Here is a 144,179-nt window from a genome sequence, read left to right as displayed (position 1 = left end):
GAAGGCACATAAAACATCCCCCTTTGTACCTGTATCGGCCTTTGAGGCTCCTGTCTAATCAAACTTTGCATAGGACTCTTATCCACCTCAACCAAATTTACCTGCTTATTGCAGACACAACACCTTCATACAGATAAATACCCATCTCCATCGGCTTCAAAACCTTGCCTTCCTTTTCCCTAGCAACCCTAACTGCATCATCAAATGACTTGCGATTCTTCAACTCAACCCTGACCCTCAAATGGGGTGACAAACCATCAATAAACAAGCACTTCTTCAAAAACATAGGAGGAACTTCCTGCTTCAATGTCATACACCACTTACTACACAAACATGTAAATACCTTCACAAAATCATCCAGTGATTGCCCATGTACCTGCTTCAAGATTCTTAACTCCTGCCAAAGCACACTAGAATCCTCCGCTTGCTGAAAATGCTCCAAAATGCCTTCTTTCAACTTGTCTAAGGTCAAAACACCATGTAGCTCACATGCCGCATCCTGTACTTCAAAATCCTTAAGCCAGCTTCGGGCATCTCCCTTCAAGAAAATCTTTATTAACCTCAAAACCTGCTCTTCATCTGTAACATGGTTGCTAATGCATGCCAACTCCATTTGCTCCAAAAAGTCACACATACTCATTCTTCCTGCCGTGAAATTCCGAATAAGACCACATCATGAAAACCTGTAACAACACCTGAGCTCTCCTCAGTGGAACATACGCCCTTCTAGGCAAAGAACAACACCAGAGTTATCCTCTGTGGAGGCACCAGAAGAATGCGAGGTGAAAAAAAGAAGAAAAGACCACTGCATCTATAGCCCTTCACCTCCCAAACTTGGAAAACACTAACACAACGGAGGCACCACCAGCCACCTGCTGGAACGCTTCTCACAATTCACCACACCACCCACGCCAGAAAGACAGCACAAAACAGGGGCACCATAGACAAAGCAAACACCCAGCAAATATATTTCCAGTCAAAACATTTCATACAAGCTTCTCCCGACACAAAAGCTTTACTCACACAACTTACAAACACTCAGGCTTGGATTTACTGCCAAGGGAATTCCACCACGGCCACACCACCTCAGGAATTGCAACCTTGCGTTTGACGACCAAGCCCTTGCAACCACAAACACATCAACACTTTGACTTGTCACTGCTGCCGAGGATACACCACATCCTCAATCACCGCGAACCTCTCGCTTGCTTGCTGTACCAACCACACCAGAAAGAACCCGGCCACTTTCTCTCTTCAGAGGGCGCCCCACCAGCTAACCCTCAACTCCTCTGCGACCCATCACTTCTGTGTGTATCGCCAACAGGCAGCTACCCAAACACCTCTCTCTCACTCTCTCTCTCTGTGCTGATCCTCTGCCAGCTACTTCCTCACTTCCTCGGGCAGCTTATCTGCAGTGCTACCGGCCCCACCAGCCAAGCAGCAACACCGTCCTTCTCTTCTCTGCCACTTCCTCTGCCACCACAGGCAGCTTCTCTGCAATGCTACCGGCCCCACCAGCCAAGCAGCCACACTGTCCTTCTCTTCTCTTCACTCGGCACCCGCTCACACTGTCCACTGTCGGCTTCACCTATGCGGCCCACACCAGCCCATGCTTTGCAAACCTGTCACCTTCCTTTGCTTCCATCCAGCTGCACCTGCAACTTGTCCACACCTCAAAGGTGGCCTCCCAACAGCTCTGCGCCAGCGTGTCCCCTTGCTCCAGTCATTGCCCTTCAGCACGCTTCCCTCTGCTCACACCTGCTCTCTGCCTAGCCACGCTAGCCTTTTGACTCCACACCACCTCAAAGGCGGCAACTCCCTTCTTCGTGGAAGAAAAGACCACTGCCTGTATAGCCCTTCACCTCCCAAACTTGGAAACACACACACGAACGGGGGCACCACCAGCCACCGGCTGGAACACTTCTCTCAGTTCACCACACCACCCACGCCAGAAAGACAGCACAAAACAGGGGCACCATAAACAAAGCAAACACCCAGCAATATATTTCCAGAAAACACTCCATACAAGCTTCTACCAACACAGATTCCTTACTCACACAACTTACAAACACTCAGGCCCGGATTTACTGCCAAGGGAATTCCACCACCACGGCCACACCACCTCAGGAATTACGACCTTGCGTCTGACGACCAAGCCTCCAGCCACAAACACATCAACACTCTGACCTGTCATCACTGCCGAGGATACACCACATCCTCAATCACCGCGAACCTCTCGCCTGCACACGCTATGCCAATCACACAAGAAAGAACCCGGCCACTTCTCTCTTCAGAGGGCGCCCCACCAGCTAACCCTTAACTCTCTCTACAACCCATCACTTCTGTGTGTGTCGTCAGCAGAGTAGCTACCCAAACATCTCTCTCTCTCTCTCTCTCTCTCTCTCTCTCTCTCTCTCTCTCTCTGTGTTGATCCTCTGCTAGCCACTTCCTCACTTCCTCTGCAATGCTACTGGCCCCACCAGCCCTCACAGCAACATCTGTCTCTCTCTCTGCTTCACTCGACACCCGCTCACGCTGTCCACTGTCGGCTTCAGCTTCCGGTCTTCAGCATTTGCCCTTGCTTTCACATTTGGCTTCACCTAGCGGCCCACACCAGCCACATTCTTTGTGCCATCTAAGCGGCTCCCCAACAGCTTTGCGCCAGCATCTCCTTTGCATCCTCTGCTCACACCTACTCTCTGCCTAGCCACGCTAGCCTTTTGACTCCACACCACCTCAAAGGCGGCAGCTCCCTTCTTCGTGTGCCTTCGCAGGTAGCTGAATAACCCGAGCCCCACCTGTGGCCTCACCTTGCGCCAGTCAGCTGCGCACCTGCATGCCCAAAACCAAGGCGGCTTCCTCTCTAGCCGCCACCTTGACTGCCAAAACAAAAACAACATGGCCCAACTCTGAGGCCAGTCCGTCTCGCGAGCTCTCTCTCCAGGGCGCTTCTCTCCTCTAGTGGTCTTCTCTGCGCTGCACGCCAGCAGCACCTTCAACGCCGTCTTCACTGCTCTTCACAAGGGAGGCCCCCAGCCTCTAGTTGCAGCCCGACAACTCCTCCACGCCATTCTTCTCTACAAATCAATCAGAGCCCCCACCTTCTACAAGGCGGCACACCTTTTCTTCTTCAGTTGTGCATCACCCGCCAACTTCTTCTTTGCCAACCTTCTGGAGCTCCTCGCTGGCAGCTACATAAATAGCCATGTGGCCTTTGCTTTAGTTGGCCATGTTTATATGTATTATTTTTTATTTTGTTTAAAGCCCAATGTGATGGCTACCATCACTCTTTCCACACCAATGCTCAAGGCAACACCGGCCCCTTTATCTTTAATTGCCCATGCCTCGAGATGCAACCTTCCAGTGCCCATTCATACTTGGGGACGCGTACACACATTTCAAGCTACCAAGTGGCTGATGTCATCTCTAGCAGACCTCCAGTAGACCACGCTTCGAACACAATCTGTACAAGCCCAAAACAAATCCATCCACCCTGTACACCTGCCAAGGCATTCCAAACAAAGCTCTTCACACACGCCATGCATCCATATATACACAGGCCCAAAACATCTTTCAAAAAAACGCCTGACAGTACTCATCCTATTATTCATGAATTGTAACATTAGTGGATGATATGCAAATGTTTATCATATATTGTAAGTGTCTAAAGATTGAAGGTTTACTTTTGGAATACTATTTGGGAAATTTTAAAAGCTCACAATTATACCAAGAGGGGTGGCCCTTTTTTTGTGTCAAGGCATGCTTGTCCATCCATGCCTTGTTCATCTCTCTAGTGTGTTTCATAATTGCCCACTTTATTCATCCTATGGTAACAAAATTTAAGATTATGCTGAAAGATTGAAGCATAGTATGCCAAATATTCCTAATTCAAAGAGTCCTAAAATATATATTCTCTTACCTATTTGAGCAATCACTGTGAGAACCTCCCCCTCTGTTATGTGCACATTATATGTGCATATACTAGGCATGTGAACATGGGAGCATGGGAACATGCTCTAGTGGGGCAAAGGTTAGGTCTAACCTTGGGTTGAGGTTAGGGTCAGGCAACTAAGGGTCACACATGGAAATGGAGAGTCAAGAGTCACTTGAAGGCCCTCCTATATAATAGGGGCATGGGATAGGGGCATGGGGCACACTCAAGGGATTCTCTCTTGTGTAGAGCATTGTGTCTACTCTCTTGCCATTTTTCAAGTTAGAGCTAAGTGCTGCTGGAGTGAAGTCATATCTCTTGGTGGTATGGGACACTAAGGTAAGATATGTGATACTTCATTGTATTTATGTGTGCACCTTTGGGCTCTGTGGTGGTTGGGTGGATGAGTATATGCCTGGTTCATGCATGGTTATTAGCTAGAGAGATCTTTAGGGTTTTAACAGTGGTATCAGAGCGGTCTCTAGTTAATTTTTGATGTTTTTCTCCTTTTATTTTTCTCTCATTATTTCAAATTTTTTTAAGCATTTTTAAAGTAAATTTTAAATATTTACTAAGAAAAAAATATTATTTTTTGGTTTATTTGGTGGTCTATGTGTTGGGAACGTCAATATGGTGGTTGGAACGCGGTGCTTCTTGACTTGGATGACGTATCGACGTTGTGGGGAAATTTCGTGAGTGGAAATGCTATTTTTTTAAAATTTTTATGGGTTAAATAAGCATTTATGATTTTTTTTACCAAAGTAGCACATATGATAATGTGGATATTTTCTAAAAAAGGATTCCTCTACATCTTAAATAAATTTAGGAAATTGTTTCTAATTTTTAGGACATTGTTTGAGCATTTTATGGTTAAAAAAAGAATTTTTATTGCATTTTTTAAGGGCCATGCTATAAAATATCTGCCGATTATCTAGTAAAATGCAATAGGGGGCAACATGTCAATGTATCAGGTTCTCTCCCGTGTGCGTGGCATTTTTCCATCTATCAAATCCGAGTTTTCCTTCATGTTCTTCTCCCTCGTGTGAACACCTCTTAGGTGGAGTAGATTTGATTAATATTAATCATAACTAGTATTAATAATGATTAGTTAAAAAATAGAATTAAGGCTTTACTCACATAGAGTGGAGAAGAAACATTGAAGGAATAGAGAGTGGAGATGGAGGAGTAGGGGAGTGAGCTCTATGCTCCTCTCCCCTCTCTCTCTCTCTCTCTCAATCGTGCGCACTAGGGGGGGGGGCTTTTTTCTGCAAGTTGCCAGCGCACAGGCCCCCTGGTTTCCTTCAAAAAAAAATTGAATTAAGCTTTAAAAAAAATCTTAGTTAAAAGATTTATTAGTTTTTAATTAAAGGTTAATTAAACTTTAATTAAAGCTTTAAAAAAGAGAAAAAAAGTCTTCTTATTCGTGATTTAAAAAAATCATGTTGAGCCTATTGACCTTTGGGATCTTTTATAAAAAAAACCTTTCATATACCGAAGTTTTTTGTCTTTTCATTTTCCCGTGACCCTTGACTTTCTGTATTCCAGGATGACCTTTCGGGTTTCAAATTGTTCGACTGTTCATATTCTAATGCGGTTCGGGGTGCATTAAAAATTTTTAAAAATTCATGGAAAATTAGACAAAGGTTATTTTAAATTTTTGGAATATCCGAGTTTGGTGACTGGGATGTGGTGTGTCCATTTGGGTGCCCATGACTGTTTAAATTCCTTAAAAAATCTTTTTTTTTGCATAGAAAATTAGTAAATTCATTAAAATTACAAATTTTAATTGGATTTGAGAATTGTTAGGTGGAATTGAAAAATTTGTGTTTGATGGGATGCTCGGGGTAATTTTTTTAATAATTACCAAAATTTAGAAAAATTCTAGAAATTATTTTACAAATCCTAAAAATTGGTATTTTTAAAATATCAATTATATTTTGGAAAATCTTAGAAATTTAAATTTTTGAAATATCAATTATGTTTTGGCAAATTGTATTGCTAAAAGTTTCTAGAAGAATTTAGATTTGGAGTGCCATAAGATAGAATTTGGTGGATTTCAAAATTAGTAAATTTTGAGGCCCTAGAAAAATAGAGAAAATTAGGAAAAAATCATGATAATTCTTTTTTCTCGAGAATTTAATATTTTTGGGGGCTATCTAGTGTTGAAGTATGTTTCTTATGTGCTGACATTAGGTAGATGTGGATTATTTATGTATAATTAATGCAAGTGTGCCTCATATTTGTAGTTATTTCCGTTTGGTTAATTCTAGATGGTGTTTTCATGATTTTTTACTGTTGTTTAGCCACCAAATGCTGATTAAAGCATTTTTTCTTATGTGCAGTCAGTTCTAGCAAATTGATTGGCTATATCATTTTGGTTGAAAGAGGGCAAGTGAAGTTGAATTCGATTGAATCGTGATTTTTTGAAGAACTTTATTACCATGGCTCATATTGACTTCTCAATCAATGATAATGTCGATGAGATGAGTGATCATCCTAACTTGGGTAGGGAAGATCTAAAATTTCAAGCTGAAGAAGAGGAGGTTGTTGGAAAGAGTGATTTTTTGGAAGTGACAGAGCATCTTGAGGCAATTATTGCCAAATGTCATGATGAGATGTGAGTCAAATTAGACCAAGTAAGTCTCCTTGGGGTGCACCAGTTCTCCTGGTTAAGAAAAAAGATCAAGGTACGTGGCGGATGTGTATTGATTACAAATGTCTTAACAAAGTTACAATTAAAAACAAATACCCATTGCTTAAACCAAACAATCTTATTGATAGGTTGCAAGGAGTTAAGTATTTCACAAAGCTTGATTTGTGAATCGGTTATCATTAGATCTGTATTGCAAAGGAAGATGTTCCTAAAACTGCTTTTAGGACACGTTATGGCCATTATGAATTTTTAGTGTTACCCTTTGGTCTCACTAATGTACCAGCAACTTTCCAACAGATGATGAATGATATATTTTAGGATCTGTTAGGAAAATACGTGGTGGTTCTCTTAGATAATATTTTATTATACAATAAAACTTTGGATGAGCATGAGAATTATCTTAAAGAGGTTCTAGGAAGGCTCAGGAAGGAGAAACTGTATTGTAGATTATCTAAGTGTGAATTCTTCAAGAAGGAATTGTTATACTTAGGTCATAAGATCTTTTGAGATGGCTTAAGTATAGATTTGGATCAAATCCAAAAGGTTTTGGAATGGCTAATTCCGCATATGGCCAAGTAGTTAAGATCTTTCTTAGGTTTCGTGGTATTTCTTTGAAAATCTATCAAGGATTATTTGAAGTTGACAGTGCCTTTTACCAACCCTCTTAAGGGTAAAAATAAGAAGTCCAATTCTCCGATTGAGTGGAATGAGAAGCTACAAGGAACTTTTGATACTTTGAAAAATAAAGTTCGAGATGCTCTTGTGTTAGCCTTGCCAGATTCTAGAAAGCCTTACATCGTTGAGATTGATGCTAGTGATTTTGTGGTAGGCATAGCTTTGTTCCAGTGTGGGAAGCTTGTGGCCTTCGAGAGTAAGAAATTGAACGATGCACAGACAAGATACCTAGTTCAGGAGAAAGAGTTGTATGCAATTATTTATGTTTTAAAGGCATGAAGATAGTATCTCTACGGGTCTCAATTTATGGTCTTGATTGATCATTAGTCTTTGTAGTTCATTTGTGATCAACCAGATGTGAAAGGTAGAAAGGCTAGATGGGTTGAATTAATGCAAGACTTTGATTTTAGATTAAATATAAAAAAACTAGCTTTCTTGAATAGCATTGCTGATATGTTGAGTTGAATTGGTAAAGTTAATGAACTTAGCTTCACGAAAATTACTTCTAACTTGTACGATTCACTCAAGGGAAAATGCAGCACATATATTTTCTTTGGAAAATATTAGAATTTGGTAAAATCGAGATCCAACTCTGAGGCAGATCAAAACCTAGTGAATCAAGGAAAAGCCAACCAATTTTCTATTGGGAATGGTCTTTTATTTTGAAATGATAAGGTTTGCATATCGGATGTGCCAAAAATTAAACTGAGGATCCTATTTGAGTGTCATGATGCACCATCGGCAGGACATTCGGGCATACAACGTACCTTGGCTTTGGTTAGAAGGACTTTTTATTTGCAAAAAATGAAGGATTTTGTTCACAATTATGTGGTCAAATGTCATCAGTGTCAGATTAGTAAGGCAGAGCATCTTAAATCTGCTAGGTTATTATATCCCTGGATATTCCATCTCGAAAGTGAAAAATTATTTCCATGGATTTCATTACGGGACTTCCACGTACCAGCAGGGGTCACGATGCCATTTGGGTAGTCATGGGATAGATTGACAAAGATGGCTAGGTTTTTACAGTTAAAGCTTCGGAATTGGCTTAGCAATTTGTTCAAAAACTATTTAGATTGTATGGTCTACCTTCTGATATTGTGAGCGATCAGAACTCTAAGTTCACAACTCATTTTTGGTAGAAAGTTTTCAAGAAATTGGAAACTACTTTGAGTATAAGTTTCTCTGATCACCCATAGTCCGATGGGCAAATAGAGTGTGTGAATCAGATTGTAGAGGATAGGCTTCGTGCATATGTATCTGGAAAACCATCGAGTTGGGAAAAATATATTCCAATGATGAAATTTGCCTATAACAGTTCTAAGTGCACTCGACTACTAGTTATAGTCCGTTCATGCTTATGTATGGGTATCAACCCAGGGCACCTGTTGATGTTGGTCTTAAGGACGTTGAGCTTGATGCATGGCAGGATTTCTTATGTGCCATATGGAGGAAATGTTGACCGAAGCTCAGGATTCTATCAAGAGTGCTCAAGATAGAGCATGGTTTTATGCTGATACGGGACGCTCACCTCAGTCTTTTGAGCCAGAAGCATTGGTTTATTTGAAAGTTCCTAAATATTCTCAGACTTTGTCAACATGTGTAAGATTCCTCCCTCCAGCTTTTGAGGTGTGGAGGTGTAAGAACCTCCCCTTCTGATCTTATAATTATTCCCCTCTGAAATAAAAGAAAGATCCTATTTTACCCTGTTTTGGCTTGGAGAGAAAATGTCTAGAGGGAGGTAATTCAAAATTGAGATATTTTTAGATATAAAAATCCTCCTAGTGTCAAAAATGGTTTCCCCTGAAATAGAAATTCAAAAAGAACTTTCCAATGTGCAATTGGAATTAATTAAAAATAGGTAAAAAGGACCTTAACCTAAGGATCCAGATTAGAAATTTTTGAATTATGGTCTAATTAAGGTTCCTATGGACCAATAAGATTAATCCAAACGTAGGGAGGAGATAAATTGAAGAATAAAAGAAAAACCCCCCAAAAATGAGTAAATGCTCACATAAGATGAAGAGTTGACTGAGTACAAGGTTTATTAGTTAAAAATTAAGAGATATTTAGAGGAAATGATGAATTTTTGACATCTCAATGTGGGGATCTCCCCTCATGAAGGAGGCACCTATTTCACATGTGTGGAGGAGTTTCAAACTAAAAAATAATGAGATAATTTCATCTCTCCTCTCTCCTGTTTTAACTAGATCCAAAAAATAAAGCTAATCTTACCTAAAAATGATCAAAAATTGACCAAACTGATATGAAAAATTATAGAATCAGTTTGCTTGGTTAGAGGCTCACTTTTTCCTATAAATAGAAGCCTCCCCCTTTGTAAAAGCTTAATGGTGTTTATGGATTATTACTCTACTCCTACCCAAAGCCATTTACATTGAATTTTCTTGATAATTCAATTGTTTTTGGCTTAATCCTCTCCAAAGTAATTGGTGGCCACTCTTGCTTCAAACAAGAGTAGAACCCTCAATCCCTCAAGCCAAAGGAAAGCTTACAACTCCATGTAAGCTAAATTTTCTTACTTTTTAATTTTAAATCTATGGTTTTCTTGATTTTCTTGTTTTATAGTTGATTGAAGTAAATTCTAATGCTATGCCTTGATAAAAAGGGCACCCCCTTCTCTTCTTTACAATTCAGCCCTTCTTTATCCTAGAATGATTAACAAAAAGATTAATTAAACTTTTCTTATTGTTTACTCTCTTGGAAATTAAAAATTGTGTAGATTAGAGTCCTTTACATCTAATTGGGGTTACTTTAAGTTGAAAATAGAATAATAAAAATGAGAAATGGTCAGCCATACAAAGGAGGTTATGGCAAAATTCTCTAGAATTTTGTGGAAAAGAAAGTTTATTTTTATGTTATTCCAAAAGAGTAATTCCCATAGTTTGTGCATTCTAAAAGAAATAATCTAATTTACTCCATGTACATATTCACCTATGAATATGCATGGATATCACTGATATTAATTATTAAAATTAATATCAGTGATATCCATGCACATATTCACCTATGAATATGCATGGATATCACTGATATTAATTATTAAAATTAATTTCTATGCATAGGAAGATGCATAATGGAAATTATTTATTATAAAAGTGTTATTTTTATTGAATTTAATTTTATGCATAGAAAGATGCATAAATGATTTATTTTTATTTCAAAAGTGTTATTCTCATTAAAATTGATTTTTTGCATAAAAAGATGCATAAAGGATTTATTTTTATTTCAAAAGTGTTATCCTCATTAAAATTGATTTTTTTGCATAAAAAGATGCATAAAGGATTTATTTTTATTTCAAAAGTGTTATTCTCATTAAAATTAATTTTATGCATAGAAAGATGCATAAAGGATTTATTTTTATTTCAAAAGTGTTATTCTCATTAATATTTATTTTATGCATAGAACGATGTATAAAGGATTTATTTTTATTTCAAAAGTGTTATTCTCTCACATATACATTCACATCCATTCTTCACATACATAACCACATCCATTCTTCACTTATACATTCACATCCATTTTCATCACATATCATCCACTCATATCCCATATCATTCATTTACATCTTAATTTACATGACATCACATCTCATCCATTCATTCACATCTATCTGATTCACATCACATCTCGTCACATCTATTCACCTCACATCTTATCACCTCTATTCACATCACATCCATCCATTCATTCACATCTATCGGATTCTCATCACATCTCATTATATCTATTCACCTCACATCTCATCACCTCTATTCACATCACATCCATCCATTCATTCACACTTATTTGATTCTCATCACATCTCATTACATCTATTCACCTCACATCTCATCACCTCTATTCGCATCATATCCATCCATCCATTCACATCTATCTGATTCTCATCACATCTCATTACATCTATTCACCTCACATCTCATCACCTTTATTCGCATCATATCCATCCATCCATTCATTCACACCTATCTGATTCTCATCACATCTCATTACATCTATTCACCTCACATCTCATCACCTCTATTCACATCACATCCATCCATCCATTCATTCACACCTATCTGATTCTCATCACATCTCATTACATCTATTCATAGAATTTAAACAAAGAATTTAAGAGAATTTTAATTTTGATATAAAGATTCTTTACGCATCTATTTATGCATAAAAATCAACTTCAGTGGGAATAACACTTTTATAAAAATCATTTTATGCATCTATTTATGCATAAAAATCAACTTCAGTGGGAATAACAGTTTTATAAAAATCCTTTTATGCATCTATTTATGCATAAAAATCAACTTTAGAATGGATGCGAATGTGTATGTGAAAGAATGGATGTGGATATGTATGTGAAGAATGGATGTGGATGTATGTGAAAGAATGGATGTGGATATGTATGTGAAGAATGGATGTGGATGTATGAATGGATGTGGATGTGGATGTGAAAGAATGTGATGTGATGTGACATGAATATATGTGGATGTGAAGTGATAGATATAAATGTATGAATAGATGTGGGTAATCATACATGTGAACGATTGGATGGATGTGGATGAATGAGATGAGATGTGTATGAATGAGATATGATGTGAATGATGGATGTGGATATGTATGTGAAGAATGGATGTGGATGTATGTGAAAGAATGGATGTGGATATGTATGTGAAGAATGGATGTGGATGTATGAATGGATGTGGATGTGTATGTGAAAGAATGTGATGTGGATGTGTATGTGAAAGAATGTGATGTGATGTGACATGAATATATGTGGATGTGAAGTGATAGATATGAATGTATGAATAGATGTGGGTAATCATACATGTGAACGATTGGATGGATGCGGATGAATGAGATATGATGTGAATGAATGAGATATGATTGGACGGATGTGAATGAATGAGATGAGATGTGTATGAATGAGATATGATGTGGATAGATGTGATGTTATGTTATGTATGTGATGGGATGGTGATGAGAATGAATATGATGGATATGAGTGAATGTGATGTGAATCAGGATGTGAATAAATGAGATGTGATGTCATGTGAATCGGGATAGATGTGAATTATTAAGATGTGAGGTAAAATGGATGTGATGTGATGTGATGTGGATCGGGGTAGTTATGAATGGAGAGCTTCCGGTATGGTGGATAAGGGACCAAGGAAGCGGCCTATGAGTGAAGCGCTAGGTGACCTGTGAAGGATCCTGGAGGGTACTGACCATACAGTGCTCGGGCTCTGGGTCGCCGAAGATACCCACACGTGTATCGTGGAAGATACTGGAACAAGGAGTAAGAGTTGTTTTCTGAATTCGGGCATGGATCTCGTTGATTGACCCTGCTGGTCCTCAACGGATGAGTCCATAGCTCTTTTATATGGATCCGTTGGTTGATCTTGCTGATCTTCAACGGAGATTCCATTTTGATTTTTATAAGTGAAAATATTTCTGGTTACTTTGAGCTAGGAACTATCAAAAAGGCCCATGAGTGGACAGGTGGTGAGCGTTCTGGTTGCCAATGATGCCATAGGTACACCGATGAAGGAATGATCGGAAATTAGGACTCAACCGGAGATTTTGAGGATTATGATCAGTGACACTATGATTTCATTAAATGATTGTTTTAAAGACATCTGAATCTATGAAAAAGGCAATTTCATATTGGGTGTGTAAGTGGTGTGACTAGTTTTAAGTTTGCATGAATATCTGGCTAGGGGGCCTCGAAACTCTTTTCCCTGGTACTCGGGACAAAACCTAACCAAATTCTTAATCGAATCCCATCTCTAAAGTGGTTGGGCGGGGGTTTGATTTTTTTGCGAGCTTTATTTGGCGAGCTTTTTGGAGATAAGAGAGTTTTATGCGAGCTTGTAAGAAAAATGATACATTTTGGTGAGCTTTTATATAGTAAAGTATTTATGAAAGAGAAACAAATACATTCACATACATACATACATATATACATGCATATTCTCAAACACACCTACCTACCTACCTACCTACCTTCCTACATATATACATACATATATACATACATACATATACATTATGTTTGGATCTACATGCCATGTGTGTGAAACATCTGAAGGACAAAACCACATCATCTGAGCCTTTGGCCCTCCCGAACCAGGATGTCGTCGCCCGCTCTGAGTAGAAGCTAGGGGCAACAACTCCAATAGAGCTTCCCTGTATGTATTAGTTGCACTTAAGTCTTCCATCAATATTTGACTTTTGAGTTTAATGGGGTTCGTCTAATGGCCCACATTGTACATCCAACGGCCTCTTTCTTTACATGCATTTGTCCTTCGCTCATTGTGCCATAATGTTGTTTAGGCTCCTCATGTCCAACATCTTTGTTTCCTCCAGTCATTGGACTTTTTGGTCCTCCCCTTGAAGCGTGACTTGCTGCACTGTTTGTTCTAGATCTATCTCCAAAACTTACTCTTCTTGCTGTTCCTCAATTTTGACGATGTCTGCTCTGCATGACATAACCTGGACGATGTGAGCATTGGTCTACTTCCATTGTCCTCACCCTCTTCCATTGAATAGTCTCCTTATCTCCATGTAGAGGCCTTGATTCCTCATACATAGGAGTATTAGCCACTGTTTCATGGACCATGCGAGCCACTTGTGGTGGTGTCGGTCTTGACCTTGCTGCCACCCTGTCCAGCAACTTGCTCAAGCTTGGTCCCTCACCTTTGTGCTTCCCCATCTGATATGCATATTGCTTTGCACTTTGTAAAGCGTTTGCCATATCTGAAATGCACGCATCATACGAGCTAACCTTTTCCTTGTATCCTTCACCAGCAAGCCAACTCCCATGTACACTTTTAGATAAGTTTGTTCGAGGGGTTTGTGCTAAATCCACCGAGCTTAAGACCACCTGCACACAAGAGGTTTCATACATGAATTCACAAAATTGACTCCAATGCAAATACATCCATACAACATATCATTTCTCCATAAAATTTCTCACCCTTGACATGAGGTTGCCCCAATGTGCTATTCGTACTTCCCACCAACTCATCCACGTATCTATTAATGATAGTTTTTCCTCATGAACATATCCATTTCCCCACCACTCACGAATCTCTTTACTTTTTAAGAAAGTTGACTCCTTATTGGTTGCCAATCTCCATTCTTCACACAAGTCAATATGGTGTTGTCGACTTTCTGCCTTCACGCATTGTTTAGCATGCTTCATCAAACTTTGTTTCCAATGGAATAAGCACGTTCGCTCCCTGTCCTCCATAATGTTGTGCGGACCCCCATTGAAAACGGTCCTAACTGCACACCAACTTGACCCTGCTTCTTCAGCCATAAACCCATAGAAGTGTGCGGGTGCATAACCGCATTGCTCCATTGTGCTATTCAGCATTTCCCAAAATAGCACTCAATGGATTTTTGTATCCTCCTCCTTCATTTCGCATGTGGCAATTGTCAACACCTATTGAACACTATAGGATTTTGGAGAGAATTTTTTTCAATCAACTATCATTTCAAGGTAAATGAAAGAAAGGAAAAAATTGAAGTACGTAGTCTCACCTTGGGTTGTAAACATGACAAGCCATTGTTGACCAACCAGAAACTCGATGAGTGTGATCAAACAAAACCTAGGACTTTGACAAGTCACCTCCACTATCACACCGCATGCGATTCACCAAGTCCACGCTTGATGCTGGTCCTCGCAAAGATATCTTAAAGACATAACATTTGTCATCAAGGCCACCTTGTCCTGGGAAACGGCTACCTTGTATAAATGAATAGCGAGATCTTCTCTGTATAAGAAGGATGCTATCAAAGCCCTCTCCTGCCGGCATCAATTTTATTTTCTCCTGGGATACAATGCGTCCAAACCTAAAAAACATAATTTCACAATAAAGAGAGGACCGAATGTAGAAAAATGCATCCAAATATAATTAAGTTACAGAATGAATACTCACCTCTGGTTTTCCACAAGAGAACTCAACTCCTCCAAAAATTTGCAGAGCTCATGATCCCCAATACTTGTATAGGTAGCTCATCATTTTGATTCATCATGGAGGAAAATAGCATATCCTTCACAATATCCATATGTATTTTTCGAGGACTTGCACTTCTCTGGGCTTTCAACACTTGAGAAACAAACATTTTCACGTGCTCCAACATTGACCTTGAAGTTCCTGGCTGAACTGGATGTTCATGCAGCCCAGTGTGGAGCATCATTCTTGTAATAGTTGTGATACGAGGCATTACGTAATACACAACACATCTACACACTTGCACACAGTGTGCAGTTTTGCGACAAAAGTGGCAAACTATTTTAGTTTTCTCATCCTCTGTCAGAAGTCCAACTGCAATCTTTTTTGTCAGATGTCCATGAAAGAAGGTGTTTTTCTTGAGTTCTTTGTCTGGTTGTCCGTATCTATGAGAAATCTGTATCTAGTTACTCATCAGTAGCAAAGATTTCATTCTTCATGCGAAGGATATGTGGAAGCACCACCCTGCCACAAACAATCTCAAAAGGTGCTTTCCCAATGGTGGTGTGCACCATATTGTTATAAGCAAGCTCCACAAGAGACAAGTACTTCTCCCAATCTAATTTCCACTTAGCTGCATAGCATTTGAGCAAATCAAGTACAATTGCATTTGCAATTTCACTTTGCCCATCTGTCTAAGGATGACAAGCTGATGAAAAATTCAGCTTTGTGCCCATATTATCAAATAAAGCCCGCCAAAACAAACTTGTGGTTCTCGGATTCTGATCACCCACAATAGTCTTGGATATACCATGATGCTTGAAAATATGGGCCAAGAATATTCTCACCACGTGCTCAGGCTTAATATTCTTTCGCACAGGAATGAAATGAGCCTGCTTCCTAAACCTGTCAATGATAGTCCATACGGCATCATTCCCCTCTCGCGTTTTAGGCAAATCCATGGTAAAATCCATGGCCATGGACTCCCTGATCCGGAATAGGCAATGGTTGAAACAAACCAGGTGCCTTATGCTTGTTACGTGTATTCATCACATGCTCATCATCACTCACATGTTCAGCCATGATTGCAAACCACAAATTTATGCCAACACAACAATTCATGCGCTCGGAACGTTCTATCTACTACCCCCCAAAAAGAGGATTTACCATAGACTAGAGAACCGATGCTCCAATACCATTGTCACAATCTGAAAACCTATGCATAGAAAATCTTAATCCATGCATAACATAATGGCATAATACATAGGCATCTGGCAATACATAAACCTGGTTTGAAAACCACTGAAACACTAATATGAAAGCTTGCACAAGACACAACACTAGGGGCTGAAGTTAGCCTAGCACCCTCCGCCCCCCCCCCCCTCCCCCCCGTGAGGTATCTTTATTACCACAACAGAGTGTTCCAGTACAAGAGAACAAATGGCAGTGAGTAAGCACTCTACAGGGGCTGGCACCAGATACATGCAGAATATGATGAAAACAAGAAAAATAATTTGCCTAAGGCCTTGATCACAACCATACTCTAGTACGTGATCACACCCTCTAGCAATAGTGCTGTCCCAAATAACCAGCCATGAAAACCTTAGCTCTAGCCACTCAAAGGTTCCACCCTAGAGCCACAAGCCTCACGCAGGTTTAAATAATGTTTGCCTTCAATTTTGTCATGAAGAACCTTGCTGAATTTGACTCAACAGTGCTGTTTTATTGGCATATATGCTATGAGTTATGCCACATATGCTATGAGTAATGCCACATGTGAACATGGGTTAACCAAGGGCACTTTTATCCCTTTGGGTTTTTCCCCTTGGATATTACGTGTGAAAGGACACCACACTTATTTTGATTGTATTATGATATTGTGGAGTCAACTCCCTTGCTCCACACATCTTTGTACCTCATCTACTTTGAGTAGCAATATTCATCTCTCACTCTCTTGAGAGCTTGTTGCTATGTACCATCTTTGTGTGTGTGTGTCTTTGTTTCTCTGAAACCCTAACCCCCAACAATGGTATCAGAGCCTGCCTCTGCAGGTCCCTAGCCGTGGAGTACCCGACCCCCTCTTCCCTGCACGTTTCCATATGTCGAAACCAATACAATCCGTCCATTGCCTGGCGCTCTTGCTGCCCGTTTCAGCCTCCAAGAGGGGTGGAGTTAGCGGGGAGGGCTCCACCACCGCCTTGCCAGTCGACGGAGCTCGCAGCTCGCGAGGAGCCCCACGCAGAGAGCTTAGCCCCCCTTTTGGGCTCACGTGGCATAGGCCACAGATTTCAAAAATTTGGGTCCAACATCCATCGCTGTTAGCAGCTCCGACCGACATCCGTGCCAAGTGTCATTGCCAAAATTTGGATCCAATGTCCATCCTTGTAGTAGCAGCTGCGATCGGCATCGGTGCCAGGTGTCATCATCGTCCAGACGTCTACGCACCCGCCTGGCCTGCCACGTTGCCATCCAGCTGTCTTCGTGTGCCCCAAACTGCCATGTCACCATCTTCGCACCCTCGCTGGCCTGCCTCATCACCCAATTCCACCGCTCTGCTCGTCGTCGTCGCGTGCACAACCGGCTGCTCTGGTCAGCGAGTCTGCCTGCTCTAGTTCTAGTGCTCACCACACGTGGAGCCGTCGCGTGCACACCTGGCTGCTCTGGTCAGCGAGTCTGCCTGCTCTAGTTCTAGTGCTCACCACACGTGGAGCTTGCCTGCTCCGATTCTAGCTAGCTCCTGCACGTCACCTCCCCGCCTACTCCAGTCTACTCGCCATCAGCTGGCCACCTGTCATGTCAACAGTAGCAGAATGCTAGTCACCTAAACTGGCCAGCGACTCCCGCGCTAGTTGCCCCCCTTGCTTTCCACCACTCCAGGCTCCCGGCAGAGCCATCCCCAGGCTCTGTCGGGAGCCTGGAGTGGCTGGAGCAAGCAATGTATGTCACATTACAACATTTTTGGCTAGCAACAATTAGTGCATGGCCATGGATTATTTCATAAAATGTATGGACCTCTACTTCCTAAACATTCAGTTGCAAATCCTCATGTAGACCATGTTATGCCACTCCAGGCTCTCGACAGAGCCTGGGGATGGTCTGCCCCAGGCTCTGCCGGGAGCTTGGAGTGGCTGGAGCAAGCAATGTATGTTACATTACAACATTTTTGGCCAGCAACAATTAGTGCATGGCCATGGAGTATTTCATAAAATGTATGGACCTCTACTTCCTAAACATTCAGTTGCAAATCCTCATATAGACCATGTTATGCCACTCTAGGCTCTCGGCAGAGCCTGGGGATGGTCTGCGCTAGCGCAGAGCATCCCCAGGCTCTGCCGAGAGCTTGGAGTGGCCGGAGCAAGGGGGACGTAAGGAATTTCTAGGGCCAACATTTTTGTATATAGCCCAACATTTTCCTTTGAATTTCTAGGGCATACTATCATTATGGAAGCTTTTGGGTAACCTATTTTTTTGAAATATTTTTTCTGCTGTAGTCTACGAAGAAGGTCACGTGAAAACTAAATACCCAAACATAACCCAAGGAGAACCAAAAGTGCCCATGAACAAGCCGGGCCACTATTTTGGAAGCATATTTTGTGGGATTCAGGGTTAACAAAATCAAACAATTAGGACTAAATGAAATTCTTGAAAACTAAGCATATTCCCTAGTGGATAAAGGCTCTTAGTAGAAATCTAAGTGCATATCTAGCTATACCCTTTTTCTCTATAATCTAAATAAAATTTCACATAATATCCACGCAAGGCCTAAGTGTTTAGGGGAGATAAGAGAGTAAGCAAAAATAATACGAGGAATACAATTTTCATTAAAACTAAAGTAGCTTATCTTTTAGTGCAACCAAACTCAAATTATTTGCTTTACTAGAATTACCATGCATAGCTATTTATTATCAACATGGAAAGATTCACCACTAACATGATGTTGTCCATTCAAAATTAAGTACAATAGTCATAACCACCAGAGAGCATTAAAAAGACCCTATACAAAGATAAATATAAACTTGTCTGTAAATCTCGTCTCCTAGTAGCTAGTTTGTTTTACATTCAATTCATGATGATGCAAATTCATATTTGTGAAAAAAAACTTATGTGTGAACTTGTAAAATTTACTGCTTACACTCAATACATAATTGAAGACAAATTAGATGTGTTTGCATGCCATGTAGACCTTCAATTGACCAAAAAGGGCTATATGTGAGTAAGTGTCCCCTTTGTTCTCATGCCCCCCTCATGAGGAGTCACATCCTCATGCAAAACAAACCCCAAAATTCGCTCTCTAATTATGTAGATCTTAACTTCTTTATGATATTCTAAAAGCAACAAGATTCATTCCCAAAGTTGAATGGTCCAAAATCCAAAATCCAAGTGTGACAAAATAAGCTATTACGTAAAGTCCTCTAGCATGCCTTGTGCTGCCTTTTTTCCAAGTACTATTATTGAAGTTCCATAAGGAGCATTGGCTTGAGCCAAGTAACTTAGTTACGTAATCATTTTATTGGACTCTAGCCTTCTTATAGCCTAATTAGAATCATTTTCTCCTATCATTCATACATGCCACATTTGTGAATGCCTTTTTATCTTATTGAAGAGAGATTGAAGAAAGTTTCCTTTTATCGAATGGCCCCCTTTTTTGTCTCTATTTTAATACTTCATGTAAACTTCTTCAATCATCACCATGTGTGTCAAGTCTACCAAATTCATGTTGGACATAGAAATTATCTCTATCGACATAAAATGCTCTCAAAGTTTCTCTAAGATTGGGTTTATCAACCAAGTGCATACATGTCAAATAGGAATCTCAATATGAACTTGGCATCTGACCATTCCTAGATCCACTGAAGCTTCATATATAAGCATACGTGCGTTCCAAATTATGAGTATACTCTATGATACTTTGTCTGTCACATTATCAGTTAGTGGCAAATGCTTCATTCTCAAATGCCTAACTATGAGGACCATCCTTTACAATGCAAAGAGCTCTACATCTTAGTGTGCACTATTACTACTCTTCAAAGAGGGTAAACTTGCCATCCCTCAATCACATGAGTGGTGTTTCACCACTTACATATAGGATATTTGTAAATGTCACATCAATTTAATGGTGTAAATTTCTACTTGTAACGCACGACTTTGTGATCTTATATAGACGTACCTTCTTATTACATATATATTTGCATGATCCCTCTTGAACAAATGAGGATTCTTAGCACCCTATAATAAATAATACTCTCTATAAAAATGGGACATCTACATGTTATCTCAAAGTCTATTATCCTTTTTTTGAAAGGAATGTAATGTTCTCCAAGCTTTCTTCAAGAGAGTAATGGTGGAGCTTAACATCTTTTGTTTTGAAAGGGATGTAATGGTATCCAAGCTTTCATTGACCTCTACTAAAGAGTAATGGTGGAACTTGGCATCTTTTTTTTTTTGTTGAAAGGGAGGTAATGGTCTCCAAGATTTCTTGGAGGTATGTTTATTTAAGCTTTTTTACTTTAGTCCCATGTTTTTTAATCATGTGAGTGATAATGAGTTCTTTTCGTTATACATAGACATCGTTTGAAAATGCGGTGAAGCAAGCTATATCATGCGTTGATAGACATGCCATGGGGTTGCAAGAATATGAGACAAAATGTGAGAAACCTGGACGTGGTGTAGAGCAAATATTTCGAGATAGAGCGTACAAGATGCTCATAATTGCAAACCCATCCACCAATGGTGATGTATTCTTTCAACTCGTATATAACTATGATCTATTTCTTGAAGAATTTAAGAATTACCAATCTGAGCTTGAAAGAGAGCCCCCAACTCAAGAAGACTCTAGAATACCTTCCTCACAGCCAACAAACTTGACCCAGTCTCCAGTAGTTGGATCCTCACACGTGGCCCCAAAACCATCCACACCACTGTCACGAGTGCCACAATCACACTAAGAGCATACATCTACATCGTCTCAAGTGCAACGTGAGAGGCGAACAAAGAGACGTCTTGACATTATGCATGATGTTCAAGAGGGAGACCCCACAAATGAAGATCAAGAGAGAGACCCTCCAGAGCATCTTCAAGAGGGGGAGGTGTCAGGAAAATGTGACATCATGGACATGACTAGTAAGAGTACTTTCCAGCGCAAATTTATTTTGAGAAGTGTGTGCTTTCAAAATGCATCTCATTTTTTGTCTTGTTTACAGGTGAGAGATGTTCTTCACACATATTGTTGCTGGTAGACGTCCACACTCTTTCCGAGGACTCAGATAGGTAAAAAGAATAATTTCACCATATAATTAGTTTTCCAAGTTATACTTACCAAAACCAAACATCATAAATCTTTTTTGTAGTGTGGAAGAATTCTTGATGAAGATTCCCAAGGCTCTATCTCATAGAGGTGCTCCCTCAGATATAGTGGCTCGCCTCGTATGGGGGCTAACTTTCCTACAGGTTTACAGGTTGTTGATGTAGATACAGATGGGTGTCCCTCATGGAATCAAGTTTCTTCATCATTGATACATGCCACACTCAGTTTTGTTGGTTTGTTTGTGGGGTGGCTGATGAGGGTTGGTCTGTGTGTTTGAGTCTAATATATCAACTTCCTAAAATATATTCCATGGGAAAGAAAATTGGATTGGTCATGCGTCGAACAATGTCTGTTCATGTGGAATCAAGTTATTTGTATGAGAATGGAGAACGGGTAAGTCATAATCTCTCAAATATTTCCCTTTATGTATACATGTTATGTGGTATGGATATCCAAACATAATGTTTTCTCGTTATGGTAGGTGGATACATTGGCGCTTAGTATGTTCTATCGAGTAAATTGCCATGTCCCTATTATTGATCGTGAGGCTGGGCAAAATGTTTCGAAGAAGTTATTCAACACTCTATGAAATTTCATTTTTGAGAAGAATAAGAAGCATCCATTCCAACGCACAATGGTCTTGGAGCGCTACATTCGAGGTGGAGCGCTACATTCGAGGTGGTGCAGAAAGATCTCCTATGTTCTTTAGGTGAGACAATTTTCATAGCTACTTTTTCAAAATACTTAGATGCACGTTTATGATTGCATTTCATTGTAGGTGGCTAGTGGAGACCTTCTCAAGTGAAGGAGATGGTGTCTTGGATGTTTTTGCGGGATATGGAGGCTTGGGACGTGCATGCCAAGAGTTAAAAAGACACTATATGGGGATAGAGAATGACATGGAGGTAGCCAAAGCATGTTTGGAAGATTTCTCATTAGGTCGGGATGACACGTAGAAGAATGCTATAATTTGTGGATCAAAAGACTTTGTAATCAAGGTTGTCATGGTTTGGAAGTTTAAAGATCGATATATACATTTTTGATCTTTAAAAGATTGTGTTATATATTTAAGTAAGTAAGAAAGTATGTATATATGTTAGTGCTGCGTAGGTAGCTCTTGTATGTATGTATGTATATGTATATGTATGAGGTGTATGAATTTAGGTAGATATATGTATATATATAATTATATCAATACGTATGATGTGGATCAAAAGACTTTGTAATCGAGATTTTCATCGTTTAAAGGATTGTTTTTTATATTTAAGTAAGAAAGTATGTATGTATGTATGTATGTATATATGTTAGTATGTAGGTAGCTCTTGCATGTATGTATGTATATGTATATTTTGTATGTGTATATGTATGAGGTGCATGAATTTAGATAGGTATATGTATATGTATATTTTGTATGTTGATCTTTCAAAGCTTGTTATTTATATGTAAGTAAGTTCTTGGTCCTTTACAAAGCTCATAGTAAGTTCATGGTCCTTTGCAAAGCTCGGACTCCTTGTTCATTGCTTCAAAAATCTCGGCAAAAAAAGCTCGCAAAAAAAAATCCCCCGTTGGGCGGTTGGCTTGGGCAGTTGGCTAACCCACGGGACTGGATGGAGTTAGGCTGGACACTGGTGGATCCCTAAAATGAGACTCAATTCTGTTATGGTACAATAGATGAAGTAAATCCCGGGGATAAAAATTGTTCTATGGAAAAGAATCAACGGTTGTGCCTCTCAATGAGGAAAAAAGAGTTGGTCTCTATGATCCAAGTGCAATCTTTCCTTGATCTGACTATGGGACTTACAGGTTTGGTCAGATCAGCTCAGTTAGATATAAATAGAGGTGATATAAATACAGAAAAAAGATCAAATTAAAAAAATTAGGGTTTTGAAAGAAGAGAAAGAAGGAACAAACAAAGAAGAAGAGAAGAAATAATGAAAAAAAAAGAGGAGAGGAAAAGGTATAGAGAGAGGAAAAAAGAACGTGAAGAAAGAGTTAGTGGGAGAGATAAAGAGAGAGAGCTATCTTTTTAGGATTTAGAGAGGTAGAGAATATCTGAGAGAGAGAGAGAGAGAGAGAGAGAGAGAGAGAGAGAGAGAGAGAGAGAGAGAGAGAGAGAGAGAGGACTTGTAATGGTGTGTAAGAGTGTTTTTGAAGAAAAGGAAAGAGTGTTTTACTATTAAGAGGAAAGAGAGAAGAAGAAGGCGTTTTGCTTTTAGGGGGGACGGAAGAAAAGACATTTTTCTTTTAGGAAAGGAAAAAAGAAAAAAAAAGGGTGTTTTTTTGGCGAGGGGAAGAAAGAGGGGAAGAAAGATGTTGGGGAGAGAGAGCACGTTTTGTTTGGGGAAGAAAGATGTTGGGGAGAGAGAGCACGTTTTGTTGGGGAAGAAAGATGTTGGGGAGAGAGAGCACGTTTTGTTTGGGGGGGCCGGGCGCGTTTTGTTTTGGGAGGTAGAGAGAGCGCATTTTGATTTTGGGGGGAGAGAGAGTGCATTTTCATTTGGGGGTGGGCTTGCCCCCTTAGTGGCAATCTTGTGCACTAAGAGGGGCTTCCCCTTAGTGGGCAAGCCTTTAGTGGGGCTTTCTTGCCCACTAAGGGTAACGGGTCCACTAAGGGCAACCATCGATCACCCTTAGTGGGCAAGCCCGCCCACTAAGGGGAAGAAAAGACATTTTTCTCTTAAGGAAAGGGAAAAGGAAAAAAAAAAGGTGTTTTTTTTGGCGAGGGGAAGAAAGATGTTGGGGAGAGCATGTTTTGTTTGGGGGGGTGGGCGCATTTTGTTTTAGGGGGTAGAGAGAGCGCATTTTGATTATGGGGAGAGAGAGTGCGTTTTGATTTGGGGGTGGGCTTGCCCCCTTAGTGGGCAATCTTGTGCACTAAGAGGGGCTTCCCCTTAGTGGGCCCATTGCCCTTAGTGGGCAAGCCTTTAGTGGGACTTTCTTGCCCACTAAGGGTGACGGGTCCACTAAGGGTAACCATCGGTCGCCCTTAGTGGGCAAGTCTGCCCACTAAGGGCGACAGGCCCACTAAGAGGGGATTCCCCTTAGTGGGCCCATTGCCCTTAGTGGGCAAGCCTTTAGTGGGGATTTCTTGCCCACTAAGGGTGACGGGTCCACCAAGGGCAACCATCGGTCGCCCTTAGTGGGCAAGCCCGCCCACTAAGGGCGACAAGCCCACTAAGGACGACCATCGAGTCACCCTTAGTGGGCAATCCGAAAACAAAACAAAACGTGCCCCCCTCAATGCGGTAGCTTTCTTTCTCCCCAAAACAAACACGTCTTTTTTTTTCCTTTGCTCCTCCTTAAAAGAAAAATGTGACTACTAACTCTTTCAACCTAAATAAAAAACGTGTGGCTAAACCTAAAGGAGAGACCTTTATTATGAAAAAATGACCATGATGATGATAGATATGCTCAGATGTTGCATTTTGAATCTTTTCAAAATCTCCCATGCATTGTTAGGCAATACACAAGGATGTACTCTTTATTTGAAATAAAAATGGATGAAATCATAAAAGAGATGATAAAAGGTTAAACTTAAATTGGAATCACGGCATAGATATAAAAGTTATGCAATCATTATATGAGAGTTAGTTATGAAATAATATTATCTAGAGTTAGTTATGGAATAATCATTATATAGAAGTTAGTTATGGAATAATCATTAAATGAGAGGTAGTTATGCATGCATTTATTGTATAGTATAATTATTAAAAATAAATTTTAGATTTTGTGTATTAATGACATTATTTATAATGATCATTTTTATAAAATGAGTATAATTTTTAAATTTTTTTCTAATATGTATAGAATTCGTGTTTAGACTTTGAATTTGTTGTCATTAGTTTGTTGTATGTTTGTGAGATGGTTTTTTGAGAGCTTATATGTTTTTGAGCTAGTTTTTTGAGAGCTTTTCTTGCCAGGGAGAGCACTTTTCACATTTTTTTGGGAGGTTTGGAGAGTGATCCTATTGTTAGAACTGTACATGGTTGTTATTATATTACTAAAGCTGGTGATTTTGATGGAATATTATGTCCTCACAATGGGTAACTATGCAAAGTAGCTTTTTGCTTTTTGCTTTGTATATGTATAAATTTGACCCCTGCCTCTTACTCTAATCCTCACTTCCAAATCTTGTTGCCTCCCTCTCTCTCTTGTTGCCTCCCTCGCCCTCTCATTGTATTTCTCTCTCTCTATTGTTCTCTTCCTTACAACCCTCATGACCATCAACTACCGTTGTTCATCTCTAATGGCTTCTTCTAATGGCCCTAGCTATACTTTGAAGGAAACCCTGGAACAAAACGGGTGGAGATGCAACATAACATCTCAAAATCATAGTAGAGGCCCGCAATCTTTGAACAAAGATACTAGCGGATGAGCCTATTGATTCTGGAGATTTGTTCCTGTGGAACATGAAGATTAGAAACGCCATCAGTACTTGAAAAATTTTCGGATATATTACTGAAGAAGAGACGAAGGAGCTTTTACAGGAGGAGTTAAAGAATAAAGTAGCCGAAAAATGTGTATAAGTGTAGTATGTTTTTAATTTTAAACAATGTTAGATTACAAGAGCCTATGTAATAACTTTTTTTTGGAATAAAGTGGTTTCAACTATAGATTGCCATGTCTTTTGTATTAATTGTGGGTTTGTTGTTGTTATCATTAATTATATTAAATTCTTGGTTTATTGTATATTTTGAATAGTAGCGTCATGTTCTTATCTCTTTCACTCCCTCTCTCCCTCTCTCTCTCACTCACTCCCTCTTCCTCTCAAATAATTAGGCCATGATCTCAATAATAATTGAAAAATTATTGACCTTAATAAATTTACATTCTTTATTGCTTCTTACGCAAGGGATGGTAGATAGCTTTGTATGTATAAATCTTGAAATTATTCACCTTGTTAATTATACTCACATGCAAAGATATGCCGTCACATGATGCAAAGGCTTTAAATGCTATGAAATCACGTGCAAAAGGGCATGGAGTACCATGCAATCACATGCACATATAATAACATCTAGATGCAATAAATTATAACATTCACATGTAATAACATTTGGATGAAGAGATTATGTATAGGGAGGGTGGGACAAGGAGAGAGAGGGAGAGAGGGAGAGGGGGAGGGAGGGAGGGAGGGTGAGAGAACGTGAGAGAGGGAGGGAAGATGGTGGAGAAGGAGAGAGAGGGTGGTGTGGGCTGGGCAGTGGCGAGAAAAGGAGAGAGAGAGGCCTATGGGGCCTATGGGGCTACCTTCTATAGTGGAGGTGGAGGAGGCTTCTCTAGGGCTTTTGGCAACTTCTATGGTGGAGGTGGAGGAGGTCTCTCTAGAGATTTTGGCTACTTATGTGATGGATATGTTGGAGGGCTCTCTAAAGTTATAGGGATGTGCCAAATCAAGAGGAGCTGATGTCTCATTGCCCACTACAGGAAGTTCATCATCATGTACAACCACAACTTGAGGATCCTGATTGGGATCCAATATAGCCTATAAGTTTGAAGAGTGTGCATATATGTACATTACATATAGAGATAAGGATACTTGATAAGATACTACGACTTCATCTTGATTATGCTTAATCCATTATGAAATTAGTGCTTTTAAATGCAATGTGAAATTTTTCTTGTCATCATGGGCTTTCTTGAAGGCCATGTTGAGATTAAGAGGGATGTTAAGAGGGATGTTAAAAAGTCAGGCAACACACATGATGTCATCATGGGCTTTCTTGAAGGCCATGTTGAGATTAAGAGGGATGTTAAAAAGTCAGGCAACACACATGATGTGTCATTAAAAATATCTATGGGAGGAGAAAAATCTGGATGATTTCTATATAACCATGATAATAAACAAGTGAGCTATGTGGGGATGTTGGAAATATTTATGTTCAAGCACATAACCAAGCAAGCATGCAATTCAACAATGGCTAATATAAGAGTAAAAAGTCTAATTTGAGTTGGATAATTTCATTAAACTCCTCAAAGTGCCTAAAGAAGAAGGAAACTATACAGAAGATTATAAAAAAGGCCATCAATATAGCCTCACCAACAACAACTATGGAGGCATGGGAAGAAAAGGAAATAACATGTTGCTTAGTGGATAAATATCAAATTTGATAGAAATCTAAGACATATTACTTACATAAATTCTTTATATTTTTTAAGCACGTTATATTTATGCATGGACCATATTTTGTGAAGGAAATGGGACCCTTAGCTATTTGGGACACCCAAGGTATGGAGAAGTTACATTATCAACAAGCACAAACTACATACTTTTGGACTATGCAACATGGTGGTGAAGAAATAAGGAGCAACTCATTAGTGACCTATTTAATCGGTTTTATAGGTATGTAGGCCAAAGGAATAAGGCACAAGATACTAATTTTACTTAAAAGGTGATATTTTGCTAGAGAAAATATATGGTTTTATGTTAATATAAAATATTGACTTTAAATTAAAATTTATCTTTTTAGTATAAAAATTAATATTTTAAGCAATGTATTAAAATACTATTTTTTTGTTATTATAAAAAGGTGTCTCCTTCTTATTTTGAAGATCTATATGGCTAGAACAACTAAGGATGCAACTAGGTTAGTGAAACCTAGAGGTGTGACTTACTGCATGGCATGCTAAGGCTTAACAAAGAGGGAAGATCAAAGAGCTAGCAAAGAAGAAAAAAAAAAAGGTGTTATGGGAAAAATGAGAAAGAGAGTTGTTTCTCATAAAGCATAGGCAAGGACAAGAAGAGAGATATGCAGATCTACCACCTTTTAAAGCAAGGAGAAAAAGAGAGACATGAATACCTTCCAGCAAGTGCCCATTCAAGAGCCATAAGATGCTATAGCACAAATTGAAGCCCAATCCTTTCTTGCTACACATGCTCATGTGTTTGGAGGATGTCCAAACTTGGATTCTATTCCACTAGCAAAGCTTGTGGCTAAAAAGTCTATCGATAATAGGAAAAGATGGCAGCACCCTTTTCCATCTCCTTCAAGGATCCATACCTGAAAAAACCAAGATCTCTATGAAGAAAGGAAAGCCACAACAAGGGGAGGATTCTTTGTTCCCCCACATGTCAAGACCAAGAGATAGAAGAAGTGATAGAGTGCAACCTTAAGAGCCTCCACTAGAGCAAGTAAAAAAGCAACCAAAGAAAAAGAAAAAGATGACTAGTGTGGACAAAGAGCCTCCTCAACAGTAGGCACTACAAGGCCAAGGAGTGCATGAGACTCCACAAGAAACCTTAAGGAGGTCCCCAAGAAAGGCAAAATGAGTGAGTGGAGCACAATACAAAGTACCACCACCACCACAAGGTGAGGAGGAAGACTATTTTAAACATTAGACGAAGTCCAAACCACATAAGAAACAAACTTGAGATGAGTGAGTGGAGCACAATACAAAGTACCACCACCACAAGGTGAGGAGGAAGACTATTTTAAACATTAGACGAAGTCCAAACCACATAAGAAACAAACTTGAGATGAAGGCTTTTTCTTCTTCTTAGAGAGAATTTCTTCTCTAACATTAGGTTCCACTAGATTCATCTTATCTCTAGTTGGAGGATTTTCTTGAACCATTATAGAACTTGACCACTTGATCGTGTTTTCCATACTTGGATGCAATATAAGCAAGGGTGTGTTGGATTTGAACCTTCTATTGCACCAAACATGCTCTTCAAGGCTTTCAAATCTACAGTGGTATGCCACTCTACTATAAAGGTCCCACTATCTAAAGGGACTCATCTTTGTTCTGAGCATCAATAATGGATAGAATCTCATAGTGTGAGAATATCCATTTAAGGGTATTGTGGCTCTCATATTGCACTTGAGATGATGTTATCCACCATAGCTCCATTTCAGACTACACACTAAACCCAAGAGACTCAATCTTACCTTGGGAGTAATCCAAATCTCAATTCATTAATGAAATTCTTATGTGTTCCATCTTTTGATGCATAAGAACTTGTGCCTCATTGAGCTTAAGCACAAAGATAAGATTGCAACTACAGTTTTTTATAATAGCAAAGATAATATAATTTGAACAAATCTCTCTTCTTATAAACAAAAGAAATGAGCCAAATCTAAACTTTTTTGAATAATAGTATAAAGATGAGAAGGGAGTAATACATCAACAGTTGTCATTTAGTAATGCTTAACCATGCAAGCATGAACTCTTCTCATGTCCACAAAAATTTATTAAATATATTATACTCAAATGACTTACCCTTCTTCTTCTTCTTTGTGTGTTGTAGTGGCATGTATGTATTTGTACTTACCTATCAAGCTAGAAATAGCTCAGTTCTCTTGTTGCCTTACCTTGCACACATTGTATAGCCTTGGTAGACCAAAAACCTATAACCATAAGGCTTAAGCTCCTTGAAGAAAATCTTGGAGATGTAACAATATCCTTTCCTACTTATTCCAACTATATCACAAGCCTCCACCATCTCATTTGTCTTAACCAAATCATAAAAAAAATTACAAGATTTCTTCTATAACCATTTTACAAAGATATACACTTCTTATTAGAAGCTTAAGAAACTTAATAAAATCTTTTTTACATATTGAAGACTCAACCATAGAGATTATATCACCTAATTCTTGAAGGTTAACCCTATGACATTTTCAACATTTACATATTGAAGACCTAACCATAGAGATTATATCACTTGATTCTTGAAGGCCCATGGGTGTCCTTTTGAGATTTGCATGTTGTTTAACCAGTTTTTTGAGCATGTCACACAATTTCTTCAAAGTGGACACCCAAGTCCTCTTCTCCTCTTTTAGCTCCTTCACTTCTTCTTGAGAAGATTGAAGGAGTTACTTTAACTCCTTTACCTTCAAATAATTACTCCTCAAAACTACTTAATGAATACCCAAGGTGTTTTGTAACCCTTGCATGGCTTGGTTAGAGATCTCAACTTTGACGTGATGTATATGAGCATTATAAGCTTGGTGGGCCAAGCCTTATGCAATAACCCAATAAACCATTGTGACCTTCACCAATGAAACTAGCAATATTATGTAACGATTCAAAAGTATGAGGTTTACTTGTGCATGGATCTAGTGAATATAAGCTTCCTTACACCCAATCTAGTGGATATAAGCTTCCTCACACCCAATCTAGTAGATAAGCTTCCTTGCACCCAATCTGGTGGATATAAGTTTCCTTGCACCTAAATATCTATGTGCTTCTTTCTTTCTTCCCATAACATTTGTGATTTAATCTCATCTCATAATACCCTTTGGTGAGAGATCCTCCACGTAGTGTATTCTTTGTCCAGCACCAAATTGACACAATATCTTTTGTTTACATTGGTGATGTTCTCTAAAGGTATCATGGAATGATGTAGTAAACATAGAAATAGATTGATAAAGAGAAACATAAAGAGAGAGATAATAAATGATCAAGAAAGAAAGAGAGAGAAAGGGAAAGGCAGAGCTATCTACATGTAGGGATGAAAAAAAAACTCTTGCATGCCATAGAATGCTGCTATGAACAGGTTTCTCGGGAGAGAGATCTATGGAGGAAAGAAGAGGGAGAAGAAATGATGGGAAATGTGAGAGCAAGAGAGAGAGGGGTTAGTGTGGGGGAGGTAGGGAGGAGAGAGATGAAGATTTTTCCCTTCAAAAATCATGAATTTGGGAAAGGTTTATTTTCATAAATGATGGAAATGTCAAATCCAAGAAGTGGGCTAGAAATCTAAGCACTAGGCCCCAATTATAGGATCGATAAAAGGGCACTTTTATAGAGTAGTTACATGGTAGAATTACTCAAGAGAAAGGGACCTTTTCACCCATTATTAATTAACTTATTCACTCTCTTAAGAAATTCCTTTAGAAGGAGACCCTCTCTATAAATCCATATTTAGTTTTTTAGGCTATAATTAACCAAACAAAATCTTGAAAGGAGAAACTGCCTCTTAGTTGTTATACATAAATTATGCCTATGTACATAAAGTGATCCAAATTCTTAGTTGTTATACATAAAGTATGCCTATATTATTATACATAAATTGTGCCTATATTATTATACATAAACTGTGCCTATATACATAAAGTGATCCAATTCTGAATTATGAGGTATGTATGAATTGTGCATATAAACACATTCACTAATCAATCACGCGTATTCTTCTTGTACCAAACTTTACACGAGGCTCATAAAACCTCTTCACAAAATCAAAACTTTACTAAAATAATTGATAGCTCAACCACATGTCATCTCTTTAGCAAAATCAAGAACAAAAAATGAACACTAACCCTTGCCTAAAGCCACAAATGCATGTTTTAGATTACTCCTTTTAAAATAAACTAATGCCTCACAAAGACAAAGTCAGGGAGCACTTATAAAAAGAGACATAAAATTAGAGTTTTCATATGATTTTTTTGTTCAAGATAAAATCCTGCAAATTGTATAGGAAAAAATAAATAATGTAAAGTTTGTGACTTGTTAATGAATAATTTGATTATATTATATGACCAAATACATGATTTTCACTTTAACCACAAATAATTTGAACTATCAAATTTGAATAATGAAACTTAGGCTAAGATGATGAGGAGATGAACTTAATACATCAGTTAGGCATCTATGGTTTGACTTACACAATCAAGTCATCATGTTCTATCGAAGGAAGTACATTTAGATGTGATCTAGGATACTTGGAAATGGGGATTATGCACATTAGAGATAGAAGTGCTGCTAAGGTTATGAGAAATCACACTGCTAAATGTTAGGAAGCAATGTAAACCTAAAAAGTTCTTCACTAGGCATGATAGATTCCCTAGAAGAAGGCACCTATTTCAAGTGGGCATGTGATGTATATGAAAGCCTCACTCCGGAAGGAAGCTAAATAATTGTTCCAAGCCCGAGCATGGAACAATAAGCTAGCCGAGCAAGTGGGATGGATTAAATTCAGCCACTTCTTTAATCTTTTGGATAAGGTTGATGTTTAAGAGCTCTAATAATGTAATTAGTCTTAATGAAGTGCTAAATGAGCTAGTAAAAGAAGCTGGAGAGGATTACCTAGTCTTGAAATGAGAGGCAATGGTGTAGAAATTTTGCAATGACAATCTTGGAAATCTTCCACCACTAGTGATGTGGGTGGATAAACTTTACTTAATGAGGTGGAATTAGTGTTAATACAAAATGATCAAACTAATGCAAGCTAATGATATTGCAATGGCAAGATTGGAGAAGCTCATGGAGAGAGGGGTAGCTCATGGAGAGAGGGGTAGCTCTGATACCATGTTAAGAGTCATGGTGCATTAATCAATGGCAATGGTGATTATTATTAATCTTATATTCATCTAGTGATTAAGCTAATCTAAGCTAGGTGATGCCTAAGCATAGACATGATGATTAACTACGAAACTAATTAAACTTTGAAAGATCCATGTCCCCTCCGCGCAACGAATTCAAGGGTGCTAGCAGCGAAAGTAGCACTTCTTGCATGGGGTAGGGTCCCTCACTCGGGGCCTCGTATATCCAGACAAGAGACTAATCCCTCGGTTCTTCCAAAACCGAACCCGAAAAAACTTCCCTCGCCCGGAAAGCACGGGCGATTCCTCCAGGATATTTTTACTCTAACGTAGTCAAGAGCCTTAACTAACTAAACTGATTTGACTGAACCCGTAAGTAACATAGTCAGATCAAGGAAAAGACTTGCACTTGGGTCATAGAGACCAACGCTTTTTTCCTCATTAAGAGGCACAGCTATTGATTCTTTTCCATAGAACAATTTTTATCCGGGATTTACTTCATCTATCGTACCATAACAGAATTGAGTCTCATTTAAGGATCCATGAGTCCGGCCTACCTGAAAAGATGCAGGGGGGAAGAGAGCTTGAGCTCTTGCAAGCACACACACACACTCACAAAACCCTAATAGAGAACACGCAAGGTGAGAGGCTGAAAATCTTCTTCTTCTCTACTCAACACTCAGCACACCATATACAAGAATAAGAGTATACACAATATGAAAGGTACTCAACCAAATACATACATGGATTCTCTATAGTATGAGCCCGACTAAATGAGCTGGCGCTATAACTATGCTAGTCTCTAGAATGGCTGTCACACAGCCTGTCATCCCACTGGCTGCATATCACCCAAGATCTCACCAACCATGCCAGTGGTGTAAGTGTGGGGCCTATCCCCCAGGCGGGTCATCAGTGGCCACCGCCTCACTAGACGAGCTCGATATCTCAACACTCCCCCTCGAGCTCAACTCCATCTCATGTACACCAAGCAAAGCCCTGAATCTGCGGAGCTTCTCTGTACCCAATGCTTTGGTGAAGATGTCAGCTACCTGATCCTCTGTGCTAACATAAACAAGATCAAGGTCTCCTGCCAAGACCTTCTCTCTGACGAAGTGGTAGTGAACCTCTATGTGCTTCGTACGAGCATGAAAGACTGGGTTCCTGGCCAACTGTATACTGCTAATGTTGTCACAGAAAATGACAACTTGTCTATCCATTGATAGACCCAAATCTGCAAGTAGCTTTCCCAACCAAGCTACCTCACATACTGCCATAGCAGCTCCTCTGTACTCGATAGAGCAACCGTAGGCTGCTTCTTGCTGCTCCAAGTCACAGCAACACTCCCCAAAGAAAACATGAATCCACTGGTAGATCTTCTATCTGAGATACTACCAGCCCAATCAGCATCTGTGTACCCATGTACACATATCTCTGTCCCAGTCTCATAGAATAGTCCACAATGCAAAGTAGACTTCACATACCTCAGTATGCGTCTCACTGCATCCAAATGCGGTTTCCGTGGAACCTGTATAAACTGACTCACCAACCCAACAGCATAGCTCAAATCTGGTCTGGTGATCGTGTAGATCAAACTTCCTACTATGCGCCTATACATAGTAGGATACTCAAAGATCTCTCCTGAATCTGCACTCAACTTGCCATTCTGATCCAATGGCACAGAAATAGGCTTACAGCCTGTCATACCATACTTGGACAACATGTCCAAGCCATACTGTCTCTGCAGTAATCCAATACCATGTGGTGACCTAATCACCTCAATGCCCAAGAAATATCTGAGCTCCCCCAGATCCTTCATCTCAAACTTCTGTCTTAGCAAGATCTTTACATCAAAGATCTCTGCATCATGGTCCCCCGTAATGATCAAGTCATCTACATAGATGACAACAAGCACAACCCCTCTATCACCATGTCTCACATACAATGAGAAATCTGCATTGGCTACATGAAAGCCAATAGTGACAAGATATTCAGAAATCTTGTCAGACCATGCTCTTGGTGCTTGCTTTAAGCCATACAAGGCTTTCTTTAACCTGCAAACATGCTCGGGGTGACCCACATCCTCATAACCAGGTGGCTGCAACATATACACCTCTTTTTGCAAATCCCCATGCAAGAATGCATTCTTTACATCCATTTGATGTAAAGACCATTGCTTTGACGCAGCCACTGCTATCACAACTCTCACCGTTGCCATCTTGGCAACTGGGCTGAAAGTTTCCTCATAATCAATCCCATATGTCTGCGCATATCCTTTGGCTACCAATCTAGCCTTGTACCTGTTTATGCTTCCATCACTGTTATGTTTAACTTTGTACACCCACTTGCATCCCAATGGCTTTCTTGCCTTCAGGCAATTGCACTAAATCCCAAGTTTCATTTCCATATAGTGCATCCATCTCCTCATCCATGGCTTTCTCCCAATACACATTTCCAACAGCCTCATCAATGCATGTGGGCTCAACAACCTGCACAACCTTTGCCATATATGCATAGTGATGTGCCACATAACCATCATATGTAAATCTCTGCACAGGGTTCTTCACTCTCCCTGATCTTCGCAACTTTTCATTCATGGCTTCCATAGCCTTCTTTACACCAGGTGTTCTCATAGCTGGGATCCCAAGCTCCTCATCAAGGCTCATATCTGAGCCACTAGACTCTCCATCAACATGAGAATGCCCTGCAAAAATGTCAGGCATACCAAGGGGCTCAACCACTTTCTCTTTTCCTTTACGTGATGTACTAATCACATTTGTAGGGCTGGTATTATGACGCAGCCTGCCACTCCATGGTCTATCAACAGACCCACTAGATGAGGACTCTCTTGGTCCACTCAAAGACTGTGATTGCTGACCTACATTCTGTGCAACCACACTTCCACTCACATCAGCCCCAACAGCCTCTTTTTCAGCAGCATACCAGCTGCTCATCTCATCAAAGAAAACATCCCTGCTTACTCTCAACTCACGTGTAGCAGGGTTATAACACCTATATCCCTTTTGCTCAAGGGAATATCCAATAAACACACATTTTTTCAGCTTTCGGATCCAGCTTAGGTCTTAGTTCATCTGGCACATGCACATATGCAATGCATCCAGATGAGACAAATCTGGTTTTCTGCCAGTAAACCTCTCCTCTGGAGTTACATCATGTATGGCTGCAGTTGGAGACCTGTTCATGATGTATACTACTGTAGAAACAGCCTCAGCCCAATAGCAATGCGGCATATTCTTCTCTTCCATCAATGCTCGCGCAATCTCAGCAATGTGCCTATTTTTCCGCTCAGCAACTCCATTTTGCTGCGGAGTGTATCTGCATGTGAACTGTCTCCGAATACCATTCTTCTTCAAAAATTCAGAGAACTCTTTGGAGAAGTACTCTCCCCCTCCATCTGACCTTAGGCACTTTACATATTTCCCTGTTTGCTTTTCAACTAAAACTCTGAAATTCTGAAAGTGAGTGAACACCTCACTCTTCTCTTTCATGAAATATACCCACACTTTCCTTGTGTGGTCATCAATGAAAGTCATATAGTACCTGCAGCCTCCCATAGATATGGTCTTCGTAGGACCCCATACATCTGAATGCACAACATCTAGTGCATTTCTGCTCACATATCTGTTACGTGGAAACACATGCTTTGTTTGCTTCCCAAATTGGCATGCTTCACATATTTTTTGCATACCTTCCACTTTAAATTTTGGCAGCCCTGTCACAATTCCTTTTGTCTGCATAGACTTCAATCTCTGCACATTTACATGTCCAATCCTTTTATGCCAAATGTCTGTGTCTGCAACAATTCTTGAACCATTTGCAAACATCGCAGCACTCATTTCAGGCATGTCTACATTCAACGTAAACATTCTGCCCACTCTGTTGCCTTTTGCAACCAACCTGCACTTGTCTTTGAAATCTTCGACATAACAACCATTAGGGTTAAACCGAACCTGCAAACCCTGCTCAATCATCTGGCCAACTGAAACCAGATTCTTTGTTATGTTCGGTACATAAAGTACATCTGCAAGGTGCTTCACTTTGCCATCCTGCATAGACAATGGCACATCTCCAACGTGGGCAATTGGATGAGCAGTGTCATCCCCTGTTTCCACAAAACCTGGTCTTTTTGGGTTTTTCATCTCCTTGAACCACTTCCCATGACTCGTCATGTGGTTCAAAGCGCCTGAATCCACATACCATACATTATCTTTTTGTGCTGCATTAACATTTTCAGACATGGCATTCACGACATGCTGCCTAACAAACAACCTTTCATTATCCTCATTATTTCTGTTTGAGGATGCATAGTTGTTTTGCTGCACTTTCCCATTTTGCATGTCAGCCTGCTTCTTATAACATTCTGCCTACACATGTCCAAGCTTACCACAATAATAGCATTCACGTGCATCATTATATTGCCTTTGCCAATTTCCACGGCCTCTTTGACTCCCCCTGCCTCTGAATTTGCCTCTTCCACCTGCGTGTTGTTGTTGTTGTTGATTCTGGGACTGTTGTTGTTGTTGTTGCTGCTGCTGGCCATAATTCTGATTACCTGTTCGGCCACCTCCTTGACTGCGTCCACGGCCTCCTCTACCTCGTCCTCTTCCTGAACTCGTGTAGAAGGCCTGTTGCTCTGAACTGTTTTTACTTTGTGAAGACTGTTGATCTTCACCCAAGTTCTTCTCTTCGATAATCAGCATAGACACCAAATCTGTAAAGTTAGGAATGTTTTCCCTAGTCTGAATAGACGTCTTGAACGCCTTGTATTGTGGCTCGAGACCACGTAGACAGACTTTCACCTTGTCATCATCATCTACTGACACACCAATAGATGCAAGGGATTCCATAATACCCTTTATCTTCAACGCATAGTCATTCACAGACATGCTTTTTTTCTCCACAGTATGAAGTTCATTCTTCAACTGTATCTTACATGCCTTGGTATTTGTTTCATAGAGCTTTACCAAGGTGTCCCACGCCTCCTTGGGGGACTTGGCATCCTGAATGTGCCCAATCATGGTGTCCTGTATACTAATGGATAGCCAATACATAACCTTCCTGGCTCCTTGGTTCCAGTCTTTAAACTCTTTCACATCTGCAGCACTCGGATTTATATCCGGTATCTCCGGTGCCTCTTCATGCTCACCTTCTATGTAGTCCCAATAGCCTTTTCCCATCAGGAAATTCGTCAACCTGAACCTCCAAGGATGGAAGTTATTCTTATCAAGCTTCTCAGCCACAATCTGAGTTATCCCATCATTTGACATCTTGCCAAACACACAATTTTACCAGAAACTGCACTCTGGTTTTTCTCCACGAACTGCTGTATTTTCTGCACAGCGGTACTGTAGTAATCTCAAATGTCACAACCAGTGACTTCAATGTGCATACATACACCCAATGGCAACTGTAGACCTCTTTGCAGCACCCACAGTGTCTGCACAGTCAATCTGTCTTCCTACAGTTCTTAAAATAGAGTTCTGCGGAGAATCGATGACTTACCCGCAGTGCTCGAAATCGCCTGCTTTCTGAAAAATGGAGGTCCAGACGCGCCCGAAACGCGTTTTCGGCCCAGAAAATGTTGTCCAATAGGACAGTATAGTTGCCCAATAGCTTTACTCCCGCGAAGAAAGCTCCTCAATCAGAGATCGTTGCCGGTGCCTCTCGTAGAGCTCCCGACAAGGGTGTAGTCACCAACACAAATGGGGAAGAGTAGTTGCAGCTCTTACCCTCGTACCACTTCCTATGGTTCTCTTGCTTGCAGCTCAGCCCTTAGCACGAACCAGGCTCTGATACCATGAAAAGATGCAGGGGGGAAGAGAGCTTGAGCTCTTGCAAGCACACACACACACTCACAAAACCCTAATAGAGAACACACAAGGTGAGAGGTTGAAAATCTTCTTCTTCTCAACACTCAACACACCATATACAAGAATAAGAGTATACACAATATGAAAGGTACTCAACCAAATACATACATGGGTTCTCTATAGTGTGAGCCCGACTAAATGAGCTGACGCTATAACTATGCCAGTCTCTAGAATGGCTGTCACACAGCCTGTCATCCCACTGGCCGCATATCACCCAAGATCTCACCAACCATGCCAGTGGTGTAAGTGTAGGGCCTATCCCCCAGGCGGGTCATCAGTGGTGGCCACCGCCTCACTAGACGAGCTCGATATCTCAACACTACCATCCCGTGGGTTAGCCAACCGCCTAACCACTGTAGTGATGGGATCCATTTAAGAATTTGGTTAAGTTTTGTCCCGGGTACCAGGGAAAAGAGTTCCCAGGCTCCCTAGAGCTGGATATTCATGCAAACTTAAAACTAGTCACACCACTTACACACCCAATATGAAATTACCTTTTTCACAGATTCAACTGTCTTTAAAATAATATTTTAATGAAACTATAGTATCATTGATCATAATCTTCCAAAATGTCCGGTTGAATCCTATTTCCAATTTTTCCTTCATCGGTGTATGGCATCATTGGCAACCAGAACGCTCACCACCTGTCCACTCAGGGGCCAGAACGCTCACCACCTGTCCACTCAATAGTTCCTAGCTCATTGGCAACCAGAACGCTCACCACCTGTCCACTCAATAGTTCCTAGCTCATAGTACCCGGCAATATATTCACTTATAAAAATCAAAATGGAATCTCCATCGAAGATCACCAAGATCAACAATATAAAAGAGCCATGGACTCATCCGTTGAGGACCAGCAAGGTCAATCAACCAGATCCATGCCCGAATTCAGAAAACAACTCCTACTCCTTGTTCCAATATCTTCCACGATGTACGTGTGGGTATCTTCCACATCAATTCTCATTTATTTCATATGTATTCCCATTCTCATCACATCATTTTCCATCTCATCACATCTTTCCTCATTTATCCGCCTCATTAATGTGTATATGGTTTTCATTTGCAAGGTGTAGAAGTGATCCCCATTAAATTTATTCTGTTCTAATGTGAGTTTTTCCATCATTTACGACAAGGGGGTCTTATCAATAGTATCAGTAGTGTCTATCCCTTTACAATATGTAATGAGAAAGTTGGGAAGTTCTTTGCACATGATAATGATTCACGGCCAATGTCTAGTCCTCCCAGTACAAGATTGGCTATGAAATCTCTCTTCAATTAAGTAATGCAAGTGGACGTGATGAATTGGATATAAGAGATGATTTTCCACAGTACGTTTACACCCAAATTTTCCAATTTTGAACACTAATTAGCCTAATTTTTACTAATATTACACTAATGATAGTAGCTAGTGCTTAATTAGAATGATTAGAGAAAACAGAATGTGGAGGCCAAAATTGAGCTTATGAGTGCAAAGTTTGAAGGAGATTTTGGCATTTCGTTGTTGCCCTTACTGAGAAGCTTCAGCTAGAGGTGAGAGATTAGCTTAAATTCCCAAGGATGAGGCCAAAATGCACGAAAATTTCCGCTTGGTTTTTTTCTTCCCCCATCGCGTACACAACGCCAATGGTCTTGAGACTTATACTAAAGAGAGATTGGGGTGTAGCCAAGGCTTGGCTAAAGCGGTTTTTTTCTTCCCCCATTGCGTACACAACGCCAATGGTCTTGAGACTTATACTAAAGAGAGATTGGGGTGTAGCCAAGGCTTGGCTAAAGTAGTTTTACCCAATTTGTTGTACACATGGAGAACAAGAGAAAAAACCAGTAGTCTCATGAAATGAAAGATCCATGCCCCCTCCGTGCAACGAACTCTGGGGTGCTAGCAACAGAAGTAGCACTTCTTACGTAGGGCAGAGCCTCTCACTCAGGGCCTTGCCAACGGATATCCGGACAAGAGACTAATCCCTCGGTTCTTCCAAAATCGAACCCAGAAAAACTTCCCTCGCCCAATAGACATAGGCGATTCCTTCAGGATATTTTATTCTAACGTAGTCAAGAGCCTTAACTAACCAAACTGATCTGACCGAACATGTAAGTCATATGGTTAGATCAAGGAAGAGACTTGCACTTGGATGATAGAGACCAATGCTTTTTTCCTCACAAGAGGCACAGCCGTTGATTCTTTTCCATTGAACAAGGGTTATCCAGGATTTACTTCAACTATCGTAACTTAACAATATTGAGTCTCATTTTAGGGATCCATCAGTCCAGCCTAACCCCATCCAATCCCATGGGTTAGCCAACCTCCCAAACCACTGTAGTGACAGGATCCATTTAGGAATTTGGTTATGTTTTGCCCCGAGTACCGGGGAGAAGAGTTCCCAGGTCCCCTAGCCGGCGCTTCAAGCAAACTTCAAGATAGTCACACCACTTATACACCCAATATGAAATTGCCTCTTTCACAGATTCATCTGTCTTTAAAACAATCTTTTAATGAAACCATGGTATCACTGATCATAATCCTCCAAAATATCCAGCTTGAATTCTAAATTCTAATCATTCCTTCATTGGTGTACCTATGGCATCATTGGGTGGCCAACCAGAACGCTCACCACCTGTCCACTCAGGAGCCTTTTTCAATAGTTCCTAGCTCATAGTACCCGAAAATATATTCACCTAAGAAAATCCAGATGGACTCTCTCTTGAAGATCAACAAGATCAACCAATAGATCCATATAAAAAAGCCATGGACTCATCCATTGAGGACCAGCAAGGACAATCAACTAGATCCATGCCCGAGTTCAAAAAACAACTCTAACTCCTTGTTCCATTTTCTTCCTCGATGCACGCGTGGGTTTCTTCGGCGACCCAGATCCCGAACACCGTATGGTCAGCACTCTCTAGGATCCTTCGCAAGTCACATAGCGCTTCACTCATAGGCCGTTTCCTTGGTCCCTCATCCATAGTACTAGAGCTCGCCATTTAAATCGAACCGAGGCTGGTCAAGACCTCAGCCGACCTTGCTAGACAAGACGTCCTCCATCGAGTCTCCGTGTAACATACCCATCTTCACTAATAAAGAAATGTTCATGTAATAGATAAATTTATGAGGTTTTATGATATAAAAATCAATGATTTTATTATTTGAGTCATTTCTACTTAGAATCTTTAAATTTTGAGCCCAAATTTGGAATCTGAGCGTGATTTTACCCTAGTACAGGATTTTACAGCATCCAAAACAGACACCGGATCAAGCTTATACGTAAATTTCAGTCATTTTAGTTAAAAAGCGACGACCTTTAAACCTTAATAAATGCACGACCGGGCGTCCGACAGATAATTAGGTTCTTGGGCAACTCTATTTTAGAAGACTATGTCAGCGGGCTGTGCCTTGCATGGATGAGGAAAAAAGCGTTGCCTCTAGAAATCAAGTCTAGTAGTTGCCCAATTTATGATAAATTACCCTATGGGTGATTTGACTTTTAGAAGATCACGCTTTCCCTGTGGGATAGGACTAGGTCTTACCTATGAATCGTATCCTTGAATCTCTACATGGTCAAGGTGTAAATAAATAGGAAACTTTCTCCAAGTTAAGACTTAGTGGACTATCTTAAGTGTTTCTCCTATCTTAGTGGACTATCTTAAGTGTTTCTCCTATTTTAGAAGGGAGAACCTTAGGTCTTAGAGCCAAGTTTAGCTCCTAGGAATTGCCATTTAAGGTGTGTTTTGCAATGAATGTTTTACCTAACATAATGCTAATTAATAAAAACATCCTACTAAAACAAATAATTTGAATTGATGTTTGAATGATTGTAGAAAGAGGAAGATGCCTACTCGAAGTTTCTAGTTTTCCAATGCATCTTCGAGACTGCTAGTCACTCCTCAAATTTCGAGTTTCGTGACACCATGGTGCAGATACTAGAGAAGATGTCCCTCCCTCATTTCTCTCGTATTGAAAGAGGATGGGGTAGAGATTTTTGGAGTCGTGGGCCGAGATATTTCTTCATCCGAGCAGATCGAATTGGAAACCTCACCACCAACCTAAAGCGGATTCGTTGGATTGAAAAGTTGAAGATGATCTGTTTATTTTGGTTCGTCCGGTACCCCCAGGGCCGACACCTTTGTGACTATAGATGGGATTCGCATACCTCAAGATCACTGGGTGTATGACCAAGTGATGCAGATCTTACCTGCTGATAGAGTAGCTGTGTTGGGATCTACCCCAATCCAGAGTCTACCACCCTTACCATTAGTTTTTAGAGTCTTAGAAACTACAGCAGAACCCCCATATTTCACCTATGTGAACCGCTCTACCCTTATGTCATAGTCAAGCTTAGGAATTTCCCTTGATGGCAAATAAGACTAATTATATTAGTCTCAAATCTTTGTAATAAAACTTGTCCTTGTAAATATTTGGAAATAAAATGATTTCAATGTTTTACTCTCCAAAAATAAGCGTTGTGCAAATATGAATCTTGTAATGTTAAAATTGTTTTTACAATGATGGCCAGGACGATCACCCTCCACTTCCCAATGCACTTTACACTGATACCCAGGAGAAGAAGCTCCTGCTCAAGAAAATGCAACCTCCCTCCTTTAAAGGAGAAGGTTCAAAGGTTGAGAAGGATGCTGAAGTCTGGATTGAGGCGATGGACGATTATTTCTCTGCCGTCGTCGTCGTCGCTGGTACTGGAGTAGCAAATCAGTCTATGCTTGCACGGTTTCGCCTCATCGGAGATGCTAAACTCTGGTGGAAACAGTGGTGCCATGACAAGGAAGTCACCGAGCATTCTCAAACGTGGGAAGACATCAAGCAGGCAGTGAAGGAAAGATATCTTCCCCCATCCCATGAATCCATAAAGATAAATGAGTTTTTTAGCCTTAGGCAGTGCAGCTTAACTCTTGAGGACTACTATTCCAAATTTATCACTCTTCGAAAGTATGCCCCAGCTATGACTACTTCCCCAAGAGGCTCCTTTCTGCCAAGGGTTAAATGAACCCTTAGACTCCCGCCTTGAAGCAATGAGGCCAAGCACATTACAGGATGCTCTCATACGAGCAAAGCCCCTTGTGAAAGAAATGAAGACTGACAAACCTAAGCATCAAAAGAGATCTTACCCTTGAGCCGTCGGTCCATCTATAATCTATGTGCCTCAAACCAGGCGAATAATGTGCCATACCAAGATGAATGCTCTCCTAGCCGCTATCTGTTGTGATGATTGTAGTGCAAGTTGGGGGAATCAGTGGATCCATCTCCCTCACCCTATGTAAGTCACTAACTCTCTGAAAAAAGGCCTTAGGAGCCGCAAAGCAAACTCTACTTGGATGATCTGGTGGGTAACAGATGGCTTGTTGCATATCACCTATGATAACATCATGATTCGAGGATCCTCTATGCACTGCCAATCTTCTGAGGATAAATCTGGTACCCATAAGCAAGCTCCATGCATAAGTGTTGGGGTTACTAGTAGGGTGTCAGAAAGCCAACCTTCGTCCTCGGCTCTCTTGAAATGCACCTTGAGACACTACCTCTCCAATAAGACTAGCATTGTATATCCTCTAGTGAGTCTATCCTTTGTTGCCTCTCATAGAGAAGCATGGACTAGTGAAGGTAGTTGTGAGATAGAAATATGCGTGCACCACCTCAACCCTGCTACCCATGAAAGTGAACTCTTTATGGCCTACAACTAGGTAGGAGGTGTGGAATACCATAACCCAAGGTTGGCTCTGAGAGCCCCCTCTATGCACAAAAACCCAGTAACGTATCCATGTGCTTCTATAGCCCCTCCTTAGAATCTACAAAATGAGTACAATATCATCAGCATATAAAAGGATGGAAATACGAATACCTCCTAGAAAACGCTCCTCCGCCTTTGGTTCTGTTAATGAAGTCCAAGTCCAAAGAGGGTCGTGTTGAGATGTCAAGCTCAACATGAGCTGACACTCACGAGGCGCCTGCATGACCATTCGACATTTACATCACTGAGACAGGTTTGGTAGCTGGCACCGACATATTGCCAGAGATTCTACAACTAGACTACACCAACTAGTCCACACCTACCCACTCCTCTTAGCATGTTCACATTATGGACCGCTTGTATATACCCTATTATGTGTGTTAGTCACTTTATTTTCTGGTGATAGCTTGGATGAGATTGAGCATGTGAAAAGTCTTCTCAAAAAGGAAGTTTGAGATGAAGAATTTGGGAGATCTGCGCTACTTTCTGGGAATTGAGGTCATTCGCACACCTGATGGTATTTGGTTGTCACAGAGACAGTATGTATTGGACATGTTGTCCAAATATGAGATGGATGACTATAAGTCAATCTTGGTGCCATTAGATCAAAATGGCAAGGTTAGTGCAGATGGAGGTTATGTGTTGGAGGATCCCACTATGTACATGAAGATTATGGAGAGTTTGATCCATGTCACGATCAGTAGGCCAAATTTGAGTTACACTGCTAGCTTAGAGAGCCAGTTTATGTAGGCTCCACGGAAATCACATCTTGCAGGTTCGGTATTTGAGGGCCATTGTTGATTATGCATTGTTTTATGCAGCACGTATACCATTGGAGCCATATGCGTACACAGATGCAGATTGGACAGGTAGCAACTCGGACAAGAGATCTACCAGTGGATTTATGTTTTCATTGGGGAGTTCTATTTGACATGGAGCAGCAAGAAGCAACCCATAGTTGCTTTGTCGAGTACAGAGGCAGGGTACAGAGGAGCTGCGGTGGCAGCGTGTGAGGTAGCTTGGTTCCGTAAGCTACTTTGTTGATTTGGGGTTGCACGTGGAGAGAAAAGTTGTCATATATTGTGACAATCTTAGCAGTATACAGTTGGCCAGGAACCCAATTTTCCATGCGCAGAGACGAAACACATTGAGATACATTACCACTTCATCAGGGAGAGAGTCTTAGCAGGCGCCACATCGACTTGGCCAACGTCAGCACACAGGATCAGGTCGCTGACATCTTCACGAAGGCCTTAGGAACTGAGAATCTCCACAGATTTTGAGATGTTGTAAGTGCTGTAGGAGATGGGCCCGATGCACTATATCAAAAGCTTCGTAGCAAAAGTCCACAAAGTAGCAATATAGTTGGTGGCAATCTGGCTTAACCTGCTCAGTGGTGATAGCCCAAAGCGTGAATATGTGATCCACCATGGAGATTGTCCTCTTGAATTCTACTTTCCCTGGTGCCATGCATCCCTCTCTCTGCCAATGTGATGAGCTCAGACTCAAGTATATATCCATAGAGCTTTGCCAAGATATGGTCGATCATGATGGTTCCATAGTTATTAGCATCCATGGAGTCTCTCTCTCTCTCTCTCTCTCTCTCTCTCTCTCTCTCTCTCTCTCTCATGGATAGGCGTAATAATGTGTTATGACCAGGTGGGGAAAAACCCTTTGAGAGGGCCCAAGTAAACATATGGGCTAGGAGGTGTTGCCTGCATAAGATAGGTGCTCAGCCATAAGCCTCCCGTGATATTGTGATCAGTCGTTCTAAAGCCTACATATAGCCTTCACCACCATGTCTCCTATGAAGAAGGTGGTGTGATAATGAAACAAATTCTCTTCAATTGAGTAATGCAAGAGGATGCATTGAATTTTGATGTAAATGAGAACTTTCTACAGTGAATTTACACTCTAAGTTTTCAATTTTGGACTTAAATTAGCCCAATTTCTGTAGATACAACACTCATGATAGTGATTAGTGCTTAATTTCTATAATTACTTGAGTTGAATCTTGGAGGATGAAATTGAGCATGTGGAAGCAACCATTGAGAGGGCTTTTTGCATGAGGGTGTTATCCTAGATGAGAGCAAGAGCCCTATATAGAAAAGATAGCTCAAATCTTCATAAAACAAGCAAAAAACATCGATTTTATTTACCTGATTATTTGCTTGAGTTGAATCTTGGAGGATGAAATTGAGCATGTGGAAGCAACCATTGAGAGGGCTTTTTGCATGAGGGTGTTATCCTAGATGAGAGCAAGAGTCCTATATAGAAAAGATAGCTCAAATCTTCATAAAACAAGCAAAAAACATCGATTTTATCTACCTGATTATTTGCTTGTTGTGGTCGCGTCCGATGATGAAATGGGTCAAGATTGCATTTGCGGGTAGCTTACACTATTGGTAAGGTATCCCTAAGGTGGCTTGGGCTAATTGTTAGCAGCCGTCGCAGAGAAATCAACACAAAACCAGTCGACGTTTTAGCATCGTTTTTGGGCGCTGTAGGAGATGAATTGGAGTGAATGGCTTGAGCTATGGGTTTGCCTAGGCTTGTATGAGATACCGCTTGAAAGACTTGGCCAAAGATGGAGAGATTGAGCAGAACAAGCTTGAGCAAGTTTGGCCACAAGAAGGGAAATGAAGATAAGATTAGGATTAGTGAGTGATTGATTAAGTGATTAATAAAGAGATTATACTAATATGAGTTAAAGCTAAGCTAATGGAGCTTAAACCAAGCTCTTATATCATGTTGAAATTCATGGATCTATCTCCCTACTACTGATAATCAACTATCTAATTAGATCATAATCCTAATCTAATGACAACACTACTCTAAAGTGGATAAAAATGAACAATACTCATGATGATGAGTGTGTGCTAATTAAGTTTAGACTCAAGTTCAATTAAATTACAAGATGAAAACTTGTACTCATAAAAAGACTTGAGATGTTATGCTTGTATTCCAATTTTTCAAATGTCCTCCTTTTATATGAGGAAAGTACAACAAAGCTATGATAGCTCATGTGGGATAACTTGGCTAGGTCACTTGGCACTCTAGCATCACTCATTTCAACATGTCCATTCCATCTTGCACCCCAACTTACTTTTCCTCTGCGTGACACTTAGGATGGACCTCATCATCTCTCCTCTGTTCCTTCTCTCTCTAGAAGTTGACACTCTCCTTCATGAGACCTCTTGGCTATATTTTTTATACTCTCCTTCCCAACACTATATCCAAGCTTACTAGTGTGTTTCCCAAGCTTTCAAGAGTGATACCAAGCTGGATTCACTCTCCTACACACTCCCAATGACTGAAATTCAGCAAAACCGTACTTTTCTTTGTTGTAATTTCAGGTCTTCTAACTGAAAACCCTATTTTCAACCTGCCTTCCTCAAGTTGAACCATAGGGGAAGCTTTCTCAAGATTCCCCGCAAGACTTTTGTTGTGAAGGATTGCAAACAGATTGAAGATTTCAACACTTCAAATGTCTCCATCGCGAAGACTTCTACTATCATTGACTCTACTTGCAATTGGTAAGCTTTAATGCTCAATTATGAAAGCAAGTAGCAAGAGGGAGGAGAAAGACTCCATGTTCCCATACCCTATGTAGTGTTCTCTTATCGTACTTGCTCTATTTGCATATTATTTCTACCATGTGTTGGTGGAATAATAGAGAGTTCATAGGGAACATGGACACTTGACAGGGTAGGGTGAGTTCTAGATTTTGATCGACAACCATATGGATTAGCACTGTGTTCAGCCAAACATTCAACACCCGCCGACAAACTAAACACACCGACCGGTCGGTGTGGAATGTTTGGACACAATGCTAATCAATATAGTTGTCAGTGAAGATCTACAACTCACACTACTCTCTCAAGTGCCCTATCTGCGCTCTATTGTTCTACCAACGTATGGTAGAAACAATATGCAAGAGAGCACGTAGGACAAGAGAACACTACACAAGGTATGTAAACATGGAATCTTGCTACTTGCTTCCATAATTGAGCATTAGCGTTTGCCAATTGCAAGTAGAGTCAATGATAGCAAAAGTCTTCGCGATGGAGGCATTTAAAGTGTTGAAAGCTTCAATCCTTCATGGACAAAAGTCTTCAACTAGATGTAAGAAACCCTAGGAGAGCTTCCCCTATGGTTCCACTTGAGAAAGGAAGGCTAAAATTAGGGTTTTCAATTAAAAGACCAAAAATTATAGCAAATAAAAGGACTATTTTGGTTAATTTCAATAATTAGGAATGTATAGGCGAGTGAATATGGCCCGGAATCACTCTTGGAAGCTTGAAAATCACACTAGCAAAGCTTGGATATGGTGTTGGGAAGAAAGTGCAAAAAATACATCCAAGAGGCCTGATGAAGAAGGGTGCCAACTTCTAGAGAGAGAAGGAAGAGAGGAGAGATGATGAGATGTCCACCCTAGGTGTCAGGTAGAGAAGAAAAGTGAGTTGGGGTGCAAGCTGGCTGGTTGCTCTCTTTGAACAAAGGGGATAAGGTCTCAGTGTGATGGGCATTGAGCATTGTCCAATCAGTGTGCACACACGGGGCTGGTCATAATTTATGAGAGTTTTAGTGCATGCCACCTTGCCATCCCATTATAAATAGCAAGGTTGTGGTGTTATAAAAGGCATCTCCCATAGAAAGTGATGGCTTCATCATCCTACGAGATCCAATGTAAACCTGTGCCATCCTTGTATATCACCTGCAACCTGATAGGGTTCTCAAAATCATACATTTGTATATGCTCACTCTTGGTCCTAGCATTGAAGTCCCCAAGTAAGAGGGCCTTGCCTAGTCCCAAGAAGCCAATGATATCCTCAAAGAGAGCTGTGTATGGAGACTCCCTCCACTCCTGTGGGAGATATGGAGAAGAATCCAAGAAGAAATAGCATATCACCACATAGATACATCTGGAGGCTGTAATCTATAACGTAGCGGGCCTCCTCATCCCTCCTATGGGTTGTGTGTTCTAAATAAAACCACTACTCCTCTTGATCCCCTCCTCACCCCTCCTATTATTCGGTCTCCCCCCCCCATAAGCTGGTATTGCGCTTTGATGCGTCTTTGTGTAGAAGATGATGTCCTGCCCTGTGAAAGTCTCCTTGAATCCCCCAATGTCTAACCACAAAATCGTGTTGCAGTTCCAGACTACCATGTGGTCCCATAGAGGAAGAAACATATACATTAAGCGTCTACTAAAGACCCAATGGTCCTATGAGACCAAAGAGATACAATAATGTCCATCCATGGAATCTCATCATGGAATACCAAGAACATGGAACATGAGAGGAGCATCAATCCCCAATAGACGGTATACCACTCTCCAAAATATTAAGCATGGGACTAATGAGTATGGTAGAGAGGTCTCCCTCAGCTACACCACGTGGAAAGGTCGCTCGATGGTAAAGACAAAGAAAGAAACAAAGAAAGTTATATTAAACGTCTTCAAAAGACCTAGTGGGTCTATGAGACCAAAAGTGATACAATAGTGTGTATGTAGTACAAAAGAAAACAAAATTGAGAGCTATGAGCTGGGAATGTCAAATCCAAGCCATATGATACAAAGTGGGACCATCATCATACAACCTAGGAGGGGGCCATCAAGGATATTGAGCATGGGGTTAAAGGCTCTTCAGATCCGTCAGCTATGGGAAGGTGGCTGTGTGCCTCTCCATGATCTCCTAACAATGTTCTTGTTGGAAAAACAAGAGCTCAACTATTGCATGTCTAGAGATGTTGAAATGCTTGCAAATACAATGGAGAACATCTTTAGATGTCATTTTCCATGAAAATCTAGAAACAAAAGGCTTGTGCTGGATATGTCAATGTCTATTGGATTCTATTGCTAACTAAGTCTCTATTGAGGTTCATTGCTGAATTTGTGCAAGTTACTACTCCACTATATGAACTCACCAAAGCCGATCGAGGTTCAATTGAAATCCCGAGAAGAAAGAATCACTCCAAGAATTGAAGAATAAATCCATTCACACTAATTTCATAAATTATTTGCAATTTCACACTTTTGGAATCTCAACAAGGAGCTTAAACATTTCATTGAACCATAATCATATGCCTTGCTACGCATGTATTACTAGGATACACTTGAATGGACCAAACATTTCAATTACCTTGTACGCCCGTAAGAAAAGGAGACCTACAGTATTTAAGAGTACAGACACACTAACAAGGGTCCTTACAGACCACAAATCTGGGATGGCAGGCAGTAATGCCCAGCCAAGCACAAGATTCCCCAAATCTAACACCTTCCTAATGGCCATATCACGTTGCATTTTCATGTGCTTAGAATAAAAAATTTAACTAAGCTCTTTTTAAATGCCCTGTTAATAAACAACTTGCGATCATTGTTGTGAATCCTCAAAACCTGTGAGATCTCAACATACAAGAACAAGGAAATTGAGAAACTTAACTTGTGGTTCACACAAAATGAATAGAGTGCTTTCTTTACAAGCGTTTCATGTGGATAAGAAATCCAAAATACAATATTGTTGCACCATTGAGTGGCATCTTCATGCACACAATGATGGGAAAATAATCATTTTTAAGCTTTGGAATGGAGACAATCATGTTACTTGGAAGATTGTGATGTCTTCAAATCAATTACCTTCTCTTCAGCTTTTCCAATCTCTTTCTTTTGCTTCTCCAAAAGGTAGCTTTGTGCGGTTGCATTAACAATGCTGCTAAAAAATCCAATGATCATTATCCAAACCATTGTGTTCCACAATAAGGGGATCGAGAACTTCCATGGTGTTTCCTGAAAAAATGAGGCCTTGCCAGATCATTAGGGAGATAAAAATGATTAGCATTAACGATATATATCATTATAAAGATGATACAGGACCCATATATACATGTCTACCTTGTCTGTAGCTGGTGCATTATGATAGTTGTATTCAATCTTCTCTAGCTGAATCAAAAGCTGGCTTACAAAACCCGATACTGCTGGCATATGCTGGAAAACCTGCCTTAAACTGCTTTCAAGGTGTTCTACCAGCTGATTGTTGCAGAGGAGAATAACAAAGATGGTCTGGCAGCAAACACAACTATAGCTTTGTTAGTGTTATTTGAAAAGAGGATGAAACCAGACGGAAACCCGTAACAATATACAGACACTTCAGATGCCAAACAAAGATATGAAAACACAGCGGAAATAACCATAAACAATATCAAAACACTGCACTAAGCCGGAACGACCGGCCCCAGTAGGAACCTTATTCCAATGAATAAAGGTTACAACCAAACCAAGGTGCGGGTGCAGTCCTGCACCGGATTTTACCACAAAGCTCCACAAACACTTGCTCAAGAAACTAGGCACCAATCAGCACCATAAACCAGTGCAAATCAGCCTTGAACAACAGCCCAGTACAGTACCAAATCCAGCCCCAAAATCTGTGCCAAAACAGCCCCCAAAACGGAGTCTCAAATCTGCCCCAAAGAAACTCTCAAATCAGTCCCTGATTCCTTCAAAAGAACCCCAGAAAAGCTCTCAAATCACTGTCCCAGATTCCTCCAAAAACAGCCCTTGAACGATGGCCAGGAGGGAGCGGTGAAGAGAGAGTAGCTGCCCAGCCCGCTGTCCACTGTACGGCCAGCACAAGGGGAAGAGGAGAAGCTGTCCAGCCTGCTGTACACTGTACGGCCAGCGCAAGGGGAAGAGAGAGAAGCTGCACTGCTGCCCATGCACAAAGGGAAGAGAGAGAAGCTACCTGCTGCCCAGTGTACAGCCAGCACAAGGGGAAGAGAGAAAACTACCGCCTACTACCTGCTGTACGGCCAGCAAACAAATAGCAAGAGGGCAAACTGGAAGAGATCGACCTGTAGAGAGAGAAAGCTCCAAATCTGTTGAGGAGGGATGCGCATGCTCAAAAGAGAAGCCCCCGTCCTTATTTAATGAAATCGACCAGCTATTTGTGGGGTGCTTTTTCCTTCCTCTGCCCAAAAATAGTGGATGTGCCAAAAAATAGTAGTTTTATGTTTTTTTCCTAACTTGTTGGCCAAGTTTGCTATAGGCACCTCCTTTTGTCCACATTTACATGCCCAAATCAATAATAAGCCCGCCGGCCACACTTAAATGGTGTGTAAACCTGTTGATTCATAAACCTTGTAAGTCACTTATAAAAAACCCGTATTGCTCAAGTTATGTAGCCATCTTTAAGGCCAAACTTTGCCAGCAAATGCTTCAGCTTTCTTCTTTGGAAAACCCCCATTCACACCTTGGTTTCAGACAGTGTGTGAAACACTGTTCAAGACTGGTGAGGGGACCAAATTTGTGACGGAGGATGCCATCAACACCTATTGTTTAACATAAGTTGCTAAATTCAAGAAATCCATGAGGAAACTTAAGAGCTGCACAAAATGGGTCTTTTCCCCTTCACCACTTCAGCCGGTTTGCCACATCAGCTACAATTTTCCATGTCAATTAACTATTTCTTTGGGTTGTTTGTGGGTCCACATGATGGAGCAATGACACGGGGGGGGGGGGGGGGGGGGGGGGTGCGGCGTTGGTAGGGGTAACAGGCAGGGAAGGGGCAGCTTGAGGCAGACGGTGCTTAGCAACAGCAGCACAGTGGGTGGGCAGCTCCCGAGCCTGACATTCTTGCAGTACAAGTCCAGCCATACAATTGTTTGTAAATATACTACTAATGAATCGAGCATGGGGAACTATGTCAAAGGCTATGCAGCAGATTACAAAACAATTCTCTATGCTTAGCCTTCCTTAGTGATGACTCTGGGTGTGGTCCAAATTTCAATCTGACTCCTGCGTTCTCAGCAGTATGGTAGTTCTGTGTGCCCATAGCATCCCCTCCTTTGGATGATGTGTTTGCCATTCAAGAGTGTAGGTCATGGCAAACATATTGATGACAAAGCAAGTACAACAAAAGGATTTGCAAACAGTAAGCCCCTGTATGCATTACCTGGAGGTGAGTCTTCAACAGCGCTTTTCCTATCAATGTAGGGATAAAGAAGCTCCAAAATGGGACCAAAAGTTGACCGCACATTATGCCAGCAAGATCAAACAATGGATTGGGCACCTACATACACAAAATCCATCTCAGATGAATGATAAGACTTGATAAATATAGAGTCATGTCCAAGTAAGAGATGTGCACCTTCCAAGCACATTAATCATAAAAGGCATCAACTAATCGCTTTACACATCTCACCCCGCCCCCAGACCCAAAGCAAAAATCCAACAAAAAACTAAAACAAAGACCATGTTATGTTCACAAAGATCATTAAGGCAAGGATTGATCCTAGCAAAAAAAAAAAAAAAAAAACAATCTAGAGGGATTAAGGACCTTACATCTTGTGGTCTTCTGAAGTTGTAAGATAGCCCAGTAGGGAGGTCACAACCTTAACCCACCTGTCCCACTCCAGTCAAGTTCATGGCAAGTTTCCATGGTGCCTCTTGGGACAGATTCCTGACATGTATGTCACTGTTTGATACAGATTGGCCCACACACACACACACACACACAAATTTTTTTCTTAAAAAAAGAAACGTACTCATGTTCCTCGCCCACTGATAGTAATTCTTGAGTAGTACACACCTAATAATATTGCGATCACTGAGACACCCTACTAGGCTATTCAAGGGTAGCTCCACGCTGCCAGTGCATTGTGTGTAATAGCTGTCATTGCAATGCCTTTACCTCTTGCCTGGATAAAAAAATGGGGGCAGACATGGTGGCGGTTGGCTGAGAGGAGGAAGGGTAGGGAAGGGGGAGGATGGGCGGCATGGTGGGGTTGAATGAAAGAAAGAAAGAAAGAAAGAAAGAAAGAAAAAAGTTATATTAAGCGTCTTCAAAAGACCCAGTGGATCTATGAGACCAAAAGTGATACAATAGTGTCCATGTAATCTCATCGTGGTACAAAAGAAAACAAAGACTAGTGCTAGAGAGAGAGAGAGAGAGACGGGGGTACAAGAAGAAGGGAGGAAATTGCAATCACATAAACAAACAAGCAGCAGTGAGTAAACTTCATACCGAGGCAAATATTAAGATTGTCGCACTAATCCATCTGATGCAAGGACCTCGTCTTCTGAAGTTGTAAGATAGACCTTAGGGAGGTCAGAACCTTAACCCACCTGTCTCACTCTGGTCAAGTTCATGGCAAGTTTACTTAAAGCTCAATAGAAAACTTTGGCCTGCACTTCAGCAATGTGCTCAATCCACCAGGGTTCTGAAGCTCTCTAGGCATGGGATCCATGGTGCCTCTTGGGACAGATTCCTGGCATGTATGTCTCTGTTTGATTCGGATTGGCCCACAAAAAAATTTACTAGAACGTACTCATGTACCTTTCCCGATGATAGTAATTCTCAAGTAGTATACACCTAATAATATTGCAATCACTGGCACACCATACTAGGCTATTCAAGGGTAGCTCCATGCTGCCAGTGCATTGTGTGTATTAGCTGTCATTGCAATGCCTTAACCTCTTGCCTGGATTAAAAATGGGAGCAGACATGGTGGTGGTTGGCTGAGAGGAGGAGGAGGAGGACGGAGGGTTGGGGGGGCAGAGAGAGAGAGAGAGACGGGGGGTACAAGAAGAAGGGAGGAAATCGCAATCACAAAAACAAACAAGAAGCAGTGAGTAGACTTCATACCGAGGCGAATATTAAGATTGTCCAGAACTTGTAACGTTTGAAGTTAAGCTGTTGGAAAAACTCGATCATCCAAGACTTGAGCTTGTACAGATATCTCGTAACAGCATTAGCTGATTCATCCGAAGAACTTTTAAGCTTTAGGTCCTCAAACTCTTTTAGCCTCTCCCCTGAAAGCTTTGCTGTAACAAATAAAGCAGAAAGAGAGAATGAAGATCATTAGGGAAAAAACTTCATTTCCTCCTACTGATCCTATTAATTTGTAGCCTGCATATACATGCCCCCTATGTCCCCGACCAGCCTATTGTCAACACTTCAACCTCGACAGCCATCTCTATTAACATCAAGATTCAAAACCATAAGAGGGGATCAAGTACAGTAAATCCAAAGATGTAAAGCCCCCATAGTACCACCTGATACACAAGGTTAGTACATACAAAAGGGTGCGCACAAACTCACCTCCCAACCATAGATTCCATCAAGAATCACCCCCGAGCCAAGGGGCTAGGGTTCCACTCCCCACAAGCCAAGCCAATCAGCCCTAGCGTCCCATACCACCAAAGCCTGTCCTAAGGAAACTTCGGCAAGACCACTTGTGAACCGCCACGTCCATGGCAAGAGTCTGGTCCAAACACAGACCAACAACCAACTCAATGACTGAATGGATCACTATAACCCATAAGTCACTTATATAATGACCAATGCTGCTATAAATAACAATCCAGTGATAAATAGCCAGTAAGCATAGAATCTAGATTATCAATAATAATGAATCCTAGCCACCTGTAACTTGCATGTAGCCTCCCTAATCACAAGGCTCCCCAACCAAGACCAAATTAGCCCCTAATCCCAAGGATTAGTGTTAAACACACAACATAATCCCCCCTCCTAAGACCTTTCCTCTCTAGGAAACAGCAATTGTCTCCCAAGTCGAGCCCTCCACCACCCTATCTTTCACTTGATCTTATATACCAAAGGATCAACTTATTCCGACGCTTCCTCTCCCTGAAATCCAGTATAAGCTCTAGCTCATGTGGAACAAAGGACAAGTCCTCAACTTCTACCATCTCCGGAGATGTAATTAAATTATTCTCAGCTCCCAGTTTCTCCTAGAGTCTACTCACGGGAAAAACCGGATGAACTTTTACATTAGGAGGCAATTCTAGTTTATAAGCCACATCGAATCCTTTTTAGGATTCGATTAGGCCCACAGCACCTAAGGGACAACTTCCCAACCCTCCACGTTCATTCTTGATAGATTCCCGTGCATTGACTGGCATCTCCTACATATTTAAACCCTTAAGTCCTTATACAATTACCCAGAAATCTTGGTTGGTAACCGTACATCAGCATAAACGGACTGTAACTAGTAGCCGAATGCTTAGCACTATTGTATGTAAACTTGACCATTGAGATGTATCGCTCCGATTCAGATGGTCATTCGAAAACATATGCACAAAGTATATCCTCCAGAAGCTAATTCACCCTCTCCATCTGCCCACCAGACTCACGATGATTGGAGGAACTCATACTCACTGTAGTCTCCAATTTCTGGGAAACTAGCTTCCAGAAGTGTCCAAAAAACTTGAGTCCCGGACACTCACTATGTCACAAGGAAACCCATATAATCTGAATTACTGCTCAACAAACTAATGAGACAAATCAGTTGCTCTCATGGTTGACCTCGGAAATACTTTCCCACTTCCCAAAAGAGATCTACCCTCCAACTCTAAGATGCTCAGAGTTATTCACCTGACATTGATGACACTTCACCACATAGTCTTGGACTTCAGACGTCATTTTAGGCTGGTAAAACATCCGTTTTACTAAATCATAAGTCAGGTGTACACCCAAATGACATGTTGTAGGAGAGTCATGACATTCATGAAGAATCTTCCTCCTAATCTCAGCATGGTACACAAACTCTATCATCCCGGAATAATAATCCGTTCCGGATCAAGTACTGACTACCAGCCACCCTAACAGATGGTATGACCTCTGAGTCTTGGTCTAAACTGTGGAGCTCCCTGCCTGAACTTGCTACCAGTACCAACTAAAATGCCCATCGGTCCAACATAGCCCTCATAGGGAATCATACAAGTCAGCACTAATCTCAGTGACACTCAAAAGATTCACCTCTCCAATCCAATTCAAAGCATCTGCAACCCGGTTCAAACTACCCTTCCTATACTTAATCCCTATATCAAAGTCCTACATAAGCTCTGCCCACCGTGCCTTCTCCCTCTCAACTTAGGTCTATCAGTCAAAACAACAAATTTGGAGCCATATAAATAATAGCTCCAAATTTTCAATGCGTGTATCACCACATACAACTCTTTCTCCTGAGTATGCCACCTATCCCCACTATCAAAAGCTTCTTGCTACCACAAGTAGGCCCCCCTTGGAATAAGGCAACCCCAATCACATAATCACTGGCATCAATCTCAACCACAAATGGTTGACCAGGATTTGTAAGGCTAAAATAGGTGCCTCTTTCACCTTAAGCTTGAGAGTCTTGAAAGCCTCGTCAAGCATCTCATTCCAAGAAATAGGACTATTGGACTTACGTCCATGTCCTCTGGGGAACCCTCCATAACAAAGAGCAAAGTATGACCCTTCCGAAGAGAGGCCTGACAGGGATCCGGGGTAGAGACAGGCTCAACATGGACATTGACTCAGCTATTCATCCGGAGTGGCTGACTCTCCCGACCCCCTTGATGTGGCTAGGCGTGTTCACCAAACACGATATTTTCGTGGCAGTCTATAGTGCAGATGAGGACAGTTGTCTGCTCACTTTTTCTATTGGATTATATGGCAGATTAGAGAGATCAGAGCACCCCTTCGAGGATTTCAGAGGCTGCACCTTGCAGAGGGTGACGGTGATTGGTTTTCAGGCTCGTGCATGGCACATAGATCCAGCACCAGCCAAGGTGGCCAGGGAGAGATTTTGGCGGTTATGGATTTGGGAGTGCCGACCTCTCACGCGGTTGTAGTGGGACCCTGGAGAGTGGACGTGGCATGATCCCACAGACCGGGTGGAGACTCTGGATGCCCCTTTCTTTGTATATACAGCGAGGATCCAGATGTCGGAGATAGATGGTACACCTGCAACATCAGCACACTGGCAATCTCAGGGCCTATCACAGCGCTTCCTTTCAGATTTTTGGAAGAGGCTTTGGGACAGCTTTCGACCGAGGAAGATCACTCTCTTCCTTTGGTTGACGGCATGCAGGAGTCTGGCATTGGGTACTTGGCTGGCACTCGAAGGGCAGCCAGCAGCTTGCCCGAGGTGTGGCCACTCCCATGAGTCTCAGCGACATTGCCTTTGGGATTGCCCAAAAGCTCAGCAGATTTGGCAGGGAATTCTCCGCATCTTTGCTATGGACAAGGCATCGACCCAGATTATCACTTGGGATACTATCGCTTGGGCCACCGAGGCTAGAGTGGTCAGGACTTACAAGGAGGATGGGGGAGGCCATGCCCTTCAGGTCTCCCACCATCGCATTGCAATAGTTCTAGTCACAGCCCCACGTGCAGGTGTTTAGCGACCAAGCTCATGCCAGCGCTGGGAGATTTGCAGTAGCAAAGCAGCCTAGCACATCTTGCATGCTAGATGTAGCGAGGCCATCAAGGGTACGCCGGCTGAGACCATCAGAAGCATATGGCTTGACATCATTCATACCCTCCGCGATCAGTGGGGGAAGTTGCAGGGAGGTTCTGACTGCATGCGGAAGACCTGTGTGGTTGTTTCCACCCCCCCCCCCTCTCCCTCTGTATGAGTTAGCCTTCTCCTCATAGAGCGGCCAGCCGGAGGAGAAGCATCTCTCTCCCTTATGATCACTTGTTTCCTGCCCTTATATGAGGCGAGTTTATATTTAGCCCTTCGTGGTTGTACTTAGCCCTTTGTGGCTGTTTTCCTCATTAACTAATTGAAGGATCTTTTTCTCTGTAAAACCATTCCTTTCCTAGGATAATAACATCAACCCTATCTAGATCCATAATCAAGAAATCTAGGACTTCGGTATAATCTTCAATGGATATTGGCAAACTGAGAAACTCGTTGGTCCCAAATCTGTCCATGCCCCCGTGCCAGGTTCACATGATAAACATTATCACTTGGCTACATCTCCACTCTCAACTTCTGCAGAAGTTTGGCATTAAAACGAAGTTATGAGTACTACCACAATCAAAAAGGATGTGCACAGTCTTCCCCAATACTGATCCATACATATGTATAAGATCATTGGTACCGAAGACTGAAATGTTGAAGTTACATAACATGCAGATACTATGATATAGAACTGTAGTATCAACGAAAGAGGTTCTAGGGTTACCTTTTACTTCGGTCACGTGAGCTACCTTGGGCAATTTCTTCGCCTGTGGACAGTTCGCTCTCATATGGCCCTTCTGGCCACAAATGAAGCACCCGCCATGTTGAAAAAGTTCGAAGACTAGGATGCCAAGTTAGGATTGATATTTCTCCTGCACAGCAGTTTGCTCCGGTACTTATGAGTATCCGGAAGAAGCTCCTCCATTGGAGCTCCAGGAGATTAGATTTAACCTCCAGAGCTTTGGTGGCTAATCAGGTTTTGCTTGCCTCGGCTTGGTTTATTGCCTCTTGTTGGTGCTTCTCTCGTGCGTGCATCTCGTTATATGCAATGGTCAAGATGGGAGAGATGCGCATACACAGTTCCTGCTTGGAAGGCCTTTAAGAGACTTCCGGAGGATTGGAGAGTTGCATCCACTCAGCATCTTAGGGGCTCTCGCATTCGTATTGATCAAATTGATGCACCTATTCCACATGAGTGGCTTTCTGGGACCTTTCACGGAGACTATCATCCAAGTTGGCTAGGAGTTTTTTCGAGGATAGGCATACCTCTGCAGGTCATTGCTCTCCCGGGCCAGGAGGATACAGATTGCCTCATTTAATCTATCATGCCTAGTGGGAGATTGAGGAGATGTAGTATGGAGGAGATCATCCCAAATACTAGGCTTCGTCCAGTGAGGATTGTTGGTCGCTCGGGGAAGCAGCACTGGTTCATTGATCCTTCTCCTCAGATAGTGACTCATGGCTCTTGGTGTTTGTGGCTATATGGTGGTAGTCCTATCAGATATCTTCAATGGGATCCAAGAGAGTGGGAGTGGATTGATGCCTTCGATCCTTTGAAAAGCCTTCCTTTTTTCAGTTTCACTGTTCCGAATGCCAGGCTTCTCCTCACTCGACAGATGCATAGGATCCCTACTCTCAAGCCTCATTGGGAGAGCTATGATATTTCTCCAGTGATACAGTGCAGATATTGGCATAGACTTTGGCACTCATACAGAAGGAGCCAGATCTCTCATTTCTTTTGGTTATTCTTACATGGCGGTCTCCCCACCAATCAGTGCAGATCAGTTTTCGGTGTAGCACCTTCCTGTCCTAGATGTGCGGCAGATTCTGAGTACGTACAACATTGTTTATGGGGATGCAGCATTGCACAGCACATTTGGGGTCTTGTAGCCCAACTTATGGGCAAATTGAGTGGCCGAGCCATGCATGTGACTTGGGGGGCAGTTGCTTGGCTCTCCCAATCCGGTCCACAGCTTTTTATAAGAGCAATGGTACAGATTCTGCTTTTTTCATTCGTAGAGGTATTGCCCAGCATGGTTTATTGCAGGATGTTCTTCACTCTGATTATACACTCCCTAGACAGAGGATTGACACCAGTTGGGAGATTATTGCCAGTATTACAGCATGGCAGATCTGGAGAGCTAGATGCACGGAGGCTATTGAGGGTGTCCAGATTTTTGGGTCTCAGTGCATTAGTACTATATGGGGTGATATCATCCACACTCTTATGGCTACTTGGGCTCGCATTCAGGGGCCCTCTCGTTCTGCGCAGGCAAAGCGTGTGATATTTATGCAGGAATGGGACCATGGCATCTTCTTTTCCTCTAGTACCACAGGTCTTACATGGCATCATGATGCTCTTTAGTGGTTGAAATCACCTTACATATTGGGGTGATTCTATTCTTTTTCGGCTAATAGCTGTGATTGTTGTATGTTTTTCTCATACTTAATAGAAGTCTTTTTTTTTTTTTTTTTTTTAAAGTTTGAAGACCTTGGTGGGTTTTCTTCTATTTCTTCGGATTGGAATCACCCGACACTTGCGTTTGATTTTTATTCTGTGAACCCTTCCCAAACCTAAACTTACGATTGCAATGGGACCCTGCTTGGACCCGCCTGGAGTGTAAGATTTCTAGGAGTCCTATTTTTTATTCGGATTCAGGCTAGCCATGGTCTCCTCATAAATTCTAGCATACTTGATAGCATCCTCCGGCGTCTTGCTATGGTTATTTCTCACCGTAAATACGTGCCAAACATGTTGTGCATATCCAAGTCGGCAAACTTGGCCACAACATCAAACTCTCCTCCGCCTAGAGGAACCCGTCGCGAAACTTTGCCTCAAAATCTTCCCAAGTAGTAGGTTTGTCTCTGAGTTCTCTCCACCAGGTAAGAGCCTTTCGCTTCAGGAGACCCCTCACCATCTGAATCTGTCGGGTGTCTGGGAAAGGGTGAAACTCGAAGTGCACATTCCAATGGTTACGCCAGAAGTCTACAACCTCATGTGTCCTCTCCTTCTTCTTGCTCACAAAAGCGTCCGGCATGAAAGAACGCGCAGCTATAGCCATACTTGGGACTAATCCAAGTACTGCCCTCTATAAGAGTGACACTTGACCCCTCAACTGCTACATATCAGCTTGTACGTCGGACCAGAGTTTAGCCATTTTCTCCTCAAAGTAAGATTTTTCTACCCCTTCAACTTCCTCTTGCTCAACCTCAATAGGCTCCCACCGGTTTGAGGGTTATCCACCTGATCCGACACATCATTAAAGAGAAATGGAGATGGAGGATAAAAAAGGTGGTAGTGCATGAAAACTGTGTACCAATTCTGAATTTCAGAAATTAAAGAGAAGAATTTGTCACGCGAGAAAAGATGGGAAAAGACGCAAAACTACCCATTTACCCATACTCCACGCGCGAAAGTTGGAAACCGTATTGTGAAGCTTCGCAATAGACCGTCTCCAAGGTTTCGTCACATCGGGAGAAGGGAAAAGATGAGTAAAAGACCCCCAATCCCATGGTTTTATAGTCCATGCACACAAAAACCTTTACGCCACCCTTAGCAAGTGTGCTAAAAATATCATGGCTTTTGCCCAACAGCCAACTCTGCGCCTGCCTGTACAATTGCCTGTATGGCAATCATGCTTTCAAAGCAGCTACCAGGTACGCTGACCTGTTGGCATTCTAACCTCCAGTTGACCTCCCATCTGTCAACCTACTGGCCTGCCACACACAGGCACACCTGCTGTGGGCAGCACCACCCAGTCAACAGTGCGCACCACCAGCAGCTCTGCTGCTGGTGGTGTTAAGACACCTCTAGCCTTGCTGCCCAGCCTTGCTGTCGAAAAGAGCAAAGATGCCCACGCTTTCCACAACACACCCAACATACCAGCACTCAGTCGACTTCCAACAGGACACCAGCCACCAACAACAAAAAAAAGGCAAGTGTGCTCTACGCTCAAGAGTCTCTAGCACTTTTAAAACGATTAGGGTTTCTGGGACAACAAACCTTCACCATGCACACCTCTCTCTCTCTCTCTCTCTCTCTCTCTCTCTCTCTCTCTCTCTCTCTCTCTCTCTCTGCGCACAAAAGCAAACACAAGAAAACACTTACTTGATTCGCAAAGCAAACAAACGCATGGTGACCGAGATACCTGGCCAAGATGACCAGACATAGCACAAGATAAGACACGCAAACCTTGTCAACCTTTCAGCTTCCGTAATCAAGCAAGCTCTGATACCAACTGTAAATCCCTCATAGGACCACCTGATACACAACCTAAATACACAAGGTTAGTTGCAGGCAAACTCATTTCCCAACCGTAGATTTCAGCAAGAATCATCCCTGAGCTAGGGGCTAGGGTTCCACTCCCCACACACCAAGCTAGTCAGCCCTCGCGTCCCATACCACCAGAGCCTGTCCCGAGGGACCTTCAGTAAGACTGCCTGTGCACCGCCATGCCCATGGCAAGAGTCCGGTCCAAACACAGACCTACAGCCAACTCAATGACTGAATGAATCACAATAACCCATAATTCACTTATATAATGACCATTGTTGCTCTAGATGGCAATCCAACTATTAATCGCCAGTAACCATGGATTATCAATAATAATGAACCCTAGCCACCCATAACCTACATGTGGCCTTCCCCTAATCTCAGGGCTCCCCAACCCTAACCAGATTAGACCCTAATCCTGATGATTCGTGTTAGGTACATAATAAAAGACCATGAAGGACCTCAATTGGCTCATATGCACCCATCCTATCAAGCCTTTTATGAGGGGTGTGCTAATGTTTAGTTATAGAATACAATTATTCCCACTCATAACGTCACGGACCATTGAACCCGCTGTACTGCTGTACAGATTGTACTGTTTTCCACAGGCCGTACAGAGGCTGTTTTTTCCTTTTGTTGGTACCACCTGCTGGTGTCAGATTCTTATGTGCTGATGTAGCATGCAATTGGTACGATCGTGTAACACATAGCAAGGCCTTCTTTATTCCTTTATGTTTGAGTGAGTTTAAGCAATCCACCTTAATTCTTGAAAAAGGAGATAGAGCTGTAGATATAAAAGATGGGGAGTCGACACCCACCGTCCATGACCTTATGGGAACTTCAATGTGTTGAATGTAGATATGATTTTCGCAATTTTGGCTGATTTGGAAAAAATCTCTAAATTTATGTTGTTGGAATGTTGATGCAAAGGGCTCATTTTCACAAAAGCCCTAATTTTTCCGACTATTGCAAGCTTCAATTTTATGAATTTTGCTTTAAAATTGACAACCCCCAAATTTTTACCAAGTGCAAGGTTTCAATTTTGCTAATTTCATCTGCTTTTTAGAAAAGACCCTATTTGATTTTATTGTAGAATGCCGATTTGTGCTCTGAAGATAGTAATGTTGATGCTGCGCAGAGACGAATGGAGCTGATCTCGATTCACAACTGCTTTGAAAACTTGTGTCAAGACTCCGGAGGTGCAAGCTCTCTCAACGATGGCGTGCTGTCAAGCTGTGTTGGCCTTTTTAATAAGGACTTTATTAAGCCTTATAGTAAGGCTTAGATAAGCCTTATAGTAAGGCTTTAAATCTTAAAGCTTGAAACGACCACGCGGCAAAGCGCGATGGCAACTAGTGGCAGGGAGCAATGGTGACAGTAAGGGTTGCACAACAGTTCGAAGCAATTTAGCAAGCGGCGTAAGGGTCACAGAGATGATGCGGAAGGTGTGATCAGAGTAGACCGAGGAGGTCTCCCTAGTGAAGTGGTATCTCGGGCGGTGATGGCGTGGTAAGGTAAGTGGATGTACTGGCATGTGAGGGAGAAGGCTAGGTAGGCATGATCATTTGCCAGGGCGGGGCAAGATGGTGAAGTCTGAAATGACCGGTATCAAGGAGAGAGATCCCATCAAGTAGTCCATTGTAATGGCTCCATGTCTAAAGGAGTCCATGAGCCCGACCAAGGGCAAGAAAGTACTCCCCATAGTCTTTGTAGGTCACCATGTCCTATGATGTCTGCTCCATATCCGTGCCCACAATGTCCATTTCCAGGTATATGTCTTGAATAAGGGGCCTGTGCACTGGCAGTACAGGCATTGAAGTCTCCAGCAAGGAGGATAATATCATCATATAGTGGCAAGTTTAGGGATTCCCCACTGGTGGCAAGCATATATGGATGAAGATGGTGCAAAGTACCACACCGCAAGGTAGATGTCACGCGCTCTCTGTGTACTGATCCTCACCCATATGAATTGTGCATCCTCATCCCAGCTGATCACCTGTATCACATGCTGTAGCTCCTCCCTGTAGAGTACGGCCACTCCTCCCAAGCCTCTAGTGCCTCCTATTGTAAGGCTCAAGTAGCTGGCTCTGATAGCACTAGCATGTCTCTGTGTCAAGGATGATGTCACGCCCTCTAAATGTGTCCTCATACAAACCTACACCTGCCTACAGAGCTCCATTGCAGTTCCAGACCGCTCTGTGATAATCACCCACCCATCTCTCTATACTGCCCACTTCCGGGCTTTCCGGGACCTCCATCACTTGTGCCATTCCCGCCTGTCTATGTTCCACCTCACTTGCATGATGGGTGTGAGGTCATCTCCTAGGTAGATCTTGGTTCCTTCTTTCAGTGTGGCCCTCTTTTGCAAGAAGCTGTGCGTGTTTCTTCATTTTTAAATTTTAGAAAGAGAGGCCTCTCCTTTGTAGGGTCCTTCCCCATGCACCAAGCTTCCATGAAAAGAGGGGGGGGAGGGGGAGGGGGGGGTTGTGCACCGGCCTAGTATTCCCATTTGTTTGCATAAGGCTTCACCATCCTCCATCAGTGAGCCTTCTACCTTCAGCCTTGTGACCCTCACATTGAGGGCCTTCTGCTTGCGACGCTTGTCCTCTCAAGTGTGGTTGTCATGATAGTGTTGGTGTTGGGGGTCAGGACTGATTTTTTCTTCTTGACAACCTCTGTCTATTCCTTCTCCACCTTCTGTTTGACGACATCTGCCCATCCCTTCTCAAGTTCGTTCCTTGTGTTGATGAGGCCTTCGTGGAGTTGGGTTCTGAGGTCTTCAACCTCTGAATGTAGAGACACGCTGATTTTCCCTTCTTCCTTTTTAAGATCCTCAATTGCTTCCATAAATTTCTAGGCAAAGAGAGAGAGAGAGAGAGAGAGAGAGAGAGAGAGAAATTGTATTAATGTCTTCAAAAGACTAAAATGACCTATGAGACCAAAAGGTTACATCATATCCATGAGGTACATCATCCAGGGTACAAAATAGTAATAAAGAAAGATAGCAAAAATCTAGAACTATAAAATCTGATCCAGGTACATGAGCAGACAGCTCTCATATCACCCTAATACATCCCTCATGGGCCGCTGTGACATAGGTGGCAAAACTGAGCTGTCGCGAGAGAAGGTCCTACGATGATAGGAGATGATGGCACAGATCCTCCTGTGGTGGCGTGGCCGTGGGCAAGGGCCATGGGGTCTAGGCGTCAAGCTCTACATAACTCAGTGGCTCTGTCGAGTGTCACACCTCTCGGCCAAGCTCCTGCACTAGTCTGTGGTCCGGGTAAGATGGGTGGATCGGCCCTCAGAGCACTGGTCTAGAAGAATTAAGTGAGAGCTCTCTGTCATGGTCCTCGAGCAAGTACAACTGATTTGGATCTCACTAAGGACTCCATGTGTCTGCAGAGCTCTAGAGGAAAAAGTCCAGGCATCTCTGATCCGGAAAGTCAATGATCCTAGAAAGTGGTCAAAACCCAGCTCCGAAAAGGCAGTGGAACCTCCCCCGAATCTCATAGTACACACACACACACACACACACACACACACACAGGTAAATACACAAGATTGGGTTCCAAATACCCTCTCAAGGGCCCCCACCAAGGATGCTATATTTGATTTATTGAATGTGTAGAAAACGCTTGGGCTAGAAATACCCGGACTAAAGTGATCATCTACTGAGATGGCTTGGCTGAGAGTTACCTTTGCCCTTCACCTACTTCAACCACCCTGCAAGAGCAATCCCTTGGTTGCCATGGCCTAGCCTAGAGAAATAGCACTTGTAGGAGAATAAGATGAGAAAGCCTTAGGCTACCTATATATACCTAGATGAATCCAAGAACATGCCCAAATTCACCTTTTAGGAACGTGCATGTTATATACTCATGGTAGTCAACCCTCAAGACTATATAACTATCAACTCCATTATGCATAGTATGGACTAGATACTACGACATCCCCACTAACGTCATCAATGCCCAATAGTGGGTATAGAACTCTGTATCAAGATATGCTCTCACACACGCACTCCACACACACACACTTTTTTTTTTGGTAATATCCAGTGCAGTATATTTATATGCTCATAAATTTACATGATGGGAGGTCTCCGAAACGAAAGTATCCCAAAGATCAGAAACATAAAAAGAAAAGCTCTATGCAAGAAGCATCCATATCACCCTCATGGCAGGCATCATATAAGGATTGCCGCAATGAGGCTCGGAAAGATTCATATGACTTGTGAATCTGCCGACCCAAGTATGCCAAATTATGCTCACTCCAGATTGTCCAAAGAGCCCAATATCTCACCCAAGAGAGAAATAGCGAGTATTGAGACAAAGACCTCATAAATCTGCCAAAGAGCCAGAAATGTTTCCCAAATCTGAGACTCGGGAAACGGAGCCGAAGATAATCTGAAATTCTCCTGAGGAGGATCCTAGAACACGGGCAGTGCCAAAGCAAATGAAGAACAGTCTCTGAAGGAGCCTGACATCTTAAACATGTGGATGGTGCAATGCGACGTTTAGCAAGTGTGACCCCCACTGACAATGTGCCTTCTCCACACACACACACACACACACATATAAAAGCATATATTCACACAAAGGCCTTCATACTGAGTTTCTGTCAGTCCTCCAGAGATGCACGGCAGACTCAGCCATAATGAAGCCTAGCACTAAGGGAAGTAGCAAATAGAAAGAATTGCCTATAGTTTATATAGGGCTCCAACATTGCTGGCCGGTTTGTAGAAAAGGCTGTCGGCCTGTATTTACTACTCCACGGCTTGAATAAACACCAACAAATCAGGTGCCTTTTCACACGTGTGCTGGCCAACTGACCTTGCTGCTGGCTGACTAGCTGTGTATGCCCCTACAGACTGCCGCCTTGCTGCCCAGCTGTCATATGGCCGATTGCTTGATTGCTTGGGCATGGGGGCCTCCATGGCCCCTAGGGTGGCCGATAAGGACTGCCCTTCATGTAGACCAAGCTCAAAGAGCCTTATGAGGTGGACCATAGGGGCTGCCCCCAGCCCTACATACCAAAGGTATGCTTGCAACAAGGATTTTGGCTCCTTAAGATGGTGTCCAAGGCAAAGGCCGGTACACCTCTACAACATTCAAGAGGGTGACTTACAATACGGACTGGCACTGCTCCATGTGTACGACCGTGCACACTTGACCATGACCATGTACGGGACTTGTACACCTAAACATGACTCTCTAGTGGACTCCTAGCTGACTTGTCCCGGACAAGGGCTCCCAAAGGGCCAATAATCACTCTAAGATACTACACCTGATGTACCGATATGTCCACGTAGCATCCAAGTGCGGGATGCGCATGACATTCACACACGTGGACATGGCTAGTCTCCTAGCTAATCCCTAATCAGGTAACAGTTTAGAGTACATAACAGGCTTTGTCATTTAAAGATGAAGTCCCCGAAAGCAGCCCACCAATCGGCTATGTCAAGAGCATCAAACAGACAAAGTCTTTAATGATATTATATGAATTTTTGTGCTTATTTCTACTGCAGTCGGTTTGTTGTAGGGGATCTTCAAGAGCCTAAAAATAGCAAGCCACAATTCATTCAAAGATCATCTGACTCCCACTCTTGGGGCAAGTCAGTCCATCATTAGGCAGTCTTTTGGTCTAGAATTCAATCCTCTTTTGGAAGGCCAAAGGCCATGGAAACTGTACAGAAGTAAACATCTTTTTGTAACATATCAATATACTGCAAATACAGTTCATCTCTTTCTCCTCTCTCCTATCTAATCATTGCTATTGCATTAGTGCTCCTAATCAATAGGCTTAGGGTTGGATCAAGTAAGTCAAGGCTCCGGGCATGCAACATTGGTATTAGAGCATTCAAGCTCAGTCATCTAAGCACTCAGCTGTCCCATTCTCAGGAGGAGACCAGAGCTATGTTAAGGGAAAGGGATTGCAGGCATGGGGGAAAAGTGGAACAGATGCACAGTTCTCAAACCAAATGGAATAAAAGGAATGATAGGGTTTTCAGTCAAAGTGTCAGAAGTCAAGCAGGTACAAAGCCAGTAGTCCAGGGAGGAAGGATGACAGGTTTCCAACTCATCATCAAGTTTAGCAAGAGGAAATGTCACGTGCGCACACGTGGACATGGCTAGTCTCTTGCCTAATCCCTGATTAGGCATCAGTTTAGAGTACACAACAGGCTCTGTCAGGTAAAGATGAAGTCCCCAAAGGCAGCCCACCAGTCGGCTAAGTTAGGAGCATCAAACATATAAAGTCAGCAGCATTTAATGATATTATATGAATTTTTGTACTTATTTCTGCTGGCTGACAGCAGTCGGTTTGTTGTAGGGGATCTTCAGGAGCATATAAACAGCAAGCCACAGTTCATTCATAGATCATCTGACTCCTACTCTTAGGGGCAGGTCATAGTATTCCATCATTAGGAAGTCTTTTAGTCTAGAATTCAGTCCTCTTTTGAAAGGCCAAAGGCCATGGAAGCATTGTACAGCTTTATACCTGTTTTTGTACCATATCAATATACTGAAAAATACAATTCATCTCTATCTCCTCTCTGTTGTCTAACCATTGCTATTGCATTAGTGTTCCTAATCCGTAGGCTTAAGGCTGGATCAAGTAAGTCAAGGTTTCCACACATGCCACATACAAACCCGTAGGGCTGCAAAATCAGGTCCAAATCTGCCAGAGCAAGGATAAACATGCATGTCTCATCCATGGGCGCATGTGCTGGAAACCTCCGGGCACCATTTGGGCCACCAAAACTGATCCAATCTGCCCATATCCTGCTTCTTACCTTGTCAAGAATGGGAAAGCAAGTCCACATGCTGCCATACCTGGGCATGGACATGACAGGGATTGTAACATTCATTTAAAGAATCTTCGGAATAACCGGTCAACTTTGAAGCTCTGTTTTTGTCAAAACTCCTCTCTGAATGTCTGTGATGCAGATCAGAGTATCTGTCCCATGTTTTGAGTCTGAACCCTCGATCAAGTTGCAGTAGGCAGCCTCACCCAGATCAATAGATTTGCAGATTTCCACTCTCAGTAGTTGACCAGTTGACCAGTTGGGCCCTATAAAAAGGCCTCCGTCCCCCTGGTTCCTGATTTTTGCACAGTGAGCCCTCAGCCTCAGCATTGCATCCCCCTCCTCAGCCTCATACCATCACACAAATCTGCAGCGGACTCACAATAGCCACGTTCCATTTCTGTGCGGCCATAACCCCCGACACGGGGATTGTGCTATGAGCAGTGCTACAGTGGTTTCAGTAGCTCAGCCTTCGCCACAGTTTAGCAGGCTTGTACAAAGCGCTGTGGCTTCCAAATTAATGCAATACAGTAGTAGATTAGGTATCTGTATATGCAAGGGGTTGTTGTTGCTATCTTCTCTCTGTTGATCACCCACACTATAGGCAAATAGGACCTTACACAAGCTGTCTTATTTTCAGCCATTATGATGCTGCTAGGCATGTTCATACCCTGTTTATACTAGATACCAACAATGGTAGGGAGGCTTGAAGAGTGGGCATTAATGTTTCAATCAGATCGTTCTTTGTATCATTCCTAAAAATCCTTCAAACGTGCTCAAAAAGACCATCTGTACTATTACACAGAGACTCAACCCGTTCTTCTCTTCTGAAGAGGCATTCAAAGCTAACCACTGACACTTTCTTATCGTCCTTCACTTGCAGCAACAATTTAAGCAAGAAAATTTCTATGTGAGCTGTTCTCAAGGGAAAAAGTTCAGCATAAAATAAGTAGCATCACCCAAAGTCTTACCTCAACATAGATCAACACCAAATATCAGTTGCATTTCAAAAAGGCAGCATACTTCAGGTTTTTGCCCATGGACGTATCATTGAAAACTCATTCGTCAATTATCAGCTTTAGGAAACTTAAGAAGCAAGCAATGATCTGTGTCCTCACTCAAACACACTGACTAATTAAAAAAAACATCATAAAATATGGATGGTGTAAAAAGGAATAGCACAACAAACCAGCTCTTGAAACAAAATAAGGTGGCAGCTCCCCCAGTGCAGTCCCCACACCCCATAAAACAGCCTCCCAATGCACCTCATGTAGGATTGGCAACAATGTCACCCTAAAGCGATCAGAGCTAGCTGCCTTTGGAAACAAGGGCCCTCCAAAATCCACACAGTCTTTGTATTCCCATGTCGGTTGCTTTCCAAACAAAGCTGTATCATACTGTGCACTTTTCAGATCCACTCTTCCACAAAGAGTGGCCTTGATTGTGAACATGGCAATGTGAGGACCCAGGTATAGAACAAATGTATGCAAACCTGAGCCTGAAAGGAGCAATTTACAACAGATTAGAAAGCAATGATGTCATGATTTTGCACTTTTTTGCTATGTGAGAGATTCATCATTCCTCCACCATTCAAAAAAGGTAAAAAATACTCACCCAACCCTATGGATGATGCAATCCCAAGCCCAACCCACCAGAGAGCATACTTCAAGTATGCTGATGCTTCCTTCATGACCTGCCATAGCCACCATGATAATGATCAATGCCATTGCAAATGCATGTAAGCTAGAGCACTAAATATCAAAAAGCAGGTGCAATACATGCTGTAAAAGGCTGCACAAGCAAAAACTGTCATCAAATAAATTGATTAAGTGCATTGAAGCAACCAAATCCATCAAAATAATCCATAACTAAACATAATTGCAGATGCATAACTAAACACAATTAAATGTACTTCAACCAAAAGGCAGTGTACATAATGAAAACCCACATAATTCCTCAAAACCTCGCAGCAATAACGCTTCCATATTACCTGTTCATGTGGGCCTTCGACAGTGGAAAGTGTGCTCCAACCAGAGAAGAGAAGGCAGGCAAACAGGAGTAAAAGCTTGTGTGATACAAGGTAAGACAGTAGCTGCCCAAAGTATTGCAGTAAAGCCATTGTAAAAAACTTCAAAGTTTTAAAAGGGCGTCTCGTCAACACCAATCCTTCTGGCTGTATCTCATAATCGGTTCCTAGCCCTGAAATACAAATCAACTCACATCATATTGATGGCCACTTGAGCTAAATAATGGCTTAGCAAGAGCACATGATCCAATGCACATGCAAGTGTAGTTCTATTAGTAGAGAACCTAGGCTCAAGACACGTTTTGAGCTAAAAAGGTATGCATAAAGAGCCAGACTAGAAGATGATTGATGTGCCAAATCGTAGGATTGGTTTACTTATTTCATGACCTCTGTAATGGGATATTGGAATGGCCATCATATTTGCCAGCCTATGATAAATTTCTGATGCTTAATGCTCTAGGACTTGCAAGCAGATCATGTGAGGTATTTTATCAGAGGGGTTATCTTTGAAAAGAGTATATGGTCAATGCTTTGACTTGTAAGCAGCTTACCTGACGTATTGCTCTCAGCAGAAGAACCATGAGGTTACCTATGGCTTTATGTAGAGAGCATTATAGGTGTGTTATGGAAGGGTGTTGGAAATAATTCCATTTTTTTCCAAAAAAGAGAACGATAATGCCTAATTTATTTGAGTCGTGTTTTAAATTTTCCATGTTATTGGTGTCATTGTGTAACATGCAACTAGTATGATCGTGTAACGCACAACAAGACCTTCTTTATACCTTTATGTTAGTGAGCATGAAAAGTAATCCGCTTTAATCTTTATTCACAGGAGATAGAGCTGAAGAGAGAGAGAATGCAAAGACGACACCACATTGGGTCCCAGTCTACCCACTTAAGGGCCCCCTCCCGCAACCAGGAGTATTTGCTTTATTACTTTGGAGAACTTCAATTACAATGCAGAAAACTTCCTGAACATTGTTGGCACACAGGTGTGAGGGTTAGAGTTTGAACAGCAATGGAAGCTCTCTCTCTCTCACACACACACACACAAAAGAAGCAAGCTAGACAGAGCAAGTAAGAAAGAAAGAAAGATATATTAAGCGTCTACTAAAGACCCAATGGGCCTATGAGACCAAAGTGATACAATAATGTCCATGGCATATCTCATCATGGAATGGAAAATAAAACAGAAAGAAAACATAAACTGGGGTGATACAAAACTGTTCATGGAAACTCATCATGGAATACTAAGAACATAGAAACATGAGAGCAACATCAGCTCTGAGTAGATGGTATTTGTAACTTGGTTGAACACAATGCTAATCAATACACTTAAATACACTAAGATTTGATGGACACTTGCTCAAATACAAGAAGTAATTTACTGAATTGACAAGAGACAATGAGCCGGAACGGCCGACCCCGCCCTCAAATAAAGTATATTGATCTTGGGAGAATCAAGTACATAGTGTCATGGGCATTTCTGACCAGATTTCCATACCAATACATATGAATACAGTATTTCAAACAAGTGGTTGTCGATGTAGACTGGCAATCCACACTACCCTCTCAAGTGCCCATGTTCCCTACCATCTGCTCTCTATTGTTCCACCAACAGATGGTAGCAACAATCTGCAAGAGAGCACGTAGAACAAGAGAACACTACACAGGGTATGTGATCTTGTAATCCGGTTCCTCCCTCCTGCTACTTGCTTCCATATTTAAGCATAAAAGCTTCCAATTGCAAGTAGAGTCAATGACAATGGAAGTCTTCACGATGGAAGTCCTTGGAGTGATGAGATCTTCGATTTGTCGCATTTCTTCATGACAAAAGTCTTCAAGAGGATGAAGGGAACCTTGGGAAAGCTTAGCCTAAAATTAGGATTTTCAACAAAAAGACCAGAAACTACAGCAATCAAGAGAGCTGTTTTGCTGAATTTCAGTCATTGGGAGTGCGTAGGAGAGTGATTAGCATCCGAAAACACTCTTGGAAGCTTGAGAAACACCTTAGCAAGCTTGAGAAACACCTTAGCAAGCTTGGAAATGGAGTTGGGAAGGAGAAAGTGCAAAAAATGCAACCCAACAGCCCTCATGAAGGAGGCGCCAATCTCTAGAGAGAGGAGGAGGAGTGAGGTGGTGAGTTGTCCAATGTAGGTGGCACGCAGGTGCTTTGTGGAGCAAGCTAGAGTGGACACATGGCTGGTTACTCCCTTTGTACAAAGGGGATAAGGTTAGGGAGGTGGACATTGGGTTATGTCCACCTCGGGACATCAGTGTTCGTGAACACCGGGCTGGTCATAATTTATAAGTGAGTTTGGTCGCCCAAAACTTAATGAAGTATGTACACACTCACTTATAAATTAGTGCTAACTCCTAAGGCTGGGTTTATGATCAATACTTACCACCTGTCACATGCCACATAACCATGTCAGCAGACAGTTTCACACACACGATTCGCGGGCGGGCGTCCCCTTACCCGGAACTATACATTGGTCAAGCAAGCATGAAAATAGCATGCAATTTCAATTGCAAGCAAGCACATAAAGATGTTATGTAATGCAGCATTGGTATGGACAATCCCAAAATAGACGTGCTCCAGGCAAGTACACGAAGTACCAAACCCAATGGAACACTAATCCACCAGGCATTTCCGGGCATGTACATAGAGGCACAAGTCCCAACAGAAAGCCAAGTCCACAGTATCACATGAGTGGCATCAATCCCCGGCATATACAACTTCCATGGACACCAGTCCAATGTACATACATGATGAGAAAGCACGGGTGGACCAATTGGGTGGCCAAATGGTGACAGTATACCACTCTCCAAAATATCAAGCATGGGCTGATGAGTATGGCCAAGAGGTCTCCCCCAGCTATGTCACGTGGAAAGGTAGCTCGACGGCGGTGGAGCATGTCTTGGATCTGGAGCTGATGAGGTGATCGAGGGCGTCAGGCACGCTGGAGTGCAGAGGCTCGGTCTGAGGTAACTCCTCTCGGGCGAGGTAGGTCCAGAGCAGCTCGTGGAGGGTCCACAAGATCCACTATGTTGGTGTCTTCCACCTTCTGGGTCCGAAAGAAACTGATGGTTGGCTGGCAAGGAAGGGGGCGGGGTGGCTGGGACTGAGGCTCTCTCAAGAAGGTCTTCCTGTGTCTACGAAGCTCAAGCAGGAAGAGGCCCAGGCAACGCTGGTCCTGGAAGTCAATGATCCTGGAGAGTGGACCGAATCCCTCACGAAATAGACAGTAAAACCTCCCGTGGATCTCATAGTATACTGGGCAGCGGCATCTGTAATGCTCCTCCGTCTCAACCTCTGTGTGGCAGAGACAAGCCCACCTATTTATAGATGAGTAGGGCTGGCCGACTGGATACCTGAAACTGGCTGGCAAGACATGAGGAAGCTGGCCGACTCGGCATGAAGTACCCGACCTGGGGAGAAAATGCCAAAAAAATATACAAAAATAGGGTGGGCAGCCCACAACCAAGGGCCATGGAATGGGACCACAAGACAACTCCAATGATGAGCAAAATCTGGGGATGAATGTGCTAACATGTTGGTGGTGTTCCACAAGACCCAAGGGGAATGGCAATCCTATGAATCGGGTGTCACTTGGGGCACACTGAAACCGGCCTCTGATAGAAAACCAGAGTGCGGTAAGAGCTAACACCCGTCCACTTGTAGTCTAGATGAAAAACCAAACACAGATTGGAGCTAGAGTGCCCAAATCTGAATACACAACGACACCTGTTGGCCCCAAAGCTTGGCGCCCCTTGCGGTATTTCTTTATTCCATTAAAATAATATGTATGGCTGAGTACAACATAAAAACCAGCCAAGAGTTTACACCTGTAGTCCAATCTGACTGCCCACAAATCCTTCTCAGCACAGAGGATCTATGCACACAGATCTGTGTCCTCAAGCAACACACTGTGCCTCCCTCTGATCAGCCAAGTTCACAAAGCAGGCCAGCCATGGGCATACATCTGGCATAACTCATAAGCATGATACATCTTCTCAGCTCAACATACATGTGCTGTTCAATCCCTGTCTTAATCTCTTGTCAATCTGCTATACTCCTCCTCTCACAAGGAGCCAGATAACACATACCTGTAGCAGACATCAAGCAATAGAAAGAGAGATAGATGAACAGAGTCAAGGCTTACCAAGTTCAGCTCGTGAAACAACTCTGGAGGAAGCAACAGCACCAATCTGTGCCTGCAGGCACTTGAACCCACAATCCTGCTTCACACATGTGCTTGCACTTGCCTGTATCTTCCTCCTGATGCTCACTCCTATGCTGTCCTTGAAAGTACAGATCTGAAAATCAGCACTGTACTTGATTGTACCTGACAGTACTTGCCTGTACTTGACGGTACGGTCTTTCTGCAGAAAATCAGAAATGGCCGCCTGCTGGATTCTGCTGCTGATTGCCTGCGCCTTCCTGCTACAGCACTGTCCAGCACCTGTACTTGGCCTAGAACTGGCCGTACAGTGTACCTGCAGCAAGTACAGGGCTGTACTTGCAGTCGTACAGCGCTGTACAGCCTGTACCCTGCAGTTGCAGGCGCCTGTACCAGCCCCACAGACCTGCGCCAATCTGTCCACAGCAGTCCGTACAGTCGTACAGTACTGTACGGCTGTTGTACAGCTTCTTTTACACACTGTTCAGCAGCTAAAACCAGTCTTTTGCAGCCGCCTTGTGCTTTCTCAGCTTTCCCACGATTGTACTCCAACGCATGAAGGGAGGCTCCTCTTTTGCTACACGACTCCCCAAAAAGGGAGGAGAGAGAGTGAAGAGAGAGAAAACCTCCTTCCCAAGTTAATCCCTAGGGCCCCAACTTAATAAGTTCCCTAGGGCCACTAAGGCCTAGGGGCAACTTTAATAAACATTAAAAGTTAATGTTTTAATGTTCCCCCTTCACACCTAGGGATGTCCACACATCTTTAAACACTGTCCGGGCACCCCCCATGTGAATCATAAAATATTCTGACCCTGCAACCACCATGCACACACTTGTCCTGCTCCATTTTCACAGGGCCATGACATACCCCCCTCTTGAAAGATGGCAAGCGTCCTCGATTGCATTCTGGTGATGCACCAAAATATCCAAAGTGAAATATACAATATGGCAAGATCAGCGTCCCAATCTCTCTGAGCCATACACATGTATCAACATTCACTGCAAACCAATGGCATAGTAATAGTCCAAGTTGTATACCACTGTGAACCATACATATCCACAAAAATCTCCATGTGACTAGTACACATATATCATAGAAGTCCCATAAACAGATGTACTGTCAGCCCCAGTACCTTCGGATGAGATAAAATCTGCACCAAGCGACCTCTAGATGTCATCTGAGCCTGTCTGTATCAAGGGAGTGGAGGTGCTACCCCCCTCTTGAGCATCAGGTAATGCTCCAGACCCATGCTCTGCTGAACCTGAATGAGCCACAATAAGAGTCGGCTCTAACTCAAAGGCATCGAGATAAAGCTGCAAAACCTGAGGTGAATCTGTTAAGTCACCTTGCTCCATCCACTTCGCATCCATCGGTGAATAGTTCTTGAACTTCACAAGATAGCGACGGGAAACTTTACCTCGTACCTTCCTTTCTTTATGTGCCAGTATCTGCTCTGGAATCAGAACCTCATCAAGTTCTTCAACTTCCGGCTGAGCCTCATCTGATACATCCTCAGGCATAGATCCTCTGTGCTGAGAAGGATCTGTGTGCATAGATCCTCTGTGCTGAGAAGGATTTGTGGGCAGTCAGATTGGACTACAGGTGTAAACTCTTGGCTGGTTTTTATGTTGTACTCAGCCATACATATTATTTTAATGGAATAAAGAAATACCGCAAGGGGCGCCAAGCTTTGGGGCCAACAGGTGTCGTTGTGTATTCAGATTTGGGCACTCTAGCTCCAATCTGTGTTTGGTTTTTCATCTAGACTACAAGTGGACGGGTGTTAGCTCTTACCGCACTCTGGTTTTCTATCAGAGGCCGGTTTCACACACCAAGAAAGGCTTTCAAGCAATGGTTCCAAGGGAGGATGATCCTCCAATAGGTGGAGTGAGAGTGCCACACTCAATACTCAAGGATAGAAGACCACAAAAAGTGTTCACGGGCAAGGCATGAAGAGTTAGGGAACAAGATGGAATTGAAGCATGGATCTTCAACACATTTGGAGTTGGATTTGGAGACCAGGTAGGGATTTCAGTGAAAAGGTTGCCGCGAAGGGAAGGATAACAGTTTGGGGACTCCAAGAAAAACAAAGGGATGATGACAATCATCCAAGAATAGACATTGGAATCCCATCATCAAGTTTAGCAAAGAAGGATGTCATGTGCATGCACATGTACATGTTAATCCCAGGGCTGATCCTTGAAGGGCAAGGATAAAGAACCAGTTTTGGACCAAACACAAGAGCTTGTGCTGCTAGTATGGGCAAGACGACATTATTGAGAACTCAGGCGGTGGTCAGCCAGCTCATGAAGGGAATATACTCCTATCATCTACAACAATAATGGAATATTTTGTGCTAAAAGAGAAAGAAAGAAAGAAAGGTATATTAACGTCTACGAGAGGCCAAACTCGGCCTATGAGACCAACAATAATACAACTGTGTTCTTCCGGTCATCGGAAGAAAAGGAAAAGAAAGAAAAGAAAAAGTGTGCATGTGTCTGGATACAACTGTGAATCATCATGGATCGGTGGAGCCCATATACAAACAATATAAAGGGGGGTGGGGATGTGGATGGAGTGCTAAGGCAAGATGCATCTCTATATGCTGAAGGGGTAGTACAAGCATGCTATGCAGATCTATGTCTAACTCCATCCAGTGCCATAAGAGGGATATAAGATATCATACATCGCCGATGCTGAGACTGTGAGTGGCGTGAACATGTACCCTGAGTCTGAATGAAAGCGAGCTAGCCTCTCCTGTGTCTCCATCTGGTGTCTCATCCGGATAGCTGCTATCTCTCGGTGACGGAGTCGGGGTGCTCTATGTCCAGTCTGTCTAGGTCTCCTCCTGGCTCTCAATTCCTCTGCTCTCTGTGCGGTCACCCCACGTGGTACATTAGCTGGCACTCGCATAGCTCTCTGGAAGAAATCTGTGAGCTGGGACTGTCTCCCACCCCTAGTGGGAGCGGGTGTCTGGAGGAGTCTCTCTCGAGAACTATGAAGCTCTAGTAGTAGTCTGCCAAGCTGTCGCTGGTCCGAGGCCTCCATCAACTGATGTAGTGAAGAGTGCTCCTCAAACAATCCTGCATAACTATCTCTGACCCCCTGGTGGGCTCTACATCTACATACAAAGTGGTGCGAGAGAGAGAGAGAGAGAGAGAGAGAGAGAGAGAAAGAAAGAAAGATTTTGTTAACGTCTTCCAAAAGTCCGAACTCGGCCTATGAGACAAATCGGTGTACCTGTATGGGGTATCCTCTGTCATCCCAACAAAATGAAAAAGTACTGAACTAAAAAGCTGAATCTGGGTGTGCAATAAGTACAATGAGTGGTGGAGGGGATGGAGCTCTACTACTAGGAGAATGCAAAGCTATATGCATGGAGTATACAATCATGATATGCAACCTAGCTAGCTCCATCCTGTACCATACTGGGGGTATAAAATGGTATACATCAATGAAGGGGGTGTCCACAGCTCCCTGAAGAACATGCCTGGGTGTGCTCTAAAAAGCGAGCCAGTCGCTCCGTACCCTCTCTGTGAAACTGAGCTCTGATCTCTGTCATCTCTCTCTGGTATAGGCGTGGTGTCCAAAAGCCAGGTGTCCTCTGTCTCCTGCAGGCTCTGAGTGTCTCTGCTCTCTGGAGAGTAATTCCCTGCCGTGTAGGGGCTGGGGTGGGATGGATCTTTGAAAAAATGTAGTAATCTGTGTCTGTCGTCCCCCCTGTGGAGCTGTCTGAGCCTGTAATGATGTCTCTCTGTGGCGCTGTATGTCTAGAATGAATCTCCCCAGTATGCGCTGGTCTGCTGCCTCAAAGATCTGGCGTAGGGAATGTGGCTCTCTGAATAAAATGGGATATCTCTCTCTGATGGCTGTATATGCTCTGCATCTGCATACATAATGCTCCTCACTCTCCACCTCCTCTCTGCACAATCTGCATACCCTCTCCTCTCGGGGGATCCGTGCTGCTCTGCCAGTCTCAATCTCCAATCGGTGTGATGAAACTCTAAGCTGACCAATAGCCAGTCGGGAGCCGTGTGGTAAAAAGCCCTCCATGTATCTAGGCCTCTCTATAAATCCATCATCAATGATACTCATGAAGTGATCTCTGTAGTATAGCATCTTTGGTGGAAGAGGCTATGTAGGCGATATCCATGTCTCTCGTGTATAGAGCTGCCATAGATCCTGTCTCAATACTCTGTTCCTCTCACTATGAAAGAGACGGATATGTGGTGCATCCCTGTCATACTGGAATGGTGGTAGATGATCCATGTCTAGGCCATGCTGTGAGAACCAATGTGTGACCTGTGCATACCATGATCCTCTGTCTCCTGCCTCAGCCAGCTGTCTAGATCATAGTTACCAAGGAACGAGGACGGCGACGGGGGACGGGGACGGCGACGGCGACGGCGACGGCTAAAGGTAGGGAACGGGGACGGGGGGGTGGGGACGGTGTAGTGAGTAGGAGAGGGTGGAGAGGAAGGTGATGGACCATGGAGTAGGAGAGGGAGATAGTGGAGAGGAAAGCTTGAGTAGGAGAGGGAGATCGTGGAGAGGAACTCAAGTCTTGGAAGGCTTGAGTAGAAGAACAGTGGCTCCAAGCCCATTATATAGTTGTGTTGCTCTCTCTCTCTCTCTCTCTCTCTCTATTGATCAGGCCAGAGTGAGGAAGAGAAAGCTCTATTGCTGCTTTGTGGATTTCCGCAAGGCATTTGACACAGTACCACGAGAGAGGCTCTTTCAGCGCCTGCAATCTCTTGGCATACCAGCAGATATGACATGGGGCATCTATGCATTATATGAGCAGGTTTTTGGGCGAGTCAGATGTCCAGGAGGTATGTCCGAGACTATTGCTAGCACCATTGGTGTGAAGCAAGGATGCCCACTTTCCCCCACGCTATTTGGGTTATACAGTGATGAGGTGGCTGACTTCATTACACGGGGAGGCAGAGATGGAGTTGATTTAGCAGGTACCTCAGTACATATTATGCTCTATGCTGATGATATTGTATTAGTGTCTGAGTCCCCAGGTGGTCTACAGCAGCATCTACATGCACTCGATGATTTCTGCACACAGAGGGGTCTTACTGTGAACCTTGGGAAAACCAAGGTTATGGTCTTTCATACATCGAGACAGGGCAGGAGTCAGCTGACATTCACTCTCGCAAGATGCCAGGTGGAGGTGGTGACATCATACGTGTACCTAGGGGTTACCTTCTCTGCAGCAGCAGCCACACGCTTCACCATGGGTTCAGCAGCCAGAGCTAGATTGACACGGGGATATGCAGCATTGGCTATGCTAGAGAGACAGTGCCACCAGGCGCATTTCCAGGAGCCCCGGACGAAGGGGTCGCACATTAGTCACACCGGCATTGATGTATGGAGCAGCAGTATGGGCGCCAGGGCTTGCTACCCATTGGTGGACACAGATAGAGAGACCACAGGCCCTCATGATGGCACGCATGATACGCAGCAAACCGTCAGTACCTCATGACATTATCCGAGCAGAGTTTGCAGCGCCTCCTATGATGGTAGAGGCCATATTTCAGACTATATGCCTGCTAGACAGATTCAGAGAGATGCCACAGGACAGATTATCATACAGAGCTTTTGAGGCATCTAGACAGTTGACTGAGGCAGGAGACAGAGGATCATGGTATGCACAGGTCACACATTGGTTCTCACAGCATGGCCTAGACATGGATCATCTACCACCATTCCAGTATGACAGGGATGCACCACATATCCGTCTCTCTCATAGTGAGACGAACAGAGTATTGAGACAGGATCTATGGCAGCTCTATACACGAGAGACATGGATATCACCTACACGCCTCTTCCACCGAAGATGCTATACTACAGAGATCACTTCATGAGTATCACTGATGATGGATTTATAGAGAGGCCTAGATACATGGAGGGCTTTTTACCACACGGCTCCCGAGTGGCTATTGGTCAGCTCAGAGTTTTATCACACCGATTGGAGATTGAGACTGGCAGAGCAGCACGGATCCCCCGAGAGGAGAGGGTATGCAGATTGTGCAGAGAGGAGGTGGAGAGTGAGGAGCATTATGTATGCAGATGCAGAGCATATACAGCCATCAGAGAGAGATATCCCATTTTATTCAGAGAGCCACATTCCCTACGCCAGATCTTTGAGGCAGCAGACCAACGCATACTGGGGAGATACATTCTAGACATACAGCGCCACAGAGAGACATTATTACAAGCTTAGACAGCTCCAGAGGGGGGGCGACAGACACAGATTACTACATTTTTTCAGAGATCCATCCCTCTCCTAGCCCCTACACGGCGGCAAGGAATTACTCTCCAGAGAGCAGAGACACTTAGAGCCCGCAGGAGACAGAGGACACCTGGCTTTCGGACACCACGCCTATACCAGAGAGAGATGACAGAGATCAGTGCTCAGTTTCACAGAGAGGGTGCGGAGCGACTGGCTCGCTTCAGAGCACACCCAGGCATGTTCTTCAGGGAGATGTGGACACCCCCTGTTGGGGTAAAGGCGTTATGCCCACCCTTATAGTGTGTACAAGCCCATAAGTTATAGTACATAGTACACTTAGTACTTTTAATGTACTAAGTGCACTATGTGTACTAGTGCAATATACATGTGTGATAGGGGAGTCACACACTCATCTTGGTGAGTTGACTTATCCCCACAACTCTCTCTCTCTCTCCCTTGCTTCTCTGTGTATGTCTCCCACATGTACTCTAACCCTAAATCTCTCCCATTCAACTGGTATCAGAGCCTGAACTTCCAACAATGGTGGTGTCGAATTTGCTGTAGAGGAGAAGAAGGTGCAGGCGCTGATTTCTCTCCTGGCTTAGGTAGCAAAGCAAGGCATGTGCTGTCTGTGTTGAACGAGGGGAAGCGTGTAGAAGTGCTGGCCACTTAGGCGAAGGGCAGGCGTGTCAGCACTGAGCAGCCAGGCGCCTACAGCAGCAGCAGCAACCCTCGCAGCGCACAGCAGGTAGCCAACATGCTAAGCCACTTAGGCGAAGGACAGGCGTGTCAGCGCTGAGCAGCCAAGCGCCTACAGCAGCAGCAGCAACCCTCGCAACGCACAGCAGGTAGCCAACATGCTAAGCCAAGGACAGGAGGTCCAGTCGGCGGAAACAAGAACGGCGAAAGCAGCAACGCGTTGGGCGGATGAAAGCAACGCGATTCAATAACGTAAGCGTGCCCGCCCAATCTAGCTTCGACGGTTCGCTAACGGACGAGGAGCGACATGCGACGTGTAGCCTGGCAACATTAAACTGCTCGAGCGTAGGCAGCCAACAGCCAACAAGTGTGGGCTGCTGACAGGAAGGTGTTCAGCTGCGGCGACGTGGTGTTGTGGAGCTCGGATGTGGAGGCGCTGCGCTGCCGTGACTTCCTGAACGACCGCCTTATCGAGTTCTTCTTCGCCCACCTCTCGGCCCCCGATCACCTCCTCCTGGTCTCGCCCGCCATCACCTTCTGGATCTCCCACTGCCCGGACACCCGCACCTTACACGCCACCATCGATCCTCTCCGCCTTCTAGAGCGCGAGACGCACAGCAACGAGCAGGAGCATCAGCATCAACATCAGCAAGAAGTCCCCCCCCCCTTTTTTTTCTGCAACAGCATCAACACAAAGAAATTTAGCCTGCAAATCTCGAAGAAATTCAAAAAATTAAGAGGTATTTGCCTTCAATTTTGGGAATTTCTTATCAATTCAATCAATTGAGCAGGTTCAGGTGCCGAATTGCTCAATTTTTGAGCAAAATTGGCAAAATTGGGTGACATTGGTCACAATCAGGATCAATTTGCAAGAAATTGGATGTCAAAATTTGGGGCTTTTGATGTAATTGTGCAATTAAACATTCATACATGCTGTATGATGTGAGAAATCGCACATTTGGGCAAAATTGCAGTGCAAATCAAGGGGCTTTTGTGCCGATTGGATTGATTTGCATGCAGGCACTCGCATTTGATGCTTTGGGCAACGTGTTGATGCTTGTCAAGCACTCAATGTGCCTGTAAATCAAGGGGCTTTCATGTATTGGATGTATATGTGGCCAGGGGGAAGCACTGTGAAGACTCTGGATGCCTTCATGTGCGTTAATGTATCATGTATGATCAGAAATTGATCTTAAATCAAGGGGCTTTTCAAGATTTTATGCTTGTTGAGCTTGGCAAAGCAACAGGCAAGACTTTTATGCCTTGAATCCTCAGAAATCAGCTTGCAATCAAGGGGCTTTTGAACAATTTCTGTTCGGGACTGTTGTATGCAGTGTTCGGGACTGTAAAAGTCTGATTTTCACTCATTTGGACAGCCAGGAGAGCATTTATTGCTACTGTACCTGCTGGTACAGATTTGGTACAGCTTTGTACAAGTTTTGCCATGGCTGCACATTGATTTGAGTGGGAAAAAGGTTCATTTTCAGCTGCTGTACTTGCCGGTACAGGTTTGGTACATCATTGGTGAGCACTTAGTACTGCTGTACAGTACTTTGGAAGGGCAACAGAGCACATTTAAGGTGCTGTCCTAAAACTGCAGCAACCAGATTTTTGGTGATTTCATCACATACAGTGGGAGAAAAGTTGCATTCGTGCTTCCGCAGTGGGAGATAAACTTTGGGAGAATAACTGTGAGCACTTTGTGTGCTTTTGGTGCAGTATTTGCACATTTTGCAGGGAGTCAGGCATTGACATGTTGCATATTACTATGGCAACCACAGGTGAGAGCTCTTCATTGCTTCACATCAAGAAGCTTGAAGGCTAACATAACTATGATATTTGGCAAACCCAGTGCTATAATGTGTTGCTCCAGAAGAAGCAGCACAAGCCTATCAAAGGAAGGGGTGTAAAGCCCGCTTCTCTTACTGCTGAAGAGTGGGAAGATATGGATGAGCTGGCAAGATCTACTATCATGTTATCTGTGTCAGACTCTTTACTTTTCAGCATTCGTGAAGAGAAGACAGCTTGGGGAATGTGGCAGAGATTGCAGGACTTGTATGCCCAGCAAAGTGCCTCAAGCAAAGTGTATTGGTTGAAGAAACTCATAGGTCTTCAGATGAAGGAAGGGGCGTCTATGACAGCCCATCTAAATGAGTTTAATGGTATTGTCAGCCAAGTAATAAATCAAAAGTTGGCAATGGACGATGAGTTCAAAGCCACTTTTCTCTTATGCACTTTGCCAGAGAGTTGGGACACATTCAGGACAGCCACTAGCAATTCGAATGCTATGCTGTCATATGCAGATGTTGAGGGTGCGCTCCTTCAAGAGGAGATGAACAGGAAAAACAACTCTCTTGGAAAGTCCAATGCAATGAATGCACGTGGGAGATCCCAACAAAGGGGTAAAAGCCAAGAACGGGGAAGGAGCAAGTCCCGCTCCAAAAAGGACTTGGAATGCCATCATTGTGGCAAGAAGGAACACATCAAAAAGCAATGCTACAAATGGAAAAATGATCAAAAGGAAAAGGGAAAAGGCAAAGACAAAGACAAAGATGAAGCCAAAGATGTAAAGCCAAACGGCAAAAGTGGAGTCAAGATTGAAGAAGTCAATGTGTCACATGCAGGTGACAGTGAGGATGAGGTCCTATTCACCTCTTCACTTGATGCCCATTCACTTCTTACAGGAGATGGTCATGGTATGCACTCATGGATCATTGATTCAGGTGCCTCCTTTCATGTCACAGGTTGCAGAGACTTGTTTGTCAGGTATACTGCTGGCAATGAAGGAGTAGTTTATTTGGGTGATAACCATGCATGCAAGATTCTTGGCAGAGGTGATGTGAGGCTTGTGTTTTCAGATGGCTCACAGCTTATGCTCCATGATGTCAGGCATGTGCCTGAGATCAAGAAGAACCTGCTTTCTACTGGACAGCTTAATGATGCTGATTATGTTACCACATTTGGTCGTGGAAAGTGGAAGATTAGTAAGGGCTCACTGGTTGTTGCCAGAGGCTCTAAGGTGGACACTCTTTACTTCATGCATGCAGGTGTTTGTCACCATGCTAATGTAAATGCAACCGAGCTGCCGGAAATCTCTATGTGGCATAGCCGGTTGGGACACATGAGTGTCAAACGAATGGAGCAATTGTCTCGTTTGGGTTACTTGCCTTCTCTAAAGTTTTCAAGTTTTCAGTTTTGTGAGCATTGTATATATGGCAGGCAACTCCAGTGCCCCCACAAGAAAGCTCTTGGACAGAAAGATGCTCAGTTAGAGCTTGTGCATACAGATGTATGTGAGATGCCTCAGCTTTCTTTGGGAGGGGCAAAATATTGTGTCTTTTATTGATGATGCCACACGCAAGGTGTGGGTCTATCCTCTTCGTTTGAAGAGTGACACATTCTCAGTGTTTGAGAAGTTTGTTGCTCTTGTTGAGAATCAAACTGGCAAAACACTGAAGGCTTTGCGTTCCGACAATGGTGGAGAGTATATGTCCAAACAGTTTCAGGATTTTTGTGATGCTAAAGGCATCAAGAGGGAGCTCTCTACTCCTTATGATCCTCCACAAAACGGGACAGCAGAGAGGATGAACAGGACCATTCAGGAGAAGGTCCGTTCTATGTTGTCACATGTTGCATTACCTCATGGTTTTTGGGCTGAAGCTGTTATGATAGCCGTTCACCTTATAAACAGGTCATCTAACACGAGGCTTGGTGAGAAAGTGCCAGCGGAAGTATGGACAGGGAAGCCTCCGTCATACAAGCACTTGAGAGTGTTTGGTTGTGTTGCGTACGTGCACATACGCAGGGAAATGCGCACCAAACTTGATCCTAAGTCTCACAAATGCATATTCCTAGGATATGGTGACAGAGGTGAAATGGGGTATAGACTTTGGGATCCCGTGAATAGAAAGATTATACGCAGCAATGATGTCATTTTTGATGAAACATGCATGTATAAGGAGCCTGCAAGGCAACAGGAGCCTGGCAGAGTCATCTTTGATGATGATGGACATCATGGACAACAACCAAGGGCTGTAAATCAGACATTACAGCAGCAAAACCAGCCCTTAAATGGTGCTGAAAATGGTCCAAATGGACAGCCAGAGATGGCAGAAGATATCCCTATGGATATGCCACAGTTAGAGGAAATACCGCGCATGATATTTCAGCCTTATGGCATGGAACAGGAGCCACCAATGGGTGATATGCAGGCTGGACAACAACCTGCAAATGATGGTCATTGGGTAGGGAGGTCCACAAGACCCTCCAGAGCCCCTGACAGGTTTGTTCCAGGGGTTGACTACTTGATGCTCACTGACTGTGGGGAGCCCTCATGTTATAAGGAGGCTTTACAGAGGGCAGACAAAGCTCTATGGGAGCGTGCCATGAAGTCAGAGATGGATTCTCTGCACAAAAATGGAACATGGAAGTTGGTGCATTTGCCTACAGGCAAGAAGGTTTTGCCATGCAAGTGGGTTTACAGGCTCAAAGTTGCACCAGATGCTAAGCCAAGATACAAAGCCAGGTTAGTGGCTAAGGGCTTCAAGCAGGAATATAGTGTGGACTTTGATGAGATCTTCTCTCCGGTGGTCAAAATGACCACACTTAGAGCTGTGTTAGCTTAGGTTGCACATGATGATCTGGACTTGATTCAGATGGATGTGAAGACTGCTTTTCTTCACGGTGATCTCCATGAGGAGATATATATGCAACAGCCAGAGGGTTATGCAGTGAGTGGATAGGAGAAGCTTGTATGCAAGCTAAAAAAGAGTCTTTATGGGCTCAAACAGGCACCAAGGGAATGGTATCATAAATTTGATACATTCATGAAATCCCAGGACTTCAGGAGAAGTGACATAGATCACTGCTTATACACCAAGAAAGCTTTGGATGGCAGTCTATTGATCCTCATCTTGTATGTTGATGATATGTTGATTGCCGGGAAATCTCGTAAAGAGATGGATGCCTTGAAGAAGAGGCTGCATCAAACCTTTGATATGAAGGATTTGGGTGATGCAAATCACATTTTGGGTATGCGGATACTTCGGGATAGAAATCAGCATGTGTTGTATTTGTCTCAAAAGGAATACATTGGCAAAGTTTTGCAGAGGTTCAATATGGACGGGGGGAAGAAGACTAGTACTCCTTTGCCTCCATATGTGAAACTCAGTGCTATGGACAGCCCACAGTCAGATAGTGGCAGGGCTGATATGGCCAAGATTCCGTATGCTTCAGCTTGTGGCAGTCTCATGTATGCCATGGTTGCTACTAGGCCGGACATTGCATTTGCAGTGGGAGTGGTTTCTAGATACATGGCCAACCCTGGCAAGAAGCATTGGGAAGCAGTGAAAGGTGTCATGAGATACCTGAAGGGCACACAGGATATGTGCATATGTTTTGGCAAACAGGATGCATTAGTGCATGGTTACACGGATTCGGATTATGCCGGTCATCCAGATAACCGGAAGTCTACTACCGGTTATGTGTTTACATTCATAGGAGGTGCTGTGTCATGGATATCCAGGATGCAGAAGTGCACTGCCTTATCTACTACAGAGGCCGAGTATATTGCAGCCACAGACGCTTGCAAGGAGGCATTATGGTTATCTCGGTTAGTGGTTGATTTGGGTTATACAGGGGATATTCCATTGTTGCATTGTGACAGTCAGAGTGCCATCCAATTGGCAAAGAACTCTGTCTTTCATGCAAAGACGAAGCATGTGGATGTGAAGTATCACTTCATCAGAGAGGTGATAGAGAACAAGCAAATTCAGCTTGTAAAGATTCATACAGATGACAACCCAGCTGATCTGTTGACAAAGAGTTTGCCTCCGAAGCGGTTTGCTCATTGCAGACACTTGATGGGCATTGGATGAGGCCAGTTTCAGCCTTGATATGGCCTTGTATATTATCATGTACATGCTGATTTTTCTTTTCCTTCATTTAAGGGCACTTTGCCTTTAAGTGGGAGGTTGTTGGGGTAAAGGCGTTATGCCCACCCTTATAGTGTGTACAAGCCCATAAGTTATAGTACATAGTACACTTAGTACTTTTAATGTACTAAGTGCACTATGTGTACTAGTGCAATATACATGTGTGATAGGGGAGTCACACACTCATCTTGGTGAGTTGACTTATCTCAACAACTCTCTCTCTCTCTCCCTTGCTTCTCTGTGTATGTCTCCCACATGTACTCTAACCCTAAATCTCTCCCGTTCACCCCCTTCACTGATGTATACCATTTTATACCCCCAGTATGGTACAGGATGGAGCTAGCTAGGTTGCATATCATGATTGTATACTCCATGCATATAGCTTTGCATTCTCCTAGTAGTAGAGCTCCATCCCCTGCACACCCAGATTCAGCTTTTTTATTCAGTAGTTTTTCATTTTGTTGGGATGACAGAGGACACCCCATACAGGTACTCCGATTTGTCTCATAGGCCGAGTTTGGTCTTTTGGAAGACGTTAATAAAATCTTTCTTTCTTTCTTTCTTTCTCTCTCTCTCTCTGAAATGGCCAGTGTTAACAGCTAGTAGCCGTTTATTTGAAAAAAAATGCCTGAAGATTTAGCTGTTGCAGCCGTCCCCGTCCCCTGCAGACAACGTCTCCCCATTCCCACAGGGGGGAACGCCCGTCCCCTGGTCACGTCCCCTCCGTCCCGTCCCCTTGGCCGTCCCCAGCCCGGTGTGCAGGTCTCTCTGCTCGGGACGGCGTTCCCACGTCCCACGTGGGCGTCCCTCCGTCCCCCTGTCACTATGGTCTAGATGCCTCAAAAGCTCTGTATGACAATCTGTCCAATGGCATCTCTCTGAATCTGTCTAGCAAGCATATAGTCTGAAATATGGCCTCTACCATCATAAGAGGCGCAGCAAACTCTGCTCGGATAATGTCATGAGGTACTGACGGTTTGCTGCGTATCATGCGTGCCATCATGAGGGCCTGTGGTCTCTCTATCTGTGTCCACCAATGGGTAGAAAGGCCTGGCGCCCATACCGCTGCTCCATACATCAATGCCGGTGTGACTAATGTGTCAAATAGCCACCCCTTCGTCCGGGGCTCCTGAAAATGCGCCTGGTGGCACTGTCTCTCTAGCATAGCCAATGCTGCATATCCCCGTGTCAATCTAGCTCTGGCTGCTGAACCCATGGTGAAGTGTGTGGCTGTTGCAGAGAAGGTAACCCCTAGGTACACGTATGATATCACCACCTCCACCTGGCGTCCTACGAGAGTGAATGTCAGCTGACTCCTGCCCTGTCTCGATGTATGAAAGACCATAACCTTGATTTTCCCAAGGTTCACAGTAAGACCCCCCTGTGTGCAGAAATCATCGAGTGCATATACTGGAGTGAGAGAGAGAGAAAGAGAGAGAGAGAGAGAGAGAGAGAGAGAGAGAGAGAGAGAGAGATATGAAGCAAGTATGCTGAATATACTGGAGTGAAACAGTTCCAAGCAAGGGACATGAACAGTCTCATAAGTGAGGGAAGCAAAAGGAAGACTAGACTATGGAAAAAGAGAGAGGCAATCCCACCTATTTATAGGTAAGTACGGCTGGCCAACTAGACACGTGAAACTGGCCGACTGGACATGAGGAAGCTGGCCGACTCGGCATGAAGTACCCAACCTGGAAAAAATGCCAGAAAAATATACAAAAATAGAGTGGCCAGCCCACAACCAAGGGCCATGAAAAGGGTCCAAAAGAGGACTCCAATGATGAGCAGAATCTAGGGATGAATGTGCTAACAGGTTGGAGGTGTTCCACAAGACCCAAGGGAAATGGCAATCCTATGAGTCGGGTGCCACTTGGGGCACACCAAGAAAGGCTTTCAGGCAACAGTTCCCAGGGAGGATGATCCTCCAAGGGGTGGAGTGATAGTGCCACGCTAAATACTCAGGGATAGAAGACCACAAAAAGTGTTCAGGGACAGGGCATGAAGAGTTAGGGAACAAGATGGAATAGATGCATGGATCTACAACACATTTGGAGTTGGATTTGGGGACCGGGCAGGGATGTCAGTGAAAAGGGTACCACGAAGGGAAGGATAATAGGTTGGGGACTCCAGGAAGAGACAAAGGGATGATGACAGTCATCCAAGAATAGATGTTGGAATCCCATCATCAAGTTTACCAGAGAGGGATGTCATGTGAATGCACATGTACATGTTAATCCCAGGCATAGTCACCAGAAACGAAAATGACAACCAATGGAAAACGGAAACGGCTAGGAAACGGCGCATATATAGTTTTTGGCAATACAAGTTACAACAGGTGACTTTCTACATGGATTTATTGTTGCCATATATATAGGCAGTGATGTGTGTGAACACACTTAGGACCGCCGGGGCACTTTTTCCCTCTTTAGGAGGTTTTTTCCCCGCCTTGTATATACGCCCATCATTCTAGGGCTAACTTATCTTTGTACATTGACACAATCTAATACACTTTGTGTTGTGTGCATTCTTGCTTCTTCTTCTCCAAGCTCTGTGCTTTCCTGCAACCCTAATTCCAACAATTGGTATCAGAGTAGGCATCGGCTCCCAGGGCTACGCCGCTAGCACCCTCCGACTCACGTTCTCCGATTGAGGTGAGCTTTCACGAGCGCTTGCAGGTTCTCAGAAATTGCATCTGAGGTCGTTTTGGGCTCCGTTTTTGCATTACAAGTTCTACAGAGGTGTTTTCGTCATTTTGTGCAGAAATTTTGACAGTGCAGTTTTCTGCAAAACAGGCATACGTGTTCTATTGTGGACCGTGCTACATAGCACGAGTTGTTTTCTGTTCAGTCTTTGCTTCATTTACAGGTAGCTTTTGCATCAGTTTCAGTCAGTAGCCATGGTTGATAACAGCAATGATGTATTTCGCATGTTGTCTGCCGATGACAAATTGGATGGAGACAGCAACTACCCACTTTGGGCATACATGATGCAGCATGTTTTGGTTGCAAAAGGAGTGTGGAACATTGTGCAGGGTATGGATGTACGTCTAGGTTTTGTGGATGTTGAGGATGTTGCAGGTTCTAGCAGCTCTACTGTTGCTGTTGTTTTACCCACTGCTGAGCAAGCTCGTTGGGATAGTAAAGATGCGCAGGCTCATGCCTTGATTGCACTTTCTGTCAAACGTAACATAACTCCACATATTCGTTCAGCTAAAACAGTAAAACAAGCTTGGGATATTCTAGCTGGTTTGTATGCAGGTTGTAACGAGGCAAAAATCTCTTACCTGCGTAAAGAGCTAGAATCGAAGATTATGCAGGAAGATGATGACATGAATGTTTTTCTTGCTAAGATTAAAGATCTCAAGGAACAATTGATTTCTGCAGGTGAGATTATTCCTGATCATTCTCTTGTGCAGACTGTTCTTGATGCATTACCTGAGTCCATATCAGACTTTTGCTTCCACGTGGAGACTTGTTACTGAGGACAAACATGATGTTGTCAAGTATGATACTTTATTCAACAAGCTCTTGCAAGAAGCGCAGTCCAGGCAACACAGGGCTAGGCAACGTGCAATGATCAAGTATTTGTTGCTGCCCAACAGAGAAGAAGTGGTAAGACAGTCCCTTCCACTATTTCTTCTCCTATTAGTAGGTCTGCAACTTCTTCTACTTCCACAGGTAGCAACAAAACAGGTCTGAGAAGGCTCTTGATAAAGGCAAGAAAAAGATCAGGTGCAACTATTGTAAGGCAACTGATCATGTCATTAAGAATTGCCCTAAGCTAAAGGCTAAAGAGGCAAAGAAGAAAGAGTCAAATGCAGCCACAATAGCGGATGCTTCTACAAATGCAGATTCTGCAAATGTTGTGCAGGATATAGAATGGGCGTTTAGCGTGTATTGCCAGTATGACCCATCTGTACATGATGCATGTTTGGCTGTTGACTCTGATGTACGGTATTTTGACAGTGGTGCTACAAAGCACATTACCTCGCATCGTGATATGTTCACTTGTCTTGAGGCTGTCCCTAATGGGAATACTGTCACATGTGCCAATAATGCTTCTTACCCACTGAAGGGCGTTGGTAAAATTATGCTTACCGCTGCAAATGGCAGCGCTTTCACACTTTCAGATGCTTTGTATGTGCCAGGGATAAAGAAGAATCCATTGTCTGTCTCTGCTCTTGCTAGACTTGGACTTATAGTCAAATTTGTGGATGACAGATGTACTATTCATAATTTGACTTCTGGTGATACGATCATTGTATCTGGCACCTTGTTTCGTGGGCTGTATAGGCTCACTTCTTATGATAAGTGTGTGGAAGATTCAGCAAATGCAGTTTCTGATGAAAAAGCAGTTTCAGATGCAAAACTATGGCATGCTCGTTTTGGTCATCTGAACTTTGCTAGTTTGCTGCGTTTGTAGAAATTTGATATGGTTGCTTCATTACCCCCTCTTGAGACACCATTGAAACATGTTTATGAAGGCTGTATTTTGGGCAAAATGCAGCGTTTTGCGTTTCCAAAGGATGGTTCTCTGCGGGCCACTCGCAAATTGCAACTTGTACATAGTGATGTATGTGGGCCTATGCAAACTCCGTCATTTGCTAAACACTTGTACTTCATGACTTTCATTGATGATTACTCAAGGCATGCATGGGTATATCCACTGAAGGCAAAGTCCGAAGTGCTTTTGTGCTTCAAACAGTTTTTGCTTATAGTTGAAAATGTATCCAATTGTACTGTGGGCACCCTCCGTTCTGATCGAGGGGGGGGAGTACATGTCTAAAGAGTTTGATGCATTTCTAGCTAGTCGTGGGATAATACACCAATGTACAATGCCGTATACCCCTCAGCAAAATGGTGTTGCTGAGAGGAAAAACATGTCACTTATGGAGATGGCACGATGTATGGTCAAGAGCCCGTTTTGGCTTGAGGCTGTCATGTATGCTACATATGTACTCAACAGGTGTCCCACTAAGGCCTTGCAGTCTGTTACTCCATACGAAGCTTGGCATGGCAGGAAGCCTTCTATTGGTCACTTGCGTGCCTTTGGTTGCTTGGCCTATGCTTTAGTGCCTATGCAACAACGTAGAAAATTGGATGATAAGGCTGTCAAATGCATTTTTGTTGGTTACAGTGCTGAGAGCAAGTGTTACAGATTGTATCATCCGCAGTCAAAGCGTATCTTGATTAGTCGAGATGATGTTTTTGCGGAAGATGCTGTGCAATCTTTGTTATCATGTACCGAAGAGACAGGTGTGAGCTCACGGGATGTATTTGATACGTTGTTGCCTCTATTTACAGGTGGGAATTCAAATGTAAGTCCTAATGAGGCAAATATTCAACCTATGCAGATTTCAAACGACATCATAGATCAGCCTATTTCTGATGCAGATTTACAGGATGTAATTTATGAGGATAGGGCTGAAAATGAGCAGGCTAAAGGTATGCCTAAATGGCTGGTGCAAACCTTGCATGATAGTAAAATTGATGCACCTATGTCTAGTCGTACTCGTTCAGGTTTTCGGCATGCCTCTTATGCATCAGATTGTTATGCTTTGGCTGTGTCTAGTATGTGGAAGAACCTCTTTCATTTGATGAGGCGCAAAAATCAGAAAATTGGTTGGCTGCAATGCAAAGTGAATATGATGCTATAATGAAGAATGGTACATGGTCTTTGTGTGATTTGCCTATTGGTAAAAAGGTCATTGGATGTAAGTGGGTTTTTAAGTTGAAACGAAAGCCAGATGGCAGTGTTGATTGCTATAAGGCTAGACTTGTTGCAAAGGGTTATGCTCAAGAAAAGGGCATTGATTTTGATGAGACCTTTGCTCCCACTTGTCGTATGACTACCATTCATAGCATTTGTGCATTGGCAGCTCATAATGGTTGGAATATACATTAGTTGGACATAAAGATTGCGTTCTTGAATGGAGATTTGCATGAGGAGGTGTATGTATCGCAACATCGTGGTTTTGTTCAAAGAGGGCAGGAAAACAAAGTGTGTAGGTTAAAAAGGCTTTATATGGTTTAAAGCAAGCTCCACGAGCTTGGTATGAAAAGATACATGCATATTTGACTGCACATGGTTTTCAGAATAGTCCAACAAAAAGCACTTTGTATGTTAAACGTGTGGATGATGTACATCTAATCATTGCTCTCTATGTCGATGACATGCTGCTCAGAGGACCAAATGAGAGTCATATTGCTGATTTTAAGGCTGATTTGAATGTCTCTTTTGAGATGTCAGATTTGGGGCATTTGCATCATTATTTGGGGATACAATTTAAGCAGTGTGATGGAGATATTGCTTTGTGTCAAACAAAGTATATTGAGACATTGTTGCGGAGATTTGGCCTTGAAGACTGCAAGCCTATTGCTACTCCAATGGAGACCAGTTTGAAGTCGAGTCTTCATGATACTAGAGATCACTTTGATGTCACACTCTATCAGACAGCTATTGGTTGCCTCATTTATGTATGCATTACGAGGCCGGACATTCAGTTTGCAGTCTCACAGGTGAGCAGGTTTATGCTGCATAGCCCAGGGTCTCAGCATTGGAAGACAGTTAAACGCATCTTTCGCTACTTCAGTGGCACCATACATCTTGGGCTGTTTTATCCCAAGGGAGGATCGTTGCCGCCAGATTTACATGCTTTTTCGGACTTAGATTGGGCTGGTTGCTATGACACAAGAGTGTCCACAAGTGGTTTTTGTTTCATGCTCAGTAGCTCATGCATATCTTGGTTGAGCAAGAAGCAACCTATTGTGGCCACTTCTAGTTGTAAAGCTGAGTACAGAGCAGCTTTCACAGCTACAGTTGAGTGTGTGTAGCTCAGACGGCTTATGGCTGACTTGGGTGTTGGAGAAGAGTCTGCCACCTCTATCTACACTGACAGTCAGAGCGCATTTGCAGTTGCGAGAAACCCAGTTTTTCATGCTCGCACAAAGCACATTGAGGTTCATTATCACTATGTCAGGGAGAGACTCTCAGCAGGAGAGATCAGCTTGGCCTATGTGCCAACACAGAACAACCTCGCCGATCTTTTCACAAAGGCGCTTCCTCGTGAGAAGTTCGAAGCTTTCCGCAAAGCTTTGGGCTTGCTCCCCTTTGTGGACTGATCTACTTCGGGCATGGCACTTCCCTATACATGAGTGCCAGCTCTCGTTCACACCATCACTCCCAGGGGGGATTTGTTGCGATATATATAGGCAGTGATGTGTGTGAACACACTTAGGACCGCCGGGGCACTTTTTCCCTCTTTAGGAGGTTTTTTCTCCCGGCTTGTATATACGCCCATCATTCTAGGGCTAACTTATCTTTGTACATTGACACAATCTAATATACTTTGTGTTGTGTGCATTCTTGCTTCTTCTTCTCCAAGCTTTGTGTGCTTTCCTGCAACCCTAATTCCAACATTTATTGTCCTGATCCTCATGACTGGTAGGTGCCTCAGCATCAACTAGGACCACAGCAGGTTCTTCTACAAGCTGTAGGTTTCGCCATATAGGGGCTCGTCTTCGAGTGTGTCTTGGAATCATTTGCAATAGCAAGCAATCTTCAATATTCCAAAACCACATGGGAGGGCAATGACATCGTCGAGCCCTCTTAGAGATTGCCTCTTGCAATGTCAGGCTCTCTCGAAGAGGCAAAGGGCATCGACAATGAGCTGTCTCGATGTATTGTCGCTCAGCCACGCATGAACAACCACCACACCGCCGCTCATAGAATGCCATTAGTGCAAACTATTGAATGCAGCACAATAAGAAGAAGAGAGGAATTAATTAAAAAAGGACTTGTTATATTATTAAAAAAAGTGGAATTTAATTAAGATGCTTCCCATCTATTTTTAAAAAAAGTCAATGATCATTTAAAAAAAACAAGGTCCATTTACAAATTTACAAATTTACAAAAAAAAAAAAACAGTTACTGATTAAAATTTATTGATTGTGGAGGACCAAGTTGAGAAGTGCCTTGCTCCGACTTCAGCCTTGCTCCAAAAGGGGAGAAAGGGAGGGGAGAGAGGAATGTGCTGGAGCTTTGCGATTTGAATCTCAGCTCTAGGGACTTGTGTACAAGTACACTGTACAAAACAAGCAATGTACTATACCTTATATGGTGTGGTGATAAGTAGACGTTGTGGTTCAAGAAGCCAAGATGGCCGTTGAGGCAAGTTGCAACTAGCTCTGTAAGGAGGGCAACGGGCAGGAAGCGAAGGGCTAGTGTATGCCATTGTTCTCAACGGGCCATCAGCGCACGTCGTTTTTCTGAACGGGCCATCAGCACACGTCATTTTTCTCAACGGGCATCGCACGCGTTACGGGCGGGCCAGCTAACGTTTTTTTTTTAATGCCATGTGGGCAGCCAACCTTAGCGAATTTTTTGGAGCAGGCAGCGACCCCATCTCCCCGCTTCTCGCCGTTTCCATGCAGTCGACACGGGGAAACGGCGTTTCCCCGTTTCGGGGAACCATTTCTCCCGTTTCGTGTGACTATGATCCCAGGACTGATCCTTTAAGGGCAAGGATAAAGAACCAGTTTTGGACCAGACACAGGACCTTGTGCTGCTAGTATGGGCAGTACGACATTATTGAGAACTCCATGAAGGAAATATACTCCTATCATCTACAACAATAATGGAATATTTTGTCCAGGACCTGGCCGACAGTAGGACAGCCTGTCCATAAGGGATTCAAGGCCTATAAAAGGCATGGCTTGCTCATTCTTTAGACTCATTCACTCCTCTAGGGAGTAATAGGTTTAGATTAGGTGAACACCACCTTTTGATGGCAGCCTATGGCTTGCAAGACTTGTAAACCTTTTTGTACTATATGAATATATTGAAACTCAGCTCTCTCTCCTTCTCTCTTGCTTGCATTATGCATCAGGTTGTTCCAGAATGGTGTGTAGGGCTGAGAGAAGACTCCCAGAGCTTCCACATGTGACACTGGTATCAGAGCTTAGGCCAATCCTACATGAGTCTAGATAGAACCTATGCATGCTGCAAATTAGGGTTTGCGTTTTTGCACTAAATCTACAGTTTTGCATCAGCTTTTTGCTCATTTTCTGCGTAGTATAGTGCTAGAAAGTCTAGGTTGCAGCCTAGCATGATCCTAGGGAGTTTAGAAAGCATGTAGAACTCTAGGGTTAGGGTTTTTGGGCTCATTACAACAGAAAAAACAGCAAAACAATATCATGAGTTCAGAGGCGATGGACGACAGCTTTCTCAAGACTTTATCCAACGAAGAGTATGTAGCGGAAATGAGACTGAAAACTAAAAGCAAAAAACGCATTAAGTGTTGGAGAAGAGATGCCCTGGGAAAACTCTCATATATACACACTATAACCAGTACATTGTGTTGGGGTGCAGGGGGGGGGGGGGGGGGGGTGGGCAAGTGCCCCTATATATATGGAAGAGGGCAACCAATCGGCATGTATAAACAAGGCGAACAGCCCCCTATAGGGCCCCATGACCAACATAACCTGGTCGGCCAGCATGGCCCTGTCAGCCAACCCCTAGTCAGGCCTCTCCTGGCCAACCGACTCCTACACGCCGACCAGAGAGAAAAAATAGCTACTTCAGAACTTGGAAAAGAGAACAAAAACGGGGACTACTCCTGCGGGCCCGCACACCCACATCACAAGCCCTCACTCCCTAAAGTATATCATGGTACAAACAGGAGATGAATGCTAACACCCCCTCTCAGCTCCTAGATGTGAAACCAATCCCAATAAGCTGGAGTGCTAACGAAGTATCTCCTAAGGAAGAGGCTTCCTAAAGAGGTCCGCTGCATTGTCCTCCGTTGAACAAAAGGCTAGCAAGATGTCACCATCCAAAATCTTCTCTCGAACAAAATGATATTGTATCTCTATATGCTTGGTCCAAGCATGGAAGACCGGGTTCCGAGTAGTAGCTATGCAGCTTTAGTTGTCACACTGGATGATCGTGGGCTCCTCCTACGGAAACCCGATCTCGCCAAGTAACCTCCTTAGCCACACCACCTTGCAAGCAACACCACAAGCAGTCCGTTACTTTGCCTTAGTGGAAGACAAGGCAACAGTTGGCTGCTTCTTGCTGCTCCAAGAAATCGCTCCCGAGCCAAGGGTAAAGCCGTATCCTGAAGTAGATCTCCTCGTGTCTAAATCTCCTCCCCAATCAAAGTCACTCCAACCTCGAAGACTAACTCTGTCCTTCGATCCCCCTCCAGTGTCATAAACAAGTCCAGGATCCTTCGTACCCTGCAAATACCGCAAAATCCACACTCCTGCGTCCCAATGAGTCTCCAAAGGTGTCTGCATAAATAAGCTCAATACCCCCACTGGAAAACTCAAGGCCAATCTGGTGTTCAGCAACCAAATCAATGAACAGACAAGTTTCCGATATAAAGAGACATCAACCTGCTCACAAGGATCGTGTGCACTAAATTTGGTACTCACGTCCATTGGAGATGAAATAGGCTTGCAGTTCTCCATCCCAAAAGCCTCCAACAACTCATGACCATACCACTACTGAGAAACAAAGAACTCCCTTTGGATCTGCCAAATCTCCAATCCCAAAAAGAAATGGAGTAAGCCTAAATCCGTCATCTCAAACTCCTCTGGCAAGACACCCTTCGTCATGGCTAAGTGCTCCACATGACTATCAGTGAGGACAAGATCATCCACATAGAGGATAATCAATGTGACCATACCGCGTTCCTAAAAGAGATACAAGTTTGGATCTGCAACTAATCTCTGGAAACCTTGTCTCAAAAAGAAAGCATCAATCTTCTGGTTCCAAGCCCTGAGAGCCTATTTAAGACCATACAAGGTCTTCCGCAACCTGTAAACCATACCTTTTGATCCTGGAACCTCAAAGCCTAGAGGTTGCTCAACATACAGCTCCTCACTATTCATGAACGCAGATTTAAAATCCATCTAATACACCGGCCACTACTGATGAGAGGCAAGGACAAGAATTGTCCGAATCATGGCCATCCTAGCTGTCGGTGCAAAAGTGTCCTCATAGTTGATGCATGGCCGCTGAGCATAGCCCTTGGCCACAAGTCTAGCCATGTGCTTGTCCATAGAACCACCAAACTTATACTTGGTTTTGTGCAGCCACTTGACACCAATGACTGACCATTTTGATTGTCATCGATAGGAGACCCGAAACAATAATAATAGGCTAATACTTTACATACCAAACACAGAGCACGAAGACACAGAACATGATTTCACAGCGGAAGAACAATACAATATAAAATAACACCACACTGAGCCGGAACGGCTGGCCCCCCATAGGACCTTCTTTATTGAGAGAGAAGCTTTATTGTGAACAACACCGGATCTTTTCACAAAGCATCAACACAAATCTCTTGTCCAGATATCTATCCCAAGCCAAGACAAAACACAGCACCAAAACTGTCTCAAAAACAGTCCCATTGTAACATGCAGCGGAATTATGCGTAATGAAGGATCCTGTCACACAAAGTCTTGAAGGGAGCTGAGTTAGGGTTTCATGTGGGAGACATACACAGAGAAGAAGGGAGAGAGAGAGAGAGAGAGAGAGAGAGAGAGAGAGAGACATGTGGGGATAAGTCAACTCATGAGTGTGAGTGTGTGACTCCCCTATCACACATGTATATTTGCTCTAGTACACATAGTGTACTTAGTACATTAAAAGTACTAAGTGTACGTGCACTTAGTACATTAAAAGTACTAAGTGTACTATGTACTATAACTTATGGGCTTGTACACACTACAAGGGTGGGCATAATGCCTTTACCCCAACAGCCTCCCACTTAAAGGCAAAGTGCCCTTAAATGAAAGAAAAGAAAAATCAGCATGTACATGATAATATACAAGGCCATATCAAGGCTGAAACTGGCCTCATCCAATGCCCATCAAGTGTCTGCAATGAGCAAATCGCTCTGGAGGCAAACTCTTTGTCAACAGATCAGCCGGGTTGTCATCCGTATGAATCTCAACAAGCTGAATTTGCTTGTTCTCTATCACCTCTCTGATGAAGGATACTTCACAGCCACATGCTTCGTCTTTGCATGAAAGACAGGGTTCTTTGCCAACTGGATGGCACTCTAACTGTCACAATACAACAATGGAATATCCCCTGTATAACCCAAATCAACCACTAACCGAGATAGCCATAATGCCTCCTTGCAAGCCTCTGTGCCTGCAATATACTCAGCCTCTATAGTAGATAAGGCAGTGCACTTCTACATCCTGGATGTCCATGACACAGCACCTCCTGTGAATGTAAACACATAACCGGTAGTAGACTTCCGGTTATCTGGATGACCGGCATAATCCGAATCCGTGTAACCATGCACTGATGCATCCTGTTTGCCAAAGCATATGCACATATCCTGTGTACCCTTCACGTATCTCATGACACCTTTCACTGCTTCCCAATGCTTCTTGCCAGGTTTGGCCATGTATCTAGAAACCACTCCCACTGCAAATGCAATGTCCGGCCTAGTAGCAACCATGGCATACATGAGACTGCCACAAGCTGAAGCATACGGAATCTTCTGTCACTATCCGACTGTGGGCTGTCCATAGCACTGAGTTTCACATATGGAGGCAACGGAGTACTAGTCTTCTTGCCCCCGTCCATATTGAACCTCTGCAAAACTTTGCCAATGTATTCCTTCTGAGACAAATACAACACATGCTGATTTCTGTCCCGAAGTATCCGCATACCCAAAATGTGATTTGCATCACCCAAATCCTTCATATCAAAGGTCTGATGCAGTCTCTTCTTCAAGGCATCCATCTCTTTACGAGATTTCCCGGCAATCAACATATCATCAACATACAAGATGAGGATCAATAGACTGCCATCCAAAGCTTTCTTGGTGTATAAGCAGTGATCTATGTCACTCCTCCTGAAATCCTAGGATTTCATGAACGTATCAAGTTTATGATACCATTCCCTTGGTGCCTGTTTGAGCCCATAAAGACTCTTTTTCAGCTTGCATACAAGCTTCTCCTTTCCATTCACTGCATAACCCTCTGGCTGTTGCATATATATCTCCTCATGGAGATCACCGTGAAGAAAAGTAGTCTTCACATCCATCTGAATCAAATCCAGATCATCATGAGCAACCAAAGCTAATACAGCTCTAAGTGTGGTCATTTTGACCACTGGAGAGAAGATCTCATCAAAGTCCACACCATATTCCTGCTTGAAGCCCTTAGCCACTAACCTGGCTTTGTATCTTGGCTTTGCATCAGGTGCAACTTTGAGCCTTTAAACCCACTTGCATGGCAAAACCTTCTTGCCTGTAGGCAAATGCACCAACTTCCATGTTCCATTTTTGTGCAGAGAATCCATCTCTGACTTCATAGCATGCTCCCAACGAGCCTTTAAACCCACTTGCATGGCAAAACCTTCTTGCCTGTAGGCAAATGCACCAACTTCCATGTTCCATTTTTGTGCAGAGAATCCATCTCTGACTTCATAGCATGCTCCCAACGAGCCTTGTCTGCCCTCTGTAAAGCCTCCTTATAACATGAGGGCTCCCCACAGTCAGTAAGCATCAAGTAGTCAACCCCTGGAACAGTCAACCCCTGGAACAAACCTGTCAGGGGCTCTGGAGGGTCTTGTGGACCTCCGTACCCAATGACCGTCATTTGCAGGTTGCTGTCCAGCCTGCATATCACTTATTGGTGGCTCCTGTTCCATGCCATAAGGTTGAAAAATCATGCCCGGTATCTCCTCTAACTGTGGGATATCTTCTGCCATCTCTGGCTGTCCATTTGGACCATTTTCAGCACCATTTAAGGGCTGGTTTTGCTGCTGTAATGGCTGATTTACAGCCCTTGGTTGTTGTCCATGATGTCCATCATCATCAAAGATGACTCCGCCAGGCTCCTGTTGCCTTGCAGGCTCCTTATACCTGCATGTTTCATCAAAAATGACATCATTGCTGCGTATAATCTTTCTATTCACTGGATCCCAAAGTCTATACCCCATTTCACCTCTGTCACCATATCCTAGGAATATGCATTTGTGAGACTTAGGATCAAGTGTGGTGCGTATTTCCCTGCGTATGTGCACGTACGCAACACAACCAAACACTCTCAAGTGCTTGTAGGACGGAGGCTTCCCTGTCCATACTTCCTCTGGCACTTTCCAACCAAGCCTTGTGTTAGGTGACCTGTTTATAAGATGAACGGCTGTCATAACAGCTTCAGCCCAAAAACCATGAGGTAATGCAGCATGTGACAACATAGAACGGACCTTCTCCTGAATGGTCCTGTTCATCCTCTCTGCTGTCCCGTTTTGTGGAGGATCATAAGGAGTAGAGAGCTCTCTCTTGATGCCTTTAGCATCACAAAAGTCCTGAAACTGTTTGGACATATACTCTCCACCATTGTCGGAACGCAAAGCCTTCAGTGTTTTGCCAGTTTAATTCTCAACAAGAGCAACAAACTTCTCAAACACTGAGAATGTATCACTCTTCAAACGAAGAGGATAAACCCACACCTTGCGTGTGGCATCATCAATAAAGGACACAAAATATTTTGCCCCTCCCAAAGAAAGCTAAGGCATCTCACATACATCTGTATGCACAAGCTCTAACTGAGCATCTTTCTGTCCAAGAGCTTTCTTGTGGGGGCACTGGAGTTGCCTGCCATATATACAATGCTCACAAAACTGAAAACTTGAGAACTTTAGAGAAGGCAAGTAACCAAAACGAGACAATTGCTCCATTCCTTTGACACTCATGTGTCCCAACCGGCTATGCCACAGAGAGATTTCCGGCAGCTCGGTTGCATTTACATTAGCATGGTGACAAACACCAGCATGCATGAAGTAAAGAGTGTCCACCTTAGAGCCTCTGGCAACAACCAGTGAGCCCTTACTAATCTTCCACTTTCCACGACCAAATGTGGTAACATAATCAGCATCATCAAGCTGTCCAGTAGAAAGCAGGTTCTTCTTGATCTCAGGCACATGCCTAACATCGTGGAGCATAAGCTGTGAGCCATCTGAAAACACAAGCCTCACATCACCTCTGCCAAGAATCTTGTTGTCGCCCAAATAAACTACTCCTTCATTGCCAGCAGTATACCTAACAAACAAGTCTCTGCAACCTGTGACATGAAAGGAGGCACCTGAATCAATGATCCATGAGTGCATACTGTCAAATCCCCACGGATCCCCTCATGATCGATCTTGGTTCGAAACTCGAATCCTGCAAACAAACGAACAAACAAACAAGCAAGGGGGTGCAGGCCTGACTCACCTCCCAACCATGACAGCCATGGGCGAGCCCACAGTCTTGGCTGTCCCCACCGAGCCACGAGCTGAGCTAACTAGGATGACGTACCGACCAATCTCCTCCTCGCGACGTCCCATACCGCCACGAAGCTGCCCTCGCGGGCCTCGAGACTACTATCGGCCTCGGCTGCATAAAGCAGGTGCACGTCTGCACTAGATCCAGGCTCCAAGACAATAGAGCTCTCACAAACTCGCGAGACTCTCTATATCCAATAACTAACCTTGGCCACCCTTTTATAGGCTCTTGGCCGGTCATCGGGCGTCCACACTTGGGTGCCCGCCCGTCCATACTTGGATGCCCGCCCGTTAGTATTTCCCTAACTCAGCTCGTCAATCAGTCTGCCTAGTTCCAAGCTTCCCCAAGCCTCGAAACTAGTCTTGCATGCGTATAGCACACGGTAGATACACACTGTGCACATGACATACTCCCCTTCTTCTAAGAGCTCACTCCTGAGCTCACTAAAAAGCCAGGGTAATCTCTCTGAAGAGCACTCAATGTCTCCCATGTAGCGTCCTCCTCAACACGATCCTTCCCCTTGATCTTATATTCCGTGATAAGCGTATGACGCAATCTTCGTTCACGAAATCCAAGAATCTTTTCAGGTTCGTGCGGAACAAATGTCATGTCCTCGACATTTATAATTTCTTGAGGAGTAACTAACTGATCTGCTCCACCCAGTACTTCCTTAAGTCTACTGACATGAAATACAAGATGAACTTTCACATGAGAAGGCAAATCCAATTCATATGCAACTGAACCAATCCGTCGTGTAACACGAAATGGTCCACAATATCTAGGGGATAATTTCGGAGATCTACCTGTCCGTAAAGTCTCAGAATCTTTCAGAGCTCGCAAATACACTATCGTTCCTTCAGAGAACTCTCTAGGTGAACGATGTCTATTAGAATAAAACCTGTCTCGGTCTTGAGCACTTCTAATAGATTCCTTTGCAACTTGTAACATTTCCTGCATATCTTGCAAAAAATTACGTGCTGCATCATGCTGAAGTCCTGAGAATCCTACTGTAACAGGTGATCTTGGTTGAAAACCATACATAAACATGAAAGGACTAAACCCTGTACTCATATGCTTAGTACTGTTATATGTAAATTCTAACATAGGAAGATAATCCTCCCATGAACTCTGTCTTTTGGATACATATGCTCGAAGCATATCCTCCAAAATCTGATTCACTCTTTCAGTCTGGCCATCAGATTGAGGATGATCTAAGGAACTCAAATTCAAAGTTGTTTCCAACTTTTCAAAAACAAGTTTCCAAAAATCACTCGTAAACTTAGAGTCCCTATCACTGACTATGTCCTGCGGTAACCCGTACAGTCTAAACAATTGCTCGATAAACTGCCGAGCTAATTGCGTAGCTGTAATAGTCTTCCGGGTCGGTAAAAATCTAGCCATTTTTGTCAGCGATCTACCACAACCCAAATAGAATCGTGGCCTTGATGTGTTCTTGGCAATCCGGTAATAAAATCCATGGAAATACTTTCCCATTTATTACCTGGGATTTGCAAAGGATGCAACAACCCAGCCTGTCTAAAGCGTTCAGCTTTATTTGCCTGACAAATCTGACACTTGAGAACATAATCTTCTACATACCCTTTCATATTCGGCCAATAAAAAGTGTGTTTCACTAATGATAGTGTCCTGTGTACCCCAGGGTGTCCAGCAGAAGGGGCGTCGTGACACTCCTTAAGAATCTTGGACCTAATGTCCGGGATCTGTGGTACACAAATTTTGTCATTACGGAATAGCAAACCATTCCGAATCATCCACTGACCTCCTGCAGCCTGAATAGAAGACTACTCAGTCATCGAGTCTTGGTCAATCAATGAGCTCCCATCCTGGATCTTCTACCAAAATGGACCAAAATAACTATCAGTCCTGCAAAGCCCTCTCAATGACTGAAATAAGTCGGTAGAAATCTCGGTGAGCGACAAAGTATTCACCTCTCTAATCCGACTAAGCGCATCTGCAACACTATTCATGGACCCTTTCCGATAACGGATCTCAAAATCAAAATCTTGCATTAACTCTGCCCAACGAGCTTTCCTTCCTCTCAAATCATCCGCATCACACACATACTGGATTGACTGATGATCAGTCAATACCACAAACTTGGAGCACCACCTCTACGGTTGCCTCGTTGAAAAGGATGCCTTCACACATAAAAGGCACGTTCCAACTGTTGTGACTTAGGCTCCTCTTGTTGTGAAAACATAGCTGCATCATGACCAACGCTACGTCGTTGTTGACGTTGAGAAAACTCAATCAAAGATATGCAAGTTCATAAATAATGTCTCCAAACCTTGAGAGCATGAATCACAGCATAAAGCTCCTTCTCAAGGGTTGACCAACGAGATTGAGTGTCGTCTAGCTTTTTACTTTCAAAAGCAACCGGTCTACCATCTTGAAATAAAGCAGCCCCGATAGCATAGTCACTGGCATCAGTTTCAAGAACATAAGGCCGACTAGGATCAAGCAATGCTAGGATAGGTGATTCCTTGACTTTATCTTTCAAAAGTCTGAAGGCCATATCCAAATCGTTATTCCAAGTGATAGGCTGATTGGACTTACGTCCACGACCTTTCAATAAGTCGGTCATCGGTAGTGTGAGCTGCGAGTACTCCCGTACAGATTTCCGAAGAAAAACAACAAAACCGAGAAAAGAACGAAGTTGTTACACTGTTCGTGGTATAGGCCAGTCCAAAACCTTCTGAACTCGGTCATAGTCAATGCTCAATCCATCTCTAGTGATCTTGTGTCCCAAGTAAATGATGTCGGTCATAAAGAACTCACATTTACTCAACTTAGCATATAATCGATTCTGTCTTAAAATAGCTAAGACAATCGTGAGGTGTCTGACATGATCCTCAAGAGTACGACTATATATCAAAATATCATCAAGGAACACCACCACAAATTTCCCCAAATGTTCACGAAAAAGATCGTTCATCATTTGCTGGAAAGTGGCTGGAGCATTGGTTAACCCAAAAGGTAATACAAGAAACTCGTAATGGCCATACCTAGTCCGAAAGGCGGTTCTTTCGACATGCCTTTCATGAATACGTATCTGATGATAGCCAGTACGTAAATCTATCTTCGTGAAATATTACGCTCCTGCTACCGGTCAATTAGGTCATCTGATCTAGGGAGAGGATAACGGTTCTTAATTGTCAGCTTGTTCAATCTCTTGTAATCTATACACATTCTCCAAGTATTGTCCTTCTTGCTCCTAAGCAACACAGGTGCACCCCAAGGTGATTTACTTGGACGGATCTGGCCCATCCTCAAATAATCTTTGAGTTGTTTAGCCAACTCATCTTCCTCAGCTTGGCTCATCCTATAAGGTGGAATACTCACAGGATGAGCACCAGGGATCAAGTCAATACGATGATCTACTGCCTGTTTAGGTGGTAAACCTGATGGCAGTTCCTTAGGAAATACATCTTGAAATGAACCAAGTATCTTCTGCAATTCTTTGCTTTCAAACACACTTAATTCATTCACATCCATAGAAGGGATGAGAAAAGAAGAAAGTGGAACCAATACACAATGGAAAGCAGTATACAAAGAAGAATTCATTATATTTCCAAAATCAATTGTATTTACAAGAGGTCCCTGAGAGGGATGAATACAATCACCTAAAATACTATACCTGGTGTCCCTATGCCGAAAAGAAAAAATATGACTAGACCAATCTATCTGGACGTCAAGAGTCTTAAACCACTCAATCCCTAATAACAAGTCTACATTTTCCAGATGCATAACATAGCATTCCAGAGTATCTTTGTAGTCTTGAATCTGGATTGGAAGCATCTCCACCTTGCGATCCCAAACTTGCCTTCCTGCAGGTAGACGTACCTCATAGGTATAGTCGCTAAGTGTCGTATCAAGACTCAATTTCTGCACAAGTTTGTAGTTAACAAAGTTATGTGAACTGCCAGGGTCTAAAAGAATGTGAATTTTATGGCCATTCACTTCTCCATAAACTCGGAGAAGATCATGCATGCCAAATACCTTAGAATTGAACAGACAATCAGAACAAGTACTAGGGTGAGAAAGTACAGTAATTGACGTACCTGTCAAAGACAACTGGTTAGCTGCCTTTGGCTTGGGTCCTGCGTTTGACTTGGTACCCTTTTGCTTTGGGCACTCGTTACGCATGTGTCCTTTTTCTTCGCAGATAAAACAACGTCCTTCCTTCTTGAGCTTTAAAGCCCTAAGGAGTCGTTTCTTCTTCGCTGGTGTCGAACTGGAATTCTTCGAAGGTTGGTCCGAAGACTTTCCTTCTATCGTGTTAGCTATAGGTGCGGAGAACTTTCTTTTATGCTTGTTCCCCTGCTCGGTAACGGGTTTCGACTTGGAAGAGACCATCGTATCATCATAAATACGAGCTGAATGAATGGCCTCGTCCAATGTTTTACATTTGTTATTTTTAACCTGTAATCGGTACGAGTCGGGTAAACCAGCTACGAAAAACCCCAACAGAGTAGTGGGATCCATCTTTGTAGCTTTCATCTGCAAGTCACGGAACTTGTGGAGGTAGACCTCATAAGTGAGGTGCTGCGAGGTCATGGTCAAAGCTGAAAACCGGGAAACAACATCGTAATCATCCTCTTTCTTGAGGAATTCTTTCTTGAAAATATCTTCAAATTGTGTCCAAGTCGTTGGCTTAGGATTCAGTTCCTTCCACCAAAGCAAAGCTTTGCCGGACAGGAAACCTGCTGCTAACTGTATCTTCTTTCCATCATCATATGGATGAAACTCAAAGTGAACTTGCCACTTGTGTAGCCACGTATCCACGATCTCCTTGGTTCGCTCCTTTTGCTCGCCCCTGAACAGTTCCGGAGTAATGTTGGGGCCTAAAGCTGAAGCCAAGGTATCCATACCCGAGAAAGTAGAGAGGGTAGTGGTCAATAGAGCGATGGAGTTCTGCAAAGCCTGCATCTGGGCTGTGATTTGTGCCTGACGTTCCGTCGAAGAAGCTTCGAGAGCTACTTTGAACTCTTGTAAATCTGATTTTGACACAAAATCGTCAAAAAGATCGGCATCGGTTCCTTCCGTAGCCGGCAAGCCTTCGCGTTCCATGAGGGGCTCCAGCTCTGATTCTTGGGTCGATATCGTGAAGAGGGTACGTGGAGAGAAAATTTGGTCTTTGCACAACAAAAGTGCGAGCAAACTTGAGAGCTTGAGAGCTTGAGAGCTTGAAAACTTGAGAACTTGAGAGATGTGTGGCAAGAAGCCCACGTGAGGGGGTTTATAAAGGTTTCCCAAAAGCCAAAAAAAAACTCGAAAAGCTAGGATTAGCTTTTGCTTTAGCTTTTGTGTTTTTTTTTTGTGAATATATATATATATATATTCTATTGTCTTTTAAAAAAAATAAACATCTTGAAACCTTTGAAACCTTTGAGAGGGGGAGTTCTTTTAAAACTTTTTAAAAAAAATTTAAACTCCAAAAAACTGAAAGCTAAAAAAAACGAAAGCTTTCCTTAGTGTTTTTTTTTTTCTTTCTCCCCCTGGATTCACCCGTCGGTGAGCTGCCGGCGCATGCTTTTCGTCTGGCGCCTGCGTGTCCTGCGTGCGGCTGTACCTGTGCCAACTCGCCAGCCTGCATGTGCACCTGCACCAGCCGGATGCGTTACCTACGCTGGCCGCCTACAGGGCGTGGCTGGCGTAAGCGTTGGCCTACCTGGCCTGGGCCGCCTGCGCTAGGCTACGTAGGCCTGGCTGGGGTGCCTGCGTAGGCCTGGGCGCTGCCCGCTTGGCCTAGGGGCCGCATGGGCTGGCTGCCTTAGCCTGGCCACAAGGCCACGTGGCCTGGGTACCCGCCATGCTTGGCCTAGACGCCTTCAGCCCGCCTATAACCACTGCCTGCAGTACTCGCCAGTGCCAGCGCACAAACCTGCCAACATGAACAGCACGTCTCTCGCTCTCTCTCTCTCTCTCTCTCTCTCTCTCTCTCTTTCGAAGCAGAAAAGCAAACGTGCTTTTTCTCTTCTTTCTCTTTTTTTTTTTCTGTCTCTCTCCCTGCAGTACATGCGACTGCACCAAGACTTCTCTTCCTTGCAAAAGCAATCAACCCTTACTACACTACCACCTCCTATCTACAACATGGGTGTCTTTGATGAAAGAAAAACACATACCAAATCTGAAAACTGCAGTATGCACAGAAAAACAGCAAGTTTTTTTAACACATACTGTTCTTCGACCTCTTCTTCTCTACCTACCGACTTGCTCGTTCACGAGGTATGCTCTGATACCACTGTCAAATCCCCACGGATCCCCTCGTGATTGATCTTGGTTCGGAACTCAAATCCTGCAAACAAACAAACGAACAAACAAACAAGCAAGGGGGTGCAGGCCTGACTCACCTCCCAACCATGACAGCCGTGGGCGAGCCCACAGTCTTGGCTGTCCCCACCGAGCCACGAGCTGAGCTAACTAGGATGACGTACCGACCAATCTCCTCCTCGCGACGTCCCATACCGCCACGAAGCTGCCCTCGCGGGCCTCGAGACTGCTATCGGCCTCGGCTACATAAAGCAGGTGCACGTCTGCACTAGATCCAGGCTCCAAGACCATAGAGCTCTCACAAACTCGCGAGACTCTCTATATCCAATAACTAACCTTGGCCACCCTTTTATAGGCTCTTGGCCGGTCATCGGGCGTCCACACTTGGACGCCCGCCCGTCCATACTTGGGTGCCCGCCCGTTAGTATTTCCCTAACTCAGCTCGTCAATCAGCCTGCCTAGTTCCAAGCTTCCCCAAGCCTCGAAACTAGTCTTGCATGCGTATAGCACACGGTAGATACACACTGTGCACATGACACATACCATGACCATCTCCTGCAAGTAGTGAATGGGCATCAAGTGAAGACGTGAATAGGACTTCATCCTCACTGTCACCTGCATGTGACACATTGACTTCTTCAATCTTGACTCCACTTTTGCCCTTTGGCTTTGCATCTTTGGCTTCATCTTTATCTTTGTCTTTGTCTTTTCCTTTGCCCTTTTCCTTTTGATCATTCTTCCATTTGTAGCATTGCTTTTTTATATGTCCCTTCTTGCCACAATAATGGCATTCCAAGTCCTTTTTGGAGCGGGACTTGCTCCTTCCCCGTTCTTGGCTTTTACCCCTTTGCTGAGATCTGACACGTGCATTCATTGCATTGGACTTTCCAACAGAATTGTTCTTCCTGTTCATCTCTTCTTGAAGAAGAGCACCCTCCACATCTGCATATGACAGCATAGCATTTGAATTGCTAGTGGCTGTCCTGAATGTGTCCCAACTCTCTGGCAAAGTGCATAAGAGAAAGGTGGCTTTGAACTCATCATCCATTGCCAACTTTTGATTGATTACCTGGCTGACAATACCATTAAACTCATTTAGATGGGCTGTCATAGACGCCCCTTCCTTCATTTGAAGACCTATGAGTTTCTTCAACCAATACACTTTGCTTGAGGCACTTTGCTGGGCATACAAGTCCTGCAATCTTTGCCACATTCCCCAAGCTGTCTTCTCTTCACGAATGCTGAAAAGTAAAGAGTCTGACACAGACAACATGATGGTAGATCTTGCTAGCTCATCCATATCTTCCCATTCTTCAGCAGTAAGAGAAGCGGGCATTACACCCCTTTCTTTAATGGGCTTGTGCTGCTTCTTCTGAAGCAACACATTATAGCACTGGGTTTGCCAAATGTCATAATTATGTGAGCCTTCAAGCTTCTTTATGTGAAGCAATGAAGAGCTCTCACCTATGGTTGCCATAGCAATATGCAACCTGTCACAGTCAATGCCTGACTCCCTGCAAGATGTGCAAACATTGCACCAAAAGCACACAAAGTGCTCACAGTTGTTCTCCCAAAGTTGTTCTCCCACTGCGGAAGCACAAATGCAACTCTACTCCCACTGAATGTGATAAAATCACCAAAATCTGGTTGCTGCAGATTTATGACAGCACCTTAGATGTGCTCTGTTCCCCTTCCAAAGTACTGTACAATAGTACTAAGTGCTCACCAATGATGTACCAAACCTGTACCGGCAAGTACAACAGCTGAAAATGAGCCTTTTCTTCACTCAAATCAATGTACAGCCATGCCAAAACTTGTACAAAGTTGTACCAAATCTGTACCAGCAAGTACAACAGCAATAAATGCTCTCTTGGCTGTCCAAATGAGTGAAAATCAGACTTTTACAGTCCCCACCACTGCATACAACAGTCCCGAACAGAAATTAGGCAAAAGCCCCTTGACTGCAAGTGGATTTCTGAGGATTCAAGGCATAAAAGTCTTGCCTGCTGCTTTGCCAAGCTCAACAAGCATAAAATCTTGAAAAGCCCCTTGATTCAAGATCAATTTCTGATCATACATGGTACATTAACGCACATGAAGGCATCCAGAGTCTTCACAATGCTTCCCCCTGGCCACATATACATCCAATACATAAAAGCCCCTTGATTTACAGGCACATTGAGTGCTTGACAGGCATCAACACATTGCCCAAAGCATCAAATGCCAGTGCCTGCATGCAAATCAATCCAATTGACACAAAAGCCCTTTGATTTGCACTGCAATTTCTTGCAATGTTGGCCCGAATGTGAGCAATCGAATGTGAGATTGCTCACATCATAGAGCATGTATGAATGCCCAATGGCACAATTACATCAAAAGCCCCAAATTTTGACATCCAATTTCCTACAAATTGACTCTGAATGTGACCAATGTCACCCAATTTTGCCAATTTTGCTCAAAATTTGAGCAATTTGGCACCTGTACCTGCTCAATTGATGATTGTACCTGCTCAATTGCAAATCCCAAAAAAAAAATTTTGAAGCATGTACCTCTGAAATTTTTGATTAATGTTGCAGAAAGGGAGGAGTCGTATTTGCTCTGATGAGGTGCTGCTTCTGAAGTGCTGACTCGTGCTGATGCTGCCGATGCTTGCAGGTCAGGTTTCTACAGTAGGGCACAGGTGGGTTGCTGCACGTCATAAGGGCTGTGAGGCAAGCTGGCTTGATCGTGACGTGGGTTAGCGACCCTATGCATGGCAACACGATCAAGGTTCCGTCGGGTTACAAGACAAGGCCGTTCGACGCAATCCTGGGCGAGGTGAAGGCATTCTTTGACGTCCACGAGGAGGAAGGCAGCCACACAGGTGGTGTCCACCTGGAGATGACTGGTCAAAACGTGACGGAATGCATCGGCGGGTCGAGAGCTATGACTGTGGATGACTTGGCGTCCCGCTACCACACTCACTGCGACCCACGCCTCAACGCCTCCCAGTCGCTCGAGCTCACCTTCATCATCGCTGACAGGCTCCGCCGCGCAACCGCCAAAACCAGACCCTCTAATTAGCTATAGCTCTATGCTGCTCCAAGTTCGGTGTGCCACGTTACTCCAAGTTCGGTGTCGAAATGGTGAGAAAACAAAGGGATAAACGCAAGACTACAAGTAGCAGCAGAAGTCGTAGCAGTGGACGAAGTGGGCTCTGATACCAGTTGAAGCGAGCTGAGTTAGGGTTTCATGTGGGAGACATACACAGAGAAGGAGAGAGAGAGAGAGAGAGAGAGAGAGAGAGAGAGAGAGAGACATGTGGGGATAAGTCAACTCATGAGTGTGAGTGTGTGACTCCCCTATCACACATGTATATTTGCTCTAGTACACATAGTGCACTTAGTACATTAAAAGTACTAAGTGTACTATGTACTATAACTTATGGGCTTGTACACACTACAAGGGTGGGCATAATGCCTTTACCCCAACAAGTCTCACACCGCCTTCTTTATCCTGAGTTTCGCGAGTCTTTAGCAATCCATTTTTATCACTTCAAACTTTAACATATGAGAGAGAAATGAAATGAAATGTTATATTAACGTCTTCAAAAGGCCAAAGTGACCTAATTGACCAAAGTTACAATCGTGTGACATCTGATACACTGTCTGGAAAAGGAAAGTTAGAACTGAAGGTAAGTATCTAGCCCTACAATACATCAGCAAGGAGCATCCGGCAGCAACAACTAGGGGGAGAGAGAGAGAGAGAAAGAAAGAAAGAAAGAAAGAGATATTTAACGTCTACGAGAGGCCAAAGTCGGCCTATGAGAATAAAAAATAATACAACTGTGTTCTTCCAATCATCGGAAGAAAAGAAAGAAAAGAAAAAGTGTGCATGTGTCTGGATACAACTGTGAATCATCATGGATCGGTGGAGCCCATATACAAACAATATAAGGGGGGGTGGAGATGTGGATGGAGTGCTAAGGCAAGATGCATCTCTATATGCTGAAGGGGTAGTACAAGCATATGCTATGCAGATCTATGTCTAACTCCATCCAGTGCCATAAGAGGGATATAAGATATCATACATCGCCGATGTTGAGGCTGTGAAAGGCGTGAACATGTACCCTGAGTCTGAATGAAAGCGAGCTAGCCTCTCCTGTGTCTCCATCTGGTGTCTCATTCTGTCACGATTGTGACTTAGTTCATTATACACAGTCTCCTCATGGTTACAGATATTGAAGTGACATGATTACAGAGGACCCCTACACTCAGGTCACGACTATTCGCTCTAGAGACATGCCTCTTCATCAAGAGCCACACTCCTTCGACGACTGGTCACACCCCTTCGCTCTAGGGTTGCAACTCTTCATCCAATGGTTGCAGCTATTCGTCCAAAGGATGTGTCTCTTCGCCTAGAGTCATGACTATTGGTCATGGGATGTGTCTTTTCATTCGTGTCTCTTGAACTCCTATATAAGGAGCCTGTTGTATCACAATTTCAATCAATCAATCAAACATCTGTGTTCAAGTCTACTTTCAGTTTCAGTCTTAAATACACAGATAGTGGATGAAATACTAAGTAATAACAGTAATCCTCACACATTCGGATTGCTGCTATCTCTCGGTGACGGAGTCGGGGTGCTCTATGTCCAGTCTGTCTAGGTCTCCTCCTGGCTCTCAATTCCTCTGCTCTCTCTGCGGTCACCCCACGTGGTACATCAGCTGGCACTGGCATAGCTCTCTGGAAGAAATCTGTGAGCTGGGACTGTCTCCCACCCCTAGTGGGAGCGGGTGTCTGGAGGAGTCTCTCTCGAGAACTATGAAGCTCTAGTAGTAGTCTGCCAAGCTGTCGCTGGTCCGAGGCCTCCATCAACTGATGTAGTGAAGAGTGCTCCTGGAGAAGAAGAAACAAGAATGCACACAACACACAATGTATTAGATTATGTCAATGTACAAAAGATAAGTTAGTCCTAGAATGATGGGCGTATATACAAGCCGGGGGAAAAAACCTCCTAAAGAGGGAAAAAGTGCCCCGGCGGTCCTAAGTGTGTTCACACACATCACTGCCTATATATATGGCAACAAATCCCCCCTGGGAGTGATGGTGTGAACGAGAGCTGGCACTCATGTATAGGGGAGTGCCATGCCCGAAGAAGATCAATCCACAAAGGGGAGCAAGCCCAAAGCTTTGCGGAAAGCTTCGAACTTCTCACGAGGAAGTGCCTTTGTGAAAAGATCGGCAAGGTTGTCCTGTGTTGGCACATAGGCCAAGCTGATCTCTCCTGCTGAGAGTCTCTCCCTGACATAGTGATAATGCACCTCAATGTGCTTTGTGCGAGCATGAAAAACTGGGTTTCTCGCAACTGCCAATGCGCTCTGACTGTCAGTGAAGATAGAGGTGGCAGACTCCTGTCCAACACCCAAGTCAGCCATATGCCGTCTGAGCCACACACACACTCAACCGTAGCTGTGAAAGCTGCCCTGTACTCAGCTCCACAACTAGAAGTGGCCACAGTAGGTTGCTTCTTGCTCAACCAAGATATGCATGAGCTACCGAGCATGAAACAAAAACCACTTGTGGACACTCTTGTGTCATAGCAACCAGCCCAATCTGAGTCCAAAAAAGCATGTAAATCTGGCGGCAACGATCCCCCCTTGGGATAAAACAACCCAAGATGTATGGTGCCACTCAAGTAGCGAAAGATACGTTTAACTGCCTTCCAATGCTGAGACCCTGGGCTATGCATAAACCTACTCACCTGTGAGACTGCAAACTGAATGTCCGGCCTCGTAATGCATACATAAATGAGGCAACCAACAGCTGTCTGATAGAGTGTGACATCAAAGTGATCTCCAGCATCATGAAGACTCAACTTTAAACCTGTCTCCATTGGAGTAGCAATAGGCTTGCTGTCATGTGCATCAGCAATGCCATGGACCTTCTCAAGACTAAATCCAGAAGGAGCAAGCAGATAAAGAACATGAACCAGTAGAAGATGGACATGGAGCAGGACTTGGAGCAAACCTTGATCCAGATAAGTGCAGTCGGCTGGCTGCAGAAGTGAGTCGGCTGGCTGCAGGAGGTGTCGGCTGAACCAGGGGACAAGGGCAGCAGGCTGCGCATCATGAACAAGAAGACCAGTCGGCTGCGTTAAAAGGAAAAGCATTAAATGCTTTTAGAACTGGCCGACCAGCAGTCGGCCAGCTCCCACATTGTCCAAGAACCCTATAAAAGGCACCAAGTGCTCAATGTCTTATTCATTCAGCCCACTAGGGGTTTGGATCAGTAGGGTCCTAGTCTAGGGCAGAATTTTGGGTGTTTTACCACCTTTTCAGGAAGGCAGCCAAGGGCTGAAGACATGTACCTTTTTGTACCATAGTATATACTGAATTTCCAGCACTTCTCACTCTCTCTTTCTACTCTCTCTCTACCTGCGTTTTTGCATCAGATGGTGCGTCATTTGCATCAGAAGGTTTTCCAAGAGTGTTTAGGGCTGAAAGAAGACTACCCAGAGCTTCCGCGTGTTACATTGGTATCAGAGCATCAGGCTCAGCAAAGCTAAACACTGATTCAGTCCCAGATGATGGTGTACAGGTCCAAGGTACAGGAAAGTACACGGATTCAAAGCCCAAGGCGAGGAACACAGATCGGGAAGAACTCCCAGGAGGTTAGTTGGTGGTGTTCCACAGTGCCAGATGGGGATGGCAGTTCCGTGAGCCAGATAGGTTCTCAGGTAACGGTCCCAAGGGAGGTTGATCCTCCAAGGGTGATATAAGAGTGCCAGACTTAGTTCCAGGAAAGAAGACCAAGACGGTGTTCAGAGCCAGGGCAAGAATGGATTGTGGACTAGAGGAAGACCAGATGCATAGATCTTTATCAGAGACAGAGTGGTTTGGAGAACAGACCGGATTTTCAGAGAAAAAGGTTTTGCCAGGGATGGATGATGACAGAGGGACTTCGGGACAGGATTGGGATGATGACAGTCATCCAAGAGCAGGTTGGATTCCCGTCATCAAGTTTAGCAAAGGGGGATGTCATGTGCATCAGCAATGCCATGGACCTTCTCAAGACTAAATCCAGAAGAGACAAGCAGATAAAGAACATGAACCAGTAGAAGATGGACATGGAGCAGGACTTGGAGCAAACCTTGATCCAGATAAGTGCAGTCGGCTGGCTGCAGAAGTGAGTCGGCTGGCTGTAGGAGGTGTCGGCTGAACCAGGGGACAAGGGCAGCAGGCTGCGCATCATGAACAAGAAGACCAGTCGGCTGCGTTAAAAGGAAAAGCATTAAATGCTTTTAGAACTGGCCGACCAGCAGTCGGCCAGCTCCCACATTGTCCAAGAACCCTATAAAAGGCACCAAGTGCTCAATGTCTTATTCATTCAGCCCACTAGGGGTTTGGATCAGTAGGGTCCTAGTCTAGGGCAGAATTTTGGGTGTTTTACCACCTTTTCAGGAAGGCAGCCAAGGGCTGAAGACATGTACCTTTTTGTACCATAGTATATACTGAATTTCCAGCACTTCTCACTCTCTCTCTCTACTCTCTCTCTACCTGCGTTTTTGCATCAGATGGTGCGTCTTTTGCATCAGAAGGTTTTCCAAGAGTGTTTAGGACTGAAAGAAGACTACCCAAAGCTTCCGCGTGTTACACTTGCAGTCTTCAAGGCCAAATCTCCGCAACAATGTCTCAATATACTTTGTCTGACACAAAGCAATACCTCCATCACACTGCTTAAATTGTATCCCCAAATAATGATGCAAATGTCCCAAATCTGACATCTCAAAAGAGGCATTCAAATCAACCTTAAAATCAGCAATATGACTTTCATTTGGTCCTGTGAGCAGCATGTCATCGACATAGAGAGCAATGATTAGATGTACATCATCCACACATTTAACATACAAAGTGCTTTCTGTTGGACTATTCTGAAAACCATGTGCAGTCAAATATGCATGTATCTTTTCATACTAAGCTCGTGGAGCTTGCTTTAAACCATATAAAGCCTTTTTCAACCTGCAGACTTTGTTTTCCTGCCCTCTTTGAACAAAACCACGAGGCTGCGATACATACACCTCCTCATGCAAATCTCCATTCAAGAACGCAGTCTTTATGTCCAACTGATGTACATTCCAACCATTATGAGCTGCCAATGCACAAATGCTACGAATGGTAGTCATACGACAAGTGGGAGCAAAGGTCTCATCAAAATCAATGCTTCTTGAGCATAACCCTTTGCAACAAGTCTAGCCTTATAGCGATCAACACTGCCATCTGGCTTTCATATCAACTTAAAAACCCACTTACATCCAATGGCCTTTTTACCAATAGACAAATCACACAAAGACCATGTACCATTCTTCATTATAGCATCATATTCACTTTGCATTGCAGCCAACCAATTTTCTGATTTTTGTGCCTCATCAAATGAAAGAGGTTCTTCCTCTTCACACATACTAGACACAGCCAAAGCATAACAATCTGATGCATAAGAGGTATGCTGAAAACCTGAACGAGTACGACTAGATATAGGTGCATCAATTTTACTATCATGCAAGGTTTGCACCAGCCATTTAGGCATACCTCTAGCCTGCTCAGACATCCTGTAAATCTGCATCAGAAATAGGCTGATCTATGATGTCGTTTGAAATCTGCATAGGCTGAATATTTGCCTCATTAGGACTTACATTTGAATTCCCACCTTTAAACAAAGGCAACAATGTATCAAATACATCCCGTGAGCTCACACCTGTCTCTTTGGTACATGATAACAAGGGCTGCATAGCATCTTCCATAAAAACATCTCGACTAATCAAGATACGCTTGGACTGCGGATGATACAATCTGTAACCCTTGCTCTCAGCACTGTAACCAACAAAAATGCATTTGACAACCTTATCATCCAATTTTTTACGTTGTTGCACAGGCACTAAAGCATAGGCCAAGCAACCAAAGACACGCAAGTGACCAATAGAAGGCTTCCTGCCATGCCAAGCTTCGTATGGAGTAATAGACTGCAAGGCCTTAGTGGGACACCTGTTGAGTACATATACAGCACACATGACAGCCTCAAGCCAAAACGCATGTGGCAAAGCTTGGCTCTTGACCATACATCGTGCCATCTCCATAAGAGACTTGTTTTTCCTCTCAGCAACACCATTTTGCTGAGGGGTGTATGGCACTGTACAGTGGTGTTTTATCCCACGACTAGCCAGAAATGCATCAAACTCTTTAGACAAGTACTCCCCCCCTCCATCAGAACGAAGGGTGCCCACAGTACAATTGAATACATTTTCAATCATAAGAAAAAACTATTTGAAGCACAAAAACACTTCGGACTTTGCCTCCAGTGGATATACCCATGCATGCCTTGAGTAATCATCAATGAAAGTCACGAAGTACAAGTGTTTACCAAATGACGGAGTTTGCATAGGCCCACATACATCACTATGTACAAGTTGCAATTTGCAAGTGGCCCGCACAGAACCATCCTTTGGAAACGCAGAACGCTGCATTTTGCCCAAAATACAGCCTTCACAAACATGTTTCAATGGTGCCTCAAGAGGGGGCAATGAAGCAACCATATCAAATTTCTGCAAACGTAGCAAACTAGCAAAGTTCAGATGACCAAAACGAGCATGCCATAGTTTTGCATCTGAAACTGCCTTTTCATCAGAAACTGCATTTGCTGAATCTTCCACACACTTGTCATAAGAATTGAGCCTATACAGCCCACGAAACAAGGTGCCAGATGCAATAATCGTATCACCAGAAGTCAAATCATGAACAGTACATCTATCATCCACAAATTTGACTACAAGTCCAAGTCTAGCAAGCGCAAAGACAGACAATAGATTCTTCTTTATCCCTGGCACATACAAAGCATCTGAAAGTGTGAAAGCGCTGCCATTTGCAGCAGTAAGCATAATTTTACCAACAACCTTCACTGGGTAAGAAGCATTATTGACACATGTAACAGTATTCCCATTAGAGACAGTCTCAAGACAAGTGAACATATCACGATGCGAGGTAATGTGCTTTGTAGCACCACTGTCAAAATACCATGCATTAGAGTCAACAGAAACTGCAAAACATGCATCATATACAGATGGGTCATACTGGCAATAAACGCTAAACGCCCATTCTGTATCCTGCACAACATTTGCAGAATCTGCATTTGTAGAAGCATCCGCTATTGTGGCTGCATTTGACTCTTTCTTCTTTGCCTCTTTAGCCTTTAGCTTAGGGCAATTCTTAATGACATGATCATTTGCCTTACAATAGTTGCACCTGATCTTTTTCTTGCCTTTATCAAGAGCCTTCTCAGACTTATTGTTGCTACCTGTGGAAGGAGAAGAAGTTGCAGACCTACTAATAGGAGAAGAAACAGTGGAAGGGACTGCCTTACCACTTCTTCTCTGCTGCTAGGCAGCAATAAATGCTTGATCAACTGCACTCTGCCTGGCCCTGTTTTGCCTGGACTGCGCTTCTTGCAAGAGCTTGTTGACTAAAGTATCATACTTAACAGCATCAGGTCTGTCCTCAGTAAGAAGTCTCCACGTGGAAGCAAAAGTCTGATATGTCTCAGATAAAGCATCAAGAACAGTCTGCACAAGAGAATGATCAGGAATAATCTCACCTGCAGAAATCAACTGTTCTTTGAGATCTTTAATCTCAGCAAGAAAAACATTCATGTAATCATCTTCCTGCATAATCTTCAATTCTAGCTCTTTACGCAAGTAAGAGATTTTTGCCTCGTTACGACCTGCATACAAACCAGCTAGAATATCCCAAGCCTGTTTTGCTGTTTTAGCTGAACGAATATGTGGGGTGATGTTATGTTTGACAGAAAGTGCAATCAAGGCATGAGCCTGCGCATCTTTACCATCCCAACGAGCTTGTTCAGCAGTGGGTAAAACAGTAGCAACAATAGAGCTGCTAGAACCTGCAACATCCTTAACAGATCCTACATCCACAGAACCTGGACGTATATCCATACCTTGCACAATGTTCCACACTCCTTTTGCAACCAAAACATGCTGCATCATGTATGCCCAAAGTGGATAGTTGCTGTCTCCATCCAATTTGTCATCAGCAGATAACATGCGAAATACATCATTGCTGTTAGCCATGACCACTGACTGAAACTGATGCAAAAGCTACCTGTAATGAAGCAAAGACTGAACAGAAAACAACTCGTACTATGTAGCACGGTCCACAATAGAGTGCGTATGCCTGTTTTGCAGAAAATTGCACTGTCGAAATTTCTGCACAAAATGACGAAAACACCTGTGCAGAACTTGAAATGCAAAAACGGAGCCCGAAACGACCTCAGATGCGATTTCTGAGAACGCTACGCCCTACGGGCTTAGTTGCAGAGTATAGGGACCTGCAAGCGTTCGTGAAAGCTCACCTCAATCGGAGAACGTGAGTCGGAGGGTGCTGGCGGCGTAGCCCTGGAAGCCGATGCCTGCTCTGATACCAATTGTTGGAATTAGGGTTGCAGGAAAGCACACAAAGCTTGGAGAAGAAGCAAGAATGCACACAACACACAATGTATTAGATTGTGTCAATGTACAAAAGATAAGTTAGCCCTAGAATGATGGGCTTGTTGGGTATAAAGTCCCAGTTTCGCCTCCGGACCTTGATCATCGCGTAGCTCTTTTCGAGAGCTTCGCGGCCATATATTTACTTGTACATTTGGCCCCCATTTGGGCCTTGTAACGGCATTCTTTGTATTTGGTCCGCCGGGCGCCCCATAAGTTGGGCGCCCGCCCATACCCTTGTATTACTATAAATACGAGGTCTCCCTTGAGCCTCAATAAGACATTCAAGATATTCTTGAGCATTGTGTGAGTTCTCTCTCTCTCTCTCACTCTCACTCTTCTCTATCTCCTCTGCACTTCCTTGGCTAAGGCTCTTGTGTTTGAGTCATTCTCCTCCAACAACTGGTATCAGAGCTATGGAGGGAAGCTGTATGCAGAAGCTATGGAGTTAGAGGTGTCTTCCACCACTTGACTACGGGATCGTCAAACACCTCCCTTTTTTATCATCAAGATGGTGCGTTTTTCTTTCTAGAGTGCTGCGTTTTTTTTTTTTTTTTTTTTATTCTCTCCCTCTGCTGCCCCCTTGTGCTGCGTTTTTTCTCTCCCTCTGCTGCCCCCTTGTGCTGCGTTTCTTCTATCCCTTGCTGCCCCTTGTGCTGCGTTTTTTTTTTTGCACTCCATTGCTGCGTTTCTGTGCTGCGTTTTTTTGGTGCTGCGCTGCTGTAAACAGCAGCGTTTTCTGTGGTCTTGTTCTCTGCCTGCTGTACGGCTGCCATCAGCAGCAGCTAGGGCTGCAGCCAGCAGCCCCACGACTACCAGCAGCAGCCAACGCTGCTGCCAGCAGCCCCACGACTACCAGCAGCAGCTAGGGCTGCAGCCAGCAGCCCCACGACCACCAGCAGCAGTCCGGGCTGCAGCCAGCAGTCCCACGGCCACTAGCAGCAGCCGTCTTTGCCTCACGGCCCTCCAGCAGACGGGATCTTCGAGCAACACCAAAGACAGCAACTTTCTGCCCCTCGGCGAGTTTACATCGACATCTGGTGATTCTCTTCCGACGTCACCTTCACTTGAAGTTGTTTCATCAATCTACGAGCATCCTACAGTCAACCCATATCTGGTACATAACATCTTGCTATTACTTACTTTCTGAAGTGTCAGTTTGATAAGTCATGGCGTCTACAAGTGATCTTAAGGGTCTACTAGAGATTAAGAAGTTTGCAGGCACTGGGTTTGATCTTTGGAAGGTGAGGATTCAGAATATCCTCTATCTGCGGGAATGTGATACTGCACTTGAGCAGTTCAAACCCGCTGCTATGACAGATGATGAATGGGGAATCCTGAACAGAAAGGCCGTTGCCTATCTCCAGATGGCTGTTGCTGATGAGGTTCTTGTAGACCTCAAAGGGCTGACAACAGCCTATGCCGTCTGGGAGAAGCTGAGAAGCACCTATGAGATCACCACGCCAGTGAACCAGGTACATCTCATCAGGAAACTCATGAATATGCAACTTGATGATTCTAAGAATGCAGTAGAGCATATTACTACTTTCACAGGGGTGCTTAATCAGATGCAGGATTCTGGATTGCCTGCTTTTGATGATAAGTTGAAAGCTATCTTTTTGCTCACTACTTTGCCTGACTCTTGGGAAACACTTGTGGTGTCACTTGGGACAAATCCCAACCTAACTTTTGATGGAGTCAGGGGTGCTATTCTCAATGAAGATATCCGGAGGAAGACCTCAGAGACTAGCGGTTCAGCAAATGTCTCACGAGGAAGGACGACCAAGCGGGGAAATACTACTACCAATTCAAAGGGTAGAAGCAAGAGCAAGGGCCAGCAGTCTGATGTTACATGCTACCAGTGTGGTCGTAAAGGCCACAAGAAGCCAGATTGCAAATTTTACAAGATGGAGCAAGACCGGAAGAAGAAATCCAGTCATTCAAATGACAAAAAGAAGGAAAAAGAGAGTAATTCCAGCAAAGCAGAAGAGTTCGAAAAGGACAAGAGCAAGGCCAATGTGGCCTCTGGTGTTGTCATAGAGGAACTGTCTGACTCAGATGATGTGCTATGTGTTTTTTCTGCTAATGCACTTGATGTTCATAACTTGCATGTCACAGAACCAGATGTTATTCATGCCTTGATGTATGAATCTGATGTGCTTTCACAGACTTGGATTATTGACACGGGTGCCTCTTTTCATGTAACTCCTATCAAGGAGTGTTTTGCAACTTTCACTGCAGGCTCCCGAGGAAAGGTGTTCTTGGGGAATGATCATGCTTGCAATATTGAAGGTATGGGCACCGTGAATTTGACTTTGCAGGATGGTAGTGAGTTTGTGCTGCCAAATGTGAGGTATGTGCCTGGTTTGAAAACCAGTCTCTTGTCTGTGGGCCAGCTTGATGCCTTGGGATACACGGCCATATTTGGAAATGGCACATGGAAATTGACCAAAGGCACAAGGCTGATTTCAAAAGGATGCAAGAAAGGAACATTATATAGCCTTCATGGTCAGGCTTTGTCTGGTAAGTTTATTGCTTTTGCAGAGGTACGCTCCCACATGGAGCTTTGGCATAAGAGACTTGGCCACATGAGCCAAAAGGGTCTCTCCATTTTGTCCTCTTTGAACAAATTTGATGCAAAAGGAAGCAAGCTTGATTTTTGTAATGATTGCTTGTATGGGAAACAGAATAGGAGTTCTTACTCCTCTCGTGCCTCTCGCAAGGCTGAAAAGTTGGACTTGGTCCACTCTGACATATGCAGCATGCCCATTAAATCTAAAGGTGGTTCAAAGTACTTTGTGTCTTTTGTGGATGATCACTCACGAAAAGTATGGATCACTTTGTTGAAATCTAAGGATGATGCTTTTGCTGCATTTCAAAAGTTTTATGCATTTGTTCATACTCAAACAGGAGTGAAGATTAAATGCTTACGCACTGACAATGGGGGTGAGTTTGTTAGTACTAAATTTCAGAAGTTTTGTGATGATAATGGCATTAAGAGGGAACTTACACCCCCCTATAGTCCCTCTTCAAATGGTGTGGCTGAAAGGTATAATCGTACACTGTGTGAAAGAATTCGATGCATGCTGTCCACAGCTAATCTCTCTCAGGATTTTTGGGGAGAAGCCTTGAAAACTGCAGTTCATGTTTGCAATCGATCTCCACACACAGCTTTGAAAGGTGGAATCCCTGAGGAGGTTTGGTCTGGCAAACCGTCCTCATATGCCCACTTACGCATCTTTGGTTGTGATGCATATGTGCATATCCGCAAGGAAGACCGGAACAAGCTTGATGCTAAGTCCGAGAAGGGCACCTTCGTTGGCTACGGTGATGAAGGTGAGATGGGCTACCGTGTGTGGTTGCCATCAACCAACAAAGTGGTTCGCAGCCGGGATGTTGTATTTTATGAGGCAAAGCTGCTCCGTAATGTTTGTGCCTCTCATGGTGATCAGAAAAAGGTCAAATTTCAGCAAGGGCAGCCACCCATTGATGCTGAAAATGAGCCCCAGGATGCTTCACAAAGGGCTGAAGATAATGAGTCCGTGATATTTGAGCCAGAAGAGGTTGGACAGCCGCTTCATGCTCCTGGAGGTGTAGGGCAGCAACCCCTATATGCTGAAAATCAGGCTGTTCGTGAAAACCCGCAGCCTTTTGATGCTGAAATTATGATTCCTCCCGATATTGACCCCCAACCAGCCAATGATCATTGGGTACGGAGGTCTACTCGCTTTCGGAGGGAACCTCAGCGTTTTGATCCCTCTTTGCAACATGTTTTGCTTACAGATGAGGGTGAGCCTCTTACTTTCAAAGAGGCTAAGTCTTGTGAACTCCGAAACAAGTGGGAGCATGCTATGCAGGAGGAGATTAAGTCTCTACATGCAAATGACACTTGGGACTTGGTTGAGTTGCCCAAAGGAAGGAAGGCTATTCCTAACAATTGGGTGTACAAAGTCAAGACAGTTGACGGCCAGCCTAAGTATAAAGCCCGCCTTGTTGCTAAGGGCTATGCTCAGAAGGAAGGTATTGATTTTCAGGAGGTCTTCTCTCCTGTGGTCAAAATGACCACCCTTCGTGTTTTGTTTGCTCTCACTGCTGTTTTGGATTTAGAACTGTATCAGATGGATGTAAAGACAGCTTTCTTACATGGTGATTTAGATGAAGAGCTGTATATGAAGCAGCCTGAAGGCTTTGTCATTCCTGGCAAAGAACATCTGGTTTGTAAGCTGAAGCGTAGTCTCTATGGGCTGAAACAAGCCCCGAGGCAGTGGTACAAAAAGTTTGATGCTTTCATGCTTAACCAAAAGTTTAATCGTAGCCATGCAGATCATTGCTTGTATACTAAAACTGATGCAGATGGCAGCCCAGTGATACTTGTGCTGTATGTTGATGACATGCTTCTTGCAGGGAAGAATAAGAGCATTTTGGAAGCTCTTAAGGACCAGCTGAAGTCAGCTTTTGCTATGAAGGACTTGGGTTCAGCTGAACATATTTTGGGTCTTCGGATTAGACGGGACAGAGCACAGAAGTTGCTTTTCCTCTCACAGGAGAAGTATATCCAGAAAGTCCTTGATAGATTTAACATGGCTGATTCTAAGCCTTTGGGTGCTCCATTGCAGCCCTATGTTAAACTATCCAAGGATGATTGCCCAAAAGATGATGATGCAGCCAGTACTATGCGTGGGATCCCTTATGCTTCTGCTTGTGGATCTCTTATGTATGCTATGGTTGCTACACGGCCAGACATTGCTCATTCAGTGGGAGTAGTCAGTCGTTTTATGTCCAACCCTGGCAAAGCACATTGGGATGCTATAAAGTCTATTTTGAGGTACTTGAAGGGGACACAGAAGAAATGCCTTATGTATGGTAAAGGTCCACTTGAGGTGCAGGGTTATTGTGATTCAGACATGGCAGGTGATTCTGATACCCGCAAGTCTACTAGTGGGTACATCTATACTCTTGCAGGTGGTGCTGTTTCTTGGTGCTCTAGACTCCAGAGGATAGTAGCACTTTCTACTACTGAGGCCGAGTACATCTCCGTCACAGAGGCTTCTAAGGAGGCCATTTGGTTAGCACGCCTTGTCACGGAGTTTGGATTGCCAGAGAGGGCTCCGGTCCTTGGTTGTGATAGCCAGAGTGCCATATACCTGGCTAAGAATGCCATGTTTCATGCTCGTACCAAACACATTGATGTACGGTACCACTTCATCAGACAGGTGCTAGATGATGGTTTGGTCAGTTTGGTCAAGATTGGCACTCATGAGAACCCTGCAGATGCTCTCACCAAAAGTTTGCCAAAAGCACAGCTTGATATGTGTCTACAGCGGGTGGGAGTTACATAGCTTAGAGGAGCTTCACTGGCCCTTTAAGTGGGAGGTTGTTGGGTATAAAGTCCCAGTTTCGCCTCCGGACCTTGATCATCGCGTAGCTCTTTTCGAGAGCTTCGCGGCCATATATTTACTTGTACATTTGGCCCCCATTTGGGCCTTGTAACGGCATTCTTTGTATTTGGTCCGCCGGGCGCCCCATAAGTTGGGCGCCCGCCCATACCCTTGTATTACTATAAATACGAGGTCTCCCTTGAGCCTCAATAAGACATTCAAGATATTCTTGAGCATTGTGTGAGTTCTCTCTCTCTCTCTCACTCTCACTCTTCTCTATCTCCTCTGCACTTCCTTGGCTAAGGCTCTTGTGTTTGAGTCATTCTCCTCCAACAGGGCGTATATACAAGCCGGGGGAAAAAACCTCCTAAAGAGGGAAAAAGTGTCCCGGCGGTCCTAAGTGTGTTCACACACATCACTGCCTATATATATGGCAACAATAGGGGGCTGTGCAGGCACATCATAAAGTCTCACTGCATATGTCTGCCAGGTCTGAGGATCGGCAATAGCTGTGGGAGGACGGGGCTCTCTGAGTCTCCTCCAAGCAGCAGCAGCATCTCCACTCATGAGCATGTGATATGTGTCCCAGTACTGAGCCTCCTCATAAGCTCGCCGCTTACGGCGGGTGAGAGTATGCATCCTCCTGCCTGCCTGCCTTTGGGTGATCTCCCCGCGAGCCCTCTGCACTCGGAGACTGCGGTAAAGGTTTCTGCACTCATCATCATACCATCGGTACTGGGGCATGCTCCCCAAGAAACCACCGGTAACCTCCTACCGGAAGGGTAGGGACTCGTGGAGGAAGATGTAGTGCCACTTGTTTGGCAACACCTCATGCAAGAAGCTCATCACAATTGATGTTGAAGTAGAAGACACCGCCACAACTCCAAGAACCTGCCTATGTAGGACAAAACGCAGCCTGTAAGGTTGGCCGACAGCAAGGAGAGGGCTGGCTGGACCAGACAACGCAGCCACACTTCGCAGCTTGCCTCTGAAGATCAAAACACCGCTTGGAGGGCTGGCCAACAGCAGCAAGAGGGCTGGACCAAAAAACGCAGCAAGGTAATGAACCGCAGCCACTGAAGGAGACTAGTCTGCACAGTCGGAGAAGCAATGGAAGCAAAACGCACAGCAGATAGAAGACGGCGAGTAGTTTGCAGAAGGATAAAGCAGCCTGAACCTAAGCGAATGATACCATGTTGGAGAATGCACAAGCGGAAGCATAAACAAAACAAGAGAGAGTAAAGAGAGCTTGTGGAAAAAATCAGTGCTTGGGAATAGTTGAATACAAGTGATGATGAGAGGCCCCTTTTATAGTGAAGCAAGGAGGCTGGCCGACTGTCCTAGGACAGCATACTGCCCACGACTCACTAAACATGAGAAAAAATATATAAAATGGGTACTGGCCAAATACAGTGAGATGCACCAAATTCTAACAAGACCGTGCGGCAGCATCCCGTGCTGCTACACAAGAAGACACCGGGTGACGCATGGAGCACAAAAGATTTCTTGCGGCTTTAGATGTAAGATCGACACCGACGACTTCCTCGAGTCATCCTCCTCAGAGGATGAACTTCAGTAAGTATAATGGTAAACTCGACCCCACTACCCTTTATTCCTAGTTGCATCAATTTGAAGCTTATTTTGCTACAGTTAGAAAGAATGATATGGACAGAGTGATCTTGGCTAGTTGGTATTTGGAAGGTGAGGCTATTCCATGGTGGACCCAGTGGGCTCATGCCCACACCAAATTAGGTATGACAGCTTATGTCTTGAACAAGTTTGATCTTGATCGTAAGCGGTGGTCTCTACCGCCCCATTACCTTGAGCGACTCGAAGACGAGTTCAGGGAGGAGCGCGTCAAAACGCACAACCAATCCTGTAGTTTGCCAATAAAATTTTGAACTTATGTTTGCAATTGGGCATATCTGACAAGGACAAGAAAGGGCTTTATGGCCTTACACGCAAATCTAGTGGAAAGTGCGTATGTTTCAACCAACCACATAAGAGGATACACTCACGCTTGCGCACAGTGCTAAAATGATACAAAAAGCCCAAGACTTCCCAACCTTTCACTCCCAAGGCACCCACCTCGGGTGGAAAAGGCCAAAACCAGGTGGGGTCTTCCCCAAGACAAAGCACAAGAGCCTCTGGCTCTAAGAACTTGACTAACGCGCCCAAGCTTACTCAAGACCAAACAGCTCAAGAACGCAAGACCAGTGGGAAACTCAGTGCAGAAAAGACAGCCCAATACAAAAGGGTAGGTGTTTCTTTTGTCACACAAAAGGACACACTTCTAAGGATTGTCCAAAGAAGACTACCACTCCGCAAACGACCACCCCAGCGTCCATGCCTTCCGTGATGAGCCCAGCTCCCACAAAGACCCCAACAATCGTCCCTAGTTCTTTGGATCCCAGTTCTTCACATATGTCTAGCCATGCCATGTCAAAACACAATGTGGCATCACGTGATGCAAGTAGTGAGGAAAGTGTGGGTTAAGCTCTGGGAAGTTACCCACCATCAACAAGGATGATCCGTAATACACACAGATCTTGGAATTGCTGAGCCTTCCGCTCTGTCCTCTCTCTTTACTCTAGCTATATAGGAATCTCCTATGCCCGATTACCCCACACTCACTTCTCCCTTCACTTAACTATATGAAACACACAAGAGAGCAAGACACAACATAGACAAATGCACAACCAGACTACAATTGTATTACTCAACCACACGACTCCTAACAGTCTTCTTACAATAGCATAATCTCCATTGCCACTCTCACAGACCCACCAACTTCTAGCGCCTCTCTCTCTAAGGTCGCCTCGAAGTGTACACTATCATCATTGAGAAGGGGGAGAATCATATCTCCATCCTCGAGTAGGGAAAAGAAGATCTAAGAGAATCATACAATCTTGCCGATATACGACTCACCTTGCGAAAGACTAAAATAAAGATATTAGAATGATACGTGCATAGGCTAAGGTGGCCATGCACCAAGGAGCGGTGGTGGAAGTCGGCGACGAGAAACTCGGTCATGCAGGTTCTGGGCGGTGATGAACAATGGATTGCGGTGGCGGCAAATGGAGGAGCTCGGCGGCGCGGCGGACGAAGGAAAGCAAGTGTCTAAAGTCTAGGGTTAAGAGTTAAGTGACCCATTGACCAATCACAGGGGTAAGCATCTCTGATTTAGGATCAAAAATCAAGTGGCCAGCTATAAAAAGGGCTCAATCCCTCACTTTTAATCTTATTCCAATTTAGCTGAATGTTCTTTGTGTATCTGCCAGTCCCTACCTATACGAATGGCAAATTGACCAAGTATGGGCCTCGGAGAAATGGGCAAATCACAACCCGTACAGTGAGGGGAGCAGTTTGGACGGCTTTTGAGAAGGATTTACCAGCCATAGGCCATGCGCCAAAAAGGTGCCCCAAGGCAGTGACATGACTCCTTGTAGTTGTAAAGACTTGCAAGAGCAAGGTACATGCTTGTTCTCGAGTGACAACAGGAGATGACATCACTAGGATTCATAATGCCTATGGATTTATTTGTGGAAATCAAAATACAGGACTTGCTCCCTGATGCACTGTGGAACTATAAACAAAAAGTGTGATCAACCCAATATTTTATTTGGGTTATAGTATGTTTTGACTTTATGGGTTTTTGCATGCAGCAACAGCACACACATCAGCCAATCACCAAGCAGCAGTGGTCACAGAAGAAGAACAGTCTTCACTCCCTGCCAGCCTGATTTAGCACAGAGTGCACACAGCCAGAACTGTTGTTCAGTTTGGCTTTTACCTCTGTAAGTGACATTCCCATTTCTATAAATCTCTTTCTATTCCTTCAACTCTCGGTACTTTCCTTGATTCACTACCTTAATCTCAATCATAAAATATAGAAGCCATGCTCTTCCATCTCTCAAGAAAATATGTGTGAGTAATGGATCGCAAAATTTGTTCTAGAGGTGGCTTGCCCTTCAATTGTGAATCATTAATCTTATGGTGCATGACAAATTCCCAGTGCCACTTGTTGAGGAATTTGCATAGCACAAGAGAGATGGCAACTAGGAAATTCCCCACACTCCAGCTTTTCGTCAATGCATGTATATGTATGTACATAGATGCACATGACTACCAGCTATTTGCATCATGCTATGAAGGCTACAAAGGAGCTTTCTAGGGCTCATTGGTTTGACAACCCCTAGTTGGAAACGGCTTGATTCTATTGATGTACCAAGTTTAACCCTTGCTTCTAGAGTTAACTTACAGTTCATTCTAGTGTGCCTATGAGAAAATATCACTTATCTTGTGGCCAGGTTATGTCACAGATGTTCCAGACGGCCTTCCTTGTGTATTACGGATTAGGAGCAGTATTGGACTTTATCTATAACTCGCCCTACAACTGCTTGCCTATCAGGATAGACAACAAAAGCAACCATCAAAGAACCTCGTATGGTGGTGGCCTCCCATCCAAACACACTTTTGATTCTGATTGATGAAAGGTTCAACTTAATAGGTAAAAAAGCATTAAAGGCGAAAAATGGTGAGGTGTAAAGCATCAAAAGCACCCCAAAAAAAAAAAAAAAACCCAAAAAGAAGGCATCTTCCTGTGAACAAAATGACGAAAAGATGGCTTTTCTCCCAACCCTAAGCATATGGAAGCATGAAAATCCCTAACCTTCAACCGAAATCCCTCGCCTTAATCCACATAACCGATTTTATTTTTTACAAGACTCAGTGTGTCAAAACCCTACAATACTGCCATATACAGAAAAAAAGCAAAATGCATACCTGGTGGCCTTTCCTGCGCCATGGCGACGGTGGTGAGAACGATGAAGAATCAGCGCAAGTGCTGCTCTTGTGTATCCAGCTCTTCTGCGTTTTATGCAAAAAACCTAGCGTGTAAGGAAGCGACTACAATCGAGAAGAAGCAACGCGTTTGTCGTCGGCCCGCCTAGATCATGCTTTTCTTCGGAAAGCTTACGAAATCCTTGTAGCTTTGTGATTTGTCGTAGACGCCAAAATAAGTATGGAACGACTCCTCGTTTGCAGATTTCTATTTTTTACTTTGTTTGGCCCCCCACCATGATCCTAACCAATACCCACTAAGTCTCCTCGTAACCTTACCTTTTCTTACGGCATGCCCATTGGTGGATCCTAAATCGTGCAACAAGAAATATAGCTATGGAGTTCGTGCTTGTAATAACTACTATCTAAGGCAAAGAGGGGACACTTGTATCTAAAACAAGGGTTGCTTGCACCGTACATGACTCAGGCCCATTACACATCGTCCTGCCCATGCTAACGTGGTGGGGGTATCCACCGCCCATAATTCATGGGCAGGCAATCTGCCCCGCCCATACATGGGCGATGGGGTATGTGTAACGGGCCTCATATGTCACACTCCACTATTTTCTCAATAATTATGCATATATGTATTTATTTTTCCTATAAATTCTCACCTCCATAATAATTAAACTATTTGCCATCTGCATTGCTTTTAAAGAAAAGCAATCCATACGCGGTACTATCTTCAAAAAGGAATAGCATGAAAAATGGAATATGTTTGGAATTCCAAGCAATCAAGGGCTTACAAATTGAATGAAACATTCTATTTCTCAAACTGTGGGGTTGTGTAGTACTGAAAGCACAAGGCATTTGGAAGGTGACGACGAGCGGCCATTTTTTCACTAGCCTTCCTTTACATATGGTTTGCAAAACCACCACTCTACAGGGCTTACTATTCTCTTGCAACAATTTGATAACTCCCTTGCTTTGCAAAACCACCACCCACAAGTATGGGGCTTACTATTCTCTCGTAACAATTTGATAACTCCCTTCTCAAAAAGGTATTAAAAACAATGAGCTTAACAAGTCTCAAATGCTAGCATGTGGATTATTTGTTATTACTATCACAAGTTTCTTAGTCCATAATATTGGCTCTACACCAAACCAAACCTACATTTTTCCCAAACTTAGTCTTTTTTACAATCACTAATGGCATGAAGGCCCAAGACTCATAGCCATGGTGTGTGTGTGAAGGAACTCAAGTTCTCCCTCTCTCCTCCAGTCTCTTTATGGTATCAAAGTTCGAGCTCGTATAAGAGCTAAAGAGGCAAGAACAAGGTAAGCAAGGAGGCGGCACACACAAGTAAGGGTATTTCCATCTCTTTCCCTCTTTGGAGTAACACCTTTGGTAGCTGTGAGGGCTACATGTAGATAAGGAAGTCATTGTCTCAGATTGAGGCATCCTCTTGGGTAAAGAAAGAAGACCATGTTGTGTTCAATTAATTTTGTAAACTCGATTTTTGTGCGTTTTGGGCCCCGATTTGGCTCTGTAAGTTTTTCCACATAAGTACTCTGTGAAGTGTGGATTTTGATTGTATATGCCCAATTTTTGGTTTAGTGCAAAGTTGCAGTAAAAATCGCCTGACAGTTCTTGGGATATCGAGCTCAACTAGTGCTACAGACATTGATGGGTAAAGGATTTTGGGACTATGTTGAAGAAGACATGAGGAGCCTCAAGAGTTGATCGAAGGGAATGCCAGTCCAATAGATATAAAGGCATTCAAGGACTGAAACCAGGGTGCAAGGAAAGTCATGTATTGGCTTTCAAAATCAATGTCACTAACACAATGATAGGACACATATAGAATGCCAACACTCCAGCAGTGCATGGCAGAAGCTGGTGCAAATGTTCCAGACCAACACAAAGGCAAGAAAACTACAAGTAAAACAAGAGCTACATACTGTGGAGAAGAAAAGCATGTCTATCAATGAGTACAATTTAAAGATTAAGAGTATTGTTGAATCCCTTGGGTTTATCAATGTGTTGGTGGAAGATGATGATTTAGTGAGCGTCTGTCCTAATGGGCTTGGCAAAGAGTACAAGCCATTTAAGACCTCCATTGTAGTCAGGGAGAATGTTCCCAACTTTTTGGACTTAGTGTCTATGTTGATCTCCATTGCAGTCAGGGAGAATGTTCCCAACTTTCGGGACTTCGTGTCTATGCTGATCATAGAAGAAAAGTCTCTTGGTGAGAACTCTTCTTCACAGAGCAAGAACACATCAAGGCAAGCCTTCTACTCCAAATCAAGTAGATACAGTGGTAGAGGTTGTCACAAAAGATGAAGGCTCACCATGCATGGCTATGGTGTGATTAATCCTAATCATTATAATTAAGGAATATTAATCTTATGGTGGGTGCAACCTAATTAATAACATAAAGATAATGAAAAGATTATGCTAACTAAGCTTAAGACTCAAGCACAATTAGGTTACAAGATTGAGACTTGTACTCATAAAAAGAGGCTTGAGAGCTTGCTTCACATTTCATTGCTTGAAATGGTCTCCTTTTATATGAGGGGTACACTCTTAGGCTTGTGGGATAATTCTCAACTCTTCTCTCTAGCTCACATGTCGACTTGACGTATCTTTGAGGCCTAGAGGTCATCTCCTCTAAGAGTGAGGTCCACTCCTAGATAGAGACTTGACCTATGTTTGAGGAATAGAGGCCTCTTCTAAGAGTAGGGTTGCAAATTTTGGCTATTTCTTCTACCTTGGCTACATCATTTGTACCAGAGAATAGGACATACAATGGTTTTAGAGAAGATTTTTGGAGCTAGAGTTGATTTTTTTAGCATAAATTGGCACAAACAGGTAGAATTCTGATGACTGGGTTTTGCCTCCTCCTAGCTCGTGTACTACATCAAAGGCCTTAAGATTCAGGTTGTGGAGACCTTATGCTAGGTATTAACTAGCCCTAGAAGGGTTGGGTCAATTCATGCAGCAATGCAACAAAAACCCAGTCAGGTAAAATGTGCAAAAAATGGATGAGTTCCAACAAATTAGGTGGAATTCTTATAGTTGTGCCTTAGCAATGATGTTAGCAAGATGCCCCTAAGAGGAATTTGGCAATGGTGAAGAGGATGTGAAGAATCAAGCTAAGAGAATTTTGACAAATGGAAGCTCTGGATAAGATGCTAGAAAATTGAGATTAGGGTTAATGAGCATGAGATTAGTGATGAGAAGGGATTAATGTGGGCTAAGGCTAAGCTAATGGAGAGGGTGGCTCTGATACCATGTCAGAAAAGATGAACCCTCACCATGCATGGCTATGATGTGATTAATCCTAATTATTATGATTAAGGAATACTACTAGTAATCCAAAATAGCTGTCACACAACCTGTCATCCTGCTGGCCGTATATCACCCATAATCTCAGCAACCATGCCAGTGGTGTAGATGCGGAAGCTATCACCTAGGCGAGTCATCAATGTCTGTCGTAGCACTAGTTGAGCTTGATATCTCAACACTCCCCCTCGAGCTTAACTCCACACACTGCACTCCAAGTAAGCTCCTAAACTTGTGGAGCTTCTCTGTACCCAATGTCTTCGTGAAGATGTCAACCACCTAATCCTCTATGTTGACATATACCAGATCTACATCTCCTGCTAGAACCTTCTCCCTCACAAAGTGATAATGCACCTCAATGTGCTTCGTTCTAGCATGATATACTGGGTTACTGGCCAAATATATGTTGCTCATGTTGTGCCCTATCCACGGGCTCTCCCATGTCACCAAGTAGCTTCTGAAACCAAGGTACCTCACTAGCTGCCATAGCAGCACTCCTGTACTCTACCTTTGTACTCGACAAGGCAACTATTGACTGCTTCTAATTGCTCCAACTCATAGCAGTACTCCCAAAACTGAGAACATAAAACCACTGGTGGATCTCCTGTCTACAATACTACCAGCCCAATCAGCATATGTGTACCCATGCAACTGTATCTCTGTACCAGCCTCATAGAAAAGTCCATAATCAACTGTGGACTTTATGTACCTGAGGATCCGTCTAGCTGCATCTAAGTGTGGCTTTCTAGGGGCCTGCATAAACTGACTCACAAGTCCAACAACACAGCTTAAGTCTGGCCTTGTAATGGTCATGTAGATCAAACTATCCACTATGCGTGTGTATGTAGTGGGGTCCTCCAAAAGCTCACTTGTATCTACAGAAAGCTTTGTGTGTTCTGCTCCAATGGCACTGAAATATGCTTATAGCCTGTCATACCACACTTGGACAACATGTACAAGCCATAATGCCTTTGCAATAGCCATGAGGTGATCTCACCACCTCTATGCCCAAGAAATATCGCAGCTCACCCAAGTCCTTCATCTCAAACTTCTACTTCAAAAGCATCTTGACATCATGTATGTCTATATCACTATCACCAGTGATAATCAAGTCATCCACATAGATGACTAATAGCATGATCCCTCTATCTGTCTTTTTCACATATAGTGAAAAATTTGCATTAGATATCTGAAAACCAATGGTAACAAGATACTCCCCGATCTTGTTTCACCATGATCTAGGTGCCTGCTTCAAGCCATACAAGGCTTTGCGTAACCTGCACACAAAATTTGGATGTGCATCACTCTCATAACCTGGTGGTTGCATCATGTACACTTCTTCTTACAAATCACCATGCAAGAAAGCATTCTTTACATCCATTTGATGTAAAGACCAACCCTTCGCTACAGCCATAGCAATGACAGCTCTTACGGTTGCCATTCGTGCAACCGAGCTGAATGTCTCCTCATAGTCTATGCCATAAGTCTACACATAGTCCTTGGCAACCAATCTTGCCTTGTACCTGCTCACTGAACCATCAGCTTTGTGGTTGACTTTATACACCCACTTACATCCAATTGCCTTCTTTTCCTTAGGCAAAGGCACTAACTCCCATGTTGCATTTGCATCCAATGCTGCCATCTCCTCATCCATGGCATTTTCCCATTTTTTATTTCCAATTGCCTACTCAAAGCAATGGGGCTCAACCTCCTGTATTGCTTGTTGGGGTTGAAGTCGGTGGTGAGGTTTTCTTCACATTGTTCGATTTTGGCAACCATATCATGGAATTACCATCATAGTATCCTTGTTGTTGAAGCACAGGCACAGGTACCCATCTTTGATGAACACTGTAATTTGGTGGCCGATGTGCTTGCTGTTAAGGCTTCCTTCTTTGTGCAAGCTTAGGAGACTTTGTGATGCACTTGGGGACCCAAGCTTTGGTATTTCTTTGGTAGTACCCTTGTGCTTACAGCAATGTTTTTGGTACCCACACTTGTTGCATTGGTGGAGTTCTTTGAGGAACTCGTAACCAAAGTCACCTTGCAGATTTGATGAAGAGCTTGGATCTCAATGTAGACTTGATGAAACTGAATTCTGTCTTCACTAGCTTGTAGAGCATGCTTGAAAACACCTTGGGCTAAGAGGAATTAGAGTGATTCACCTTGAGTGAGTGTAGATTTGAGATCTTCTGTTGAAAAACGGAGCCTGCTAAAACAACGATTTCTCCTTCATCGGGCGGCGGTTTGCTACGTTGTCTGGATGAGCTTGAAGAGCTATGAGATACCTATCATGTGCTAGAAGGGTTTGGCCTAATTTTATGTGCGCAAGGAGAGGGAGCTCCTCCACTGGCTGGGGGTGCAGAGGAGAGTCGAAAAGAGAGGGAAAATTATATTTTTCTACTAATCCTAATTAGCAAAATAGTTAGCAAGATAATGGGCTCACAAATTAGCATGGCTCTGATATCATGTTGAAATTAGGGCATTGTGATGAGCTATGGTGGATCAAACACTAGAATCAAAATCATCAACAAAGTGATTAGCAAATAATTAAGACGTAATTAGTGGGTAATTAATAAATAGATTAATGTAGGCATGGATACTCAAAAACTAGCAAATTCTCATTAGGGCAATGCCTTAATTTATAGAGTTTACATCAAGCATCAAATCCCACTGATTTCTCCCCATGATTCACTCCACCTCTTTTCCCTGATTCTTTCCACCTCTTCACTTTTCCCAGAATATCTCCACACTTCCTAAATCTTCTCATGCTACCCTTTATTCTCTCCCAGTAGATTCTTCTCACCTTTTCATAGGTTCTTTCATAATTACACATCCTCTTTTACAGCCTCTAACCAAGGGCTTGTTCCCGCACACACCCTATTCACTTCTATTTTCAACACTCCACCCACATTTTGATACTATTAAGGTGTCGTGATTGTGGTAGTCTCGGTGGAGTTTTCTTTTGGGTTGATGTGAAAGGTTTGGGGCCCTCCTTGACTTTGGTTGGCGGCTGAGGCTACAGGTTTGAGACTCATTGGCATTGTTGATAATGAGGTTAGAGTCTCTTATGGAGTGGTTTTTGATGACGAGGCCTTTGAGGCTACAGGTTTGAGACTCATTGGCATTGTTGATGATGAGGTTAGAGTCTCTTATGGAGTGGTTTTTGATGACGAGGCCTTTGAGCATGTGGTTGTCTCCTTTGGTGAGGTTTGTCGATGAAGATGCATAGGAGCCGGGGCCTTTCCTTTGCGTTCCTTGTTGTTAGAGTTAGATTGTTGGGCTCTGGAAAATTCTTCAAGAATAGCTGCTGATTGCGAGGTTTTGGCATCGAACTTCGTAGGTGAGGATGGGGTTGATGGAGTAGAGGCTTTATCGGAGTTGGTTGTTGATGCAGATGGTAGGTCATTGTGTAGAGGGGCTTTTGTGGAAGAGGCTCGTATCCTTTTGCGTTCAGCATCATAGATATCCATTAAAGTTGGATCCTCTTCCTCACAGTACAGTAGTATTGTCAACTTCTTGTCCTCATTGACCATCATGGATGACTCTATCGCTAACAAAGCACAATGGAGCAACAATCCATTTATGCCCCAAGATCAAATATGCTTCCAACACATACTCAACCACAAAAAACTTGCAAGTGAGGGGGTTAGTTTCAATATTACACTGTATGTTCAAAGTACCCCAAACATTGCAAACAAATTAAATGCCTAATATCATATGGTGGAGGAGAGTATTTTGCCAATGAGTTCAGTGGTTTTTTGAGAATGCAAGAAATCAAGAGACAGTTTACATGCAGGTACACGCCACAATAGAATGGTGTTACAGAAAGAGAAAATAGGCACATTGCAGAAGTTGCACATGCCTTGTTGTTTGAAAAGAATATGCCATATTATTTTTGGGTAGAAGCAGCATCAACTGCTGTGTACATTATGAATAAGATCCCCACTACAACTGTTCATTGTATGATACCTGAATAAAAGTTAACAGGCATAAAACTGACTGTGTCTCACTTAAAAGTGTTTGGGTGTATTTCATATGTGCATGTTCCCAAAATAAGTGAGAACAAAGTTGGATCTAAAGGTAGAAAAATGCATCTTCATTGGTTATGCTATGGAGCAGGAATGTTATAGATGTTATAACACTACCACTCGTGAGATGCAAGTAAGCAGAGATGTATTCTTTAATGAGATTAGTAGTTGGTATGCACCAGCAAAGCAGCAGTGAAGGCAATAGAAGATGCAGATGTACGAAGTGCTGATGTTACACCACATGTAGAGCAGTAATCACATGTGCTTAGTGGACCCAGAAAGTCCTCTAGTAGTGGATCTAGTATTAGTGGACCCAGAAAGTCCTAGAAGGCGAAGCGGAGGTGAAGGTGGCCAAAGAAAGAAGCGAAGTGGCCGCAAGGAGGGCGGCTGCACAGCTTTAGAGTGGCCGACGAAGAAGTCAAGGCAGCGGCGGCGGCTGGCGGGATCGCTGGTTAGGTGGCCGCTGAAGGCCGAAATCATAAAAGCGAAGGCTGGCCGAAAGAGATGTCGTAGGCGGAGGCCGAGCCTCAGCTGCTGGCTTCGAAGGTTGACAAAGGCCGGCTGCAGCTGTGAAGGCGAGCGGAGAAGAAGGTGAAGGAGGCGGGAAGTGGCCGACAGTGGTGACTGGCCGGCGGTTGCGAAGGCGGCGAGACAGGTGCTAAGGCGACTGCATCTGGGGCGACTTCAGCTGCTAGCAACGAAGGAAGAGGGGCAACGAAGGTGTTGAGGCGGCTGCTGCCAGCTGAGAAGTGGGCGGTGTGAAGGGCCGGTGTAGTGGCAAAGGCCGACGGCTGACTGCAGCTGTGAAAGGCCGTGTGGGAGGCGAACACGTCAGCTCACCCGTGGGAGAGGTGGCCGAAGGCCGGTGAAGCAGAGGCGGCTGGCTGTAGATAGCAGAAGAAAGAAGCAGAGGAGAGAGCTGGGCACGGGCGAAGAAGCAGAGGAGAAGAAAAAGAAGGTGCACCGGCAACTGGCGGTGAAGGTCTGCAGAGAACGTGAGGCAGTGAAGAAGAAGGCGATCGGAAGTGACAAGGTGCCGAAGATAAGGTTAGTATTTTTTTGGGGGGTTAATTTTCATGTTTTTTGTATTTTTTTAAAAAAATAATAAAAATAAAAATAAAAAAACAATAAAATAATAAAAATAAAAAAATATTTTAAAAAAAAGTGAGAAAAGAAAAGAAAAAAAAAGAAAAAAAATCTGTAAATTATGTGTTTTATTTTGAGTCCATATTTTTTGCATAATCTGTATTTTTTTTAATTTTTTTTAATTTTTTTTGCATAATTAGTGTAACTTGCATTTTTTTTAAAATTTTTAAAATTTTGTGCATAATTAGTATTTTTGTGTAATTAGTAAAAAAATAAAAAAATAAAAAAATAAAAAAATAAAAAAATAAAAAAATATGTATTTACACACATATTCATGTTAGTTGCATTTATATATATATATATATATATATATGTATATATATATAACCTTAAAATTTGACCTTATGCACTTGCGGTCGGGACGTCATATAGACACTGCCCCATAGGGCCTAGGACACCTTCTAGAGTACTTACGCAGGAGTAGGAAATTTGGCAGATAATGCTGAAACCTTTTCCGAATCCCAATCTGATACCCTTTCCAGAACAACTAGCTCATTGTCCATGGACAATCTAGGGCCGTCAAATAGTCATCCTCCCTTAGCCCCAAATAGGACACCCACAAGATCTTTTAATCCATTTGAAGCCGACACCATGGGGTTACCACTCAATGTGAGACTTCAATATGTCTACACGAATGCTCAAGGAGCTGAGATCTTTAGGGATCCACAACAACGGTATCTTGTTAAGATCGCAGACTTTTTCTCAGAACTTGATAGAGCACCTCTAGTCAATGACCAGGGTAACATGTACATGGGTGGAGATGGTGTTCGCTACTACGAAGTCACCTATCATCCAAAGAATGTAGACAAATTAGGGGAGCTCTCTAAAAGCGAGTTCTTAGACTTATCAAAGCTTTCCAGAGCAAGGGAGTCTAGAGATGATTGGTTCATTGAGCCGGACATGCTTGGACCATCCAATGCCCAGTCCTCAAAGCCATCCATAGATGATTTACTTTTTGTAGATCTAAAATTGGAAAGGGATAGGAAAGGCAAGAGCAAAATGGATCAGGGGGCTGAGAACCAATGGGAGTTTGTATGACAAATTCCAGTGACAAAGGTCTTACAGGATGACCCACTTCAAGAGGTCTATAAGGACTCTTTAGAAGGATATTATGCCACAACTAGATTGCCATAGCTAGATCTTCCTCTAGCACTTGTGGTGGTAGTCGAGAAGCTTACAGAATACAAGAACCGAATCGTTGATACCGTCAGCCAACAGCAGCCGCCTTCATTTTCGGCCACCTTCACAGCCAGGCGCCCACTCTGCAATGTCTTGGACCTCGAGCTCTACAAATATTCAAGCTATTTGAACTGAAGAACAAAAGCAAGAGCAAAAACGTCCAGAAGTATGTGCAGAGCTTGCAGTAATCGGTCCAGGCCCGGAAGCCTGAGGATTGCATATAACTGATTTAGGATATAAAAAGAGGTACATTAATGATTACTCTATAATTGTGTGATTCATCAAACAACGCCCATCTGTTTCTAATTAAAACTTTTGGGACCTCTGCCAAATTTCAAATTTTGAATGTTTGGTATGGGTAGTGTTGCGTGACGAGTGGTGATCAATGCAAGGATGCAACGCAAAGATGCAAGCAGAAAAACAAGAGACTTGACATTCTTATTTAGGGCTCTTGTAAAGAGTTCCAAGTTGTAGATGAGTGTGGGAGTGGCTTAAGAATAATCCCACATGGGAAGTTTTGGGAGTTTTAGGAGTTTTAGTATAAAAAGTGGCTCATTTGAGAGCTTAGGGACACATTGGGCTACACTCATGTTTGAGCTCTCTTGAGACTAGCTCTCCCTCTTTTTCATAGAGGTGCAAGCTCTTCTCTCTCCCCATCTACACTATTGTATGAGCAATGCTCTTTTTAATTCAATGCAATGAGATGATGATTGTCTCTCTTCTCATCTCTATTTCTCTAGTATGCATGCTTCTTTGTGGATGCTTGTGGATTCTCTATTAGGCTTTGTGTGGTAGTGGATTCAAGCTTAAGCTTATCCATAGCTTGTAGCTTATCCATGGGCAAGGCATTGCTTGAGTAGTGATTGAGAATGCATGTTTATTTCAAGTTCCATTAAGCTTCAAGGTTTGTGTGCATGCTAGGGAATGAAGTATGCTTTGAGCTTGTGTATGCATTAGCTTAGCTTTCTTCTTGTATTGAATGCATGAATGAGTGGGATGATGAGTGAATGAGTTATGGCAAGATTGAGCTTGTGTGTGTAAAGTCTATGTCAAAGTAGTGGTATTCATAGCATTTTCTCCATTTGTGGATAAGCTTTCGTGCACCGGTACGGGTTGAATCCCTAGCTCCGAAAGGGATGCAAATCCCATTGGATTGAGCTACACACGGATCATACTACTCATGCTACAAGTGAGAGAGTCTTCCGTCTCTCCATTGGCGCCGTTGCCAGGGAAAAGACTCAAAACCGGTTGAGAAGCTTGCATTACTACCACTAATTCTTTTTGTTTTGAGGTTTAGGGTTAGCATGAGTGTGGAATTTCGGAGCTAGTGATTAGAAGAGAAAAAGAGGAGGAGAGGCCAAATAAGGCCACATGGGTTTTCTTTTTTTCTTTTTTCTTTTTGTCATCACATCACATTCATTCACATCTCATCCATTCAGACCACATCACATTCACTCACAACTCATCCATTCAGACCACATCACATTCACTCACAACTCATCCATTCATTTTACCTCACATCTCATTCATTCACATCTATCCCGATTCACATCCCATCAAATCACATTCATTCATATCCATCACATTCACATTCATTCATATCCATACACACACACACACACACACAGTGAGAGAGAGAGAGAGAGAGAGAGAGAGAGAGAGAGAGAGAGTGAAAGAGAGTAATGTTAGAGGTACCTATGTGTTACGATTTCAACCACTTGTTGCCAATTTTGAAAAAATGCTTGCCCCCGTAATTGCTCACCAAAAAAGCACCCCTCTTACAGAACCATTGTCTTTAGGGATGATTTTAGGTTGTCCTAATGATACCCAAGTGTCTATTTTCATGATGTTATGACTAGCTCAAGGGCTAATCAATGGGCGTTTGCACTTAACAGCATTGTCCATAGGGAAATCTAACCATATCATGATAGAATCTTCAAGTGGAACCATGGATGTTCCCGTATCTGATTCAATTTCAATTCCCATTTCGATTGCATTTCCCATTCACTTTCATCCTCTTGATGGCTCTCATCTTTTTCAAGAGCGCCCAATGTGTACAATGGCAAACTCAATCCTTTCGGTTGCATTTTCCCATTTCGGTTGCATTTTCCCATTCACTTTCATCCTCTTCATGGGCTCTCATCTTTTTCAAGAGCGCCCAATGTGTACAATGGCAAACTCAATCCTTTGACAACTTTAACTGAGGTCTCTTTGGAAACTTGGGAATCTTTATAGTCTTGTTCTATGTAGTTGTTACAACTCATGGTTAGTTGTTTCTCTCACTGATTTCCCTATGGATGGAATGGCAAGATAACAATATGGTGTATCAGACTAGTCAGGCAATGCCATGGGAGACGTGT

At 43.4% G+C, this 144,179-nt stretch overlaps 1 protein-coding gene across 4 annotated transcripts; it reads right to left on the bottom strand.

Moving 5' to 3' along the window:
- Positions 1–50,849: 50,849 nt before the first annotated feature.
- LOC147628776 (vacuole membrane protein KMS1-like) lies at positions 50,850–132,480 on the bottom strand. 4 transcript variants are annotated; one of them, XM_086814022.1, is made up of 9 exons: positions 132,124–132,400; positions 72,557–72,745; positions 71,739–71,947; positions 71,363–71,441; positions 70,938–71,246; positions 55,061–55,239; positions 53,369–53,485; positions 51,313–51,480; positions 50,850–51,222 (listed from the first exon to the last, which is right to left on the bottom strand). In XM_086814022.1, the coding sequence occupies exons 3-9, from the start codon at positions 71,865–71,867 to the stop codon at positions 51,022–51,024; spliced, it is 1,182 nt and encodes a 393-aa protein (XP_086670148.1). In that variant the 5' UTR covers positions 71,868–71,947; positions 72,557–72,745; positions 132,124–132,400; the 3' UTR covers positions 50,850–51,021. The 4 variants fall into 4 exon arrangements, with proteins under 4 accessions (XP_086670148.1, XP_086670147.1, XP_086670146.1 ...); XM_086814021.1 differs by lacking the exon at positions 72,557–72,745 and having other exon boundaries at positions 50,850–51,207; positions 132,124–132,480; XM_086814020.1 differs by lacking the exon at positions 72,557–72,745 and having other exon boundaries at positions 132,124–132,479.
- Positions 132,481–144,179: the final 11,699 nt, after the last annotated feature.

The sequence above is a fragment of the Cibotium barometz genome, chromosome 19 (genome assembly GCF_041138505.1).
Source record: "Cibotium barometz isolate CiBa-2024 chromosome 19, ASM4113850v1, whole genome shotgun sequence".
In the NCBI taxonomy this organism is placed as follows: Eukaryota; Viridiplantae; Streptophyta; class Polypodiopsida; order Cyatheales; family Cibotiaceae; genus Cibotium; species Cibotium barometz.
This window is presented reverse-complemented; position numbering and strand designations above follow the sequence as displayed.

Excerpts from the sequence above, each read along its gene's own strand:
- LOC147628776 (XM_086814020.1), bottom strand. The coding sequence starts at position 132,145 with ATGGCGCAGGAAAGGCCACCAG. Across the intron at positions 55,240-70,937 it reads TTATTTTGTTTCAAGAGCTG|CAAAGCTTTCAGGGGAGAGG; the intron begins GTTTGTTGTGCT and ends TATTTGTTACAG. Across the intron at positions 51,223-51,312 it reads ATGCACCAGCTACAGACAAG|GCCTCATTTTTTCAGGAAAC; the intron begins GTAGACATGTAT and ends TGATCTGGCAAG.